The 113,051-nt window shown below is 38.3% G+C and overlaps 8 protein-coding genes and 1 long non-coding RNA gene across 13 annotated transcripts; 3 read left to right on the top strand and 6 right to left on the bottom strand.

The window, feature by feature from the left end:
- Positions 1-3,877: 3,877 nt before the first annotated feature.
- LOC103707330 (calmodulin-binding receptor kinase CaMRLK-like) lies at positions 3,878-6,292 on the bottom strand. The gene is made up of 2 exons (XM_008791768.4): positions 5,015-6,292; positions 3,878-4,694 (listed from the first exon to the last, which is right to left on the bottom strand). Exons 1-2 carry the CDS (start codon positions 6,207-6,209, stop codon positions 4,018-4,020), a joined length of 1,872 nt encoding a protein of 623 aa, XP_008789990.4. The 5' UTR covers positions 6,210-6,292; the 3' UTR covers positions 3,878-4,017.
- A 5,835-nt stretch (positions 6,293-12,127) lies between these two features.
- LOC103707329 (protein MALE DISCOVERER 2-like) lies at positions 12,128-21,978 on the bottom strand. 2 transcript variants are annotated; one of them, XM_008791767.4, is made up of 12 exons: positions 21,302-21,978; positions 21,086-21,218; positions 19,811-19,882; positions 18,505-18,648; positions 18,277-18,423; positions 16,573-16,637; positions 16,032-16,472; positions 13,594-13,784; positions 13,350-13,482; positions 13,098-13,255; positions 12,831-13,025; positions 12,128-12,602 (listed from the first exon to the last, which is right to left on the bottom strand). In XM_008791767.4, exons 1-12 carry the CDS (start codon positions 21,474-21,476, stop codon positions 12,342-12,344), a joined length of 2,115 nt encoding a protein of 704 aa, XP_008789989.3. In that variant the 5' UTR covers positions 21,477-21,978; the 3' UTR covers positions 12,128-12,341. The 2 variants fall into 2 exon arrangements, with proteins under 2 accessions (XP_008789989.3, XP_038985119.1); XM_039129191.1 differs by having other exon boundaries at positions 21,102-21,218.
- A 2,751-nt stretch (positions 21,979-24,729) lies between these two features.
- LOC103707327 lies at positions 24,730-29,815 on the bottom strand. Of its 3 annotated transcripts, XR_005512961.1 has the most exons (5): positions 28,803-29,802; positions 28,411-28,557; positions 27,980-28,075; positions 25,496-25,706; positions 24,730-25,169 (listed from the first exon to the last, which is right to left on the bottom strand). XR_005512961.1 is itself a non-coding variant. In XM_039129193.1 (4 exons), the coding sequence occupies exons 1-3, from the start codon at positions 29,646-29,648 to the stop codon at positions 28,013-28,015; spliced, it is 1,053 nt and encodes a 350-aa protein (XP_038985121.1). In that variant the 5' UTR covers positions 29,649-29,815; the 3' UTR covers positions 24,730-25,169; positions 27,980-28,012. The 3 variants fall into 3 exon arrangements, 2 of the variants coding, with proteins under 2 accessions (XP_038985121.1, XP_038985120.1); XM_039129193.1 differs by lacking the exon at positions 25,496-25,706 and having other exon boundaries at positions 28,411-28,554; positions 28,803-29,815; XM_039129192.1 differs by lacking the exon at positions 25,496-25,706 and having other exon boundaries at positions 28,803-29,795.
- A 20,853-nt stretch (positions 29,816-50,668) lies between these two features.
- On the top strand, positions 50,669-53,762 carry LOC103707382. The gene is made up of 6 exons (XM_017842863.3): positions 50,669-51,363; positions 51,602-51,678; positions 51,917-51,974; positions 52,312-52,516; positions 52,612-53,065; positions 53,165-53,762. Exons 1-6 carry the CDS (start codon positions 50,943-50,945, stop codon positions 53,522-53,524), a joined length of 1,575 nt encoding a protein of 524 aa, XP_017698352.1. The 5' UTR covers positions 50,669-50,942; the 3' UTR covers positions 53,525-53,762.
- Positions 53,763-60,659: 6,897 nt separating this feature from the next.
- On the bottom strand, positions 60,660-63,653 carry LOC113462739. The gene is made up of 2 exons (XR_003385780.2): positions 63,366-63,653; positions 60,660-60,971 (listed from the first exon to the last, which is right to left on the bottom strand). It is a non-coding gene; the product is annotated as an uncharacterized LOC113462739 (long non-coding RNA).
- Positions 63,654-64,335: 682 nt separating this feature from the next.
- Positions 64,336-66,763, top strand: LOC103707325 (peptide-N4-(N-acetyl-beta-glucosaminyl)asparagine amidase A-like). Its single transcript, XM_008791763.4, has one exon. The coding sequence runs from the start codon at positions 64,590-64,592 to the stop codon at positions 66,420-66,422; it is 1,833 nt and encodes a 610-aa protein (XP_008789985.1). The 5' UTR covers positions 64,336-64,589; the 3' UTR covers positions 66,423-66,763.
- A 1,568-nt stretch (positions 66,764-68,331) lies between these two features.
- Positions 68,332-73,334, bottom strand: LOC103707326 (low-temperature-induced cysteine proteinase-like). Its single transcript, XM_008791764.4, has 5 exons — positions 72,734-73,334; positions 70,510-70,742; positions 70,234-70,371; positions 69,458-69,952; positions 68,332-68,723 (listed from the first exon to the last, which is right to left on the bottom strand). Exons 1-5 carry the CDS (start codon positions 73,215-73,217, stop codon positions 68,583-68,585), a joined length of 1,491 nt encoding a protein of 496 aa, XP_008789986.2. The 5' UTR covers positions 73,218-73,334; the 3' UTR covers positions 68,332-68,582.
- A 4,126-nt stretch (positions 73,335-77,460) lies between these two features.
- LOC103723063 (serine/threonine-protein kinase EDR1-like) lies at positions 77,461-102,024 on the top strand. Of its 2 annotated transcripts, XM_039129190.1 has the most exons (19): positions 77,461-77,706; positions 79,146-79,275; positions 79,545-79,619; positions 79,691-79,939; positions 83,535-83,735; positions 85,037-85,228; positions 85,367-85,626; positions 86,293-86,418; positions 86,618-86,692; positions 89,797-89,892; positions 92,317-92,403; positions 96,509-96,626; positions 98,992-99,286; positions 100,098-100,221; positions 100,312-100,331; positions 100,496-100,652; positions 101,191-101,479; positions 101,572-101,644; positions 101,733-102,024. In XM_039129190.1, exons 4-19 carry the CDS (start codon positions 79,691-79,693, stop codon positions 101,813-101,815), a joined length of 2,445 nt encoding a protein of 814 aa, XP_038985118.1. In that variant the 5' UTR covers positions 77,461-77,706; positions 79,146-79,275; positions 79,545-79,619; the 3' UTR covers positions 101,816-102,024. The 2 variants fall into 2 exon arrangements, with proteins under 2 accessions (XP_038985118.1, XP_038985117.1); XM_039129189.1 differs by having other exon boundaries at positions 79,545-79,939.
- LOC103723052 (F-box protein MAX2-like) lies at positions 101,730-104,742 on the bottom strand. The gene has a single exon (XM_008813845.4). It carries the CDS (start codon positions 104,393-104,395, stop codon positions 102,188-102,190), a length of 2,208 nt encoding a protein of 735 aa, XP_008812067.1. The 5' UTR covers positions 104,396-104,742; the 3' UTR covers positions 101,730-102,187.
- Positions 104,743-113,051: the final 8,309 nt, after the last annotated feature.

Genomic DNA, 113,051 nt, shown 5'->3' with positions numbered 1-113,051 from the left:
TGGAGGGTTAGAGGGGTGAATTTTGCTAGGAGTATTAGCTGCTCTCTTGAATCCTGTTTTCCCTACTGGGTTTGGCGTTTCATTACTTCTCTAATGTTATGTTTCATCAGTATGCTTATTAATGATGGTAAAACTCAGCCAAAGGATAATGCTTTTCTTTTTATTTCGTGGATGGCGAGGGCAAAAAACTTTAGACAGTCAAAAATATACAGGTATACTGGTACGACGATCTATGTATGGATGATTCCCTTCATGCAGTTATAATTTATAATCGAATCGGCTACAGCGCGGCTACCGTGTTGTACGGGCGGTTTTCATTTATTCCGTTGTCCAAAGTTGGCCACCTAAACTAATCAATCCGGTAGGAGCGTTGCTTCTTGTACTCTTACGGTTTTAACGGAGATTCTCAAAATTTATACCTTGTTTCGATCTGGTTAACAAGTTGTCAATCGATCACATCAACTAAACCCATACAGGACAAGAAAAAAGATATTCCCACATTCTACCTGTCATTTTTATAAGGAGTTGGGCGCACTTGAATTTTAATTATCCTTCCAAATGAAAGATATCAGTTCATCCCTAGCTCAAGGTATAGCTCTGCCTGCGGTGGCTTTTTTTTTTTTTTTTTTTTTTGGATGTTATCTTCGTTGCCATTGGGTTGTCCTCCGCACCATCTCTATTTGTCCAACTATAGTGTTGCTAGACCTCATATAATAACTTCTCCTTCTTCTTGTCTAAGCTTTATCTTTAAACTCTATCTCTAGTATGAGTATCACTTATGGTTATTTGATGGAGGTACCCCGAATTATATGACTGATAATGGCCAGCTCTATGTTACATGGCACTGCTTTTCTTTCGAGTAACCTCTCCATCTTCATTGCTGGTGGACTGAGTCTGACTCTTTTTTTTTTTTCAAACTACAAAAGCATGGATATTATTACGAATTAATTCCCCAACAAGCGATAAAATTTTCCATGCAAGTGTTCAAAGCTATTCTGGTGTTGCATCCTAAGATTTTGTTCATAGATTGATGCCTTTGTAATTGTCCACCATTATGTATATTCCTATCGGGCGTGTGTTGCGGGTGATGATCTCCGACATAAAAGAGAAAATCACACGAAGTCGTAGCGTACAAAATCTCTGTGCATTTCCTATCATCACGTGCTGGAAAGGGTTGGGCTGCAAGATAGACGGTCATGCACCCAAATTGGAGTTGATGCAGCCCATGCCAATGCCAGTTGTGCCTTGATCTAATTAAAGTGAAAAGCGTTACATATTATGGACCAATCCCATAGCCAATACAATCCTAGGGTCCTCATTTCCTAGGTAAGAGGGGATGATTCCACAAGCCTAATCGGATCAAGCAGCGAGCGGCCAGCCCCATTGAAATTGGACCGAGCTCAAAGCAGCCGCAGGGGACGAAGATTCCTAAAACAAGAACATGGCGACACGGATAAGTCCATGCCACCCGCTCTTCCGTGCTTGACCGGTCCTCGATGCGGCCTGGCCTCACAAAACAACAAACGAAACCCCCGACTTTGACGGTTGACGCGCAGGAGAGAGGAACTCCTTCACGACGCGAGCACTTCCCTCTCAACTCCACTTAGATCAGCGGAGTGCGCGCATATGTGAACGCGCGGTTGGCTTTCCTCAACCAAATCCCAGTCGGAAAATGCTCGAGTAACTCAAAAATGGGAGACGGGCGAAGCAGCCACGGCTTGCTTGCTACTCAAGACACCTCTTCCATGGACCAGAGGAGTTTTAACAAAGTGGGGGGCGGCTCCTGTCGACAGAATTGCGGCTGTCGTTCCTTCTCGAGGTCCACTTCACTTATCTAAACTATAATATTTGTCAAAGTCTCTAAACTGTGGATTGGGACACAGAAGGTTGCCGAGGGTTCAGGGCATGTCCATAATACTTGATGCAATACTTGATGTAGACTCGTTTTAGACTGATCGCTTGCTGCCGGCGATTGTTTGAGCCTTTGGTACAGCTTATCAGTCCTAGTTGCAATAGTTGGAAAATGAGTCTCCTTGTGCTTGGGAGGACTAATCTCCAAACAGGAACACCAATGCGAGCATTCATGAAAGATAATGGAATAGGAGAAGTTGGGATTCCGAAAAACCACTGTGAGGGGTGTCCGGGTCGTTGTATTGCATCACCGAGAGTTAGAGGCGATGACTAAGATCATGCTTAGGGTGGTCCATCGAGGTGAGGTAAGATTAGACGACTTGGAGGCATGCAGCCAAAGGCTCTTGCAGTAGCTATCGCATGCATAACTAGGGTCACCCATCTCTCTCTCTCTCTTCTTCTTCTTCTTTTTTTCTTTTTAAATTAATTTTCTTCAGGTCACGTGCATTGCACATGCAATCATTCACCAATCTCTGTATTTCTTAATAAATTAAATTAATAATACATATTTGAATTCGTTGATTGCACATTACGCAATACGGTATAGAGTTCTAGTCACCGGTTGCTATTGCACTTGTCGTGATGGACTTTTTAGCATAAGTCCTAATCAATCTACAAAATTTTACTTTCTTGAAACATCATTATCGCTACATCCCCAGGTTTCTTCATAATTAATTTGCTGCTTGGATCATATGTCCTAAACATCAATGCATGACTACGTTGCCGTTAATATGCAAGGTGATGTGAAAAGTTGGATGCAGCTCGTACATGACAAATGTTCTCTGCAAACATTTAGAACCATCTAGAGGAACTTTTATTCATCCCTATGTGGTATACTACTGCAAAGTACGTTAGAGGCATGCATCCATGAATACTTGCTCAGTTGCACAAGAGATTTCTAATTGCAGTTTAGTTTTGGTGTGGCTGTTATGATTCAACCCATTCCATGATTACCCCAACCCCCTCCCCTTCCTTGAAAACCAAAACAGAAAAAAGAAAACAAGAAAAAAAAAAGTGTACTTGAGTGGAACTAGACAGATGCAATGACCCTCAGAAACCCAAGTGATAAAAAATTCCTTTAACAAAAATATATGATAGGTTTTGAAAGGCTAGGAACTGGTAGAAGAATACAGTCTACCCTAGATGGTAGATAAAAACTTGGTATGGCTTCAGTCATGAGAGTCGTTTTGCCCTAATCACAAGTCTTAAGAATCTAAAAGCAATTAACTGAATAAAATCCCGAGTAAATTATAAAAATCTTCATAAGGTACGTATTTATTACATTTATACTCAATAATTTGCAAAACTCAATACTTACATCCAATTCAATTAATGGTGCTAGTGAAACTATTTGCTCTAATATGAAAAGTCGAAATTATCTTTGGATAATAAGAAAGATATGTATGCTTTGTTATATCCTTGATTGATGTTATGTCATTTAAAACTATTTTAGTTATTTTTAAATTTTTTTTGATATAGTATTGAGGTCCTATTTAAAGTTACCAGTTCTACTAACATACTATTAAAATATTAGATAAAAAATTATAAAGATAATTTTTAAATTATTGGAAGATAGTATAATTCATCGCTATTTTTAAGAGATTTTTAAAAATTTACTCTGCGTAGAAATAAACAAGAACGGACAAATAGATACCCCTCCCTCGAACGGGCCGATCGCAAAACAAGCAGCACCCACGACCCAACTCTCTAAACCTTCGTCGCCTCCGCCCTGTAGCCATCTCTGAATTTGACTTTTTTACCCAAACCTTTCCCCCACTTGACTCTCCTCTACAGACTTAATAAAAGACATCGAGCGAACCAGTGGGATTCGCTGACCGACAACGAAACCCCTACCGTCTCAGTCATAAAAGTTGCCTTATCGCACCCCATTCCTTCTCCCCACCCCACTCTTCTCTGTCTCAGCATCTTTCAACGAGACAACAAGAAAGATAGACTAATTAATAACACTAAAATCGCCTTCTCTCCCTGTCCTTTAACAAAACAACAAGAAGGTAGACCGACTAATGATATTAAAAAGGAATCATAGTAGTAGAAAAAAAGAAAAGAAAAGAAAAGGAGTAAAAGGAGTTGCATTTGGCGCTTCCTTTAATGGGAAGAAGATGAGAAGGATGAAGTGGCAGTGGCGGCGGCGGTGGAGCAAGGGCGCACGTCTTTGATGAGACCCACTACCTGCTGCATGGTGGGCCGCTTCTCCGGCGACTCGGCGGTGCAGAGATACCCCACCCGGAGGCATTCCACCGCCTCCTTCTCCCACTCCGGCCATTCCCTCAGCCTGGGGTCCACCGCCTCCGCCACCCGCCCCTCCCTAACCAGCATCCGAGTCCACCCGACCTCGGCGTCCGACCACCCCGCCCTCCCCGTCACCAGCTCCATCAGCACCACTCCGTAGCTGTACACGTCCCCGTCCGCTGTGCCCTCGCCGGTCGCCACCCCGAAATCGGCGATCCGGGGCTCCAGGTCCTCGCCGAGAAGAATGTTGGTCGGGACGAGGTGGCCGTGGACCGCGGCCTGCCGCGAGCCAACCCACCCCTGGTGGAGGAAAGCCAGCCCCCGCGCGATCCCTAGCGCGATCCGATGCCGCGTCGGCCAGTCCCCCACCGACGCCGATGCCCCCGGCGGCGGTCTTCTCTCCTCCCCGTGGTGGATCTCCCACGTTTCGATGCTCCGGTCCTCGACGTCGGGGCAGGCCGCCGGGAGTTCGTGGAGCCACCGGTGGAGGTCCCCCTTCTCCATGTACTCGTATAGCAGTAGCTTCTCTCTTCCTATATTATTTTTTTAAAAAAATTCTATTATAAATAATACGAGAAAAATGATAAAATAATACAATCTCATAAAGTCGGCAACGGCGTACTGCTATTTTAGTAAATGTGCTTTCTCTAGTTCAGGTAATGCTCTATAATAGGTGAGAAATAAGAGCAGAGGCTGCAGAGCAGAAGCATTCGCTAAAGATGGGAGTGCGCTTATCAAGTAATATGAATAATATAAAAAATCATTAGTCTGATGGAATCACAGCCATCCATCCTAAATCACACGTGCCAGAAATTAGTTAGAGAAAAAGGGCAAAAAGAGAAAATTCAAATACCTGCGATGCAGTAGCCGGTGAGAGGAAGAAGGTTGGGATGGCGGAGGCGGGCGAGGTCGCGGAAGGCGGCGGCCGCCTCCTTCTCGTCCACCTCGCGGGCGGCCTCCAGCACCCGGACCACCAAGTGCATGTCCCCAGGGAGCACCGCCCGGTATGCCGGCCCGCTCCGGCCGCCCTCCGCCAGTTGGGACTCCCTCCCGAACCCCGACGTGGCCGCTGCCAGGTCCGCAAACGTCAGCGCCATTAGCGGCTTATCGAACACCACCACCGGCGCCGTCCACCTGGCCTCCGCGACCCATCCCGCTTCCTTCCCCACCGCCGCCGCTGCAGCAGAGGCCGCTGGTTCCTCCCCATTCCACTCATCCTTCCGTCCCTTTCTCTTCCTCATCACCGCATATAACACATAAGCCAATAGAGAGAATACTACAAGAGAGGCGGCCGCTACTGTAACTCCCATCCTTAGCGCCCCTTCACGACCCTTTGTTATGCTTTTCTTCCCACGAGAAACTAAAGAAGAGGGAGCAGGACTGGGGGCGTCTCTAGCAGAAGAAGAGAAATTAAGAGAGCCGGCTTTTATAAAAGCTGAGCTCCCGAACTTCTCGAGCACCTCGGGTTCCACCACTCCGGTGAAGTTATTAAACGAGACGTTTAAGAAGCCAAGGCCCGCGAGCGGTGGGAAGTCTTTGGGAAAATCCCCGGCCATGGAGTTATTAGAAACATCGAGATGTTTCAAGCCTTTGAGGTCCTCCAAGCCCACCGCGCTGGTGAACCGGTTGCCGGAGAGGTCGAGGACCTTAATAGGGGGTGGATACGTGCCGGCGGGGCCCTGTTCTATCCGGAGGGCGCCACCGAAGCGGTTGGCGGCGAGGTTGACCTCGAGGAGAGCCGAGTCGGACCAGAAGCGGGCAGGGATGGAGCCCTCGAGAGCATTTCCGGAGAGGTCGAGGATCTGGAGGCTCGAGATGTTCCGCAGGAGCGTCCAAGATACGGTGCCGCTGAGGTTCCTATTGGGGAGTTTGATCTCCCGAATCTTGGCGCATCTTGAGTCGGGCCGGGGGGGCTGGAAACCTGAGACGGAGCTGAAGGCGCGGGAGAGAAGTTCGCGCTCTGATGGGTCGCAGGAGGAGTGGGAGTAGGAGAAGAAAGAGAGGAGGAGGAGGAGGAGAAGAGGAAGGAGATCAGGAGAGGGTGGCATGGCGTCGGGAGTGTTCTACGCTGAGAAAGGGAGGGGCGTCGTTAAAAACGTGGAAGTTGGAGGCCAAAGACTTAACGGCGTTAGTAGCGGAGAAGGTGAACAAACGGGCAGCTGTATGATATAATTTAATGAAAGTGATGGTGGTTGCCGCGTCGAGATAAAGTCGCGACACCGGCCCCACCTCAGTTTCAACGGTAGTTTTACCAGGCACGGCTGAGTTCGCTCCTGGGCTAAGGCCTTTTATCTATTAAATGCTTAGGCCCGGCCCGTGGCCTGCGGAACTGTGGGCCGCAGTAGTACCACTCCACCGGCCCTATGTTCAACTTTTTTTTTTTTACTTTTTTTTTTTTAATTTTAAGAATTTACCCTCTGATTAATTAACCTGCACTCAGCGCTGCGACTATTCTCTGGATTTTAACAAAAGGGAAACTTCAAGACACGTTTTTTGTTTCTGCCTTTTTTCTCTGTTAATTCTTATACATTAGTAACTTTGCATGCAATTACACCTGTTTCTTTCATAATTATGTTTGTTTTACCCACAATTATGGAGACAGAAATAAAATGGAAATTGAACTAATGCACAGAATAGGATGCCTACGCAGAGGAACCTCCACTTCTTCTTCACAAAATCTATCATAACAATTGTTAAAGCACAGAGCTACAAAGGTTGTTGGGTCCTTGATCCACACATTTATTCTTCTTATTTATTTTTTAATTTGAGATGTACATTTGTTTGAGACTTATTGATTAGAAATGGCAAGTTTCACAAAATGATTTCAAATCTATGCTTTCGAAAAAAATGATTAAGCAAAGCCAAGTTCCCCATGCTTGGCTTATTACCTCGTCACGTTTTCAATGGACATGAGAAGGATGAGCCTTGGCAATCTACACAAAGATGACTAGTATTTCTCTTAAAATACCATTCGACGAGGGGCAAACTGTGGACACTCTACTGTTGATATTCCAAAGAAATACCAAAATGTTACAAATAATGACTCTCCATGATTCGATACCTCTATAATAGGATCTAACCATATCGCATAGCCTGCCGCATGCATTATATCACTTAGCTTTGCAGTGGAAAGGACCCTACAAATTCAAGACTTTACTAGCAATAAACTACATACCATGAGAAAGTACTATAGGGCACCTTATTGTTCATAATTAATTGATAGTGTACTACTGTTCATTGGTTGTGAAATATTGTTGGGAGACTACTTACCATCAATATAATTCCAAGTGGCACCACTTTTACCATTAGGATGGATCCGAAGTCCACTCAAACTCGGACTTCCCTTGACTTTTAGTCGACTTTGATAAATGTTAGTGTGATTTTTGCTACTTTTATTTAGTCCTACATAGAACATGCTTATCCTTATCCTCTTGTGAGAGCTCCATATAAACACCCAAGCCTCAAGGGCTAGAATAATAGGTATATGGTTGCACATGCATGCTGATTCTCTACTAAAACAATTTTAATGTGTGTAGGTTAGCAAATTAATTGATTGTTCTATGTGTTTCATAGGTTAAGCTGGCTAACATGATCATTTTATTAGGCAACAGGTGATAGTCAAGCTCAAAGAAATAAATGAAACATCAAGAAATGGCTAAATGTTCAATCTTCAACACCACTGGCTTTCTGTTTCAAGCTACAAATTGAGCATAAACACCAGACTAAGACAAATCTAAACAATGGAAGCTTATTTCATCCTTTATAAATATAATTAGGGTAATTAATTTAGTGCATGCTACTACACGAAATATCAATGGTAAATGTCTATTATTTTTAATACAAGGTTTTTTTTTTTTGTGGCTGCACTTCCTCTTACAGCTTGATCTATTTTCATGGCCATTTATCAAACAAAAAAACCTTTTTTTTTAAACTAGTATTTGCACTGAAAATTCTTTGATATTTTTTTACGACTCCAATTATTAGATCGCTTTTTGCATATTTCTCAAATCACTCAACTTTTTTTTCCTTCTATCTTTGTAGATCTAAAAGTAGTTATTGCACCATCTAACTGTTTGATGTTAGCAAAGAAGGTCATAAAAAGAAGGTGATTTTTGGGGTCACCCCCTCTATGACAAAAAAAGAGAGGGTGGCCTCAAAAACCTCCGCATCAATTGCCTCTTTCTTTCTTCTTTGCTCCCCTGCAACTTGAGATGTCGAATATGTAACAATCCAAAATTTTATCGAAAATGATTAACCGGAAGATGTTATTTAAGTTCTTTAATTCTATATGAGATAAATACCCAAGATCTATCGGCGTGGGACTAAACACACATTCGCACAGATTCTCCCAGAATGCATTCAAACTATAGTAGGTCTTGCATTGCTCTCATCATCTTCATAACCGGTAGTGAAAGCTTCACGCACATCTGGAAGACAGGCTGGTCGAGCAATCTAGTGTAGGATATGTTACTGCTGGTTTGAATCCCTTTTTAAACCAGGGATTCTCCATCAGCTTCTCAATGGTGAGCCTTGTGCTGGGGCTGGGGGCTAGAGTCTGGTTAGAAGGCTACGAACATCAGCAGAAAATCGTTAAGGACACTTGAATTATGCTCGGGTCATCTTTTTGTACATCTCCATCAGATTGGGGTTATGGAATGGCAGGTAGCCTGCCAGTAGAACAAAGAGGATGTCCCCACAAGGCCATATATCGGCCTTGACTCCATCATCCCCCTTCTTGTTGATGTATCTCTGGAGCGACGTAGGCTGGTGTGCTACACGTCCTATGGAGCAGCCCGTCTGGCCTCTGACTCTCTGAGGGCGCTCGGCCGAAAGTCTGACACTTTAAGATTGCCATTATCGTCGAGGGGGTTCTCCGGCTTAAGGTCTCAGTGGCAGACACCACGGCTATGGCAGAAAGTCCACAGCCCCTATCAGCTGCTGGAAATACTTTACTGGCAGCATTCTCCTTGAGCAGCCTTCCTTTTGGCCACATTGTTGACGAGCTGGTCACCTTTGACGTACTCCATGATGAAGTAGATGCTGGCCTTGCTCGCCATGACCTCATAGAGCTGGACAATGTTGGGGTGGCGGACGAGGCGCATGACGAAGATCTACTGGAGGAAAAGTACCCTTTTCCAACTTTTGGCTACCGAAACTAGGTAGGTAAAAGCGTCGGCAATTTTGGCTCCGGCGCCAAAATTTGCCGATGTTTCAAAGAAGCGTCGGCAGGTGTGGAGAGTAGACGATGCTGAAGAGCATCGTTGGAGTCAACCTGGCTCTCCGTCGATGGTCTTAATGGCCACTCTTTGGCTAGAGGTGATGATCTTTGCATGGCAGACCTTTCCAAAGGTCCTGTCCAGCCATCCTTCCAAGCTTGTAGCAGTGCATCAGGATTGACCCTTCTTCTCCATCTCTTGGCCGCCTGGATAACACACACACACACACACAAACACGCACGTTTTTATCTATCTCCGAGTACGAGGACATTAACTCTTGGCCTCCGCCTCACTCGATATGGAGAAATCGATTGGCTAAAGACAGGTTATGCCTGCGAGACAGGTGAGGTTTCTAGGGTCTTATTCTTGAGACACAAGGTGGGAAGGATCGCATTTTGCACCATAGAGAATAGTACATACAAAAACAGTAACCACATCACTCATCTCAAAATAAAGAGCTTGCACAATCTCTACTACATAATTTAGCATCCCAATATGGGGTGCGATTTTTGCTCCGCTGTACTACTATAAATAGCTACCATATCATCCATCTGGGAGATGGACAACTCTCATTTATCCCATCGGAGTATTGAAGAAGAACCATCCATCTCTGAGATAGGTGAGAACCATTTGTTTCCAATATGAGCAACAAGGCGGCTGTCAGAGTACGTACCATTCTTTGTGGTGCAAAACATGTACTAAACTTTGGGTTGTGGATGTTTTGCAGCTACCATCTTTGTCAAGGGACTAGAACTATGTAAGGAGAAGTTTTATTTTTAGATTGGCACGTCGAGATTTAAACAGTTTGCACATCAAGAAGTGCTTCCATTTACATGGTTATTGACTATAATGGTTTATTAACCTCAAAGTCTACCAGGAGTATGTTCTAAATAATCATGTGATGTTTTAGGGACATTACTGTTTCTTTTCCTATGTAATTATATTTTGGAAAGCTATATATCTTTGGTGTTATCACCACATATGACCTACATGCTCTATTTTGATGTTATCCGTCCAAAGCGCGTGTTTCCCAAGAACACTAATCGAAAATGAATCTGAGATATTGAAATCAAAGATGTCATGGAAACTATTCGCTCAAAAAATGAAAAGAAAAAGTCATGGAAACTGTAACAACCATTTGTAGCAAAATAAGCCCTGTCCCAGGCCACACGTGAGAAAACTTGATGGCGGACTGATATCGTCATGGGTCTTGTTAGACCCATGTTACTAACTTTTGGACACCTAGAGGAGCAAGACAACATGACACTATCAAGAAGCTGTGCACGCAAATATTGTCCCTTGCATGAGATTTTGGGGGGCCCCTTGCCTTCTCTCAATAATTTAGACCGCCATCGATTTCTCTCGATGGGTGAGTAATAAATCTCCTCTATAGTTTGCTATTAATCATCCTCTCCATTGACAATCCAATATGTTATGTGACCTTGAACAAGATAAAATTTTGCTATGACTAGGACCAGTGTCAGCCATGAATTGTGGACCAAGGTTATGGACTTTGGCTCTGCTGTGCAGTGAACATGTAGTCCCGAGATCCTCTGCAGTGCACAGATCCTTGGATGGCCGAGATGGACGACTATCAAATAATATGTTTTGTATGACATGGTACGTGCTCGTGGACTGTCTTGTTCGGTGGCCATCTATCTCTTGATGGCAGCCATCCACACTGCACGTCACTCAGGTGCCACACATACGCTGGAGAGGATCCGTGCTCCTGATTGATTTCGGTTAGCATCGCTCATATAGCCTAGAATATTTGAAAAATCAGCCCGGATCCAGATCTAATTTGTTAGCAAGGATTTAAGTAGCAACTCGTGGCCCATTTTGCCACTAAAAATCGACGTCGTATCACTAGATACCATGAATCTGAATGGAGGCAAGTTCGGTAAAAAGAAATCAAATTAATAATCAAGGCTACTGCCTATTTGCATGCATCATTCATTATAGGATTTAAGGAAATGAGGTTCTAGTTTCATATATTTGGAGGGGCTTTTTGAAGGACTAGACATAACAATAATCCTAGATATATAACCAGTAGTTGAAACATAGCCGTTTCAACTTTGCTTAAACATGGTGGCAAAAGCCTTCGCTACGATCATACCTAAATTTTCAGAATACCTCACATTTTTTTTCCTCCTTCCCGATTTCAGTCGGCTGCGAAAAGATGCAAAGAATCTTTTTGGGAAGTTGCAAACTTTTGCTAAATTATGAGCAGACTGGCACCAAGCTAACTACTAGTCTACTACTGTGTTCCTCAGAAGGAAAAAAAAGCCAGTAATTGCTTCCACTGATCAATAGCTACCATGCGTTCCATTTCAGTGCAAGTAACATTGCTGCCTGCCCGTCAAAGAGCTATCGCATGGTCACGTACCCATCCGCTTGCTGTCAACGACTTGACTAAGAGAAAAAACAACAACCCCATGATAAAAAAAGAGAGGTGCAGCAACCATCGCTGTTTTTTGAAAGGCCATCCTATATAATGCTCTTTAAGCACTTGTTTATGACAATATCACACTTAGTTATAGATAGAACAACCAAACCTTGAAATTAAAATAGAAAAAGAAAATGATCAAAAAGGAGTTTAGAACTTTGAACCTGTCATTATCAATCCATTGTGAACGACTGTTGGATTAGAATTTTACAAAATTTGCAATAAATATGTTGTAGAAAGGCCTCCAATCCAAGCACTCAGATATTTGCACATCCCAGTCTCTCTCACAGTGTAAGTGGGGAGATTAAATAAACCATGTATGACCCCATGGATCACACTTTATTTAAAATGTCAGTGGAGAAGAAAAAGAATAGGAGAGAATTCCGTTGGGCCGGATATGGAGAGTGGGTGGTACAGTGAAATCAACATGGGACAAGGAGAAGCAACACTGACACAAATATTTTGCATTAACTCTACAAAGTGGAATACAATGGAGCTAACCAGTTACAATTTTTCTATTAACTTGCTTCCATTGAGAGGATCTCAAGCTCTGCCCACCAAAGAGGAGAAAGTCTTGGTGTTGCTGCATCAGGTGAGATCGCCAGCACTTCCCTTAATTTAGCAGTTATCTCCTTCATATTTGGCCTGTGCTTTGGATCTGGATGAATGCATTCTTGAATTACCTCGCATACAATATCTAACTCACTGTCTTTATAATTCTTCAATGTGGGATCAACCAGATGCCTAATGTTACGCTTATCATTCAAATATTCCATAGCCTGTAAATTTAGCAAATGAGATAAATTGGTAGCGAAAATATGTTTGGCAATGTTCAAGAAAATAAGCCGTTACTTTTGCAAGTTTTGAGAAAAAGGATTACGGGATATGACTACTAATTTCTAGCATTAATGGAACTTTCACACATGCAAACAAATAACAAGAAAAAGCCACACAAATTGGTATACTCCATAAGTTGTTGTGCCCAAGGATGAAAAACAAGGTCTTACCCAATTCAGGAGGGAACCTTGCTCTTCAGAATATGGAAGCTTTCCAGAAATGATTTCTAAAGTAATCAATCCAAAACTGTAAATGTTGGTCCCAGGATCACTGAAAGGTGATCCAGAGAGATCCAAATCATCCCCAGATGTATTTCGTTTAGCAGCAGCTGCAGTAAATTCTTTCCACATACTAAGATCGGCAATCTGTAGAAGATGATCAGTTTATAGCCAAAGAGTATGGAAAAAAGTTGTACACAGGCACATATATTAATGTACCTTGGCAGCATAATCGTCCGTCAGAAAGATAGAATTTGATTGCAGATTAGAGAATGACACAGGTGGGTTGAGCTCATGGTGCATGTACTGAAGGCAATAAGCTATGCCCATAATAATCCTCATTCTAGCACCCCAGTCAAGAGGTTCAAATAGTTTGACTGCAAAGCCAGAAATTCCATCATTATATTCTTTCCATTTATAGTCCTCTTAATATCCAACAAATTCATCAGATCAAGAACTCCGTATTCCTACCATGAAGATGGTCAAATAGAGTCCCATTGGGAGCATACTCAAACACCATCATCCTCATAAAGGGTTCATCTTCCTTGCAGTAACCAATAAGATTGACAAAGTTTTTATGATTTACTTGTGATAAAGTGTCTATCTGCACAATACGGATAAAAGAAAAATATATATATGTATATATATTAATAACTGATATGTGCCAACGTGAATTATTGTTCAAAGTGCATAAAATAACAAGAGAATGGCAAACCTTTCTTCTAAAACGCATTTCTGAACGCCTTGACCAATCTATGGTAGATGCAATCTTGGTAGAGATAACAGCTATCTCAACCCCACTTGACAATGTCCCCTTAAACATAGTACAATCTGGATAAGAATTTAAAATGTTGCTGAAGTCCTCACAAGCAGCTTCCAGTTCTGATCGTTGTAATTTTGGCACCCCTGAAGAAAATGCAAATCTAGTGAAATATTTAGACTATAAAAATCCTATATGATGAAAAACAATATTTACATTAGAAACTTTATTATTTGATGCACTGCTCTAAAAGGCATATTTTATAGGATTGCCAATTGGTGACAAAAACTCTTGGAATGTAAGCTCTAAACCCAACTTATAATAAAAAGGCTTACTACAGAGTCATGTGTATCATGCACACTGCCACATCTACTATTAGTATAGCAACAGTATTTGAATATAAGAGGAATAAATGAAAATTAACAAAAGGAAACTGAAGTGCGGACTAACTCTTTCTTCAGTATTATCTCTAGCAAATACTCCCACAATAATGTACTGCTAAGGGGCCAAACAAGCCATGAAAGTCAATGGCAAGAAAGTCTTCAAATTACTTTTGAATTTGGTAATTACCATTAAGATTATACTTTTACGGCGCCACTTTGTGTGCAATGCCCGCTTTCAACAAGTACCTTTTTTTTACCCTTTAGCCAATGTACAAAGCTTTATATACTTAGAAAGATTGGCAAGTCAAAGAAGCCAATTGGCAATGTCATATGATGCACCAAGTTTTAAGTGCTCGTATTGTAATCCATGTAAGTATTCAAATTGAGCTTATATGACCAGGCCATTTTTCATCAACTCCAGCTTAATTGAACATCATATTTACAAAGAAATTGCTCTCAACATCATGATGGTTCTTCTGCAAATGCCTTCTAAAGCAACATTTTTTCAGGTTAAGTGGCTATTTTGGTCATCTATACTTTCTGTTTCTTTCATTATTTCTTCTTTTTCTCTTCTTTGATTTAAATATGGAAACCCATCACCAACACATTAAGAAAATGAAAATTTTGTACATCAAAAGGACATAGAAGGTCAAGGTTATCAATGCATAAATTTTGTTGGATCCCTTGAGTTGGTGCCTTCCACATGTCTGCTTGTTATGAATCACGACACAGCTTATAAATTTCACTTACGTAAATGACTCAAATGACTTCTGATAAATGAATATAGCTATATCCTAACATGAAGAGCCTCTTCCAGAACCAACACCATAGATCATATCATTGAGAGCCATGTTAAAGGGAAAAAAATTTCCCCCACTTGATATAGCTCGTATTGTTTGCGGCACTAAACAATTATCTGATACCAACATCATAGTATCAGGTGCCACATTCATTCCACATATTATATTGTACCTACATAACATCATCACTTGCTCCTCTCACTTCTTGCTTTTATCTTTATGTCAGAACTTGCTAGAGCTCCACACCGTTTACGACGGATTGGGCAGGCAAACATTTGTTTCAGTGCTAGAAGAGAGATGTATATTACTTTAGGAGCACTGTTTTGTGAGCATGCACTACCCACAAATGAGAGGGACCCAGTTAAACCTTTCTGGGAGAACTTTGAGGGGAAGCATTATTTTCTTTAGTAGTTGAAAAAGTGAAAAATCATGATATCATCTCTCATTCCAAAACTAAGGCTGAGCATCATGCAATGACAAGGATACTTTGCAAGGTTATTTGGCTATAGATGGCTACATCATATGGGTGTCAATGTCACTAATCTCTACCACTTTAGTGTGATAAATGGTAATGTTGTACAGGTTCCCAATTTCATTATACAACAAGTGGCTAAATAATACTTAGATTGATCTCGACTCTCCCTACAGCATCTACAATTGGTAGAGCAAATCATTGAATTTTTGAAAGAGTTTTCAAATAATTAACAATCCACTGTTTCCACACCAGTCCTCTCCCTGAAGTCGCAAACCTGACTGAGCTTGAGTAACCAATTATAGCATCATCAAGTTCAAGCCATGCGTACATCTCTTTGCATATGACTTGTTAACCGATCTATTTGTACCTCATTGATCTCTGCAGGGACGTATAGCCATCCCCATTGTGTGTGGGATGTCATGAATCAGTAACTGCAACCTCAAGCTCCGTTAATAAAAACAGATCACCATTTGTATTTATTTCTCTTCATTGTTGGATGTGCTCTCATTGAGCTGCTACTAAAACATGGATAATATAAATAAAAAATATTATATTAATACCTGGAAATATGAATTTCTTAAAAAAAAACCTGGAATATATGAAGAAGTACAAGATCTTCATTTTTTTAAAAATTCTTTCCATTTAATGCAGTGTCATGCATAAACAGTATTTGGCCATCTTGCACATTCAATGAGAATGTTGTCTTAAAAAATGGAAGTGATAATAAAATATCACCTGTAATAAGTGCTTTCTGCAACTGACCAGTTAGGCCAGTCTTCCAAGGACCCATTTTTTCCCCTCCCTGGCTGCGGCACATGAAAATGCTTCCAGTAATGGTAAGAAGTAAAACAAGCCCCGGAAGTACGAGAATATACCCCCACTTTCCCATTATTCCACTTAGTGCAGAGTTGTTATCCTTTGTATTGCTTTCCTTTGGAGGTGCGACTTGGGTATGAGGTGAACTAGAAGCAGGCGCTGCAAGTAGGTCCTTACCACTCCCGTTTTCTGGAACTGCCTGAAATGAGCCAGTTCCAATAGATGGCACATCAGCAGATTCTTGAGGAGTGGCACCTTTTACTGGAGCAGCGGGAAGATTGTGAGCTTCCTGAAGTAGCTTACGACGAACAGAATTTACAATGTGCGGTGCATTTTCCACAAGATATGGGTCAGTGAAACCTGCAGCAGACAGAAGAATATAAATGTCAGAAGGCCTATATAACATGTTTGGTTATGGTTATGAAGATTATCTTTACCAGTAAAAGAGTATCTTACTCACTTGGTAAGTCAGTGTCATGTTTCCCTCTGTGACTCTGTGCAGGAAAGCCCCTTTTGAACTTGATCCTATAACACAGGAGATTTCCTTATTGGAAGCATTAAAAAAAATAAAAAATATAAATAAGAAAGACCCAGATAGTTTCATAAAAGGGCAAGATGTTAACAACTGAAAAAATAAAGGACAAATGACAAGAAAACTAAGAAGTCTTATTTTGAATGAGAACACAATGGAGTTAGCCTCTTTCAGTTGCTGCAGACCACTTTGCCAGAAGTTGAGGTTTTAATATATATACATGCTCAGTATAGTATATGCCAAAAATATTAGTTTGATCTACAAAAAGAATAATGGCGAAAAGGAGCCATATGCAGATAGAAGAAATTCATGTCTCAATGTTTGTGTTTGTGTGAATGTATGTATGTGAAGATATATGCATGAATGCAGATGGAAACATATCTTTCGTGCTTTATGATGGAATAAACATATAGAGAATCTTGATCAAGATATCTGCAATTAGGCACATAAAGCACAAAAAATCAGCCTTTCATACTCTTCATGGATATAATATACAATTAAAGATTTAAAAGATTTTTTTGAGGATCGCCAATCCTTTGTGGAATTGTTTCTTGATTGCCAAAAGATCTGGATTTGCACACCTGCTGCTATCAATTGTCAATAGCAAAAAGGAATTAACATTAAGTAAGTCTATTTAATCTATCCTTAACCCTAGCACACTTCAGACCACAATTTTTCTAGGTCCAATATAGCAGAAGTATCAATGTCAACCAAGTGAAACTAAAAATAGCATATATATCAAGAATACCATGTCAATCAACCGTACAGATGAGTCTGGGGAGTCAAGGTCAGTTAGAGATTATGTACTAGAGAGGTAGTTAAGCAACTAGACATTATTTATCTAATATTTAAAGTTTTAAACCATATCCTATTAGAAAGTTTTTCTTTAATAAAGTTTTACACAAAATATCCATGAATTTGATTGAAAAAAAATTTGATATATCTTTGGCCGCGACCCTCTCATTTTAATATACTATAGATTATATAGGGTTAAGCTAGATGCTTTTGAGAGCATTTGACCTGAAATGCTTCTTGACAAAAATCAATGATAGCCCTCTCAAGATGAAAATCTACACCATCGATTATGATTTACAATGCACAAAATATCTAAAAATTAGAAATCATTTATTTTGAAGGTCACTTGCCTATATATCAAGCGGACACAAAAAGAATGACTGTAATATAGTTAACAAGCAAAATTATACATATACAAATAGGATTAGGAAGTGAGAAGATAGAAAAACATTGACTGTTTATTACTGTGGAAGGATTAGGAAGTGGGACCCATGGAAGGGAAACATGGCAACCACAATCTTTGGTGGGAGCAAGTGCGGTTGGGGGGTCGGGGGGGATAAGGGGGAATACTTTGGAGAGAAGAGGGAGCTTTGGCTCTGCCACTGAAAGCATTCTAGCCTCATTAGAATATGTATACTCTTAATTTCAAACATGCACAAAGTCAAGAGCAGAAAGATTAAAGACATGGTAGATTATGTAGTAAATCATTCCAAAACCATATAATCAGAAAATTATTGGATTAAAAAAATATATCATTTACAAGGTTTATTAAAGCTTTTATGTTGCTATTAACATGTACAGCTGCCATTACCATATAGAGAAATGACGGTCACTTACCACTGTCCAACTCCAACCTTTCTGTTTATACGGCCAATTTCAGTAGCCACATCACCAGAACGACCTCGGCTACATTCTATCTCTGAAAGCATATTAAGCTTCTCAATCGAAAGTTTGCCATCTTGAAGTTTGTTATGAGAAAGCAGACTGATCCAATATAAAAAAACATGCCACATAAGTTCAAATTTAGAGCATAAAAGCAAAAAAATAATGTCATTGTTGACTCACAGGCACTTAAGTGATAGCATTTCCCCTATCTCCACCGGAATTCTCCCACTCAAATTATTTCTCCTCAAATCCAAGAGCTCCAACATGGTCAGCCCTCCAATCTCCTTAGGTATAACTCCTGAGAAATTATTCTTAGAAAGCACACTGCATACAAAAGAAGAGTATTTATATATAACCAAGAAGATAATAATGATGCTAGTGATGATAATGATATTAGCTATTTTTTTAATCTAAAAGTAAACAGTACGCAAAAATTCAACCAATTATTTCATCATTAAATATTTCCCATAATTAGTTAGATGAAAACAATTGAATATGATATATTATAGATGATTCAGTTCATCTGTGATATAATAACTAAGAAAAAGATTTAAATGGTATGTTGATTGATATCACAATAAGCATCATATTTGCACAAAGTGCATGCTTTTTTTTTTTTGGTTTTGGGGTGGGATGGGGGGCATAGAAGCACATGCTGTTAAATCTGCAGGTAGGGATGCACATAGGGAATCTGAGCTTTTGCCAGGTGGCTCATGTTTTAAAAACTAGACCCGTCAGCCCCATTCAGGCTCGAATATTATTCGTGTTCCAGCATGCGTTATAGATGTGAGGCCAGTTGCTTCTGTAACCTTGTTCGGTTATAAAACATGGTTGATGGTTCCATTAGATTCGTCCATGACCTTGGAAGGAGATTTAAGGAAAGTGAATTTAGAGAAGATTGATTTGAAGATAATAAGGTTCATTTTGTCAAGAAAGTACACTTTCAGGTTCAACAAGATTGCTTTCCTGAGCAACATCGTGACATTTCACTCTTCCACATAAGTTGCAAGGTGCCATTAATACCAAAGATTTGCATGGTTCATTATTTCTCATGAGGATTTATAAGTTAAAACATCACTAGATTACTTTAAACAGCCTAACATAAAATCTATCATATTTTCAAACGATAAATCATGCAACAAACTTCTATTCAGTATAAGAAGAGAACCTTTATTGGTTGAGAACCTCTAATTTTTCTACAACAAGCCAAGAACTTACCAAAAAATTACTGACAATAAATGTAGTTTTGGAAGATGATAATCATGAAAGTAGCAAAATGGACTCAATAAGAAGTCAATGTGTTGCCATCCATAAAGATTATCATTCATCAAATTGTCTATTAAGAGCCTAGCATAACTAATGCCAAAGCTATCCATCTTTATGGTCATAGAACTTAGAAACTGACAATACAAAAAATATGAAATCCACAGCCAATGAAATTGATTGAGTAGGCTGGAGTGCAGTACAAAGCAAAGATAAATCTTACAGAGATCTCAAGTGGGCAAGTTTTCCAAGCTCAGGTGCCAGCATTCCACCCAAAGACATTCCTTTTAGGTCCCTACAGGTGCAATCAGGTTTGATTTAGAATAGACAACATATATGCAAATCATGGCCAACAAGCTATGTTGTGCTTTTGATCAGGGTTAGGGAAATGACATTGCAGGCATGTTCATGCATTAAATTTTGATTTTTGATGCCCATTTCATTATCATAGGTGTACAGAAGAGCATGTTCATGAAACTGCAAAGATAAAAATCTTCAGCAATGATAAATTTTATATGAGCAATCTACATCACATGCTAGAGGGATAAATGATACAAATTCATACATTCCCCTGCATAAAGAGCCAATTAACTTGCCAAGATATGCCAAACCAGCACTACGTAGAAACAGTGATGATATAGTCCCAGGTAATGCAAAAGGCTTTTTTTTTCCTGCCTCTAATTATCCATATCATAATGTGCTGTAGGATCATCAGTAAAGTATATATTTTATGTTTAACACTAACAGAAACCAACAAGCTTTGTATAATCTTCTTGATGATATGCTTAAGAATCTGTTGACATCATTTTTTTTCCTCCATTTATTGGTTTCAATCTGATCAATATATTCCTTCTCGCGCTTCCCAATACCCATCCATTTATTTCTTCTCCAAGCTTTTACATAAAGCTAGAAGTGGAGGTGAAATGAAAACAAGCTTTTAGAGTGCTGCATTCATCCCATGCTGCCAAGTCTGATGACAAAATCTTGCAAGCTAGTAGTCACGGCAGGAATATCTTATTGATCCATATGTTGGGCAGAGGGGAAGGAGAGTGAGATAAAAGGATGATGAAGATTGAAGAATAGTAAGACTTCCACATCTTAAATAGTAACACTGAGTATCGAAGAGGAAGCTATGGAGCAGCAAGTACAAGAAAATACTAATAGAAATGACAGGCCTCAGAAACCTGGACAGACAATGTGGGAGAGATTTATTTAATGTAAATGATATGAGGCATGGTCAAATTTAACAAAAACTGCTCACAAACTAATCACAGTTCGGGGATTCCAGCCTTTTCTTTTCTTTTCTTTAAGAAAAATGGTGGCAGCTCCACCAGGATTCATTTGACGAAATGTCAAATAAAACAGAAGAAGCCATCGCAGCCAATGAGCTAAGAACAAATACAAGTCTTTCATCCTCATGTGAATGATTCATATCATGACAGGATCGATAAAAGGTTTCTCAAAGGTTATGGACTTAAAAGAACGACAATGGACTTACAAAATCTCTACTTTACCATCCACGCAATGAACACCTGACCAATTGCATGGGTCGTTGGCCAGAGGGTCCCAATTTTCAAGGGCGCCATAAGGATCAGCCTCCACCTTCGAGCAAAACTCCAACAAAGCCAATCCTTCAGTACAAGCATTAGGAAACAAAGCTTAAACTAGCGTCCAGAAATTATAGTTATAAAGAAAAGAAAGAAAAATTATAAACCTTCAAGATTAAGCGACAGGCATTCATCACTCTGCAGGTGAAGCATCAAGACAACCCACAAGACCTTGTACAGCTGTAGCTCGAAAAGACTCCATCTACCTCCCATCTCTCTCAATGCCAAGGGCAGCGGCGATGACGATCCCTCGGAACGTCGAAATTCACCTAATAGCCGCATTCTGCTATCATCTGAAGAGGGAATGACGCCATGCAGCAACAACTAACTGTATTCAAAATCCTTCTATCTACGTAAAGAGCTCTTGGGCAATCCAAGGAGCTCATTTTTTGGCGGTGAATTTCCGATTTCTCTCCCTCATCTTTTATATATATAAAGGCTTAAGATTTAACTTGGTCCTTCAGGGAGGAGGGGGGAGTATTGTTTCAGAGGGAGAGTTCGAAGGAGACGTTGAGTAGTGCAGTGCAAGATATTTGATGAAATGCCGGAGAGAAAGAAGAGGGCGAGGATATATGATGAGGCGACTGCGATGAGAGTTGGGGGGGTTCGGGAACGAGAGGGGGAAAAAAGGGAAAGCAGAGCAGCAAGTAGGGATTGCCGCTTTCTGTTTTCCTTATCGGCCCTTTTTGCCGGAGTTATTGGCCGGATTTCATAAACCTGTGACCTGCCTCCCTCCCTCCCTCCCGGTATCCCGGTCCTTGGTTTTTTTTCTGCAGCCCCGACCCCGTTATCTGTTTCCCTCCTCCTTTCTTTTTCCCTTATTTTTTCGATTTTTCCCCGTCCGCTGATTTTTTTTGTAAAAAAAATTAAGCCGAGATAGGATTTTTTTTTGTTATCCTTATTGCTTTTTATATATATATATATATATATATTTCTTAACTGGGCGAAGGCGAGGAAGCCTAACTTGCCTCGGCGAGTAACTCCGGCGGCGGGAATTGGGCTTCACGCGGGAATATTCGTGGAGGCGCGGGGGTTTGGGGTGGAGGTGGGTGGGCTCCGCGCAACCGTCGGGATCGGACGCGTAAAACCACTACTCCATCCTCTTCTTCTCTTTCCTAAGAGGAGATTTCGGATCCTTGACCGGGTTATCCACCCCCATCGCTGTGCCAGGCGTGCCTGCAGCTTCCTTCCTCTGTCTGTCTCTCTCTCAAATAGACATTGTTTTATGAGTACGTGAGGTGGAAACTGGAAAGGAGAGCTCTAATCTCGGAATCATGCTACTGCATGAGGTCAATCCAGTTACCTCTTATTCTAGTCGGTTTGCAACCTTGGTTGCAGCAACGCAATCAGCAATGGCGGATCTCCGATGGAAAGTAGCACGGGGACAAGTGGGTGGCGGCGGCTCCGTCATGAGCGAAAGCGGAAGTGAAAGTGGCGTGGCCCAAGAAGGTGCAGCAGCCGACCGCGGCGGAGGTAATGCAACGGTCGCTGGGACGGTGCGGGCTGCCCGTGCGGTCGTCGCCAAAGGGACGGTACATTGGATGGGTTCCAGGGCAACCTTGGGATTGGATATACGGTGGAAAGAAGATATCATGGGGATGGGAGAAGAAGAAAATGAGGGGAGACTGGAGACCGTACAGCTATCATCCCTATCTTTTTCTAACCCACATGCGGCTCTCCATGTCAAGGGGGATGATCCACTCCAGCAGACAGAGTTAGAGGAAAAGAGATTGTAGGATAACAAAAAAAAAAAAACGGAAGAAAGAAGACACTCTAAAATGAGATAGGAACTTTAAGTTTGTTATGAAAAGATCAAGCCTTAGTCATCAAATCTTATGAAAAACATGGAGCACTGTAGCATTAATCTACAAAAATTCGTCAAACTCTTAATTTACGGGGCAAGCCTCATCAAATAAATAGTTGATATATCATTTTTTTTGTCAAATTCTTTATTTTGATTAAGGATATCGAAATGAGAAACTAAGTCTACTAAATGCAGATGACAGTGCAATGCATCTAATTCTGCAGATGAATTAGCTTTGTTTTCAATGACTATTTCAGCCAAAATTTGATTCCAAGCTTAATCAAGTTTTATACAAATTAGGCTGAATTGAATTTAAAGTTTCTATGAGAAAATTGAATTTGTTATTTTATTTTTGATCAAGTTTCTTAAAGTCAAATCGGGGCAATAATAACTCAATCACATGCAAACATATATAAATTTTCAGTAAGTTATATCCTAAATATGTTATGCAACATATAACCATTATAAAGATATAAAAAGGGTCATTTTATAAAAAATTAATTATCAACCAATCAGTGAGTTCCAACCATATATGTTGGTAAAGTCTTTTACGTTAATACAAGAAAATGATGCTCAATCTTATCCTCCTAATTTTCTTCCAAGCTGAGTCATCTTAGTTACGTTTGTATTAAAAAAAAAAAAAGCTGCATATTTATCATTACCAACAATATAAATTGATGATGCAAGTAGTCATATCATCTATTTATAGCAGTCATGTCAATAGATATGATGGATTTTCTAAACAAAACCATCCCAGCATCCAAATAAATAATAAGAAATGATCAGTGAGACCACTTTTGCCAAAACCCAAGCATCACTAACCAGGTTTATCATCTCTAGAGGCACAAAATGAGCTAACCTATCCAACTCGATTGTTTTCAAACTCGACTTGGGCTCATGTAGCAAAATACACCGCTCGCAAATCTAATCAAATATATATATTTTTTAATAAAATATTAAATTTTTATTTATAATATATATTATAATTTTAATATTTTAAATTTTAATATTATATTCTATTTTATTTTAATCATATTGTTTTAATTATGACTAAAGCTCGAATTCAATCTCTGAATATGGCTTGGTTGATATTCTTAAATCAATCTCGAGTAATGCTCTTTTTTTATTTTATCAAGTCAAACTCAAGCTTGGATATTAAAGCTCGATTGATCTCGAATCAAATTTCAAGTACCAACATTTTGAATCGAGTCGAGCTTGAATCTCTAGCTACTCAAACTCTACTTAGCTCAATTGCATCCTTAATCATCTAAAGTGCCCCATTTCCCTTGTTGCATAACATTCTCTTAACAATTTGGGGATGCATTTGTCTGAAAAAACAATTTGAAATGCAATAACAGAAAAAATAGTGACGTTCCAGGCAAAGAATAATATGGCTCAATTTTTATTTATATTATTTGTATCACACCCAAATTTGACTAAGAACACAACAGGAACGTCCATGTGCTCCTATGTCGACCACTAAGCTTAGTAGCTACATTTCAATTCAATGAAATATGAAAAGGAAAAGAAAGGAAATTTTTTTATTTCAGACATGGATACTTTCATACTGTGGCCAATATTGCAATTCTAATTGGACACAGCTTTAGTAGCAAATATGAGTTTGCTTAATGTTTCAGAAAAAAGTTTTTTTTATATATAATTTATATTAGAAGCAACCCCCAATGGAACTAAAAGATAAGAAGAATGGTATCAATCATTCAAATATGTGAATAAATAGTCAAAAATCCTTGGTGTCAGCTACCGCATGGCAGAAGAAAAAAGCAAAGTACAACAGGCAACAGAATATATACGAAGTTTTACACTATATCCATATGAAACTTAATTCTGATGTCCACAACTATCCCCATGCTGGGCAGCTGGTGAGAATAAAGAGAAGTCACTACAATATGAAATTTTAACTCGAATATGAAGCAGCAAAAAATACATATAAACACACCTCACTGGTGAAATCAAGCACGTGCTGCATCCAGAAAGAGAGACAGAAATGCCAAAATCCCAAGGTAGCAAGTACGTTTATCATATCATGCAGTCTGCTCTCCCGAACCCAAGGTACAAAATCCATTGCTTTTACAAAGACTACCTCGCCACATATGAGCATCGTGGAAAGACCTTCTTGCCTGACGACCATTACCATCTTCCCTGGTGTTGCCCTGTATTTGAGAGACGTAACTGCCAAGCATTAGTTACTCCATCACCTACACCATATTCCTAAACAAAGATTACAGATACATGAATAGTTACCGAGTCGAGAGAAACAACATTGAGATGATAATATTACAATAGCAACTTGTTGAATTTCATCAAAAAAAAAAAAGAATATGAAAGTCAAAGTTACTGAGTTAAGAGAAACAACACTGAGATGATAATATTACAATAGCAACTTGTTGAATTTCAACAAAAAAACGAATATGAAAGCTTACATTGAACTAAATAGAAATGATGCTCATAATTTTAAAAAGAAACAGAATTATATTACTTTGCACATCATATTGCAGGTATATTTGAGTGTTTCTGGGAAAGCATATACTGAGTATATTGCCATTCTAATGCAGTTCGCTTAAATAACACCAGTGTGGAGAAATCCATCTTGTGTAGCAAAGGTTTTGCTGCCGCTGGTCTGCGTGCTAGCTCTCTGAATAGAAGCATTTCTTCACTTTAATGGACAAAGAAGTGACACTTTGATACTCCTAGATAGTCCACACAATGGAATCAATTATTTAAGTCAATAACAAGTTAGCACACCTAAGGTATCAACTAAAAAAGAGCAAAAAATAATCATGCGATAGCCAGCAAAAGCCCAAGGATTTAGAAATGCAAACATGCGAATACATACACAAAGCACCCACATGCATGGACACACATACACAGCACAAACACAACAAAATATGTATAATAGAGAAAATAATATATCAATAGCAATGTTTTAAGAAACTGTCACTGGCTGCCTAGGTGGGCCCCCTAACAGCTGACTAGCTACCTGTCCTAAAATTTTGTATCAAGTTTGAGTGTGGAGGAGGAGATTGATTCATGAATTAGTATTTTCAATGGTCCCAAGCCGGTACCACCAGTAACATATTATACTTACCTTGGATTATAATTCCTTTTTTACCTTTTGTTTCTTATATTAATTAGCTTTTCTATAAAATAATTTTTGAACTACTTGACCTCTGGGCACCTGTCTAGGCATCAGCCTAACACCTAGCTGCCGGTCAGCTACCTATAGTCTATCAAACATTGTTCAATAGAACAAAATGTGGATAGGTAGACAGAGAAGTGATGTAGATCAAATGTATTTACCTCTGATAGATCATTCATTAGGTTCTGTCATTGATCTCTTCACAATCACCAATTTCCTAAGGCAACTTTTCTTTTTTGTCAATGACATCTTTCTCCCAGACATGCTAAAATATGAGATAAACATGAAGGACCCAAGAAAAAAGAACAAAAGAGTCCCGAAAATAATAAGCCCAAAAACTTGAGAAATTTCAACACATTGCTCACCCTTTCCTAACCCATTATCAAAAAGTAGTAGTACATCCCACTCCCAAAACATTTAGCATGTATCAGTGCATCCCCTACAACATGATTTGTAGGTATATGGTGAATTCTTATTGCTTGTGTTACCGTGACCTGCAGTAACTGATCCTCTACAAACCAAGATTGTAAAGAATTTCTAAAATTTGGACATGCAGCAATTTTTTCTAGGCCAAAAGAGGATCTATATCTGATGCAGAAAAAAAAAATTGCATGACCAACAAGAATCTGCCACTTACTGCATTTGTATGGAGTCCTACAACTATGATCATATAGGAATTCCAGCCTGCATCCAATTCACAAGGATGATGGTTAATAGGAAGAAAATCATACTATTCTTTGTGCTCCATCAAACCTACTATGTTCCCCGAAGAAACTTCCAACAATTTGGGCAGTAGAGAACTCGCAGTCACATTTTTTGTAATAAGAAAGCATCCAGCGCCTTGATTTTTGGTCAATGGGACGAAACAGTCCCTGCCCTCCAACCAAAGATTGACAGTGTTAAATTCTTTCTTTTAAATGGCTATTAAAACCTTCATTAATTCGAGTGTAACTGGACCCTTTTATTCACTTCTATGAGAGTTCTTTCACTTCTCACCGAAACCAATGTGGTTTAACTGCAATTTAGACTAGACAGTACCATGTACCATGTGATGGGGTGCTTGCGTGCAACTCATGTGCCGACATGATTCCTGGGGAGAAATGGATTTGATCCATACCTCCATTCTGCAGTTGTAGCACAGTTGCCAGTTTGTGTTATAATTCATAATGCTATAATGATCAATTGGACTACAGTTGCAGATACTTATATTCAAAATAATGATTGTACATTTCTTTCTGGATTTAAAGCTTGAGCTTTGAAAGTTGAGATTTTTCTAGGGGCTCTTAAGAATGTCAAAAAATGGAAAAATATAAAATGATAAGGAGAAAAAGAAACATAAAATAAGAAAATTCCCAAAGATAGAACTTTCGTTGTCAAAACTCAGGAATTTTATAGACCTGCATTGCACAACCAAATATTCAGCGACATAAAGCCACTCCTTATAACCTTTAAAAAAGGAAAAGTCATGAAAGTCACAATCTCATAATACATACAGATGCACCTTTAATATGAGGAGTGGAATTGATATTCAGCTCAATATCATGACTGTTGTCTTCCCTTACCAAAAACTGGGAGACAGATGTCTTCTGTAAGACAAGGGGAATATTTTGGGATTGCACGGGGAAAGGAGCACTGATACATCAAAGCCCCAAAATTAAATAGTTCCACATACAACAATTTTATCAATTCAAAATACAAGTAGAAATATTTGTTTCAACCTGTCTTAGTGGCATGCGCTTTGACTTATGAAAGCCCATGTCAGGGGTTCAAGACCACCAAAACACAAGTGGAAATCTAAAATAATGTCAGCAAGTTTATACATACATTTGGTAATCCTGTGATTCTTTTTGTTTCTAGTCAATCCATCGGGTCTTCATCATTTTCTCTCTCATCAATTTCAACTTCTTTCTGCAAATTTTCCTGCATCAGGGGTAATAAACACAATAATTTAAACAAAGGAAGCTGTGGAGAGAAAAATGGTTACATGAATATTGTAAAGGTAAGCAAGAGGTAAAATGTGATTCTTCGTTAAGCTTCGGCATAATAGCAATATCTAACAGGCAATATAACAATATGAAAACAGTAAAGTCGAACTCAGATTGGATATAAATAAAATATTATGAACAGATGCGATTAACATCCTTAGACATTTTTCCAAATTCTGGTGGACCTTGGCCACTGTGATAATAAAAGGGGAAAAATATATTTATCCATTATCAACAGAAAACAGAGAGGTGAAAGAGAGAAATCATTACACTAGGTAAAGCTTTGATCTCTTTTTCAATACAGTCCATCAAGTCCACTTTATCTGTCTCCACATTCTCATAAACTTCCTTAGAAGGCTCTTCTACTCCAACAGATAAACCTTCTTGAGCAGAGGGATCTTCTTTCTGCATATCCTGCTGCATTGCCCAACTAAATTATCCAATCTGAGTAGACAATAGAATCAAAAAATACAAATAACAGAGAAGGTACATTCTTACAACCCTAATGTCTGGGACAAAAAATATCAATTTTCAGAAAACCTATCGCCAAAATCGGAACTTGCCCTCGAGATAGCTTGCTAGAGATCGAAGCAACCGCATCGCAACATGCAAAATTCAGATGAACAAAACCAAATCAACATAAACGGCAAAGAAAAAAAAACCTGTGGATTGGCAGTTTTCGCCAAGGACTGGCCGAGAGAGTTGCCCAAATCAAAAGCTATGCTTGGCAGTCTGTTGATGTCCCAAACAAGCACTTCGCACACCGCCCTCGCAAAAGCCCGGTGCGCTTCCCTCCTCTTCGTCTTCGAGATGGAGTTTGAGTGCTGGATGAGGCCGACACAGTTGCCGAACCTCTTCCACTTCTTGACCCCCGTCGCCCCACAAACCAAGCAGCTGAAGTCTCCCTTCTCCCAATTTTTCTCATAGTACTCCCTCAACTCTCGATCGCCATTGAAAAGTCTCAAGAAGAACTTGAAATCTCCCTCCTCGGTCTCCTCCTCGTTCTCATCCATGGAGTCCTCCTCGTCCTCGTCCTCTTCCCCGTCGTCGGAGCCGTCCTTCCGGGAGAAGAAGTCCTCGCAGGTCTTCAAGCCGCTCTGCTGCGCCAGATCCGCGGTGACCCTCGCCCGCTCCTCGGCGGAGGCCGGAGGCCGGGGCTGGGAGGCGGCCGGCGGCGGGGCGATATCGGTCCAAGTGGCCATCGCAGCATACTTTTCCGGCGTGGGATTGCGCGGCCATTCGACCACTTTGACCGGAGGCTGGTCGGAGGCAGCGGCAGAGGTCTGCTGTTGTTGCTTCTTCCTTTCCCACTTCTTCTCCCACTTGGATTTCGACTTCTTTTTCTTCTTGGCTTCTTTCTTGAATGCGGCAGAGGTGGCCGGCCGGAGGGTAGGGTTGGGGTGAGGATTAGGGTTCCGTTGAGGGCCACGGTGCCAGAGGGAGTGGAGGTGGAGAACTTCGTCGATGTAGAGGCGCTCGAGGGCGGGGGTCAGGTGGCCAAGATCCATGGCGTAAAGGGACGAGCGAAGGGTATGGGAAAGGGACGGGCGGTATGCCGGCTACGCTTCCCCGAGAAAGAAAAAATGCGAAGCGAAGTCCCCAGCAGAGGACACGTGCCTTTCTCTCTTCCCCTGCTCCTAAACGCGTTTGCAAATAAAGTTTATGGGATGTTTGGTATAGGATGATCATCGAGAATGATACAGGGTGTGATCACGAGATTACCTATTTAATTATCTTGACATCGGAAATCCAAAATTACTCTAGAGCAGTACGTTGAGGTTAAAAATATTTCTCAATTCAGCAAAATATATTAATATATTAATATATTATATCAATATTATATAATATTATATATTTTATATGTATAATATATTATATTCTAATATAATTAATATTATTATTTAATAAAATTTTTAAATTATAATAAAAATATATTATTGTACATTATATTTATATAATAAAAATATTTAATATATTACTTCTATTATCTTATTTTTTAATCAAAATAATTATTAGTATTAAAAATAATATAATATATAAGTTAAAATATTAATTGTATAATAATAATTAAATATATCTTGATGGGATTAAAAATTTATAGGATTAATAAATTTGTTTTTATGAAATATATTATAGATAATTTCGATATTAGATGGTGAATGATCTTAAATTCTTATATAATACCAAATATATTACTCGTGGATATGTGAGAATCTTTAATCACTGAAATATAGCATATAAAATACGGTGATTTTAAATCACGAGAGATCGGATTACCCCAAGATAAGTATCATCAGTAATTTATGATCACCAATGATTTAAGATCCTCTCGTTGATTCTACTTAGGTCACCAAACACCACCTTAATATTAAAAATAGGTTGGGCCCAAAGCTCACTTTTTTTGACAAAAAGATTGTCTCTAAAACTATTTGAAGCTGACGTGGAAAAGCCAGGTTAGAAAAGTATAAGATTTATACAATTTTAGCTAGTTAAATATGTAAATCCATAAAAACTGAAATATAATAACAAAAAAAGTATACTCAAGGATGAAAGTATTTGTACCTTTCATTGAATATTGTGGTTACACAAGATAAACCAAAAGTAGATCACCACATACTTTTAAGCAAAATAACAACTAGATAATCTACTGCAATTGGTAAATAAATCAACAAATATAAAGCATATTCATATATTGTATAAAGAAATATCATACTATGATAAGTACTCTAGAAGTATCCTCCGAAGCAACAAATGTAAAGTATATTCATATGTTGTATAATATGAGGGATGCCACCATGATCAGCACCAAATGCAACATGAATAGAAAATAGAATATTTAATCATAACCTAAACCATGTCACCTAGTAAATCAATGCCTTTCTAAGAGGAGAGACAAATGGATAATTTTACTCAAAAAAAAGAGGAATCTTAAGAGGAGAGACAAATGGATACTTTCTTAGAATAAACGAAGTAATGGTTTATGGAGATAATGATGCGCAAATATCATACTTATCTCAAAAAGGTATAGCGAATGATAAAGGTAATAAGATAAGATATGACTTCTGCAGTGAATATTTAAGGAACAACTTCAAGAAATTTAAATTAAAAAAGGTCAAAATTAAAGTAGCAGAGATCAATAGCAATATGAGTTTTTCTTTTTAAGAAGAAAAGAAAATAAATAAAACAAAAGAAAATTGAATAAAAATTATTCAATTCACAGAGATAACATTATGAGAGTCAAGCGAACGAAAGAATTAATATTGCTGCCAAATACAAATATGATTCGAACTAGCCATGGATTTAAATAAAAGAATATGTGAAAACAAAAATAATAAGTGAAGAAGATCAAGCATTGACCATGTGATTTTTGGTGACAATGAGCGAACATAAGTAAACTTCAAGAAATATTATCCACTGTATAGTAACAAATGCGGCAGTCATATTAAAGCTTTTTCAATTGACGGTCATAATAAAACTTTCAACAGTATCAAAATACATTATTTTCATATTTATTAAGATAAAATACTGAAACAGGGTAAATTTTTTTTCACCTGAACTCTTGCAAATAGCACTTGAAGAATTTATATCAACGAAATAAAGATATCAACTTAAGAAGAATAATGCTAAACTAATAAATAATTGAAAATCTTTTTCCGATAGTATATTTCCTCATCACCATTTCCATCAGAGTCCTCCCCATCCATTTAAGCCACCATCATCGACAGGGTCTATACCACCTTCACCCTCTACCGTCTTTCTGGCTAAAAATTTCACTCATATTTGGTTAAAGGAAGCAACATAGCACCATATTTTCACAAGTAATACCAAGAAAACTAGAGAGACATTGGTCCAAAGTACTGTGATGTCAACAGCAGTGCAACAAGATCCTCTTTTTCTTCATCACGTAATCTGTTAAAGATATAACAAGAATATAACAAGAATACCAATCAAGAAATGGAAGAAACAAACGAAGAATCAAAACTTCAGAAGCTAGAACCATGCAAGAACGATGAAAACCCTCATCGGAACAAGAAACCATTAATTTCCAAACTCAAAGAACTGAACCAAGAGTAAGGACCCCCATGATAGAAAGAAACCCTTGGCATTCGTTCAAAACCCTAGCAGGACCAAGAATCAGGAAGAAGGAAAAGAGAGAAGGGAAGAGAGAGGCGAGATGGAGTACCAACAGCATCGAGAGATTCCGGTCGGCGAACCAATCGCAAAGAATGAGGATCATGGACTTCCAATGGCTATACCTCTCGTCCACCGCTCGGCGAGAGACCCCTTTTTTTCTTTCCTTCATCTCTCTCCCTCTCCCGCTCGCTCCCCCACACCATCCCTCCACCTCCTCTTTGCGCTGTGTTGTCTGAAACAAGAGGGGCTCTATTTGTAAGAGCGCAGATGTCGGTGGGTCATATCGAAAAATATACATGGTGCCAGCCGCCAGATGATGCGTGTGCCCTTCGTTTTGCCGATTCAAGTGATCCGGTCCGTCCGTTTTTGGGTCGGATCGGAACGAGATGTCATATATTAGCGGACAGGATTTGAGATCTCTGGACCGCATAGGATTTCCCGTATCTATGCGTGGCAAGCAAGCAAAGCCCAAAGCAGAATGTACCGAAAAAAAGCCCAAAGCAGCGAACTTAAATAACGGTTTGCGCGGGAAATGGTTCTCAGCGGCGCTTGGATGGTGGGAATGTGGGATGGACTTTACAAAATAGGATGCGATTATGGTAACGGTGAGGCCTACGGCCCAAAATGATCTGGATTGGCCCGGCCCGGTGAACAATTTGGAAAGTCTTGGCTAGGGGAGGGCCATGCGTGCTGCTACGTCTAATAAGCTCAAGTAAGATAAGAGAAGCATTAGAAATCTCGACAAATATGGCTTTGGGGTCAGTTAGATTGCAACCCTTTGATGTCTCGGCTCTCGATTTACAGTACAAACTTTCTGTTCTTCTCTCTCAAATTTACCTTTGCCTATGCATCAATGTACATATGAGTTAATGTGTCGTGTTGCTGATTTTTCTTCTTTTTTTTTTCTTTTATTCTTTTTCGAGGAGATCCACCTTGTATATTCTATATGATTTTTCAACATTTATAAAAAAAAAAACTTTTTTTTTTTTTTTGAAGGGTAACATTTATATTTGTTTATGTTATGATATTGTGCTCTTGTATATGATAAGTAACAGTAAAATTAAGAATATTTATCTTTCCTTACTCAATTAAATGGAATCTAACTAAATGAGATCTAACTACCTATTGCTAAACTTTATATATTACCCACGATAGAACCTATTGCTCCGATACCACAAAATATCATGTTCGAAATCTACGACATAGCACAGTTATACTATCGAGGGGTACCGCCCATGAAAGCACAAAGCCAACAATCATAATCTGTATACAAATCCACCTCAAATAAAAATATAACAAAATTATCCAAATCCATCATCCATGAAATAATAAAGCAAACACCTGTTCAAAGCGTCTAAATTCAAATAAGAGTACCAAAACCATAATCCTCACAATTCAAAAAGTTATTAATTACAAATGTATAGTCAATTAAAATACTAAATTTTTTCTACAAAATCGTCAAGCTTGCTAGCACGAGCTCCAAGCCAGAATCATCCTTCATTCCCAGTGATCCTATTTGTCTGAAAAAAAGAAAAATAAAAAAAGATATGAGCTATACAGCTCAGTAAGTAAACCTCTCACTATCTTACTAGATCAAGCATAAGTTTTTGCATGCATCAATAAATTATTTAGAGAAAATAACTATCATTAAAAAAAAGAATATTTCATAATAACAGTATAATCATAATCTATCATGCTCTTGTATATATATAAATCATGCAAATTACATAAATATAGTTCCCAGTGCATAAACAAAATTATAAATCATGCTAATTTTATAAAGTTATAAATTATTTGTCATTTTGCCACATCATAATTTATAATAATTCTCTCAGACTAAATGCTAACATCATGTTATACTTGTGATAGGATCGTAATCAATATTATGCCAACTACTATAACCTGCTCGTGAGGTCGTATGCCAAGCTACTATAACTCGTTAGCAAGGGCTATATGCTAAGCTACCGTAATTTGTTAGCGAGAGTCATACATAGCTTTCTAAGATTCTATAGTCATATTTTTATAAAAACAAATTTTCTTAAGTCATATTCCTTAAATCATATATGAGTAAAACACTAAATGGATTTATAGACTCCATAATCTATAAATAAGCCTTTAATAGTAGATTAATCATTTTTTCTTTTTATAATAAAAATATATTTTTTGTAAAAATACAAAAAATTCCATCTTCATATCTTATGGACATGAGTGGACCCCTACAAAGAGGCCCTAAACCGCCTTGGTGCCGGAGCATCAAGGCAATTTAGGGCCTCTTTGCAGGGGTCCACCCATGTCCATAAGATAGGAAGATGGGACTTTTTGTTGGGGTATATGGATCTGCAAGAGAGAAAGAGAGAAGAGAGAAATAGAAGAGAGAAACTAGAGAGAGAAAAGAGAAGTGGGAATCATCCAGGGTCATGCTAAAGGACTTGGCTAGTGGTCAAAGGTGGGGGACAACCGACAGCGATGGCTAGCCGGTGAGAAAATCAAAGGAAAGGACTCAGAAAACAGGAGAACCGAAGCCCTTCCCTCGATTTTGGTCATTGGCCGCTCTTGCCAAAAGAGGACCAGAAAGAAAATGAAGAAGAAACATGGCCAAAACAGGGGATGGTGAACAGGAGAGTTTTCCGATTGATTTTCGGTCAATTTCTCAACCGGTGGTGGTGGCTGAAGGCCGTGGAGAGAAGAAAAAGAAAAAAGAAAGAAGCTTGGCATTTTACCTCAACTCTAGTGGTGTCCAATGGCTCAGATTTGCGACGAGCACAAGATCGGGCAACTCTGACCTCAACGGAAGAAAAAAAAGAGAAGCAAGCTCGATAATCGCCGGTGGAGATCCATAAGGGGGGATCATTAATATCTCGAGTAGCTCTAAGTCTTCGACTCCTAGTCGGAGTCGACAGGGAGAAGGGAGGAAGTAAGGCTCCCGATGGGAGTCTTCCGCTCGTCACATGCGAAGCACGTGTGGGGCTAGCATAGGCCAAGCCCAATCGGGCAAGTCAAGTGGACCGGGCCTGAGCAGGCCTTCACATAGGATTGATTATGGAAAGCTATTTCTCCATCTGCTCAGGTAGTTCTAGATTTTGCTCTAATGTTTGTGAAATAAATCACTTCTGTAGCTCATCATTCTTGAACCACATCTTGGTATATACCAAGTAAAACCAGATGCAACAGAGAAAATGGACATACGTGATTGTATAACTAATGCTATGCCCCCACTATGGATATAATTTGCTATTCATGCCCTTTTATCGGCATTTAACAAAGTTTTTCATTTTGTTCTGTTTATGCACTTATTTCACAATTTGTTCTGTTCATAATCTGAATAATTTGCTTGCAGAAATACTCTAGTCTCTTTCAATATAAAAACCATCACTCCCGGATGCATGAACAATATCCATTTATGATTCGGGAATGTGATATGTAGATGGGCTACAAGCCTTCTTGAGCTCTTTTGTTTCCCATTGTTTCGAAAAGAAAGATGGGAAGGCCCATCATAAGTACTGAAATGAAAACACAAAACGCTCATTCACAAGCCTTCCCGAGCAGATCCACCATATCATGACACCAGCTGAACACCAGGGGCTTTCTAACTTGGAGCAACTAGTAGTCAAACCTGATATCTGTGTTTAGTATCCAGACCCATGTTCATAGAATACATTATATATATATATATATAATACCAGATGCTTAGAGACTTCAATAAACTTGTTTCATAAGGGCCCAATGATAAGGTGATGGGCCATTCCGGGCCATATGCATTAAAGAAATGCAAGCATGAAAGTTATCCTGCTGTCTTACACACCACGCAAGTACCCTCTTATGGACATATAAATTTTTGAACTAAAGAATTTTTGGAGAAACGTGATGATGATCTCTATGAGGAAAGCTACAAAACAGTGAAATAATAAAATGCCCCAAGGCGGACGTATGACGTCCTTTTGTTCTATGCACTCCGGATTAGGTATATAGGGATGGGAGCTGTACTATAAGCAGCATTTGAGTAGTTACAGTGCAGAGAAAGAGGCCAAAGAACAGGGCATGTGAGACAGTGGTTCGGTCGAATAAAATGCCTACTTTTGCGGCGGGTCTTTAGCCAGAGCACGGGAGCTGCAGTTCTCGACGGTTCGCAGGCATCGGTACATGCAGCAGTGGCGAGACCAAGGACAGATGCTGTCATATGGAAACTACCACGCCCGAGTCTAGAGCTGACAGACGGCCCAGGGGAGGGGGTGGTGGTGGGGAATGGAGTGCAAGTAAGACAAGGCTTTCTCGGTTTCATCTGCCTACGTTCTTGTAGGTTTTTTTTTTTTTTTTTGTTGTTGTTGTTGTTGTTTTGTAAGAACTCAGAGGAGGGAGGGTTAAACCCGGCCCCCTTCACACCAAGGGAATTTCTTTTTTTTTTTAAAAAAAAAACAGCTTTCTTGGCAGTTCAATCCAACCAGAAAGATCTGGTTGAGGTTGAGAAGGATTTCTTGCTAGGCTCGTGGGTAATTTGGTAAGTAGGCTAAGATACAGTTCTATCTTACTGTTCGACGCATCTCTCTCTGGATCTGTTTTAAAAAGCAGGATAAATAAAAAGTAATGAAGTGCTTTTTTACTTCTCAAAGGTTCCTATTTTTCACTGACAGATGGACTGATGGACATTTTCTTGTTGCAAATAGTAATCATTATTCTCTCAGTGATGATCGACATGGAATTGGAAAGTGAGAGTAAATTATGAACGCATCAACCTAAGGGATAAACAATACTTCATTATCATGCTTCATAGTATGTATATTTTTTTCTTCCTTTTGCTTTTGTGTTCCCCTCCGGTCCCTATTTCCACAACTATGTTCACTGGAAAGCCTTCATGCATGTAACTCCTTGGTGCAATTTTGGTGGACAAAGTTGAATCCTATCAGCACTTGCTACTTTATTCCTAACCCTTATCTAAGTTCTGTGGCACACAGGTAAAGCAATGTTGCCTTGTCCTTCATAATATATATTAATTCCAACCTGGTTGGCTATGGATCTACTGTAGTCAGAGATGGAATGGAACCAGTCTGATAGGAGTTGGACTCGAGAAAAGTTGATTGAAAACTCTAACGTGTAACTATCGTATTTCATTAAGTTGAAGTCCAAAACGTTGATTCAAAGTTGATTTGAATGGGATTTGAGTCAAGGTCTACGAAGCCCAAACTTGACCAATGTTATCCCACCATAATCTCTTCAAATCTATCAACCAAAGTTCATTAAAAATTCGAGTCCCTCTGCCCTCGAGATTGCCTGGTGTGATTTTTCTGTATTGAATATTTCAGCTCTTTTGAAGCACCTTTAGTCTACATTGATGGAATCCTATGCATTACTGATTTAATATGACAATATTTATAATCCTATGAATTATAAACACATGAATATATCGTCATATCCGCTCATCGATACACAAAGACAAGTACATACGTAGATAGATACATGCATGTGTCCTTTCATGCATACAAAATACTATGCAAAGCCAAGAAAATATGTTTATATATTAAATTTTGTTAAAGATAATTTTATGCGTTTAAATACTTTTCAACTAGCCGTCTTCACTGACTATGACCTGGTCAGGCATAGCCCTAAATACTGGACCAGCCTATAACCACTCAACTTCTTCTGGGTCTTAATATAAAGCCAGACCCTGGTCCACCCAAGAGAGGGAGAGGGCTACAACTTACTAGCCTCGAGATCCCATTATACTTTAGAAAAACATTCCCAAGAATTTGGTTATCTCTGTCACCATTAGTTTAATTACTTCATGGAATGCCTACATTTGATCCGACCCAAGAAATTTTTTCTACTTTCTATGGACTGCTGTTGGGCGGTAGCCTTCACGAGATTACAAATGGGATGACGTCCCATTCCATGAAGCCGATATAAAAGCTCCAAAAATTCTCCCCGAGATTCGCCAACCGCACTTAAAGAACTCCAATGTCAACTCTCGCGCAGACGTCCGGACAAATTCACGACGAGGCCCTTCGCTTGCAGGAAATTTTATGGTTTCCCCTCGTGCCTCCTGCTCTCGAGTCTCTCTCCTGTGGCGTTTATTTTATTTTGCTCACAGCTGCTATATTTGCATTGGAGTACTAATAGGAGTTAGTTTATTATTTCGACCCTTGGAATATTTGTCCTCTCTGATATTTGGAATCTCATTATGTGGGGTATACTTGCCGGTGGCGCACACGCATCCACATGCATACATGCTTCCAAGCATGTTGATTATTGCATGTTGCCTTTCAAATCATTATATGATAATGCCCTTGTCTCTATAGTCTATGTTAGCAATATTCTCTCCAAAATATGTAAGCTCTGCTTTTTCCAGACTCAAGACTTGCACTTCTTTTCATCAAATATGAGATTTGTTCATGCTTTGACTCTGTAGTCTTACCCAAATGTTGGCAACAAGTATTGAGATTTACTTTGTAACAATCTAAGACTTCACTCAAAATAGCTAGCCGAAGAGTGTTATACATAGTCGATGTAAAATTAAACATTCGCCTACATGAGTCCTCACATACTTTTCTTATTTAAACCCGGGTATTCTCATTAGGCTAAACCCAAATCCATTCAATTCAAATTGCAATACTACAAATCTAATTGGACTCGTGTTGCAGTGCCTTTTAGTCCATATGGACCATGAGTTGGTTCTGCTTTGTAACAATCCAATATTTCATTCTAAAAGGCCATCCAGATAGTATTATTTGGATGTCTTAGTCTGATATAAATATTCAAAATTTATCCGATACATAACCGATGTGGAATTAAAATATATGTCTATATAAATTCTCTCACACTCTATGTAAAGTCATTAAGCATGATAGAGTTGTCTACAAATGTACCCGATGAAATGACCCTTATAAATAGTATTGTTTACCTAATTGTACGTTATCATTTGATTCAATGACCATGAGAAAGAATCTAATACATCACAACTGAATAGTGGTATGATATGACTTAAATTGATTTATTAACGTATGATATTAGACTATAAGCCGGTGATTGCACCTATGCTTTCATTAGAATAAGTTTTGTGCACTTCGAGAATATTTTATATAAGTAATCCCTATCTTATTCTTTAAAAAGGTTGGCCACATATCCACTATTATGAAAAACTAAATCAATGAAATATACGAGAGAATAAGTAAGCTGCTCCATGCAATCAAACATATCTTGTAGTGGGTCTATAAATATATATTGCAACTAGGTAAGCTTGTCATCATTAAAATCTGTTTTGTCATCTAATCTAATTTGCTATTTTTATTTTTGATCGAATATCTTACCAAGTTAGTTGTAATAAGCTTTATCTAATGATTGTAAACTTCTCAAGCAACAAATTATTTATATAGCATTATGTTATACGTAAAAAATGCGGCAAAAGTCTGGCTCTCAATCATGCCCTCGCCAAGGTTGGTGTTTAGAGATTTTACAGAAGAGTTACCATTGTGTTATATCCACCACGTACTGATTTCTACCTACCATAGGAATCATAATAATAAGTTTTTAGATATCATCTTGCATTAGATGAATGAATAGCCTAATAAATAAAATGAACTTTTAAAATGCAGCTCTTCTTGCAAGTTGCAAAATAAATTATTCTACAAACTCAACATGTAATTCCACCTTTTAGCTCAAAGTTCTTGCTTAAAAAGGAGCAACAAAAAATTTGATATCTATAGAGCAAAATGTCACTTAAGTATGAAAAATAGTGAAACATGCCTAGTCAATAAAATTGCTAGGCTTGGAGGATTTTTTTTTTTTTTTAGCAAAACAGTGGTAATGCCACTATATATTCCATTAGAAAGAATATATATATATATATATATATATATATATATATATATATATATATATATATATATATATATATATATAATAGATAAAATTGCAGATAAAATTCTTAAAATAAAGAATTTTAGTAGGAGTCCTGCTAAAAAGCATCGCTCATGTATCAGGTCGGATGTCCGACAAATTAAAACGTAAAGTTTCGCAGTGTCTTGTAGCCTGTCACCTAATCCGCTCAAACGATTCCTCCCTATCGTTGACTTCGCTTCCCCCGAGACCTGTTCTTAGCCAAATGGCTGACAACATAACCTTTAAAAATTAGCATGACAAATAGAGCCTGTCCATTTCTCAGAGCCGACGCCATACGGTGTAAAATCCCCAGCAACAGCTTTCTTTTTACAAGCAAAAATTATCGCAGAAAGTAATAGTCAAAAGGAGAAAGAATTTTTTTTCTTCTAAATGCTGATATCTAAATACATAATATCTAAAAAAATAATTTTTAATAGGTTATATTTTATTGAGTATCTGTAAAATATCTGCTATATTTCTATTAATGAGAGTTTTTAAAAAAATATATATTATCATTAAATTTTTTTGTTATTGTTTAAAAAAGTTAATTAAACATGAAATTTCTTTTTTTTTAGGCAAAAGAAGGGGGAGGAGAATTAACCTCACCCGCGTAACAGCCCCCACTAGACTTTCTTTTCATCAGAAAATGTTCGATACAGGTAGAAAGTTTCACATATTCTCTCTACCAGCACGGACGAAGCCGCATGTGAGTACGTCACTTCAGCACCATCTCAGTACCAGAGGATCAGTAGCGCTTCCAATGGGCAAATTAAGTGGAGGGCATCTGGTCTTCGCATTTAATCGACATCTTTGCATTTCGAATTTAGGTCACTTCGCTAGAAATAAAGATCCGTTCCAATTGTACTACCACGGTGGCGTGGGAATTTTTTTTCCCCACGAATAAAAGAGTCCTATATGGTTGGACGATCGGAAAGAAGATGGAAAAAGGTATGTACGGGATCGTAATACAGACAAATCGCCACCCAGTTTTGTATTCCCAGCCATTCCCGCCCTCCTCTGCTTCTCCTCCTCGCTGGCTCCTTCCACGAAGTATTCTCTCTTCTTTGTTCATACTCGCAGAGAGTATAAAAAATTAACTTTAGATGAGATCATCTAATCGTCATAGTGTGACCCCAAGGGACCGCAGGGATGTGAGCTTACAACGATCTATAGGCCAGTGGCTTAGCTGTCTCATGTCAGATGTGATACAATTATTATTGGACTAAGATGGAATCGATGGACCGTTCGATGCACGAGTAACCTTGACTCATGGTCCACGTGATTTCTTTTAAATTATAAGGACGAATTTGATAATTAATCTTCTATAGTGAAAGTAGATGTGTTGCTATTATAAATTACTAGTGATGAGATCCAAATTAGATCCATCAACCATGAGCTGATTGGTGGAAAAAAGAATCTATTTCAGATAGATTCGAATTTTGAATTAATCTAAATTAAAAAAACAAGCTGATTTTTCGAAAGTAGAATGAGGGAGGCGTGATTGAAATCTTGATGAACCAAGACTAGTCCAGGGACATTGATCATATCCATCACCCAATTCTTTGTCGTCTCAGCAAGCTACTACTTTCAAAAAAAATGTACAAAATTAAACATGAAAAGTGAAGCAAGCGTCGGCTTGATATCCATTTACGGATGCATGTAGTTGAGGTGGCTCATGGTCATATATGCTCCAATATGTTTGAATTAACTATATATGGGTTCAGATATAGCATCCAGTCCTCCTCCAGTTGGAATCAAGATGAGCCATATGATGTTTTCTCGGTTCAGGTTGGATTAGTTCTTGGATCTAGTTATATCTATTTCACTCCTTTCATTAATCATGTTCGCTATTTTTTGTGTTTATCCTAACTTGATGAAGTTGGAATCAGTTAAAAAAACAATATCATGCACTTTTTTCCTTATGTTTGAGTTTACATATCCCTACTTGCATCTACTTGTCACTACCTCAATGGTATATATGGTGATAGCTAATATTGCATATATCCTCTAGAAGTGTAAATGATTACTTGTTCCTTTATTGGATGATATGTATTCCATGAATTTTATGGAACCAACTTTTAATCTATTTTCTGAATGATTAAAGACATGATCTTGGTTGACGGATGAACAACATGATGCTACTACTACCAATGGAATGTAACACCTCCTTCCCAACTTTGTACCCCATTTTTCCATCACTTAAGGGCAGGAAGACACATAAAAAGCTCCGTATGAGATCATATTTTGTTACTGCAGGGCATATATATTATTTCAGACCTAGATGCGGTAGGCCTCCGTCACCAAGTCCACGGACAAGAGGTGTGGAAGAGCTAAAATAATCACCCATTTGTGGACTTGGAATTCAGCACGAGCCCATGGTTTATCAACCTGCTGATGCCTGCCCAACCAACCCCTTCCCTCGTCCTCTTAATTTTTCCCTTAGAAAAAGATGACTTCTGTCTCTCTACGCTTACTACGTTGTTCTTATATTCATTAGTTGTCTTAAAACCATTGTTTCATGGCGTGTCCAAGGCTCGTGTCCTAGATGACCATGACATACTATAATACAGACATACATACACATATATGAACATTAGTTGTTTAAGAGTGATAACTTGGAACCGTGGGATCTAGCATTATATATAAATGCATGCATGTATTCATATGGATATGGGCTGGTCATCTGTCGTTGGTCAACCAAAGAAAGCAATCATGGAGCACGACAAAGAAGCAAAGTTATATATTGACGTGTGAGCTCATGCTTCTTTCAGCGCAAGTCGACCGCTCTGATGGATTTTTAAAGTGCCGTCGTGCCAATAAGCTGGGCTTCTTTTATATGGTTTTAAAAACACAAGGAAAGGAATGCGAGCAATTTGTGTCAAAAAGTGGGTGTCCAAGTAAATCATGTGGCGGTCATTCTAACTTTTTCTTGAAAAGAAAAGAAAAGAAAGGTTTGATGGTCATTGTTTGAAACCTAAGAGATGTGCCTTTACGTGTTAGAAAAGGGATGCCCGTTGCCAACATTGACTCGGTTGACTTATGATACTGCACGACAATTGGCATGCCTAGAAAAATTGATTGCATATTTGGCCATTTAGCTGCTTTACTTCTTCTCAAGGTAACTCATATAGCACATGTGTTTAATACCTTTTGTGTTTTAGGGTTTCTAGTTATCGCAAATACATTGTTATTGACAACATGCATTTGTGATGTGAAGGTTTGTGGAGTTGTTTGAGTTAGTTAGGTCTATAATCTATTGCTTGCCGACCATAGGTCATACTTATCGGCCGGTCTAAAATGCCAAATTATGAAGAAAAAAATCTTTCTTGTACCTCGTCATCAATCCTCGAAAGTTTTTTTATTTCACTTATTTATCATCCACTATATATATATTTTTTATTAGGCTATTGATTTGGGAATGAGAATGTGAAGGGTTCTTGGCTGGAATTCCAAGCTCTAAAGTTAAAGCGAACATGAAGTGGCAAAAGAGTCGTAGTTGGTATGGCATGATCCGATCTCTGTGCTGACTTCCAGTCCCGTTCCTACCTAATGTTACCAATAAGGCCAAGGGACAAAGCCAGCGCACGCCACTCGGTGTGTCATGATGCCCGTACGCCTTGATGAACTTTTAACGGGCCCTACACTTGTGTTTAATTATCTACCATTTTCAGTTGATTATTTAGCCTTATATTCAATACATTGAGATCGTTCATAAGATATTAACGAATCTATGGAATTTCTAGAATTGTTCTATTTTCATGCTTGTTAAATCTCCTAGCAAGAAACCATTCCTCTTTTATTCCTTCAGCCCATATTTATATTTTGAATGAACAAAAAGAATCCCAGTCTCCCTTAATGTGTATCTAGTCCAATAGGCTTATACTTGGAACATTTTGCAAAGAATTATTACTCCTTTTTTTTGTAGCCACATCCATCAAGAGTTAAGCTGAACCACTACTTACATGGAAAATGATGTGTTTATGTTTATTGTTTGACTAATTAGAAAGCAACAATTTGCGTTGAAAGGCTAGGAACAATAAGATTAAAAGAATATTTTTTTTGGTAGAAATTAATAAAAATAATGTTAAAATTGATAGGAAGATTCAATTCGCTGCAACAGATGTTCGATAAAATGGGAAGGATTCAGACCTACCAAAGGACATAGGTCCCGAGGCTTTGAACCATCCTAAGGCCGAGTTTGAACCGGTCTTGTATAGAGATTCAAATAGGTCAAATTGACCAACTAGATTAGCGTGCTAATATGACAACATGCAAGCAAGAATTTATACTCTACACCACATGCACCACATCATCTGTGCCCCATGGAAATAGTCTGAGACGAGCCACAAATAAGCCCACAAGAGCAGAAAAAATCTGATTGGTGTGGTGCATGCAGTGCAGGGTATAATTTTCCATTACGTTATACCAGCCATCATTGTGCAAATTAAGGCAGATGGAGTTAACCATAGTTAGCCTATCTTCATACAGATTCAATTACCTTGTGTACATGCATACACAAGTTATATCTGAGAAAATAAAAACATTATATATATGCCCCATAGTCCTGGAAGATCTATTCATATAAGGCAATAATATTTTATTTTTGTCACAAATTACAAGTAATGCTATGGTTAGATTCGGACGGCTCTCAGTTCAACGTAATCTAATTAGGCCTTCAATGGATCAGTCCAAAAGAGAGAGGCCAAGCCAGATCCGGTCTATTAGCAATTTAATATCATCACCCAGATCCATGGAATGTAAAAATGGATCCTGTAAGAGTATGCCCATGGATGCAGACGTGAAGATGGGAAAGGTTTTTTTAATTAGCATGCACGTCGTTTATCTACACAGAGGTAATTATTTATGAGGACAGATACAAACCGAGGTCAACTAATAAAGCTAATCACGGATGGGCAGCTTAGATCAACGACAAGCTGTCCAAAAGGAAAGGAAACAAAGGAAGCCAAGGTTCACATGAGCTTCTCGAGTCGAACAAATCGGTTCCATTATTCAAAGTGGGTACTGGAATTTCCGAGCCAGCAGTGAACTCTTTATATCTTGTTCCTAAATCCTACCTTCACCCGTGAGCTCTTATCTACTTCGGAACCTCCTGGTGGTTGAGAAAGCTAGCCCCTCTTTCCCATGGTGATGACGAGAACTATTAAATATGGGCTTAGTTGGATGATCAGGACTTTCATATGAGAGGGAGAGAGAGAAAGCAGTCGTTAATATATATATATATAGATATATATGAAATTCAGAAGCACGATTACTTGAGGGCAGAAAAAAGGGAAAAAAAAAAGAGGGCAGGCATGAAATCTAGAAATAATATTTGCAACTAAAACCTTCATTGTAATTTTGTCTAGAATTTGGTAGCAAAATATAGGTGGTAAGGTATAAGAGTATAAAAATTATAATAGATGGTAGAGATCCCATCAAAATTTCGGCAGTATTTGGTAGAAAAAGGTGCATGAGCCATGATTTTTTTTTTTAATTCTTTATTTTTAACAACAGAAATCTAGGGAATTTAAAGTCATATCAAGTTAATGACGATCAGGAATTATGATTTTGTCACAAGATTGCTATATTAGAAATGATGTTTTTGATTCACAGTTGCTGTACAATCATAAAAATCATGTTCTAGCTAGTTTTCCAGGCTGGGAATTCAAAATTCCATTTCCTCCGGCTGATACGGTATCTTATCAAAATAAGCATTTTAATCATAGTGCCAATGTCAAACTGTAAGGCTTATAACAGCAGTTCACAATGTTGCCGCAAGATTCTAAGCTAAGGTAGGTATCCGTCTATTATGTGTTGAAGTCGATTAGAACTGAAGTGCGCTGTTGGATGAGACCAAAGCAAATCCGGATCAGTTGAAACCGAGGTCAGCATGCAAAAAAGTCCGCTTGCTGAAAGATTTCTGGTGGAGAATCCTCCGATGCTTAAGTCAGAAATTTAGAGCAACAATGGAAAAGAGAAAATATGCTAAGAGGAGTCTAAGATTGCTTACTTGAGGGTTTCCGAGTCATCCCTATAAATAAGATAAGATAGGTGTCCGTTACGTGATTTGGCGAAACAGGCTATAACTGCATGATAACGGTTGATAACTGCTCCGTGCGATTAGCATGCGGCGACAATCGTGTTGACCATGTATTAACTACAACTTTGGCGTAATTTTAATCTAACTGCATCGAACAGAATAGCACTTCGGTTCATATCGAAGCCATTTACTACGATCATAGCTGAAGTCAAGAAAATTGGTTCAACCCTAGATCAAGATGTCCAAAACTATACTCATCATATGTTGTTGCGGTGAAGCAGCAAAAATAATGAGTACTTGGTGGTGGAAGGTGGAAACTTCCTTTATCCAATGGGAGTCGTACCATCCGGAAGCATCTCTCGTTGTACGCGGACACAGCGTGCCACGTCTGACCAAACGATTCTCCCACCCTCACCCGCTCCGTTGATCTTCACATTCTTTCTGCTCGCCCTACTAGACGTGACAAGCAAACCACGCTCGACTTTGAAAAAAAATATAGATTATTTTTGTTCTCTGGCAGGCTACAGGCTAAAATTTAAATCGTCAACGTTTCAACCAATAATGCGATGCTAAGTGTTTGGTCCATGGGGCTTGATCACCAAATGGCCATCAAATCAGCTGGGAACAGAAGATAAGTTGCCCAATTTTTAAAACATGCAGCAACAACTCTATTTTTGGCATTACGTGAGTGTTTTTATTCTCATGCATAGCGTAGTCTACGTGGAGGAGGTTGGAGATGATTCATGTTGCATGTTAAAAAGAAGAGGGTCTTTATTTTTATTTTTTTTGGTCAGAGATTTAAATACCTCGTTCTATGGGTGTGGACCAGAAGGAATGCATGTAAGAGTAGGAACAAGAAAAAGAATAAATTAATAATTTAAAAGAAAGTAGAACTTTGATTTAGTGCACCAAGAACTGAACATGTTATTTATAATGAATGCATGTAAGAGTAGGTGACATAGACGTTACAAATTAATAATTTATTAACTAAGAAATGTTACTCATGATATGCTTCATTTAATCTGGGGTGTTACTTTTTTGTGTTATGGCTCAAGTTAACTAAGAGATGCTTTTAAATATCATTAATTTAGGTTTTAAGAGTGATGTTAATGAAAGTGCAATGCCAGTTCAATGAGTTGGAGCCTTTGATTGGTTTGTTATTTCTGCCCTTTCAAGGAATTTTAAATGATTTGATTTGAAAATGTATTCTATTATCAGCATTGGCAACATTTGCATGCACTCCCAATAGATAACCGCTCTCAGGCCTAGCCTACCCCGTTTCCTATTGGATAGCTTTCTCGCACAAATAAATAATAGATTTAGTACAATAAATCAGGCTTCAGTCCAATTGAGTCAGATTACATCACATCCAAGCCCCATGCACTTCTCTGAGTAAGTTACTTTTTTTCTGAAAACATGTATTGTGTGATCATAAACTAGTTCGCATTAGCATGCAAAGCCAATTTGGAGAGGACAGGAGTCTTGTGATCAAACCCATGAATGTGGATCAGACCAACAAAAGAAGAAAACTATAGATGTTTTTAGACAAGAAGCCATTAATAAGAATAAACAAGCAAAACACCATAGACACTTTTTGAGAAACAATATTACAGACACTTGCATGGCCTTAGGTTGTACTAGTAGACCTTGTCTCATGTTGAATAATAATTGCCTGGAATGGAACTTCTATTACACATAAAGATATTTGAACTAATCCTCAAAAGAAGTGAGAAATAGGTTTTTATTTTATTGGACTCAAACTTCCTTTTAAATGCTAATACAAATATTAAAATATATATTAAAAGACATTAAACTTAACTACATGCATAAATCCAATCATCGGTTGCCTAACTAGAATGAATTGATATTTCTCCTCATCAATGTTGCATATATTGAAAACTAATATATTAACGCTAAACATATGAAGCACCTGCCCATCATATGTCATTCTTATTAGTGACGCATGTCTTCTAAATTATAGGCTGATAATTAATTATTTTTAAAAATTTTAAAAGACATATATATAAATAAATCAAAACAATGAGATGTCTATATAATAGCAGTATTCATCAAACTATGCTATCTGGATAGCATATAACTCACTTATGTGAGGTAGATAAAAAAATATTATTAGCACTTATTTATCTTGACCTAGCATTCATATGGTATTCTAGGAACAAAAGTCCAAATTTTTGTAGAGTCGACCAATGGAAGTATGCCAATGTCGTAGATTAATTCGCGAAAAAGGCGCAATTTTGCATGAAACGGAAACTTGGGTGCCTTTTCCTGCGACGAAACGTGACGCACCCAGAAATTAATGGGTGGTGGTTGAGAGAGAGAAAGAGAGGGAGAAAAAGTTGACCAGGGCTAACGTGTGAATGCGTCATCGGTTTTTAAACTACGGAGGCAGATTCTCTGAGCGCTCAGTTTTAAACTTCTTGAAACGGCTTGGGTTGGCCGTCAATCGTCAGACCGGCATTGAAGCCGGTTGGGAGAGTAGGTTGCATGCATGCTCTCGCTCTCTTACCTCACCTTTAACGAATAATAGTTTGGATATTAATTTAATTATTAAGTTAGAAGTACAAACAATGTATAAACTGTTGTCCACAAACAGTGGGTGATATAATCTTTATCCAAAAAAAAAAACAGTGAGTGATTAATATTTATTTATGTAAATTATATAATATGAAAAGGTAATTTTAATCTATATTATACTATTGGTTTGATCTCAACAGCAAATTTTAAATTTTCTAATTAATGCTTCCAAAAATGAAATCTTGTTAACTCACATCTCCATAAAAAAGTTATTTCTTTAGATTCTACCTTACTGGCATTCTTATAGTTTTTTTATTTTTATCTTCGTTCACAAATATTGCATCTTTTATCGGGAAGAATTGAAGAAAAAATTATTATTGCTGCAAAGCAAAATAGAAGTTTAATTTTAAATAGATGTAATATCTGGGATATCTTTTCATGCAAGATTTTTCTTGATGCTCTTGTTATTAGAAATTTTTAAATATCTATGAGGGATATATCACATGGAAGTTTGAATATTCCATAGTATATATATTGCATTACAAAGGACTGTGAATGTTTAGATGGACAGCATGTCACCATCTCAAAAATGGATTACTATCATCTGTCGCATTTGCATCCTAAACACAATTGGCATGGCAGACATAGCAGGTCGAGAGATCGTTGATGGTTGTCCATTTCTAAGATAGCTAACCCTATCAAATGGATGCTTACCATACTCGGTTTCATAATCTATGTATTTGGTTTTATAATGTACAAATCAGTTATATTCCTTGTCTTCATTCAATTACACAATTGCTCATGTTAACTAGGGCTTAAAAAAAGCAAGCAATGGAAAAAGTTAATTACAAAGGAAAATATAAAAGAATACATTAGACTAATAAGTTGGAAAGACGAATTTATCTAGCTCAACCATTTCTTTTAAGATTGTATGCACATAACCAGCAGTTTATAAAACTCAAATCCATTAAAGATTTGGTGAGCTAATATTCTTTTGTACCACTAATAAAAAACAAAAAGTTAATTACAAAAACAATGATAAAAAATTGTATGCCCAATTATATGCGTTGGTTGCAATATCTAAGAGCTAAGAAGCACAATCAGCAAGCCAAGCACTCTGCTAGTTGATTTACATAAGTTACATATATGTTGAGATATAATAAGGATATAGTGGAGGTCTGGAGGAGGATCCAGTTCAGCCAAGCTCAACAAGGACTTGTTTAGTTTGTAGAAAGAATTTTTCTTTATTAGAATATTTTTTCTAATATTTGAGAAAATGATTTTGCATGTTTAGTTGACTATAAGAAAGTGGAACATTCCAAAGTGACTTATATTTGGTTGAGCATTTATTTTTCTGAGAAAGTTATGTAAAATATCTGTTATGCCCTTAATAGAGGGAGAAACCCTATTCCATTCTATCTAAAAGGTTAAGGGCACTTTTGAAAAAAAAAGTTATACCACTTGTTAGCAAGTGGAAAAATGACTTTTCAACATCCCATATAGATTTTTCTTTCCATAAAATATGAATATTTTATTTTGATGGGAAAGCTACATTTTCATTTTGAAAAATTCCAATCAAATATAAGATATTTTTTGATTTTTTGGTTAACCATATTTTTCCTCCTCTTCTCTTGAATCTTTCGCACTAAAGAATGTTTCCTAATTTTTTGCACGAAATTGTGTAATGATTACTTCAAGATCGATGCAAGTAGATTAAAAAAAGTTTAGAGTACTTTAAGATTCACGTGGAGAGTGATCCAATGGTAGATATCGTGAAGGATGACCGATCATTCTCTCGTGTGAAAGATACAAGCCGAACCCAGCGGGAATACCGCGGACATGATGAACTTGGAAAACGTTGCGGTCGCTTGGGGGAATGCGTCGACAATTATCTCTTCTCCCACCCATTAGTAATTATAACCTCCGTTTCTTTTCACTCTCTAGATGCTATTTACCCTCCTCTTTCCCTTCATCCCAACACACTGTTCTTTTGACATATACAACACGGAAAAAAATGGAAGAATCCTAATTGAAAACCAGTCAATATAGGGAATAGTTGTTCATGTCTTCCTCCCATATTATATCATTATTTTTTATTATTTCCATCACCCTCTTCTTCTACCCTTAGCATGACTCGTTGTTCCCACAGTCTTCCCTCTTCTTCCTCCCCCCTGCTACATCCATGAATCTAGCCAGATGGTAGTTTAGAGAGAGAGAGAGGAATATGGGAGTAGAGAAGGAGAAGGAGGTGGTGGAGATCTGCGAAGACGAAGAGAAGAGTGAGAAGAGCGAGAGGAGCGTGGGAAGCAGCCGATCTCCAAGCCGGAGGAGGCCAGCACCAGCCCTGGACCTAAACGAGGTTGTGGCCGCCGAGGGAAGCGAGGAGGGAGAGGCGGAGAGAGGAGAGGATGAGGATGATGGGGAGAGCACCACGGAGGTTGCGGGAGGAGGGAGCTCGAGCAACAACAGCAGTACTAACAACTGCAGCAACAAGGACAACAATAACAGCGGTGTAGCTGAAGGGAACGGGGAGCAAGTGCCCCGGGTGAGGCAGTATATCCGCTCCAAAATGCCGAGGCTTCGGTGGACACCGGATCTCCACCTATCCTTCGTCCATGCCGTCGAGCGGCTCGGAGGGCAAGAGAGTAAAGCCCCTCCTCCTCTTGTGACCTGAAACCCTCCACCAATTCTTCCCTTCCCTCAATTTTATGATAATCAGTAGTTTTCTGAAAGAAAGTTTCGAGATCTGGCCATGAATTTGATGAAGTGATGGTTTCTTTTTATCTCTATCTTCTCAACAAAAATCAGCATTTTCAGATTATCGCCTTTTATTTTCAGTTTTCTGGACTTGTAATTACTTTCTGAGTTAATTGGATGGTGCAGGAGCAACTCCAAAGTTGGTTCTTCAGATGATGAATGTGAGGGGACTCAGTATTGCTCATGTAAAAAGCCACTTGCAGGTACGAAAAAGGAAAGGAAAACTAAAAACGAAGTCCCTAGCTAGAACATACTTTGTGGTGCATGCAAAAGAGAATTGGGTCTTGCTGCCATCCACTCTCTCTCTCTCCTGGTTATGCACTTATTGTTACTTCAAACTGCTGCTTTCTTCGAAATTTTCCTTAAAAAAAGAAATTGCTGCTTCTCTAAATATCCCCCGTACCCTTGCTGATAATTCCTTCTGCTGCTTTCTTGGATCAGATGTACCGAAGCAAGAAGCTAGATGACTCTGGGCAAGAAAAGGCATCCATGTCTTCAGGTTTGATCACGCCTCGAATCCTTCTGTTTCCTCTAAATAAGATGATAATTTGTGAGGGCTGCATAACTATGAAGTTATTGCTGGGTTGCACAGTTCTGTGCAACATGAACTATGGATCCACTTCCCTGGTTCAGATTTTTGTCTTCTTTCTATCAACCATGATCAAACAGAAATTCTACAACGATGGTGGAAAATAATATGTTTATAGAAAAACGATCAATTCATATGCGGCACGTTTTTAATTGGACATGATAAATGATCAGCTGTGTTAATTTATTCTTGCTTTCCATTAAAAGAGAATATCTAACAGTCTTGAGGCTGATACTCTTCATCACAGTTATGTCACCAATGGATATGCATATGAGAAGAGGAGATCGCCTTCATGAGATGTTCTACCAAAGACCAGGTGCACACCAGTCCTTCAGAATGGAGAGTGGAAGCTTCTTCCCCTCCAGGGGCACCCCCGACCATGCCCGGCTTTACAGCCTGCTGCATCGACTGCAACTCCAACACCCCGTTGATCTCAGGAGCTGCAACTTTGGGTAAAAGAAAGAGCTAAGAATTCCAAGAAAGTGTCCTCGGCACCCAAACCCTAATTTTCTAAACTTTTATCTTCTCTTTGTTTCTCTCCTCTCAGGAGGCATCAGGAGTGGGCTTTCAACCAGCAAGCTGCAGCAAGAGCTGGCACCACGAAGGATCCCGGTTCAGCAAAGTGTTTGATACATGATGCGATCTTCAGAAAGGATGAGAAGCCGTCGACATCTCACACGTTTGACGTGGGGAAGACGACCACCGGAAACGGGAACATGAGACCCTCACACCAATTCCTTGAGGAAAGAAGGTGGCTTCCTGGCGAAATGGTTGGTGACCAAAGACCGGAAGGCAATAGGCTTGGCAGCTTTGATTTGATGGGTGGCAGCTCGAGTCCCCTTGCCACGGCTGTACCTATGAACCCAATCTCTACAGATTCTACTTCGGGATGGAAAGGGAGCAGCAATTACTGCTATAACGACGAGAGGATCCATTCTAACTCTCGAGATCTGATTAATGACAGCCTCGAGCCGCAATTCGAAAACCCATTTCGACTGGAGGTAGTATGCAGATATTTGAAAACCATTTGAGCAACAATCTCGCTTTTAACAATGAAATGGCGAGCTCTAACGTCTTTGATTCATGATTTTGTGACGCAGCTGCAGAATCATCCAATGAGCAAGCCCATGACTAGATCTCAAGAGAATCTTGCCAAGAAAGAGAACCGTATCGCAGAGGTGAAGAGGATGAGAATGACGATGCAGAGGGATTGGATTCCCAACCTGCAGTTAAGCTTGAGCCCAAATTTGGAACATGATGAGAGTAACAGCAACAAGGGTGTCGAAGCTGAAGAGGAAGTCGATAGCGTGCTCTCACTTTCACTCTCTACCCCTATTTCCATGCGACAAAAAGAAACCGGGAAGCCCGAAATCCAGTTCCTGCAAAAAGGTAGCAGCCACAAGGTCGCTATGGGGCTGAGTACTTCAGATCTGACCATGTCAATTAAGGCATTGGAGTGAGATCTTTCAAGTACTTAAGGCCTTTCCATATGCATAGTTATGCTGCGCGTGAATAAGGTTTAGCCAATGATCCCTTTTGAGTCCTTGCATTTTAGTGTTAGTAGCTCTGGATTTTACATGTTTAATTTGGAGTGCTATGATCATCTGAAATTGATATGTTGTCATTTGGATCATTGGGAAATATTTGGGGAAATATTTAAGATGCCTATGAAGTATGAAAACAGTGAGTTAGTCGCAGTTCTTGTATCCATGGGTTGATTTCCTCTCTCTCTCTCTCTCTCTCTCTCACAATTATACCATACATTGCAAGCACCAACATGGCCGTCACATGTCAATCACTTTGTCTCCTTCTTATGTGCTCCATTCATCATGCGCTTATCTTAGTGATTGGCCCGCAACATGGAGATGAAGTGATTGGCATAGTGCACAGCCACATGGTGTATGCAATGGATGGCATAATTTCGTCTCTCTCTCAATGTATGTGTATGTTGTGCACACATACCACCTCCCCCCCCCCCTAAAGAAAGAAAAAAAAAGAATGAATTTTTATTTTTGATTTTTGTTAAAGAGTTTGATTTTTTATTTGCTTAAAAGGGAAAAGAAAAAGAAAGAAAAGGAGAACACACTACAAGGCAATATTTAACCAAGTAGTTTCAATAGCTTGATTTATGCGATATACATGACGAACACAATGTTAACTTATGCTTGCTTGCCTGTACATTGCATTGTGGTGGAAGGATCCTTGATTCTAAATATAAGAATCTTTTTGTAGAGTATGTGATAACTCTGGGCTAATAACATCCCCTACATCATTAGTTGATGCAGCATATATATGTGTGCGTGCTTTATCAATCAATTTTTTAGGATTCCAATGGAAGTATTAATGATGTGACATTGCAAAACTTGCAACTAATTGTTTTATTTACAGTGATCAGCCCTACATCTCTTTTTGTTCAAACATCATATCACGAAACCTGGATACTTTGCTAGCGCATGGTTTCTAGATTATCAACTCATTTATGCCACCAAGATGGTGTATATTTTACAATGCAATCTGATGACACTTCCCCCTTTTTTTGTCTCATATATATCTATATCTATATATATTTATATATGTATAAATAAAGTTCATAGTTGTTTCTGAGGAATGAAGAGGGTCCTCAAAAATGGTTTAATAAAACTGTACAAGAGTTAACAGTACGTACTGACCAATCTGAGTATCAGTTTTTTTTCTTTTTTCTAAAGGAAAACCTGAGTATCAAGTTATGAGCATTGACCTACACATCTCTCCCAAAAAAAAAAAAAAAAAAAAAAAAATCTTTCCCAGGGCTTGGCCCCTATAAAAATCAAATCTCGAGCGACACTTGTGGTCTGAGATTTCAGGCTGAACCTAATTACTGATTAGAGGCCATTTTTTATCTCTCTCAGCACTATACAGTAGCGTCAAAACACAGAGTACGTACCGATGGTTAGAAAAATCTGATTGCATGCTGTACCATATTCTCTATTACTGATTGCTCCTAGAGATATTATAGGCCACAAGCTTTCCAATGTCGCTTGTCTTGGTAGACTTGAGGAATTCTATGGCCAATCGAGAAAAGGCACCAAGCATTTTTCAGTTACCCATTTTCTTTTGTTGTCATTAACGTACTGCTGCTGATGTTGATGATTCCGTGTATTTTTTTTTGTCAATTAAAAGAAAAGTAGGCCCACCCTCACTATAATTATTCATACCCTGATACTCAATAAAGTTATAATTGTAACTAGAACAACTTTTACAAATCATGACTGCAGAAAGATAAAAATGCATTAAAATCTCCATAGTAGATCATGCAATCTGATAAATGGATTTTTTTATTTTTGACTTTGTCAAATGGTGATAGGTCCAAAACTATGAGTTGCTCTATCAGATGGCAATATCAATTTGTAAAGGTGGAAGACCTTGACAATGTCATGATGCAGTGCGTTAGTGCTCAGTCCGAGCAAAGAATTGCTGGTTTATAAGTATATCTCTAGCAGATTGTCTAGCTGATATGTTTCTACTCGTACCATCTTGATCGATTTTAATTTAGCACTATATTCGATAACATTTTGCTTTGTGGACAGCTTTCTTTTAGACCTACAAATTTTCGCATTCATAATTTTGCACCCCTTCCAATACCACTGGTATTGCCAGTTTCAATGTCTATGAAATATTGTGGGACTTTTCAGTTCTTAGTTTATTTTTTGTTACGTAGATTTAAATTCTCCTAACCCTTCCTAATCAAGACCTGTTACTCAACTCCTTTTTTTTTGTGTAGCTTTCAAGAATCCACTTCCTCACTGCTGTGTAATGACTAATTCTCATGATTAAGCTGATGATATTTCCCTAAGATTTTTGTGAAATTACACTCTTTTCTGATAAGTGAAGAATAGCATTTCTCATATTACAACCCTACAGACATGCCAATTGCTCAACCATTCTTCATTTGGTTTTAAGTTTGTGATATCCCAACATCTTATCCAATAAGACTAGCTGAAATGTATTATTTAGATTCTTTTGTCTTATATAAGTACTCAAGATTTTTCCATCATACTATTAATATGAGAGACATGCTTGCATGGATTCTCACATACTCTTCTTTTTAAGTCTCGGCATTATCACCAAACTAAGGATCCAAATCTAATCACAAACACCACGATTAGTTAGTAGTTAGCTCCAAAATGATCGGAACTACAACATCTCTCAGTCTATATGGGTCATTAGCTGAGTCCATTTTAATACCATTCATAACGATTGAGGACGTCACTCAAAAAAGCTAGCGGAAAGATTTTTTTTAAGTTCCTTAGTCCTATGTGAGTACTCAAGATCTTTCCAATCCACTACCAATTTTGGACTAAATGCACACCAGTTGGAGCTCACATATTCCCCCATTAAAGATCTTGTGTCCATTCTAGGCTAAAAGCCCAAATCCAGTCAAATCTAATTAAAAAAAATCATAATCAACTTGTGGTTAATTTTAAACAGATCTGTATTGCAATATCCCCTAGTTTATATAGACCATGAACTAGATTTTCTCTAATATCATTTGTAACAATTCAGAGCCTTGCCTAAAAGGACTAGTTAGAAGGTGTTTTGTAGATTCTCTAACCCAATATCAAAATCTCCCCAACCCGCATGGCTCTCATAGTTGCTATTTAAAGCATCTCATTATGCCTTAAGAAAGAGTGAAAGAAGTAGCCAAATGCTTTGACCTTAGAGTTACATGTCAGCTTATGATCCTAGCACACTCACGGTGGAAATAATTGGACTCCACTCTTAGGCTTTGTTTGAGATTATTATTGGCAGTAGAGCTTTTAGAACTTTTAGAAGTAGAGCTATCGAAAAATAGAGCTTTTGTAAGTAGAGTTTTTATAAAAGCTAATTGTTGTTTGGTAACTATAATTTTAAAGTGCTGTGAAGCTTTAACATATGTTTGGTAAACAAAATAAGAAAGTATTTTTGGTATGATAAAATAAAAATAAACGATATTGCATAGTGAACTATAATACAATATAATATTATGTATTATTATATAATAAAGTATTAATATTTTATATAATATTATTATAATATAGTATAATATAATATTGAATGCTATAGCATAATAATATAACATAATATAATATGATATGATTTGATTCGATATGATAATGTATTATTAATAGTATAATATTACCACAAGGTGATATAATGTAATATAATATTCTTATAATTATGACTTACCATAACATATAATATTATATAACCGATTAGAATCTAATCTAATAATATAATATAATATGATATGATATATTATATTCTAGTATAATAATATTATATTATTACTAAATATTATTATATTAGATTGTATCATTGTAATAAAATTATATTATATTATATATTTAAATTATAATAATATAATATTATTATAATATAATCATATGATAATATAATATAATGAAATATAATCTAATATATTATCATATTATATTATTAATATTATATTATAATATTATTACAATAGTATTATATTATATTATATTATATTTATAGCGTAATAATATATTATGATAAAGATGTAATCATGAGATTTGTTGGTGGGCATTTTGGTTGTTAGAAAAAATTTATTAAAATTAAAACGACTTTTTGCCATTAGCAAGAAAGTTCTTTTAGGGAGAAGCTTCAAAATAGAGATTTTTCCAAATAGATATTTTAAGTTTTCTAACAAAGCCAAAACAACTTTTCGATTTTTTACTAAACCCCTCTATATCATCCAAAAATACTTTTAGAGGATCAGAAAGTGTTTTTTAGCCTACCAAAAATTTTGCCGAAGCCGGCCTCGTATATTATAACTCGGACTCACTGCCGGCTTGAGCCTTAGGCGACCGAGGCGGTCGCCTAAGGCCCCCGGCCCAGGGAAGGCCCCCACCAAGGCACGACAGCCACGTTTTTTTATTATTATTGTTTAATTAGAGAGTGGGTGACGACGGATGTGAAAGGCACTGGGGGCTGGGGCTGGGCAGTGGCGGTGGCGTCTGGCAGACGGCTGAGACGGGGAGGGGACTGGGCGACAGCTACGAGCTCCACCCGTACGCCGCTACAGTGCGTCCCTTCGGCGTCTCTCCGGCGTCACAAGCTAGGAACGTAGCTACGGTAGGCCCTGGGCAACGGCTACCGGCTACGATAACGTTGACAAGCAACAGGCAACGAGCCAACGGGCATTTCCTCCCCGTCTTCCCCCTTCTCTGCCGCCTGCTGCTGCGGCCTGCCTTTTTAATGCCTGAACCTTCTCTGGTTCTCGGCACTCGACAGAATCGGCATTTGGCAGCTCGGCTTGCAGACCGCAAAAGAAACGATTTTAAGCTCCGCTCTCAGTCCTCTCCAACTCTCCTCGCCGGCTCGCCGACGTCGCCGTCCTCGGCTCCTCGGCCTCCTCCCATCCTCCGGCCTCCTCGGGCCTTGGCTCTGCTCGACCGCTCGGACGGTCCACCTCCTGGTCCTCCTCCGGACCTCCTCCTCCGCTTTTGTCCGTGCTGCTTGCTTGCGTCCTCCTCGACTCCGAGGTCCGAGCTCCGGCCTCCGGCCTCCCGTCCTCTCCTCTCTAGCTCTCCTCGCCGAGTCGCCGTCCTCGGCTTCTCCGACCTTCGGCCTCCGGGCTCCGCAGCGACCGAGGCCTCCCGGCTCCCGACTCCCGACTTCTGACCTCCAACCTCCAGGCTCCAGGCTCCGCGGCGACCGAGGCCTCCCGGCTCTCCTTGCCGTCGTCGGCAGTCGGCTCCTCCGACAGTCCGACTCCGAGTCGCCCCCACCCACGGTCCCGGCCTCACGGGTCGGTTGACTCGGTTCCCACAGCCATAGACCACAGTCCCACACTCCCACTTTACGGGTCGGCTTCCCAGTTCCCACTGATCCCATTCCCAGGCACAGGCAGGACCGGCAGGTGAGTTAGTTACTTAGTTTATTAATTAATTTTTGGTCCAATTAATTTTTATTTAGCCAAGTAATTAATTTAGAATTGATTATTTTTAAAATATTTTTATACTTATTAAAAAAATTTATTATTTAAATAATAATAATAAAAAAAGCTTCTTCTAATGAGTTCGCCTAAGGCCCCCAAATGTATTGGGCCGCCCCTGTTCCGACTCCTTGATGAGGGTCGAGATTAAGGGGAGAGTCCAGCCCTTCACCATCGACATCCAGAAGAAGTCCACTTTTTTCAGCTCCTCCTCCCTTGCATCAACCACCTATAAGAGAAAGCTCACGCCGACGATCTTCTCATCCAACTCTCGTCCTTTTAATGTTGCTTTAGAAGTAAACAATTGGGACATGAAGACAAAGGGATAAAGAGAATGCCTTTTGCAGCAATGTCACGTGTTTGGTTGCTGGCAGCATCAGCGTCATCCGCCTCCAACCAAACGAAGTTATTCACTTATTCGTCGCCACAAACCGGGCTGCACGTGAGATGCAGGTGGAAATCCCACCTAAATTTCCAACGTCCTCTCTACGTTTGGGAAATCTTGCAGCTCCACGAATGAAAGATTCTGCTTCTGGAAGTCCACACGGACAAAGTTGGCCGAAGTCTGTGACTATCGCCTTACGATAGACCCCAATAATTACAGTCAGAATTGTAAAATTTTTTGTGAAGAATGTGGTGGTTTTTTGAGAAGCATTGCAATTTATGCCGGCTTGACGGAGGCTGGACCTACATATATATATATATATATATATATATATATATATATTATATATATATATATATATATATATATATATATATATAGTTTCACATTAATTATTTATTAAATAGATTTTAGGTGCTTTTATAGGATCAAGAAATTCAAATAATACCTTTCGGCTAGTCTTTTCGATAACGTTTTGGGTTGCGACAAATTGTATCAGAGCAATCTGACCCATGGCCTATATGGACTAGAGGACAATATAGTATGGTCTCATTGAGGCCGACCACGGATCGATTGTAGTGTTTGTGATTAGATTTAAATGGATGTAGACCTGTAGCTTAATGAGTATGTTGGAGCTTAAACAAGGAGAATATGTGAGGACCCGTGGGGGCGCGTGTTTAGTCACATGTTGATTATTTATTGGGTAGATCTTAAATACTTATCCAGGATCAAAGAATCTAAATAATACGTTTTAGATAGTCTTTTTCAATAAGGTCCTCATTGTGATAGAGGGTTTATGAACACGAGAGTTCATCCAATGCCCATGGCCATAAGAGGGGCATGTTGACCTATTTTCATCCGTCTCTTTGATATCTCCATTCTTTCGCATGTTAAAATTATCTCCCAATGCATGGAAGATGAATGACATATTTTACTTCTCACAAGCCCACGCCCTTCTAGTGAAGCCACCATCAATTTTGTCTTTTGAGATTGATGCAAACCATGATTTTAGATCGACTAGGCAAAAAAACAAAAAAAAGAAGAAGAAGACTGCTCCCCTCTTCAAGACTGAAAATTTGTGTTTCTTAAATTCAAAGTGTCCTTGGATCACTTTCATGGTAAAAAGAGATGCATTGCCTAAAGTCATGCCTTTGAAAAAGAGTTCCCTTCTAGAACTATTTCAAAAGTATCTTCTGGATGGTTCGATTACTCGAAGCAATGTGCTACTTTGAGCTGATTGAATTGACTCAGCTTAACAACAAAAACAGCAATTAACAAATTGGAAGATAAATGTTCTTCTGACTAGGAAAACCAAGTGACCATAGATAACTTAAGCATCCTTCAAATACTCTCTCAAAAGAAAAATCTTGAACAATCGATGCACAGAAAACCATGTTGTCAGAAAAAGACTTAGACTCTGAGAACAAGGCCATGCCTACAATATTGTACTACTAATACTACTACTTCCTTACCTTTTCCATCAAGAAAATATTGCAGGAGAGTCACCTTTCATGATCAAATCCAGAACCACTCTCCAGCACCTGCACTGAGGAGAGAACCATCCATCAGGCCCAAGTCTCCTTTGCAATCCCACATTTGATATCAAAGCTAACATAAGTACAATAGACAGAAGGCATCCAGGAATAGGATTAGGATGATTTTGGCCACAGATTTGTCACCACATAATAATAATGATAAGCTAGTTCCAAGCCCAGCAACCAAGAAGCAATGCATATCAAAAGTCACCACAGGTTGGATGGAAGCAACAAGGAGATTTTTGAGCAAGGAGATATCAGAAGCCTTATGCAAGCTTCTAGCTAAAGAGATTGTGAAATTTGCTGCTCATTGTGCTTGGGAAAAAAGCTAGTTCATAAACAGCATTATGAAGAACGAACTGGTCTGGAGGTTGTAACAGGAAGTTGCAGGAAACAGGGAGTTTTACAAGATCAGATGGTCAAATTAAAACAAGCCCTGTTGTGGAAAGAGATGATAAGTTATTAAAGACTCTGAGGCTCTTTCTTTTTAAACCTAGGAACACAAAAAAAATTATAACTCTTAATTTTTTCTGACCATCCAACCAATCATTTAATTGGCGATTCCACACGAAGAAGATGACGGTGATGATGATGACGACGACGATGAAAAAGTAACAAACAAGAGATCAATTCTCTCCAACAAAACATCAAATGAAGGTGTAGGAGCGAGTCATCATTTTGTTCACAAAATTGTAACGGACATCATCACAATTAAGAACAAAATAAAAAATATCTGTCTGTACGAAAGATTAAATCAATTATGGAGTTTAACAAATTCATGCCTTCTTGTGCCAGACACTATGTTTCACCACCATTGTTCGACCCACAAAAGACCTGACAAAGGATTACTGGAAGACCTTCTAGCCTTACATCACCTAAAATCCTACTCTGTTTCCAACTTTACCGCCATCAAAATCCGATATCCAGGGACCTGGATCTTTAATGGTCCATAGTAGTCATGTTCCATCGGAAAAATCCAATGTTACAAACATGTATAAAACTCAACCTCACCTATCAAGAACCCTTGAAAACAGTAAAAATCTAATACCAATCTACAGCTCCTTTCATCTATAAATTTCTAGCAATGTCTTTTAAACAAGCCCAGCTTGTTTTTCGAATGATGTTTACTTGTCAGCCCACCTTTTCATACCACTTTTTCCTCTCACTGATCTTTAAACCATTTTACAAGTGTCCAATAGAGATGATGCATTGGCCCTGATAAGTTATGTTCTTTCTTTTCTAGGCCATCATTCCGAAAGCTGCCATACTTTTTCTCATCTTAATGTTTGAGATTGCATACCTTCTAAGAAGTTCTTTAAAGCAAAGAAGAAACTAATTTGTTTGTACATCTAAAACTATATTATGACATCTATAACTATAGTATGTTCCAACAAACAACCCTCTCTTAATCTCTCTTAAAAAGGAATATTCAAATCAACTTTTTCTTCTTTTTTTTTCTTTCTTTCCAATAGAAGCAGTTGCAGGCAATTAGCTACACAACATGGGTAGCCCTCCACCAAATACCCTTAATCTCCCTAACTCTACTGAAAGCAGAAATCGATTCCAAGTCACTTGGTCCAACTGCCAAGGACTTTACCAGCTTGATAAGTTAGCACCTTCATGTTTAAATCAACTATCGAGATATGGAGACTGCCATCGTAAGAACCATCCAATCCTAATTTTTAGACTTTAAACTAGTTATAAATACTAAGTATATAAGAATTGAATATAAAATAGTGGCCAACTAAAGGACGGGGTATCAAGTTTGTGCATCGCTATCACAGTATCACATGATTTCTGCAGGCCTCAAATTCATGCGGCTCAACTAGGCGAGTGAAGCTTGTATGTATTTAGTTGGTATGCTGTGGGGAAATAAGCATAATTCCTCAGCAGCTTCAAAGGACATTGACTAGTTTCAAAGGTCAATCTAAAGATTGATGACGCTAAAAACATCATGAAACTCCATTCGTAGAATGACCTCACCAAATAATTTGTTGAATTACATACATACATACATACATACATATATATATATATATATATATGAAAGACGTGTCCCATCACTGAAATGTTGCACAATTCTAAAGCTGATATTCCAAAAAGCTAAGCTAAACATGCTTTTAAAGCGCAGAAGTAAATAGCCATCCATCATTTAAAAGGGAGAAAAAATATGTACAATTCACTAGCATTAATGCCACATTTTAAAAAAAAAGAGCATACGATAAAAATTGAAGATATCATGCATTATGCTGATGAATTTAGACAAAAGCAATAAACTGATTTAGGGCTTGCAAAGCCAAAAGAAGTGCAGATTTGTGGGCACGTTGAAGCATTTGTTCCGGGTCCGAGGCATGCCCAGGACGGTGATTGGACTATGGCTACCGGAGACCGTGGAGCCCCTTTACCTAGAGTGTCCTTTTATCGAGCACTTGTGGGGCACGTTGAAGCCTCCGTTCCGGATCCGAGATATGCCAGGGACGGTGAAGGCGTGGTGATCGGAGCGGCGAGCTAAAAGGGTCCCCGAGAGCTCATGGCTGGACCGGTACTGTATGGCTGCCAGAAACCGTAGAGCACCTTTACCTTGGGTGTCATTCTGTCGAGCATTTGTTGGCATCTCGAAGCCTCTGTTCCGGTCCGAGTTTAGCAGCAACAACCAGTTTGATTGGTTCATATTTTCAGCAACGTCCTATTTAAGCAATACAAAAATAAAATAGAATACGGATTAAATATTGATATAGTCAAATTTATATTTATTTTATTTAAATATTAGTTAAATATATAAATTTATATTTATAATTATTGTAAACGAATATGGATATAAATCGAATAATTAAATTTTATTAACATATAATCAAAAATATTACTAAATAGATGATAAATTAAATTAATTATATATTAATATAATTATTTTTTTAAAAAATTATGAGCATTATATAAGCTTAGATAAAATTATAAATAAAATTAAATATTTAAATACGAATTGAATAGTTATTTATTCGTATCCATATTTATTTTTTAAAATATAAATATAAATATAGATATTATATAGATAAATCTGGATATGAAAATAGGTTAGGATAGATTTTGCCTCCCTATTTTTATTTGGAAGTTTGAGCTTCCGCTACCATTCATTCCGTAAAGCAACCATGGCAGAATTCCATCAATGTTCAAGCAATCTACGGCTCCAATAGCTGCCACGTTTCAAGAAGCCAACCGTATGTTGCACTATTTTCGTGAATTAAATCACCTTTCACATCTACGACCTGGTTGTGAAATGCTTTTCTTTTTGCTTCTTATAATATTATTTTCTTTGCTCAATAGATAACCATTTTCCCCCAATGGGAGCGGCTTTTCATCTCAAATCTAGACTTTAGACTTATAAAAAAAGAAAAAAAAATTAGACTTTGGATGCCTCGTGGTACCACTCGGAGCAAACGGATTCTTGGTGACTTTGCTTTCTTTTCGACGCCCAATCAGAATCATTCTGCCTGCGGCAATGCCTCTCTCAAACGTATCAATAACAAAAAGCCCCTTTCTCAACCACTAGCTGAGAAAACAAGGCTGGAAGAAGATCAGTAAATTAAAACCAAGAAAGAGCTCGCCGTCTCCTTTACCCTCTCACATCGTCAATGGGTTCCTCTCTTCTTCCTCTCCTCTTCCTCCTGCTAACCCTCCCTCCATCCAATGCCGCGCTCCACAGAGCCAAACTCCTGACCTCAGAGTTATCTGCAGAAGCCCAACCCTCCTCCCCTACCACCTACTTCGAGGTCACCCGACCCATCCCTCTCCCCAAGACCAAGCCCTGCTCCACCCTCGTCCTTCAGCACGACTTCGCCTATACCTACACCAAGCCCCCTGTGACCGCCCTCTACGAGCCCCCCTCCCACTGCCCCTTCCACCGGCCTCCCTCCGCCGTCGTACTGGAGTGGTCGGCCGCCTGCCGCGGCCGCCAGTTCGACCGCATCTTCGGCGTCTGGCTCGACGGCGTCGAGATCCTCCGCAGCTGCACCGCCGAGCCCCGCGCCGCCGGCATCCTCTGGACCGTCAACAAGGACGTTACCCGCTACTCCTCCCTCTTCGCCCAGCCACGCACTCTTGCCGTCTACCTCGGCAACCTCGTCGACCGGACCTACACCGGCGTATACCACGTCAACGTCTCCTTCCACTTCTTCTTCGACTCCTCCGCCCACCGCCCCCACTCCGCGGCCGCGGGTCCAGTCCCCGGCTTCGCCTCTCCTGCTGATCTGATCTTGCCGGTCTCCCGAAGCCTCCCGTTGAACGACGGCTTGTGGTTTCCTGTCCAGAATTCCACCGACATTCAGTCGAAAGAGCTCGCCGTCCCGAGCAACTCATACCGCGCCGTTCTTGAAGTGTACGTCTCCTTCCACCAGGATGATGAGTTCTGGTATAGCAATCCTCCCAATGACTATATATTAGCGAACAATCTCACCGATTCTCCCGGAAATGGGCCCTTTAGAGAGGTGACTGCGAGACTAGACGGCAAGGTCGTTGGTGCTGTTTGGCCCTTTACTGTTATCTACACAGGGGGTATCAATCCCCTGCTATGGAGACCCATTACGGGCATTGGCTCCTTTGATCTCCCGTCCTATGATATAGAGATTACGCCATTTTTGGGGAAGATTTTGGACGGGAAGCCCCATGAATTCGGGTTTGGAGTAACCGATGCTTTGGATATTTGGTACATTGATGCAAATTTGCATCTTTGGTTGGATAGCAAGAGCTCACATACTGTTGGGGATCTGATCAAATATGAAGCGCCGGAGTTCATGCCATCTCTGATTTCAAAATTTAAGGGGCTCGATGGGCAATTCAAGACCACCGCAAGTCGGCATATATCTTCAACTGGGTGGGTGGAGTCCTCCTATGGGAAGATCACCACCCATTTCTTTCAGAGGTTTGATTATGAGAATCAGATGCAGTTTGCAGGGAATGGAAGTATTCAGGTGGTGAACCAGACCATAGATTTCAATTATGGTACTTACACCAAGCACCCATCTATGATGTTGTACTCAGAGCAAGTGCATCAGAACTTTCCTCTTTATATGTACACGGGGACTACCGACCAAGTTGATGACACCTATTCTTTTGTTTGCAACGTTGCTTTAGGATTCAATGAGAAAAGGTTCTCAGGAGAGCGGTTTGGTTTCTCCTTAAGCTCTCTAAGGAACTTACAGAATGGTCAGGGAAATATGCGGGTGAAGGGGAATCTAGTGACTAGTGGCTTAGGGAGTACTCAGCAGGTGTACAGATATGAGAGCACTGGTGAATGCTACTTTAGGAATGTGAGCAGCAGTAACTACACTATTCTGTATGATGAAACAGAGAAATCCTGTGCCAAGGACTCCCCATTTGGTGGCGGGCTTTTTGCCACAAGGTGGCCACCTTTTCCAGCCAGGAGAAATTCTCTGGCAGAAGTGCATAAACTGAAGAGTGGAGATTAAATTGTTTCATTTTGCTGGTTCTTCCAATGTTCAATGGAAGGAGTTCTCCCTGAGGTTCGTGTGACAGAAGGCTTTGGAGTTCCTAATGGCTTCTGGTATCAAGCATGTGTGTAAGATGGAAACACGATTTCATTATGCGATTTGATTTTTCCTCCGTTGATTTCTGCTTTGAATGTTTATCATTTGATCGCAGTCTTACTGTGATCAAACTTCGTAGATTACAGAACATATTCTAATTGTGCTTCAAAACTCTGATCAATTACTTTAGCTCTCAGTGTGTTCTGGGTCAAAATATTTAAATAAAAAACTCACAGACTATCCAGGTTCATTATATTCTGTCACTGCAGGCCTACTAAAAAATAAGAGTTTGGTCCTTGTTCATATCTAACTTTTACAACTCAAGTTTTGCTTTTGTGAAGTTGCAGGTCTGCTAGAAGTTCTATTTTGGTCTTACAGTTCGCTTTAGTTTTGTTTGGTTTAGTCTGTAGGAGAGCCATACTGGCTGTGAGAAACTGTGCAACTACCAATAGATGGAACAATGTTCAGTTGCTGCAGGAAGATTGCCTCTTCAGTTTTTTGTGGTCTTCAAAGGCCCAAATATGATAAGAATTACCAGCTAGTATATTTTGTGAGATCCTGCCCAAAAATATCTTCAGGAAAATATGAAGCGATGATATTCATATGATGCATGGATGCCATCCACCTTGCTTCCGTTTGATGTTTTCAGATTCGACCTCATACTGGTATCTTACTGGTTTGGGTTCTGTTGGTAAGGTACACCCTCCATACCAGCACATGGAACGTCATGGGAATGGCATGCCCATACAACAGATATGGATTGGTGTTTAAAACCTTGCTTTCATTAAGGCATTCTTGTTAGATAGTTTTTAGCCTGATGTTTTTTCCTGTGAGTTGCTTAAATGAATTTGAGAGATGTGATATCTAATTGGTTCTGGGAAGTTCTAAGCTGAAATTTAGGGATTGCCATGATGGGTTTTATATAGATACCACTGCTTTCTTTGGAGAGTTTAGTGATTAGCAGAAAGTGCTTCTTGCTGCTGCTAAGCTATGACTATTTAGTTCTCATTCCTGCCACATAGATCTTTTGATATCTAATATTTTCTCATTACTTGGATATGCTCCTTCCGCATTACTAGTATCGCTGCAGGATATTATGCAGCTAGAGCACCATAGCAAACAAACGCAGCTTGATAATGTGCTCTTAGTGCATTACAATGCTGATCTATATAATACTTCGTGCTTCTTGGTGTGAGACCCTGTTGTAGTACTACCTAGCAATATGGGCATGATCATGTTCCTAAAATCCTAGTAGGAAGATACAAAAGATTAGATCTGGTAACTGTACTATCAGATTTGGGTCATGTCAATTGTCTACATGCTCTGGATGCCACCAAAGTTGGGTCTAATTCGAACAACGTGAATGGTGTTTTTTAAAAGAGATGATCTATGAACAAGCTATTTGTACCATGTGCCACTACAGACATCATATAAACTTAAATGATTTTTGCTAACCAAATATTTCTGATCCTTTCACATCTTTTAGTACAATTGGAACATTTCTCTTGAAGTATATAGCTTGCATGTAAAGGCTAGAAACACTAGCATAGATACAACTTATCCAAAGTCTTTGATATTCTGATAATTGCCTAGACTAATCAACTAATATAAACTGAGTTCCATGGGTTTAGCCAGAAAAGGTAGTGGCCCTAAATAGCAATACATGGTGAATGAGGACCTATAAAGCCGACACCAAAAAGTTGGAAAAAGGCTTGATGATTATGATTATGATGGGTTTATCCAGATAAGGTCTAACAATTGGCAAGCTACAGTTTGTGACCAGACCTATATGAACTAGTGATGCTTCCTCTGTATGGAGTGTCCAAAGCAGTAATGGAATCTCTCTATCATAATACAATCCTGTAGTTCACAAACTAAAACAATTTAACAACTTGCAATACAGCATTAAATATATGGCCTCCATGATGTTTCCTTGGATTTATTGATTTCAGGCTTACTCGTGACTTTAACATGACATATTGATCTAAAGAGTTTCAAATTGTCATGGAAATTGGATATAATAATTTATAATGGAAGGCCATCTGCTGTCTTCAATGCGTATGAAAAATCCATCCGCTGTCTTTAACGCAAGGCTTCAACTCCATCTCTCTTCCACACTAGAGGCTGATAATTGTTGGTTGCTCCTTCAAACTTCGTCCATGGTAACTTGTGCCTGGCAAGCTTTAGTTTCTTTGCTGCTATACCCATTGAGTCCCTTTTGTTCTACAAGAAAGGGAAAATAAAACTTATGCTACTATGGACACAAGAACAGGTAGAAAATTCTATATGGGATTCTATGAAGTGTATGCCTAAAATGTATATTGTTGATTAATTTTATATGGGATACTACTTGTACTGTGCAATCTTCTCTAATCAGTTCTTCTGTGAGGCATAACTTGTTGGGTAATGGATTGATTTGCTCATGTTAAGAGGGCTGCTTATAGTGATATTTATAAAGTGGTATGCTAAAGCATAATCTAGTCAATTTTAAATTGTCTCACGAGGTGATATGTTAAGAGAGAATTTTATTGTTTTTTTCTTTGTTGTAAGATAGATATTTTTCCATGGAGAAGCAATAAAAGGATTCTGCTGAAATGGGAGATGTTAGAAGAAAAATTACAATAAATAAAAGACCTTCTTACCTCATTTAATTAACTCTAGAAGTTGCAATTTTTTTCAAGAAGTTCAAATTGCAAAAATTGATTTGTTCTTTCAAACTATCAGCTGTGCCTTAAAAGTAGAATTGGCCTTGTAACACTTTGAGCAATTAATTGTTTCTTTTCCTTCCAAATAATGATCACTGCCTATATGAAGCTGAGTAAGCTATTGGTAGTCTATGTAAATAGTGCAACACTATCCTGTTAATCTGAATCTTATTTTACTTTTGCCAGTAGCCAATTACTGCTTGTGCAATATCTGGCTTGATTACTGAATGGTGAAGCTAAGGATAGCCAAACCTGAAGACAGAGCCCATCTGGTATGTCACATATGGGATAGTCATGAGGACAGCAGTAGATAGTCCCCCTGCAGCACACTGCATTCTCATAAGCGCAGCAACCATAGAGTAGGCAGATGTCTGCAAACTCAAATAGGCAACAGCAAGTCTCTCCAGACGGGCAGTATGACATATCTCCACATGTAGTTGGCAACGGGCTAGGAGGAGGTGGTGGAGGCGGCAGCAGCGGCGGCGGCGGCGGCATGACAGGTGATGGAAAAGGAGATGGAGAATTGGATTCTTTGGTGGGGTAAGAAGCCATGGCATTTATAGCACAGACACCATATGGTAATCCAGCGTTCCTCCTTATGTATATGTACCCTTGCATTCCCCAGCTAGTACCCCATGAGTTCTTCACAATCCAGTAGTCGGCATTGCCTTGGGATCCATACCCCACAATCAGCACTGCATGATCTATGTCATCTGGATTGCTTGAGCAATCTCCTTCATAGATTCCCTGTAAATCACATGATATAAATTTATTAGTATGATTCTCTGTTATCTTAATCATAAACAAGCTAGATAGCATGAATGTCTGTCTTAAATCTATGTGAAGCTTCAGTTCGTCATCAGGCTTAGTTAGCTGTAAGATGGATGACCATCACATTTTATAGTTGCTGTTTCAACACTTGGTTTGCTTAGAAGTTCTTGATTTCCTGAATACAAGTTCTTCAAATATCAATTTTCTTGAAACAGGGTTTGCTATTAGACATAAGAGAGATACTATAGTTTGCTTACCCCTGTATAGAGTTGAAAATCCCATGAAGATCCATCAATACCCACACTTACTGGCTGTTTGACGACAGCACAGAGAAGTGCACTTTCTTTTGGAGCTACATCTTGATATCCATCGATTGTCACTACGCGGATTTTCTCCTGATCATAAAGTTCGCATAGTTCATTCAAGAATAAGAAAAATGCTCTTTGCAAACTTTGGATGCTTAGCCCATATTTTATGGTGCTCTCAGTAATTTATGACAAGCTAACATAGAAATTTGTGATGATTTTCATTACCTTCTCAACATTACAAGTACCATCCTGCCCCGTGTAAGGATAATTTGATTCTGTATCAATTCCCCCATTGTTTATGACCCATTCAAATGCGTAATCCATGTAACCTCCATCACACCCTTCGTTGGTTTTGTCACAGTCCACAAGTTCTTGTTCAGAGAGGCTGATAAGGTTCCCTGTGGTCATGGCATTTATTCCTTCCATAGCTCCTGTTGAAGAGAATGCCCAGCAGCTTCCTGTGGCAGCAATTTATCAGCGATAGTTGATGAAGGATCATAATCTATTTGTTGTTTGTGGGCTATCCTCGGATGCATGGAAGGGGAAAAAGCCTTGTTTTGGTAAGATGTATTGAGTGGAAACATCATTTTGATGTTTGTGCGTGTATGAAGTAAAAATATGTTCTGAAAACAAAGTTTGTAAGATGGCAGTTTCTCAACAAGTTCTTAGCAAAGCATATTTCTCCTAGGAGTTATGGATTACAATCTAATAATCAGAGTAGTTCATTCAGTCTTCCCAAAATCTCATTTGTTTTTCATCTTTTATGCTAGTAAGTTTTTTCCAAGATGTTCGATCAGGTCTATGAGTGAATCAGGAACATGTTAATTTTTTTCTTCTCTGCAGGCATGCTCATTTAGTCATTTGCTACTGATGTGAAACTGCATTGAGTTCATTTTTGTAGTTGAACATTTTTTCTTGTTTAGTTGATTATAAATCTTGTCTTGCATTGATTTTATCTCGGACATTCTTGTCTAGGGTTCTAGTCATTGTTTAGTATATCTTAAGCTACCAAACTTCATAAATTCATTTGGATATCATAAAGTGTTGATATCCCTGCATATCTCAATGCAGCTGCCATCTAGGATTATGTGCTTAACTGAATAATCCTAGGGAGCCTTGAGTGCCACTCAAGTGGAGGGTTCTATGCTCAAGGTTTGCTTTCATGTAGTAGTTTGCTATCAATAACATCTGCAAATTCTAAAGCCACAATAAACAACTTTTAACCAGGACATATATGGATTAGATCTTCATCGTACTTTCCATCAAAAAAAAAAAAGATCATCATACAGCACACACCAGCCATTTGGTTTCAGGCTGAAATTTTAGGGTCAATTATGTTTGTTTTGAGAGTTCAAAAAAAAAAAGAAGAACTTTATAGAAGAAATATTTGGATTTTTTTTTGCAGACCTATGTTTAAGTCATCTCGATTGTTGATATAGGCAAATTCATTGCTTACAGCTTAGGGCCTAAGATACCTAATTTCTCATGAATTCGATAAATTAATTATATAATTTTGTAAAAGTTGTCAAGGATTGTTTGTTTAAAAAATTAGTTTTGATCGTACATGAAAAACGTAGCCTTGCAGGTAGCTGAATTGAGTATTTCTAGGATTGAAAAACTATGCTACCACTGTTTTGTTGCTTTCGTATAACAATCAACAATGTATGTGGAAATTTAAGTGCAAATTTCTCTGGGTAAGCATTATTTGCTTTCTTGTTTTCCATGCAGTGCATTTTGCTTGAAAATCACATAAAGCGCTTACTTATCTGTAAATTTCAATCTGAAATTTTATCTAGTCATAATTTTAGTTGTTATGGAAATAGATTAATTACTAAAAATTCTGCTTGTGAACTTCAATGCTAATATTAATCATGAGCTTGGAAATTTGGGAAAATTAGTTAGCCCCAAGTGAACACAGTGGACTTTATTGGCACCTACAGTGATTGTACACTAACTTCGACTGAAAAATTAAAGTTGATTCCATGATTCTGCATGGCAATGAGTAGGGCTGTCCAATAGCCTCTTTAAGGTGAGAGCAATAAATGGCTACATTCAAATTTTAACATCAGAAAAGCTGAAAATTTTAATCAAATATTGAAAGAAATTATTTTAAAAATCAAATAAAAAAATCAGTGACTTTCATATTTTATCTGCTTTGCATGAACAACAATTAAAGAAAAGCAGTGGCAAGATTATTGATATTTAAGTATAAAATGTCGGTAATAATCTTTCTAAAAGAAAGTCATTAGCATTTAATTATACTCATGAACTTCTGAAGGGAAATTTACATCAAAGTTCATAAAGAAAAAGAAATGGACATCATGAATCTATAAATTTGTGAACTGCTCAGTTATCCTGTTATAATTTCACCAAATCATTAGTCCAATGAAACATTCTAGACATGCCATTTTACAAAATAGCATCAAGGGAAGGAAAAAAGAACACTGACCACAATCTCCTTGATCTTTGACTGGTGTAACCACTCCTTTCTTTCTCCAATCGAGAGAATAAGGAGCTTCACAGCTCTCTTCCCTCCCTTCCACCATGTCCTTCCTGCCCACCCTTATTTCTTTCCTCCAAGGCATCCTACTTAGATACATAGCTCTGAATTCCTCGTTGCTCAAATCTGCAAACTTATTGAGTCCCACAATATGTCCTGGTGGTGATGCCGTTCCCCTTCTCGCGTTCCTCTCTCTTATGTACTCAAGGTTCCTTAGGAAGTTCTCAAATCTACGAGCTTTCTCAGCTGGATGCCGGTAAACCTTGCCATGCTTCGTTCTCCATTGCTCGAAGAGCTCGAGCCCGTGCTCCGTGTCATTGGCACCTGGTTCGTACCCGGCAATGGAGAATTCACTCGGGACCGCGATCCCATGTAAGGCCATTGAAATCCATAGAAGAGAAAGAAGGGTGGTTTTGGCTCTTTGGGGTAGCATTTTTGGATCAGTGCAAGGACGAGGGGCTTCTCGGCTTTGTTGTTCATATATGGCGAAGGCCAAGATAGCCAGTCGGAATGGTGGTTGGATTTTTTTACGTTGAGTTCTGGTTTCGGACCGTTCTTTAATCTGGTCTGAAGGCTGTCATCTCGTGGGAAGGAGACTCTTCTTTTTTAGGTAGAGGAAAGGAGACTCTTCTACCGTTCAAAGCAATAACAAACGGTCTGGACGGGCCATTAGGTAGTTCTGAAGAGTTTTTTTGGTAGCTGTAAGATTTAAAATATAGATTGTGGATGCTGTGCCGCCGAGATGTACATGTATAAATTAAAACTTTGTATATTTAAAAAGAAGAAATTTTTTGCATGAATATTCTTCTAAAAATTCAAATTTGCTTAAATATTTTCTTAAAATATATATTTATTTCTGTACCCTTATAAAACACTGTTTTTGCACAAATACTCCTGATATAAACACCGTTAATAAAAACCATATTTATTTTAAATAAAAATAAAATAAAATTTTGAAATTATTTTTTTGTTTTTTATCATGATTATCTTATAAAAGTTTTCTTTTGCACATCTATCTAATAAGAGTATTTTAGCCATTTTAATTTGAAACCAGTAATTTTTTTAATGGCGTTAAATGACGTGGGTATATATGTAAAAACAAGAATAAAAATAAAAGGTAGAATAGTAAAGCAAGTATGTTATGAGGATATACATGCAAATATCAATTTTGGAAGAGTATTTATATAAAATTTGATATTTAGGAGGGTATTTATGAAAAAAATCCTAAAAAGAAATTAGATGGTGCCGGTTTGTAGATTAAAGATAAGAAATTAAGAATTTTTATATTAAAAAAAAATGTTTTCTTGTACCTTTGTATATTAATCTACTTTAAACCAAGACTCATTTCTTATTTGGTTAAAGGAAAAAACTTCTCAATCCATATGTTTGAATAACAAGAACGAAGCGTATAGATTTCTCATTGCTAAAGTGTAAAATGTAACTATTTCTTTTTTATTCTTTGGTCAATGAGGTGCGACTAACGCTGCCTCGTTCGACAGTCGACACCGCTATTTCTGCTTCTTCATAGGGAACTTTTATTTGCTTGTTGGGATTATAACTCTCCATTCATCGTGACCATCAATAAGACTGGTTGTTTAAAATGGAAAGAAATGATATAAAAAATAAAGAAAGAGTTATACAAGGAAGGAAGAAGAGAGATTATAAAACCTATTAAAATGATATAGAAAGTATAATTTGTGGAATGAAGGTTTGAATGGATGAAATTTCAATTTTGTCACCGTTTTGATTTTTTTTTGTGCAAAAATAACCAATCGATTTTATTTTGAAATTACTATTTCCATATAAAGAGGAAATTTGATTCCAACCTCAAATATGAAAAATCTTCATTCATGTGGAAATGGAGATAAATGGTTTTCGTATATAAAAATCTTCATATTATAAGTAGCATAGAATGTTAATGGATGATACCTTTGGTATTAGTTAATTAATTAATAGCATTTATAATATAAAATAAGAATCAATATTTTGATCAAGGTTTAAATTTTGAGAATATTTTTTCAACTTGAGGTTCTAAAGTATAACTAGAATGGCTAAATCAAATATGAGGTTGGATTTGTCATATTTCATTCCAAACAATGGAATGGAATGCCAATCTTGAATCCTTGTTTTTATTTTTTGTTCTATTTTGATATCGATTTCGCTTCTAATTCCAGCTAATCAAACATGACTTTTATTAATTAAAAAACGTACTTAAGAGGATATAAACAAGCATATTTGATGTTGCTTTTCTTTTTGCCTATTTTTTTTTTTAAAATTTTTTTTGTAGAAGTATTTATCAAATAATATCATCATATATTCATTTTATTTAGAAAGTACTTTAAGTTGCATGAGTACCTTTTGTTTTTTAAAAAAAAATCAATCCAAACAAGGTTAAAAAGTCCTCTCCTATTACCTGTTTTCTTCAAGTTCCCAGAGCCACTCATTTTCTATTTAGGACTCATTCTTTGGTTTTATAATATATATACACACACACTACAATACATGATATGTTGTACCAGTTCAAACTGGACAATACGGAATGTACCGTACTGATTTGGTACTGATATTTCGTACCATACCGGTTCGGTGCTAATATTCTGTATCGTACTAACAATGTGCTAGCGTGACACTGGTACGAATTTCGGTATCAAGATACGAACCTTGCTAAGGTACAATACATGTCAAGACACTAAGATACAATGATCATAACAGATAATCCATGTCAAGACAAGAGACAGGCACTCGACCTCATTTGATTTGTTAGGTACTTTGCTTAGAAAGTTCCTTAGCAGCCTATCTCCTTTGGAGTAGCATTGAGACTTACAGTCTTGGCCAATTGATTAGATACAAACGATTTTTCACTTTGGGCAATAATAAAAAAATGCTTGGCTGTACTACAACTTACAATCCTCCCTCATAAAGGATTTTCCAAAATGGTAAAACTAAATAGCAGGTACGACGGTGATACACGGATCATGCACCTTTTTTCAATCAGATTGGAGACTGGTTGGATGAGATGTTCCAATCCACGTGTGTGCCACATCATTGTTTTGCTCACTTGGCAAATCATGTAGGCTCCATGATACTTATTAATTAAGGTCAATCTCATGAAGCTGTTACATGACAGCAAGAATGGTACCAAGTAACCAACTTAAAATCTCTCAACGATCAAACCAGTGGCATCCATCCATCCCCTTACGCAAATGGCCAACATGGCTTGCCACATTTGAATGGGAACGAATCGATTCGATTTGATATACTGCAAAACCACCTCTCTTTCTGCGACCTGGCCGAGGAGACCTGTCTTCGCACTCTGGCCACACACACTTCTCCATAAAGAGGGCCTAAAAATTAAATCCTTTCTACCACTTTCTTGCTGCGCAATTGTAGGTCAAAGATGAACTTTGCTATTTAGTTTCTGCGTGACAAATACGCTCGATTGTGTTACACGAAAATAATGTTGTACATGATTTGAAAATGTAACTATTGTTGCTTACTTTAATCATAGATAAGCATGAAAATGCCCATAGGCTAGCATGAGCGATGAGAGGTTATTGAACCAAGTTGCCCCCTATCGGAATCTATAGGGAGAATGCTTGCAAGACGAATATCTTGCTTGGTGTTGAAGCCCACATATTCCCCAACGTATGGTGTGGACAGTCTAGGTCGACCCTTCAGAGATAGAGCCACCAAAACGAGAACTCGAAGGAAGCAGAACTAGGATTCGCTATTTGAATGCACAAAATGAAACTTTGTGCCACCCCTAATTTTGATTATTGCAAAACCAACTTAAACTGCTTTGTCTGGCCCAGTAAATTTAAGATTTATTTGGTTTATAGAAGAATGAAGAAGGAAAGTATGGTCAACAAGAAAAAATGAAGAAATAGTTTATATTTAGATAGAATTTTCAAAAAAAATATATATAAAAAAGTAGTTTTTTAATGAAAATAAAATTTCTATATTTTATTAAATAAGAAAATTCATATAATACATTAAAAAGTTATGTTTTCATAGAATGAAAATTGATTTTTTTTAAAAAAATTATCTTTAAGCTTTTAAATAGAATATGTATGATTTTATCCTTTATTAAAAAAATATAATATTACATATATATATATATATATATATATATATATATATATTGCTAGGATGGGTGATTCATACTATACGTGTATGGATGCACCCAATAAAGCCGAAAAACAAAATATCATAGAGCTTTCGAGGCAGCTTCCCATCCTTTGCCCACACGGTGTTATCAGCATGGTTAACCACGTAGGTGCCTGCCTGGTCTGCCGCTCCGTTGGCTTCTCTAAACACATATTTCGCCTGATAATTCCTCCATCCCTCATCATCGTCCAGATATCACGAAGCAAGGGATGGCCATCGGTAGTAACCCTCAGACTCTCCTGGTATTTGGTTTATACCAATTTTTTTTATGGCGAGTTAAACACCTAGAAACTACCTTTTCGGGTCACATATATGATATATTTAGGCACGACCTTCTCAAAAAAAAAAAAAAAAAAAAATCAGAAAGGGCCCCGCAAACGAAACCAGTTATCGTACCGTTAAAACCTGCTTCACGGCCATCATGACCCTCCCTTCAAACCGGGAACGCGGTATCATCCTTTCATGACCCCTCTATATATATATCCACGCCCCAGATCAGATTCCACGGATATACCAAGCCTCCCTGCTCGTAGACTCAATCAGAAAGCATCTCCTCCTTATAAATCTATTCCACGGGCCTCTCGTCGTCCATCTCTCCGTCGCTTTCGCTCTCCCCTCGAGATGCCCTACGTCTCCCGTTTTGAAATCGATCTCTCTTTCGTTCCCCTCGTGATGCCCTAGGTCTCCCGTTTTGAAATCGATCTCGCTACGCCTGGTCAACGGATAAGGGCATCACAAGATGTTCGAGACGGCAGGTACGTTCCTCCTACGAGATCTAAATTCTGTTCTTGGATTCTTTTTCCTTTCTTGGGTATCGTTCTCCATGCTCCGCGGTTTCGTTTGGGGGCTTTTGGTTTGGTTTCGATTGGAAGAATCTGCATTGCTCTGTCTTTTCTTGATCCTGCTTTGGTTCTAAGGACTCGGATTAATCTATTCCTTTTGATTTGTTTGAATTAGATCCGTTCTTGAATTTAGGTTTTTCTTCCTTCATTGACATGGATGGATTCCTTATTGGTGTTTTAGGACCGAGAAAATTATTAACAGATCATATAAAGCTTCCATTCTTTGCTGTCATCAGCCATCAGTTCTCATATCAGAAATTCTTGATGAGTACAATTAAAACTTCTTTATTATCGTTTTTCTCCTTTTCTCTTTTTAAGTACATGCTGTCTCGTTGAATTCGACACTTTTTATCATTTATGCTGCCATTTCCGTAAGAAGGAGGTGGTTTCAAGATTTTTGAAGGCTGATATGTGGGCAATCTTGCGGGTAACCAAGATCAAGTTGTTGGTTATCTTGGGCAATATGGAAACCTGAAGAAAGTTAAAAGAACCCAGACATCCTATGTTTGCAGCCAATATGAACAACCAAGAAACTGGAGTATCAGGCTATATGGTGAATACAAGATTGACTCTGGTAGTAACCTTTGGGTTTGTTGTTTAGTAATTAAAGCAACTGGTTTAAGTGGTCAAGAAAAGATTAAAAAAAAATCTTGACTGATATATCAATACTATATCTGTTGATGTCTGAGGTTGTTGTGGTTAATAATCAGTCAATCTAACATGGACAGAAATTTTATATATATTGTCCTGGTGAATACCCAATGCCAATACAAACTGATGTCTTGGCCAATAGCTTGGCTGATATCCTGATCGTCTGAAAACCATGGTAAGTTTTTTAAGGAAAACCATCTGCAGAAGCTTATGAGTAGAATTAATTAGCCCTATGGTGGATGGTTTCCCTTCATTTGTTGCTAGCGCCTGAGGACTACCCAACCTTAGTGACACTCTAGACTCCCATATATTTGATTTCTTTTATCTTAATCTCAGAAAAGCACTAGAACCCATTTATTCAATTACATTTTGGTGGACTTACTGTCTTAGATTAGTTTTGAAATATTATCTTGGAATTTGCTGCATCATGGCTGATTTTTTGAACACTTAAAGCTGCATTCTGGCAGCCATTTTGTTATGCTAGTGCATGTCATATATGCTTGAATTCACTTGTATACCTCTGCAATCTAGTAGTGCTTGTACTACCAAAATCATATGTTTACGGGAAGTCAAAATCCTAGTTAAAGCATTTTTCATACAACTATAAATATTATAGCTTGCTGTTAGTGTTTGATGGATCATCTTTTGTTTGTGTCTCCTGCTGGCTTATTTGTAGTAAGATGCCTCAATTCTGTTGGCAGGTTTTGAACTTATAGAGGTGGCGCGCACAAGCACAAGGCCAGATCTTTTTGTTTGTTTTGAGGCTTGAGGATGACTTTGTAATCCTGTCTTATTATAAATATGTGATTGGCTAGAGAAGTAGCAATGGAGGTTTGTTTTATCAAATTCAGTACTTGATCTAAGCTGCCAGTTATCATTATGTAGTTGTTGGTTCTGACAAAATAAAAAACTGTTTAATCATCACTTTGATTAAATATCTGCATATTTGTAATCCAGTAAGGATTCTACTTATATATGGAGAAAGGACTTAGTGAAATTGTATTTAATAAGAAGTTTAGGCACTCAGGAAAGAGTTTATGAAGTATTTGGTTTATTGGTAAACCTTTCTTTAGAACTAATCATTTATCTTTATTTTTCAGGTCAAAAATCTTATGAGCGAAGAAATAATGGAAAAGAAAATTCTGAACCTAGTTGCTGCAATCTAAACCTTCTTTGTATGCAATATGTGCTCTTAATGGAGTGAAACGTGGGACGAAATGGTTTTATATTTTGGATGCTTTTGTAGATGGAGGATGCGCCAGGTGATGCGGGGCATTCTGAACCAGGGCCTTCTAATACCACTTGGTGGCCCTCAGATTTTATGGAGGAGTTCCAATCTGTTTCCTTGGTTCCACAAGAACATAATTTGAGTAGTAGTGACTCTTCAGGCAATGTTGGACAAGCTGAACCTTCATCTCAGTCTGCCTCTCAGGCTCTGTGGTCCACTGGAACTTTGTCTGGTCCAATCCCAAATGGTTTTTATTCTGTACTACCAGTAAGTAGACAATATGTCTTGGTCATGTCATGTCCTACTTTGAGAATTAATTATATTTTTCTCTTTATCATGTCAAATTCTTCATTTTAAAAGCTGGAACATATAGGAAGCAAGATTTGTTGCTGCTTGTGGTTTACCATAATTGATATTTTCGTGATCTTTTGCTCTATGATTTTGCAATTTGTGTAATGTGGCTAAAGTAAAAACTGGCAACTTTTTTTCTTTTGAAAGGAACAAAAAGCCTATTGACATACTCATATGTTGGTTTTTCTGTAATTCGATACAAAAAATTTGTTGCACTCATGTGTAAGTGTCTACAGTATTGTTTTTGTGTTTCTTGTTTACCATATTATAATTTCCAAAGAAACTTGTAGTTTGATGTAGTTATTCCACCTTGAAATTTTAAATTGCTTCAGCTGAAAAAGTGGAATGCTGAAGGTGGTGCATTGTGTAGGTTTTAATGCTTCCTATAGATCTTAACTTGCAATGTTGGAATACATATTATTACAATGAATTGTGATGTAATAAAATGCGTGGGGCCATTTCACTTAAACAAATAAAAATATATGACGACTTTTTAAGAGGCATGATGATTGGATGTTTCCTTCCTCTTTGATATGCACATTACATTTTTGTTCCAAAAACAGCAATTTCTATGTCTATCTCTTGAACTTTTGTCTATCATCCTGGATTCACTTATTCTCATGCTCTCCTGCTCACCTTCCATGGAAGAATGTCAGGAGGTAGGGCTGTCATTGTTGGTACTCATTGCAAGCAGGGAGGGGAGTCATCTAGTGACCCTGCCATGAGGAAGTAGGAAGGGAGATAGTGGCTCAGGTCGAGGAAAGGATCCTCCACAAGTTGATGCACCTGTTTGGAGTGCCATTTTTGCTTTGAAGCCTAAGCTCTTAGCAATATTTCATTGTGCCTTCCATTATTATGTTCCTCAACACAAAATTTTGCATAGATGGATCTAGGTTCTGTGCTCATCTCTAGCCATTTTTGCTTAATTATGGGAAAGTTAAGTTCTTCTTTGCGTCAACCGCATCATACATATGCCATATACCTCCATCCACCTTATGAGGTTCCTAAATCCCCAAACAAATAACTAGGTCAAAAATGCTGCGAGGATATTGATTTCCCTGATAAACATGCTCAAACAATATTCAGTTTTTGAGTTGATCCTCTTAGTCCCATAAAATGAGCCCTTGGTCACCCCCTTTGCCATCATAGTTTTGACCGTATGCTTTGGTGAACCTTTTATAGTATGCATACTAGTGCTAAGCATGGTACACATATCAGTGCTAAGGAGAATGTTGGTGCTGGTTATGGATGTGGAATTTGTATTCAGAGAATTTTGATGAATTTCTTTCCAGTGAAGCAATTTTCTCAATTCAAATGCCACATCATCTCTTGGAATCTGTCTTTAGATACTAGCAATATAAGCATTGAAAAGCATGCAAGTAATAAGAAGCTGATGTGGGAGCAAGAGTGATAGTGATTTTTTTTTTTTTTTTTTTGAGTTTGCATGGCACCAAAGCTTCTTGCAATAAAGATCTAGGCTTTTCCACTCTTGATGCGTTATTATTTTTGATTCTTCCATTGGTTGTCGGGAGTATAGTAGTCTTGGAAAGAAAGAACAGATTGATTACATTTGATTAAGATTAATAAAAAGTCATGGTCGGAACACTTATAAGATGAAACAATGCTACAATCCCATCAATGTATCAAGGTTTGCGGCTTAGCTAGAAGGAACTGAAGACACTAGGTAAGAAGTTCAACAATGAAGTGAAAGCCTCTTTGACATCTCTTCTTTGACGTGAAAACATAGAGACAAAGGGCTGATCTTTGAATAGGCAAAAGAATGGATCCGCAGGATCCTAAATGAATTGACTTATAAAAAAAGCCTTGTTCTTGCAAAGAACCCATTTTTGTACTAAGGGTAGGTTGATAACCCACTGTAGAAAACATTCTTCCTAATGAGGCGGATACTTTTGATCTTGCTTGGACGAAACAAACAAAAATTGTTCATGAATGGAAGCACGTCTTATTCATCAACATATGAGCAAGTGAGACCCAACAGAAGGAATTTCGTGGACCAGTAGGTCATCTTGGGTTTGACCGATCGCTAGCTGGGTCCTACCCAATTAGGATGGAGTTCGTGTCTCAATTGGGATCCCTCTTTTCCTGGATGTCAAATAAACATTTTAAAATTTGGGTAAATTACACTTCCACCCTCATGAGTTTGCCCAAGTTCCGCCATACCCCTTTAGTTTAAAATTTTTTAATTGGATCCCTCAAATTACTCGATTGATCTAATGTCATCCTTCTGTCCATCTATGTTAACATGGTCTATAGGAATTACATCTTGTGCCTGTCACGTGGTTTCTTCCGAATTTTTAGGACCAAAATACTCTTGGCACAATTTGTTTGTGGTGAAAGCCTCTGGTACCAAGGAAACTCAAAATCACACGTTCTCATGTGATTTCCATTTCATGTAACTAGGTTTTCTTTGCTACAAGTGAAAAATCAGAAGGTGAGATAGAGAAGCCACTAGAGGGAGATCTTGGGAGAGAGAAGGGGGCAGAGTGAGTGAGAGTCAACCAAATATTGGACAATTAATGGGTAAAACATCCCAATGAAACACAAGGCTTCTCATCCATCTATGGGCCATTGGAAGAGACCCCAATCACTGAGTAGAACCACGTAAATTCCAGCTGGAAAGATTTATGTAATGCGAGCAAAGCATGATTGATGTCAGAGGGCAGCACTACCACCTAATACCATTTGGGAGTGAAAAACGGGTCTGCTGTGGCACTTTGTCAGAACTATAGCTCATCCACTTATGTGGAAACTACATAAGACAACCAATTGTATCAAAGCTGGCTTTAAAGTTTACAATTTTTACCTAACTTAATAATTTTAAGAACCAGTAGCCCTCTTGTCCCCTTCTACCTCTGTTCCTGCTCCCTAAACTATTTTGAAATGGAACCACAAAATAATATGACTTTTTTATGCTTATTTTTCCTTGTTCTCAATGTTGGCATTTAACTGCTCGTATGATCATATGCTATTTGAGACATGATAATTTGCACATTCATGCTTTATACTACCTATAGTTCAGTTGATGAATGATGCTTTGGTTTCTATGATCAAAAGAGGAGCATGATTTTTGGGCTGAAAATCTAGAAAATGGACTTCTGCATGTTGAACTGTTTGATGCCTCTTTTATTATTAGCAAAAACATATGAACGATATAAGTTGAGAAAGATAGTACGTAGGATCTTAATCTTGCTTTCGGTATATTCATCTGAATTATCCTGCAAATTTGATCTCATCTTTTTTGCTAAATCAATCTGACCTCTCTTGTTATCATCATACAGATTTCATGTTTCTAGAATATCAGTGACTATTGTCCTATTCTTTTTGAACTTGTGAAATGTGATACCTTGTGTATGTAGCCAATACATTTAACAATCTGTGAATTTTTTCTCTTCTATTTTTATACTAAACCTTTATCCTTCTGTCCTTTCATTCATCGGACTTAGCCCTGTAGAAGCCTGGTTTTTTACTTGACTAAACTCAATTTATGCAGGATAGAAAGCTTAAGCAGCTCTTTGATGCTATTCCATCGCCGGATGAACTTCATTCTCTTGGTTTGGCGCTTAAGGCAGAGATCATTCTTGTTGATTCCGAAAAGGATAAGAAGCTTTCCATGTTGAAGCAATTGAGTACAGCGCTGGTGAAGGGACTGAACTCAAATCCTGCTTCAGTGATTAAAAAGATAGCTGGTCTGGTTAGTTCATTTTGCCATTAGCTCGTTGGGAAACAGTTTTCTAATGCTTGTTCTCCGGACTTTTCTGCAAAGCATGATCTATACACTTGTTTTGTTTACTCTTAGGGTAACGAAATTTTAGTAAACCACAATTATAGAATCGCAATTGCTTGATTTTTGTCAATTCTGCTTTTTTTCCTTCCTGTATCTCTATCCGTATTTTCGAGATTCTTTCATACTTTCTTTTGATGCCCTATAGGTGCTTAGAGTAACCTATAATGACTATTTGAGGGAAGCAAGCTTTCCCAATTCCCACTATTCAATTGTCCATGCTCTCTTGTTTTTGGAGACATCAAACTTCGAAGCTGGCATTACAACATTCATCACTTGATTCAACTATCACTGGCACCTTTTTCAACTTAAATAACATGTGCGTATTTTTATTTATGACTTAGTACTTACCAGCCCCAGCTAATTTGGACAAGTCTCGATGGTAGTATAATTCATAGTATTATGCTTAATGTGCAAGGACAAGAAGATATATTATATTAGGTCTAAAATTGTGGAAGTCATGTAAAATACAGATCTAGGATGCTTTATTTTGTTTTCTGAAAAGTTTTACCATTAGCATTGAAACCAAGACGCCGTTGTCAGAGGGGAAGAAGGAGAAGAAAAAAGAGGAAGAGAGAGAGAGAGAGAGCAGAAAAGGGCGGGAGAGGGAGAGGAAGGAAGAGAGGCGGAGCCGGCAGAGGCCGGGGCGACGCGGAGGCGGGGCTCCGCCTCCGGTCCCCTATGTCGTTCGAAGTAGGGGCCCAAAGGGGGCCCCTTTTATTTTTGCATTTTTTAAGTTGAAGTTGGAGGGGGTTCCGCCTCCGCATCTCCCCAGCCTCCGCCGGCCGGCCCTGACCGGCCTCTCTCTTCCTCTCCCTCCCTCCCTCCCTTGCTCTCTCTCTTTTTTTCTCTCTCATTCTCCCTCTCCCTCGTCTCTTCTATTGCGTAGGTACGGTACGGGCCCGGCACGGCGCGGCGCGGGCCCGGCACGGCGCGGCGCGGGCCCGGCACGGCACGGCGCGGGCCCGTACCGACTCGTCTCGCCCGGTAACTAGTACGGTGCCTGGTACCAGTTCCGCCGACGTTGTTCTGGGCAGCGTTGTCACGAGTAACAAGGTTATATGGGCTTAGTGACTGCTTCAAGCAAGTGGTTGTGGGTGCATGTGCCCATTCAGCTTTTTTTTACATGTATGCATGTTTATGGGCAGTTGTTACTGACTACATGTAAGATGGAAGGTTTTTTACATGCTTAATTTCAATTTTGCGTACAGGTTTCTGACTTCTATAAACGCCCAAATCCAGAACTAAGTCCTGCTAAAGCTACAGCTGAAGAGATAGGTCATTTGATGGAAAATCGAGGCATCCAACTCTTGGGGCAGATAAGGCATGGGTCATGCCGGCCTAGAGCAATTCTGTTTAAAGTCCTTGCAGATGCTATAGGTCTTGAGTGCAAACTTATGGCGGTAATGTTTCATGTTGCTTTAAAACATCTAAATCCACATATTTATAGTTTTTGTTTCCCTTCAGGCATTTTTTTTTGTTGATCTCCAGATCCAAACTTGAAATGCTCTGTAACTGAATATCTGTTTTTACTTTCCCAGGGCCTTACTAGTGATGGATCAGTAGAATATACAGACTCATACAAGCATATGACCGCGATAGTTGTGCTGAAATCAGTGGAATCATTAGTTGATCTCATGCGCTTTCCTGGAAAATTAATTCCATTCTCAGCCAAGGCTATCTTCATGTCTCATTTCTCTGCTGCAGGGGAGAGTGATTTAGCTGATTATGATTCTTGCGATTCTCCTCTTGAATCCAATAGTCCTTTATGTGGCTTTTATGACAGAACAGATGGTGCATGGTACATGAATTGCATTATAGGTTTTTTATGAGGATTTTATGACCTTTAATCATATATTTTGCAACTGCCTTTGTGTTAAGATGATCTGATGAAAAGAGAAACCTAATAAATGTTGGTTGGTAAATTTTGGTTTTATTCATTTCTTGTGGTCGGTCTCCTGTGCTGAGTTTACTACAAGCTGGTAACTGTTGCTAGAACTTTAATTTGATCAGCAATCAGCAGGTCATGCCCCCCAATATGTACTATTAGAATATACACACACACACACACACATATGCGGTAAATTTTTTCTGACAGAGCTGAAACCAAAAAATAAGTTTGACTTGGTAAGATTTTTTTTTTTCATTTATAGAATGTGCATGTGCAGTTCAATATTTTTGGAGCGCATGTTTTATTAAATTGTTTGCCAAGTTAATGCAGTGATCTGATACTTTCATGACTCATAATCAGACCAGTAATCAAATGTGGAAGGGATTTATGTGTGTGCATGTTGCCATTTGTTCTGATTTGTTGCTTTTAGTGCTGAAGGCATCCTTCTACTATTGATATTTTCTCATCTGAGTAGATTTTTCAGTAATGATATCCTATACCATGCAAAATTAAACTGCATTAGTTTGCAATACATTTTTTTTCTATGGACAGTTAATTTTTTTCCTAATATTGCAGTCAAGAGCAAGATGGAAACTTCCGATCTTTGTACCAGCAGAGAATGGACTTGTCACTAAACGCAGCGGGTTCTTCATTGCGGAATATCATGCTGAAATCAAGAACTTTTGTGGAGGGAAAGTTAAGGTACCGTTGCTAGTATAGTTTGACAAAGTGTAGAACATACCTAAGTTTAGTACAATGGTTTCTTTTCATCTTTTTGGGTGGTTTCTTTATAGATTAAAGAACTCATACAACTGGGATTTATATTTAGCTTTTTCTGTTTTTATTTGTATATGTTATAAGAAGACCACTGATATAGTTTTTGACTGGATGATTTTATCAGTTCATCACACAGTGTGCCCAACATTGAAAATGGTTTCTGGAAGCGTGGCAGGAAGAAAGCAACTGCTAGTTCAAGGTTTTTCTCTTTTGAACTTTGCAATGAAGTTTTTTCTTATTCTTTCTTGTTTTCAAAAATCAGATGATGGCTCTATGTCATATGACAATATTGCATTTCAATCTCTACCTAAGAAGATAATCTTTTTTCTTTATTAGTTAGTTGTGTTTAAAGCTATTACTAGTTATATTTGATTGGAGTTATTTAAGACTTGAAGTTGAAATCCGCTAAAACCTACAAGGGGTATAAGCTGACAAGGAAATTTATCATTTTGTCGTAGTCTTGGCATTATGAAGTATCAAGGACGGATTGTGTCATGTTGCAAAGTGTTTATTTGATAATAAAATACTCCCAAGATTCTATATGTCTTAGTAGCAACAGGCTACTAAGTAAAGGATGTCAGATCCGTATTAACTTTTTAATATTTTCCTGATATATATGCTCTCAGAGAAAGTGAGAATGATCAATTCATGGAAGACCAAGAACAATTCAAGAGTTTTTGTATTTGATTCATTTGTTCAATATTCAGATGCATTCTGAAGTATGTTAATTAAAAAAAACAAACTTGCTTTGATCAGTTGGATTCACCGTTTGAGTTCATTAAAATAATGGACCAAAAATAAGCTAAATAATAGAGGACTGACAGGTAGACTGAATAAGAAAGAAGAAAAGGTGGAAAGGAGAAGAGAGAATAGAAGTAAATATAAAATTGAGAATGTAGTAAAGGTCAGGAGAGACGAAGAAAAAAGAAAGATGATTCTTTTAACTGATGGTAAGAAAATAATAATTTGAAAATTCAGGAATAGAAGTAAATATAAAATTGAGAATGTAGTAAAGGTCAGGAGAGACAGAGAAAAAAGAAAGATGATTCTTTTAGCTGATGGTGAGAAAATAATAATTTGAAAATTCAGCTTTTGTAATTTGCCGTTGTCTTGCATGCTTACCCAAGGGAGTGATACCTATGAGTATTTTGTGTTTTCATGTTCCATCCAAAATTGAAATATATAATTTGTTTGAGCTTTAAAAATTATATAGACAAACACCTCAACTTACTTTCTATTTACATCATGACACATCATAGAGGGGTTTCTTGAATAAAATACAAAAAACTTGGAGTATTGCCACGTCAATAAGTTAATAATTGGTTGTATCTTGCATTGAGTATGTACAACTCCTTTTGTGAAAACTATATCACTGAAGCAATTCAAAAGAAAAACTAAATGTTGTCTTTATTTCTTCCTTTTTAATTGAAAGTGAGGTCTGGAAATATTCCTTCTTTCAACTAAAAACCCTCTAAATGTGCATAATGTTTTGACTATAAGCACGTTGGAGTTATGTTACCATGACCAAGAATTAAATTTGGAACTGCAAAACTGGTTAATTAAGTGAATATGACCTTTTGGTTAATTGAGTCAAGAGTAAGATTGCTCTTGAATGACAAATCTTAACTTCCATTATCTGACTTTCTGATGACATGATGAATTTCCCATTGGACCTATGCTTGCTGAAGCTTTAGGGCTTTATGCAATTATGCAAATTTAATTGTTTAGAATCCAACATGTATTGGACATTGCTGCAGTAGTTCTAGGTTCTAGTCTTGCATGATGCATTCCCGATCAAGGTTGCAGTACCTGTACCAGTACCATACAGGTATTGTGTTGGTATAGGTTGTTCGTGGCACCAACACTTGGTACATCCCTCATATTGAGTATTAGTTCACTATCGGTATGGTACACCTTATACAAGGTGGTATGGTCTCGTATGATGAACCATGTTCCCAAGCATGTGAATCTTGTTTCACTTGCATGTTAATCATGTATTATTTTAAAATACAAAAAAATCTGCTTCTGAGAGTTATTATGCTATGATTATGCATGCACGTATGTGAATCTTTATGCTTGTGTGCACAACCTTGCATGAGCATATATTGCAGTTATGACATTAGTGGCATCAAACTTCACGACATCGAACTTCATACTTTGTTGTCACATTGTATCGATGTTTTAAAGTGCAGTGCATACTACTGCATATGTGCTCATGTGCGTATGCAGTCTCTTGACTGCACGCTGGCCTATTTCCAAATTCCATATGCAATCATACAGTAAATGGAGTGAAAGGCAGTCCACAATATTGTGCGGCCTCATATAGGGCTTGCTCTGTATTATATGGCTTATATATGAGCCCACTTAGCATTATGGAGCCACATATAGAACCCTCCTCTATGTGGGCCCAAGCAAGGGAAGAAAGTTCAGACTGATGGTTAGTTTTGATATGGTTTCAGGTGGGCCTGTACAGATTAGCAATAAAATATTAATTATTTTATAATTATTGCTCCTAGATATTAGATACCAAGCAATAAGCACTAATTATTAGTTGTTGTTATTATTATTAATTTTGTTTTTATTCATCCCAAAAATATTTGTTGTCATTGTACTTAATACATTATATTATTTTTAATTTGTTAAAAAATAATAACTGCAACATCGCATATGCACCTGCATCTGTGCTCCATATATGGCCTATGTGGTCACTATGTGTTCCTTTGACCATGCTCACACCATAGCCGCCTTTTAAAACATTGCATTGTAGTAGAGAGAGAGAGAGAGAGTAAAAGAAAAGTCTACTCATTTAGATGCCAAATCAGTAAGTCTGGATCCCCTCAACTTGGGAGTGATTCACAATTATGATATCATTATGATCACTATTACGCATGTTCATCTATTAGGATGGGGACCAAAACTTTTAAAACAAAAATTTTAGTTTCATGAGGCCTTTAAATATTATATTACGAATTTGGATGCTTCAGCACTATGACATTATTGCTTTATTCGTCTCCTGTCCTTGATATGATATGTAGATATTTACAGGAATGTGTTGCTAACATGTATAAGTTCTAGCATCAAACGTGGTTACAAAGTTAGTGTTAATCAAATCTTGCTTTATGGCGCTTACACAGTTGAAATGGACTTTTTTTCATAAGTGAAGATGCATGTATTGCAGGTCATCTATCTCCTTGCACAAAGTTTTTTTTAATGTATATTAATGTTATAATGCTAAGTCCATGACTTTAGTAGTAAGTACCTAAGCATTTTACTCCAATGATGCATCTTTATTTGCTTGTGCAGTCCAGAACATCCCTTAACAGGAGCTCGGGGGCGATCCATGCTTAGTGGCTGTAGACATTCATTTAGGGAATATGCTGATGATGGAGCTACATCAAGGTACCTTAATAAAACATGATGTCTTGATATTAAAAGGGAAACTTTCCCCTCATGATTGTTTAGCGTCACTATTTTTTTATTTATATTGAAATTCTATTAAACCATAGATGCTTGGAGTCATTGTGTCAACTCTATGTTAAATTTCAATTACCAAGTTGACACACTTTTACTGGTCAAAGCAATATATTTGATAACCTCAACAACTTGTGTGCATGGGATCGAAAATTGGGATCACAAAGAGTGGTGTACTGGAAGATTAATTCTAAATTGATGCAGGAAATTGAAAGAAGTTTTCAGTTGTAGCAATATTGCTGTAAAAATTGATGAAGGATGCCTCAAGCTCTATGCAAAATATTAGAAATGGGGAGATCTCAAAAGAATTAAGATGAGAAAGAGAAGAAAAAGATAATGGGAGGGGAAGAAGATTGAAGAGGGTAAAATTTCTTCCATTACAATTTCATTATGCTCCTCGTATAGGGATTCAAAGATCAGAAAGGAAGGAAAACCTAATAAATCTTGGTTACTTTCTATTCCTATTTAACTAGAGGGTATCTTAAACAACCCAAAAACACAGACTAAACTGGATTTCTAAAGAGTAGCACATGTGTTTATATGCATGGACTAAGGTGCAACCACTATAAATCTGACGGTTGTTTTTGTCATGTTTAGTCTCCTCTTGGTTACCTAAAGCGAGTGGATGTAGATGTGGGTGCGAAGCAGATCACTTTTTTTAAAATAAAGAAAATACAAAAAAAGAAAAGCAAGTGCTCATGTGCAGGAGGAAGTTTCTTGAGAGACTCAAAATTCGTTTTGACGCTCTAGAAGTTTCTTACTACCAAGGATTTATGGTTGTGAAGCTCTTTCTATTTGGCCTATTACCATCTGGACTCCAAGTTGGACGACTCTTGATGCATCACTCTTTGCTACTCGTCTGTGACTACACCTAGCTCTCAGTTACAAAGATACAGAAGATGATGCTTATTTTTTCCATTAATGAAGTTGAAGAATTAATAAAATGTGAGCCACCTTACTTATTGGATAGAATTTATAGAAACAATTCTAAGAAAATTTTTAATGAAGTCAAGCATGAAGCAATCTGAGACTGAGAATTACCTTAAGTGTTATTTTTTCCAGAAAAGATGTTCCCCTTTCATATCAAGCAATACCAATCCTTGTAAGATAAGCACAATTACATAAGGGGGTTTATATTTAGTTGTCCTAGAAGCCAATTAGAACATAGACTTGGATGTAATGAGTTCTTAGTACCCATACTTATTTAACATTTAAAGATAACATGTCCATGTCTATTATAGGACTTTCTCATAGTATGGACATTTGAACTTCAGTTTTATACTCAACCCTAATTTTAATATAACTTTCTAGAGAATTCTAAACTTATCTCATCATCCCATATGTGAATGTCTTTAATGAGACTAGATCTAGCATAAAAAGGAAGCCACATATTTACCCACCACAACAAATCCTGGTCTTGGATAATTCGAAGGGATTTGCTATTGATTACCCAATAAAGATATTTTCCTGAACTGACATTTATTAATGCTGCAAGAAGTACTTGTTTTTTTAATGATAAAATAAAACAGATAAATTGATTGCCACTTGATTTGGGAGGAGATAACAATGCGGAAAGTATCTTCACATTTTATTAACTTAAAGAGACAAGTGATGTAAGTTCAAAATATTGTACTAGAATCAGCACATATAGCTCTATTTCTTACATGCTTAGCTACAGTGACATTTTTCTCTGACTTAAGGATTATTAATCATTCAGGTTGCGTTCTCAAGAACTGCGATTGAAGAGCCTTATTTGGGCAAGTCCAAAATTGGACTTATTCGGAAATTCTATTCTGCTAAAATGGCAAAATAGAATTATTCGGAATAGGGGAAATTTATCCTCCCAATTACAATTTTGCCCCCATCCACTCTTTAAACATACCCAAAAAAGGGAGGGCAATATTGTCCTTGTGATAAAATCCAAGTAATCATAAAAACCAATGCATTCACTTATTCCTCCATTTATCCTCCATTTTTCCCTTCAACCAAATGGCAAGAACAAAATATCCCATGGAATAGATTATCCCATCAATAGTAGAAGGGACAACCCTCCAAAAGTTATCCCCTCTACCAAATGCAGCCTCACAGTTTTCATTTTGCAGACCTATCTTCACTAGTCATTCTTTTAATTGAATTATGATTTTAGAAAGTGAATAAGGAGCATATTAATAGTTGTCTATCCTAACCACAAGTGACAGATTAGCAATAAAAAGTCTTTATGACAAATGAACTTCTATACATATCTACTGATGCCTTAGAGATTGTACCTCCACACCTGGTGTCTTATTAAGTAGGTGGAGTTTTCCCTTGGAGTATTGGACCCATTTAAATTGATTCCTTGTCTGTACACAGGTCAGATGGTGCTCCAACGTCTAATGTTCGTAGAGCACGAAGAAGAAGCATTAGCTTTACTCCTGAGATTGGGGATGACATTGTGAGGTTGGTGTCTTTGGCTACAGTTCTGCTTATTTATTGTGTCTCTATAACATCAGAATTATGAATGCTTGTAAGTGCTTTATTTATGATAGATCTTCTCCTTTCATTCTTTTGTATCCTCATATCTGTGGTCATCTCATTTAAGAATATATAGTCTTTTTCATGTATGTGTTTTTTTGGTTTTCTGATCCCATTGTCAAAGACAATTAGATGAAGCTTGTTTGTTGATTAATTTCTGATAGTATATTCTTCTATTTATATGATTTTTCATTTTTTTCAGATTGCATAAATTTTTTGCCTATGAGTAACCACAAGATTTTTCAAGCTGGAGGATGGAGAGGCTTTGTTGTTGTGTAATGAGCATAAACTTTATTATCTAGAATGACGGAAATTTCAAATGTGATCACATGACAGGGAGAGCAATGGTGAGGCTACTGGAGAGGCTTTAATTAAATGCTAAGTCTGGAATTGATGTATTAGGCTTTTGCTTTCCAAGTGGAGTAATTGTAGCTAAGAACATGGAACTAGAACATCTAGGGGGAGGTTATCTCAGTTCTAACAACAACAATGAAGGTTACTGTGTTGCTTGCTTCTCTAGGCATTTCTAACAGGCTTCTCTAACATGGGCAAAATTTTTATGATAAGTGCAACCTAAGAGTCGAAGGAGGTATTTTTCCAAGTCACGTATTTGAAGAATAAAGAAAGATGACTACAAACAACCTAACAACAATAATACATGGAAGGGCATGTGCAAGTCTTGTTGGCAGCTCACATTCACTGGGACAATCTTATGACAAGATGATGAATTTGGTTGAAGGACTAGCTTGTTAAGTAGCTTAAATTATGGCTGTGCTCTGGTTGAGCATATATCATGGAAATTCAACAAACCCTACATCTTCAAGTAGTAGCTAGACTTTGAAAAATTTGTAACACCTAGATCAAAAACTTGCTTTATCAAGAATACAGGAAATTGTAGAAAGCCTTGTCCACATGAGCGCCTTTCAACTACCTATGGAATCTTATAAGGTAGGTCCAATCTGACATGCAAATGTGCAATTGATTAGGGACATGTTGAGGGTGGATATAAGGTTCCTTTATGGTCATAATATGGGATTCCATCTGCTTATTATTTCAGTCATTTGTAATTGGATGTAGAGGTGAAGAATGATCTTGATATGTCTTAAGTGATTTTAGAGTTATTAAGGAGGTGTGCTCATGCATCAAACCATCAAGATGACCCTATGCATCACTTCTTTTTATGTTGAACATTGATTTTGATGCCTGACAGGTAACATGAATCCATTGCCCACTGTATCAAGTATTTATTAGGGAGAGAGAGCTCCTAGCTGCATTATATTTGAGAATGGGTTACCTAAAGTTCATCGGAGACACCGAAAATGAAGGCTGAAGCAACACTTTGTATAAAATCTCAGTGAAACCAACTAATAAGAAAGTGTTGATCTTATTCATAGCACAGGAATTTGTAAGACCCAGAGAGAGAGACCCATCAGGCTTACATGTCTCTTAAATATCTCATCTGTGAGGAAATGAGAAAACAGAATGCTTAAAAGGGACTAGCACAACTCTTATGGCAAAGAAATCCCAAATATTATTATGCAAAAAAACCCAAAATTTTATGGAGCAAGTGAAGATGTTATATGAAGGTCAACATGATAAAAGGAAATATACATGATAACTAGAAAATTGTTGGTGGAAATTGATGAGTTTAGGCTGGCCTTGGATAGATGCCAGTTTTGGGGCATGTAGATAGCTATCCAAGAAAGAAAAATCCCCACAAGTCTAAGATTGAAGCCAAAGGACGAAAAATGAACCTAATGATGCAAGCATGTGGTTTAAGAACACCTTTTTTGTCAGGCTAACAGTCCATTAACTGCAGCCTCCAGTTTGTCAGGCCATCCTGACAACTTAACAGTAATTGTGGAAACTACTAGATTCTAATGAGAATTGGATGTTTAAGTTTGACATTGCCATAGCACAGAGTTCAGCAACAGTGAGGACTGGATATAAAGAAATAACTTTTCACGATATGTTCGTAAATAATACCAATAGCTTGATAATGTGATTTTTAGCTCCAATGCCACAAAACTTTAGGACCTATCATTGGAGAGTTGTGATAACATAACGCGTGAGGTTTGGCTGCAAATGAGCAGGGGATCACTGCATGGTAGTGCACTACGGACCTTTCTGGGCAATATCCCTGTAGATAAAGCACTCATTAAATTAATGAGCATTATTGTAGGTATACAGAAAGAATAGCAATAACAAGGTCCATGAAACTACATTAAATTGGGAAATACATGCATTTTGGCACACATAACTTGGTTAAAAACTTAAAATGAAGTTTATTTATTACCATTGAGTGTGTGCATGTATCTGTCTGTATATATGTTTCAAAATTTTTTGTTTTCAAAAAGATCTTTGTCTATAATTATTGCATTTTGTTCTATAATTTTTTCATTCCAGATATGAGGAGTTAAAATACTTTCATATTCATCTTTCCATGCACGGAACTATTAATAACAAGGCTTCTTGTTGTTTGACCGGTTGTGATGTTGATGATGGCCAGCTATTATATTCAGTTTTGTTATTTCACAAGATTAAGTGGTCCTTGCATTAACCAAAACATTTATTTCTAGAAGCGTATAAACCCTCAAACTGGTCTCTTTTAGCTGCATTAAGGTTTTCAGTTTTGGTCCTGAACCCAATATTGGGTCTTACTGTCATGGGTCAGGTTGGTAAGGCACACTCCTATATAAATACATGGTATGCCGTTAGAGGCAAGATTACAGCTGTACCATGTATGGTATTGTACTGTGTTGAGCCCACATACTGTACCAATACCTTAGAAGGTCGGTGGAGAAATCCTTGAGTAGCATTTCCAAGGGAGCAAGGTCCACTTTCCATGGTTCATCTTTAAGCTTGTCCGTTATATGAATCTTCTAGTTCTTCCTTTTATATGGGGTCTACGAGCATCATATGCATGTTGTATCATAAATTTACCATTCAGTTGCTTAGTATTGTTGTGTTGTTAGCTACATTTCTTTTGAGAAGTTGTCATGTATTTCTTTGATAATTGATAAGTTTAATCATTTTTCATTCATATCTTATCATGTCTGGTGATTTGTTTCTATATAGGGTCATGTTCACTTTCATTGAGTTTTTTTTGACCTTTTGCTTTTTGCATATGGTTACCTTGACAGCCCATTATTTTCCTGTTGCATCCAGCAATTCTGTGTCAATCAACTATCTGTGGCTATCAAGAGTGTTGACCTGAATCAGATACCCTTCTTGCTAAGGCCATTGATGACATTCGCAATTGACAAAACCATCTCATTTAATTCTTGTTCATTCTACCCATTTTAGTTACACTACTCCTAGGCTTTGTCCACGTAGCATGTTGATGTTAATTTTTTTTTCTTGTTTTACTACTCATCTAACTTCAGATCCACTTATTTGTTGCATGAACCAAATAACATCATAAAACACTTCTTGGTGTCTTGTATTAATTAAGTATATAATTTTCATACACACGCATGGAACAACACTCTATTGCACATCTTCCCTACATCTACATCAAGCCTATTCTATCGTGATTATTTTCATTTAACTCTTTCCGAAAAAATATTTTTTTGTTTGCCTCATCGTTTAACTCTATTACCAACCTTGGATGTTTATAATGTTGAGAACTTGAGGTCATTCATGTTCATTTGTTTAACATATTACAAGTCTTTGAAAGAAATCTGCTTGTTTGATAAATCGTACACAAAGAATTTGAATAAAAAGATGAATAAAAATAGATGAACAATTAATCAGTAAAAGAAGAATCTTATTACTAGAAAACTCTCTTCATTAGGACATGACAAATTTATGAAAAATGGATGATAATTCCACAACTAATCAAGATTTCTTCAAAAAATTCTAATGTACCTAGGATATTAAATTCATGATCACCGTTCATTAAGCTGATAATAGATTCACTCTACTATTAGGTTTGCATTTGTGAAAGCAAGACATGAAAAAAGGTTGTGTCAGCTCCTAATGTCTATTATAACATATCATACTTAATGCACTTTTTTCCTTTATCCAGGGCTGTCCGAGCAATGAATGACAAATTGAAGCAAAGTCGTCTTTTATGCGACCAGAGAGATGAGAATTCTAGTTTGCATCCAAAAAATGAGAAGAACATAATTGATTCACCAGAAAATGTGCGTATTCTGAGTATGGAAAATTCTCCTTCTCTTTTACCTTAATAATTTTCTCGTGGATGTTATGAATAATATGGTTGTAGAACACAATATAATGGAATTGTCTATAAATTAACAAAATTACTTGATCTCTTTCTTAGCAAAATCATTTCTGAAATTTCATCCTTTTATTTACTTGATATCTTTCTTGAACAAGCGTGCAACCAATATTTGGTGCATTTATATATACTCTACCCAGAACATATGAACTTGATTCTCAAGTCTCATGGAATAGAAGCCTAGAACTGCAGGCTCAACAGGATCATAAAGGCTTTGTAGACAATATGTGGAAATTCTTTTGCCTTGAGATATCTGTGCTATTGCATTCAATGTCTAGTTTGAGCAGTTTGTAGTGATTGGTATTTCCTTCAAAAGCAGTAGACAAGAATAGTAGGTGATATATTGCTCGAAGAGTAATCATGCTCTAGACAATCCTTAAGGTAAATAAAGTTGCCATCTTCCAAGGAGAGCAAAAGGTGTTAGGTCTTCTAAAAAATTGTTGAAAGCATTAATATATGCCTTATCTTTAGCATCATGAGTATTCGTTCCATCCATAATATCCGGCTATTATCCTTTTTGAGGGCACTTTGAACTCCAATTGATATTTGATTGTTTATTTTTGTTTTAAACATTTTTTATATGTTGTTGTGAAGTAGTTTAGGGAAAAAATATACACTAGTGTTACATTGTGCATCCAATTGGGTTTGCCTGGAGTACCCTTAGATTCAATCTAATTGATGCATGGTATGTCGTACCGGCTCGAACCGGACGGTACAGGGCATATCGTACGGTACTAATTCGGTACCGGTAACCGATAGGGGTGGCGTACCGGTACGCCAAAAAAATTCTGTACCGTACCGTACCGTACCGATACTATACGGGGTCCAGTACCGAGACAACAAATTTTGGATTGATGTGTTACTACACTCGGTGAAAAAGTCAAATTAATTTGGTCCCTCTTATTTGAAGTTAGTATTTGAGTAGGGAAAGAATTCTTGTCATATTGGGATTGCCCTTGCATGCCGGTGAAATGACATCAAACTATAGATGGTCCCATATGTTTGTGTGTACAAATTGTAATGGCCTAGTGGCCCAGGGCGAGGTCTGCGGAACTGTCCCGAGCAGCCAATTTCAACTTAAAAAATGCAAAAATAAAAGGCCCCCTCCGACCCCCTGTTTCGAACGAAACAGGGGATCGGAGGTGGAGCCTTGCCTCCGTGCCTCCCCGGCCTCCGCCTCCGTGCAGAGGCTCCTCAGGTTTCGCCGACTGGCCCTGGCCAGCCTCTCTCTTCCCCTCCCTCCGCTGCTCTTTTTCTCTCTCGTTCTCTCTCTCGCCTGCCTCTTCTACGGTGTTGGTATGGGCCCGGCACGGTGCGGGCTCGTACCGACTTATCCCGCTGAGCAATTGGTACGGTGTCCGGTACTGGTTCCACCATCCTTGGCCTAGGGCCTTATTAAAAAAGGATAGCTAGAAAGTATTATTTGGTTCTTTGGCCCTATACAAGTATCCAAGATCATCTTAGCACAACCAATATGGGACTAAACACATACCAGTACGGGCTCTTACATACTCCGTTTAAGCCTTAACATGCTTGCTAGGCTAATGGGTCCAATTCCAATAAAATCCAATCACAAACACCATAATCAACTTGTGCTTAGCCCCAAAGAGATTGTGCTACCATATCTCTTGGTCCACATGGGCCATGGGTTGGGTTCACTGTAATAACCTTTGTATCGACCCAAGACCTCATCCGAAAAGGCTAGTCAAAAGATATTATTTAGATTTTTTTTATCGTATATAAGTACCCCAGATCTTCCCAACATACAACTGATATGGGAGTAAACGCATACCAACATGGGCTCTCACAAAAATATTCTCACTTCTCTATTTTTTCATGTCATAGTTCTATAATCCCCTTTTTTTTTCATATTCAAACTCACTCTTGTCTTCCAACGACCATAAAGCATTGTCTTTTTCATTAAAAGTCTAAGATAATTTCGGTATCTCAATCACAGGATTAAAATTAATATAAATCTGTATACTCTATATTCCTTTTATGGATAAATGTAACTTATTGTGCTTTTTATGATTTTTGTATTTCCTGTACTGATCAGTGACATAAAGGTAGACATGATACTCATATGGTTTATTTATTTCCTAATTATGCCTTTTATTGCTAGCTAAACATTTGTTACAAGTCTGTTTACTTAGGAGAATAGCAAAGCCGCATTGTAGTATTTTACGGCTCTGAACTAATAATTGTCTGTCTTGATTCATTCTGTTGATGTTGGGAGTGCCTATGTAACCAGTTCTAGTGTTATTTAGGTATCGAGTTATTGTTCAGATGGTCATGATGAAGTGTCGCGGGGAGTTCCTGGGGCATACAATAGTTCAAGAAGGCAATCTCAGAAGGCAATATCCTTACCTTCATCTCCCCATGAGTTCAGGGGTCATGCTTCTGATATAAGTGGGGTTTCTGACTTGCTAAGTACAGAAGACTTGATATCAACATGGAACAAAGTCTTAAAGTCTTCGCCTTATTGGAACAAGCCTTTAGTGCCTTTTCAAGAATGGAATATCGAATTTTCGGAGCTTACTGTTGGCACACGTGTTGGAATAGGCAAGTAATGTTTTTAATTTGCAAAAGATTATACGTTTGAAATACTACAATTGCTGAGTTGTTTTATTCAGTTTGGTTTAACTGAAATTAGCAGGCATACTAGTCAGATTAAATCTCCAAGTAAATCAGTTTTTAACAATTTCTTTATATTTTGTATAAAAAATATTTTCAATTATTCTGGCCTTAGAAAGAACCAGTAAAATGTTCCTTCTTTACGAGGGTAAATTAAATTTGTTATTAGGAATATTTGAATTTGTACTATATGAATATGTCGTCTGAGATGTTAGACTGTGGGCGTAATAACGTTGAACTGTGAGTGGTGCAAAGTTCACTAGCTTAGCAGTCAGAGTGCTATGTTGCTTTGACATGCTGATGTGTTATCATCCTTTTTGTGGTAAACATTTATTTGATTAGTTACATGGATTTATAGATCTACTTGTAATTAAGGAGCAAATGATGGAATTGTGCAATAATACATTAAACTAATGGGGGCAGAAGCCCATTATGCAGTGGAGACACAGATATTGAGTCTCATCTACACTGTAACTGGAAGGGAGGAGAAAACCAAATTGTGTTCAACCATCTCGTGTATGTTCACATGCTTACTGTTGCATTATCTTAAACTGTTTGTCAAAATGATTGCAATTAATTTATATTCTTCAAAACCAATTGCATGAACTGCTCTCAGCAGTTAAAATAACTGCATTCCCATCTTTTTACAATATGCTTTTGTTAGAGTTGAACAAATATGGTTTACTTGGTAAAACTTACAGGTAGCAAAAGTTAACCATATGTGTTTTACCATTTTCAGGGTTTTTTGGAGAAGTTTTCCGGGGCATGTGGAATGGTACAGATGTTGCCATCAAAGTTTTTCTAGAGCAAGATTTGACAGCTGAGAATATGGAAGACTTCTGCAATGAAATATCCATACTGAGGTGCTATCCTTTTGGTGTCATTAAAAATGCCACTCAGCTTTTTCTTTGTTCTCGTTTTAGTTCTCTAACTTTGATTATTTTTCTTTTCAGCCGCCTTCGACATCCCAATGGTATTGACCTACCCCCAAATTTACATGTTATTTTATTATACTGTGATGATTAGTTTTTAAGACATTTTTTGAATAAAATGTGATGCAATAATACCCTTCTATCCATATATTTGTGGTAGAAAATTCTTATTCAGGTTTTGGTCTTTCAATAATGATTTTTGCAGTTATACTATTCCTTGGTGCATGCATGAGGCCTCCTCATTTGTCAATGGTTACTGAATACATGGAAATGGGATCCTTGTATTACTTAATACATTCGAGCGGCCAGAAAAAGAAGCTCAGTTGGCGTAGGAGATTGAAAATGCTCCGTGATATTTGTAGGTGCGATCAGATTTTATTCTTTTTATTAGTAATTTTTGTTTTATTTCCCATCTATGCTTTGTATTTTCTTAGCCGCTGCTACTTGTTTATATTGCCATTTGGAATTGCATTATCTAATGATCATAGCATGACCAGTCGATTTTTTTTATTGGCATCCGATTCTGTAGCATTCCTGGACTCATTTCATAGTTTTCATTGCTAATTTCACATGTGCGATGGTATCATCAGGAATCAGTTACTGAGACATGTTTTCTATAGTAGCTTTTGGTTTATTTGATGACATCTGTGTCCACTGCTAGTCAATGCTAACAGAACTCTTTAAGCAACTTGTGAAACAAAGTTTGCTCTATCATTTAGATTTCATGGTCTCTTGCATCTATCAATCAGTAGTTGTCTGCAATCATGTCCTTGAAGAATTAGTTTCAAAGTCATGTTGAAACTCCTAAAGCAGGCTGACATGTTTCTTCCTGGAGTAGAACATATTTGTATGTCAAACTGCACTGTGCTGTTGATCTGACAATTTCTCCTTGGAAAATAGGGGATTGATGTGCATGCACCGAACGAAAATAGTTCACCGTGATCTGAAAAGTGCAAATTGTCTTGTTAATAAACATTGGACAGTCAAGATATGTGATTTTGGACTCTCACGAATAATGACGGAAGTTCCTATGAGTGATAACTCATCAGCAGGGACTCCTGAATGGATGGCCCCCGAGCTCATACGCAGCGAACCATTCACGGAAAAATGTGATATCTTCAGTCTTGGAGTGATAATGTGGGAGCTTTGCACTCTAAGCAGACCATGGCAAGGCGTGCCATCAGTGCAGGTAAGTCCAAAAAGTCTTGTTTATACTCTTTAAACATACTATGGGAAAGAGAAATTTAAATAGAACCCATCCCCACTTTCCCTTCCCCTCAGGTGGTCTATTCAGTAGCCAACAAGGGAACACGGTTGGAAATCCCTGAAGGCCCTCTTGGCAGCCTTATTTCAGGTACTTCGTTGAAGTGTGATACCTTTTAAAACTGCTGCATTCAAATTGGTAATCCTAGCTCAAGACTCCTCTTTGTTTCATGATCCAGATTGCTGGGCAGAGCCTGAAAAGCGACCCAGTTGCCAAGAGATCCTTACCCGCTTGCTTGACTGCGAGTACACGCTTTGCTGATTTGATTTAACCAGTGTTGTACAGCAACGGTAGAGGAGCCAAATTTCTTGCCGGCTTAAGTTGTAAATTGTCTACGTTTTTGTGAAAAATAAAGCAAATTTTGCAATTTGAATCAACGTGCTCTCTTTGCAAATAGCACGCGTTGGGGAGAAACCATATTCTACTCATGTCATGCAATCCTAAGGAACAATATAGCAGTATTTTGCTCATTTTCAAGGGTGAAGCCTCCTGTGTCTGAGACCGTGAGAATTGTTCGAATCCAAAACTCTTATTCATGCGTATGATGAACTCGGCTCAAGTTCCCCTGCAGCATTTGTACGCCGCCTATATAACCGGGAAAATGGGTGGGGTGGACACCCCTCGAACGTTTTGCTAATCAGGAATTAACGTGCTGTTTAAAGCATCTTCGAAGCGACTGCAGGAATCCACTCTCATCTTGGTGCTCGTATCATTCTCTGGCGCCGGATAGTAATCTTCTCTGAGCTGCACATCCCGGAGATTAGGCATCGCGAGAAAGAACCTCATGAAGTGCTCGTGGGTAGTTCCGTGGATGAAAAGCTTCCTCAGAGTAAGACACTCCTGGATCAGGCCGGTCGCCGGAAGGGAGAGGCTTCTCTGGTTCACCTCCTTGTCCTGCGGCGGCCAGTAGTCGAGCTCATAGAGGTTCAGGTCCCCGATCCCATGAAGGTAGAACCTCTCCCACAAGCTCAAATCCATGTGCCCTGTCGGCGCAGTCAGCGCATATCCGATCGCCTCCCCGCAGTCCAGCTTCATCTTTGCCAGCCGAGGATAGCGGGAGAGGGAGCTCAGTCCGAATACTCGCTGGGCCGGCTTGGGGCAGGTCCTGCAGTCACCTTCCACCTTGATGCAAATCTCTTCAAGTTCGGGACAGCAGTCCAGTCCAGCGTCCACTAGGGGGCTTAGTACTTCGCCGGCCGGCACCCATACTGATAGAAAGCGGAGCCGATCCCATATCCAACACCAGAAACCACTGCTGCTGTCGCTGCTCTTGCTAGGATCACCATCATCAACACACTCCTCTTCCCAATGCCTACTACATTTCTTGTCCCTCAATTCGTCTGAAATCTCCTGCTCCTCAAATTCAAGAAGATCGTCCAGGTTTGCAGCAGCTTTAGCCATGTTCTCAGGTGATCGTTTGAGCTCGGGCCTGACCCAGACGCAGTCGACGTGGAGGCGCTCGATGCGGTCCCGTACGGGCTCCAGGGCGCGCAGGGATTGGGCGGCGTCGAGCTGCCGGCAGCCGGAGATCCTCACGTCCACGAGGGTGGACCGGAGCATGCTGGCCAGCTTCTTGACCCCGGTCTCGGTGACCTTGCCGCATCCGTGGATCTCGAGCCTGGACAGTCTGCGGCAGCCCCGGGCAATGGTGGCGAGGCCGGCGTCGGTCAGATCGGGGCAATTCTTGACGGAGAGGGTCTCCAGCCCGCCGCAGAGGGAGACGCCGTCGAGATGCAGCCATACGGCCTTGCAGACGCCGTGGAGGTGTCCCAACTTGAGGGACTTGATCCGGGGGCATTTGCGCCCGAGGGCCTCCAATGCTGGGCCGGCGTCCCGGACGTTGTGGCCGAGGTCGAAGGCGAGGTCCTCGAGCTCGGGGAGCGCGGCGAAGAGGCTCTCCAGCCCGGTGGCGGTGATTGCGGCGTCGTCCTGGGTGAGATCGTTGTCTGCCGGGTCGTGGGTGGGCCGGGCGGAGGAGAGTGTGGAGGGGTCGACGAGGTGGAGGAGGGAGAGGCGGGGGCAGGCGGCGGCGAGGGCTTGGAGGGAGGCGTCGCCGACGAACCCGAAGTAGCGGGGGTTGAAGACGCAGGAGGCGAGGAGGTGGCGGAGGTTGGGGCAGGCGGCCGCTATGGCGGCGAGCTCGGAGGCGCGGAATCCCTCGGCGGAGGAGGCGGAGAGGAGGTCTAGGCAGGCAAGGGAGGCGGCGGCGGCGGGGTAGGCCTGGAGGGCCGGGGGGAGGTCCTCGGTCCAGCAGTAGAAGTGGGAGAGGTCGAGGGAGAGGAGGGAGGAACAGGCGGCGAGAAGCGGGGCGACGTCAGCGCCCAGCGGATTTTGGGGCCGCTGGTGCCACCGGACGAGCTTGGCGTGGCGGAGTCCCGGCCAGTGCGGGGCGAGGGCCTGGAGGGCGGAAGGATCGCGGGCGTAGACGGTGAGAGACATGACATTGGGGAAGGCCTGGCCGAGGCGCTGGGCGACGAGGTGCTGCTGGTCGGCGGCGAGTAAGTGGTGGTGGTCGTTATAATTATCGGGATGGAGATAGCCGTCGAGTCGGGTGGGAGCGGGTAAGTAGTGAAAGGGATGGTAGCCCCAGGGGGAGAGGAGGGAGAGGTCGAGGTGGGAGACGGAGGGAAAACAGGTGGGGAGGAGGAAGGGGTTTCGGATGTGGCCGCGGAGGGAGAGGGAGGTGCGGGTGAGGCGTTCGAGGAAGCGCCACTTGCGGCACACCAGGGCCACCGCGTTGCGGGACCGCACGTCCCTCACCAGCTCCAAAACTTGGCTCAGGACCGCCTCCGGCAGGTCGTGGACATGCGTTTTTCCTCTCTCTCCTCCTACTACGGCCATCTTCTTCCCTCCGCCTCTCCTCTCTCACCTCTACCTACACCTGCTGCAGAGAGAAATCAAGAAGGAATAAGAAGAGGAGGACGTGTGGGCGGTAACGTGCAGGGCAGATGCAGGGGAAGGGGAAGAAGATGAGGAGGAGGAGGAGGAGGGCGGGGGAGTTTGTCGACATGTAGGTGCCAAACGTTCTTCTCCTCCCTCTCTCTCTCTCTCTCTCTCTCTGGGTTAGATTTTTTTCTTTTCTTGGATTATTTATTGGAACAAGATATCCAAATGTCTAAGGCCCTGTTTGGGGGAGCTGTTGGCAGTAGAGCTGTTAGAAGTAGAGCTGTTGGAAGTAGAGCTGTCTGAAGTAGAGCTGTTATAAAAAGCCGTTTGCTGTTTGGTAACTATATTCGTAAAGTACTGTGCTACTTTGTTTTGTGTTTGGTAAACAAACTGAGAAAGAACTTTTGTATGACAAAATTACCATAAAGGACATTGCATAGTATTATACAACAGAACATAATAAAACATAACATAAATTAATACATAAATATATGATATAGTATAATATTATTGTAATATAAAATAATATTATGTTGATATATCATAATAGTAATATAAATATTAGAGTAAATTAATATTTGGTAATATAACATAATATTAAATTATTTAACATAATATATTAATGTATTATGATATAATGTAATATATATTATATTTATAGTACAATACAATAATAAAAGTATAAAATATTATAATTATTAGTATAAATTAATTTCTCATAATATAACATAATATTAAATTATTTAAAATAACATATTAATGTATTATAATGTAATGTAATATAATACAATATTTATAGTATAATACAATAATAAAGGTATAAAATATTATAATTATTATTATAAATTAATTTTTCATAATATAAAATAATATTAAATTATTTAAAATAACATATTAATGTATTATGATATAATATACTATGATATTATATTTATAGTATAATACAAAAATAAAGGTATAAAATATTATAATTATTAGTATAAATTAATTTCTCATAATATAACATAATATTAAATTATTTAAAATAACATATTAATGTATTATAATGTAATGTAATATAATACAATATTTATAGTATAATACAATAATAAAGGTATAAAATATTATAATTATTATTATAAAATAATTTTTCATAATATAAAATAATATTAAATTATTTAAAATAACATATTAATGTATTATGATATAATATAATATGATATTATATTTATAGTATAATACAAAAATAAAGGTATAAAATATTATAATTATTAGTATAAATTAATTTTTCATAATATAACATAATATTAAATTATTTAACATAACATATTAATGTATTATGATATAATATAATATGATATTATATTTATAGTATAACACAAAAATAAAGGTATAAAATATTATAATTATTAGTATAAAATAATTTTCCATAATATAACATAATATTAAATTATTTAACATAACATATTAATGTATTATGATATAATATAATATGATATTATATTTATAGTATAACACAAAAATAAAGTTATAAAATATTATAATTATTAGTATAAAATAATTTTTCATAATAATTTCTCATAATTTTCCATAAAATAATTTTTCGTGGTCCAGGGGCTCTTCTTCGTGGTCCACGCTCGAGGAGGACCTTAGCGTGGGCCGCGAGGTTGATGATAAAAAAAAAAATAATAGATTGATTTTGGAAGGTATGGAAAAGGATTAAAATTTTTTTCTTCTAAAATGTGGTTCAAGAGATGCATACAAAAATTGAAAAGAAAAATACCTTTTCTTATGGAAGGGAGTCTGACGGCTAGGGTTCTTGGCTCCAGCAGATTTTTAGGTTTATAAAGGGACAAACTGTGTAATTATGTTATTTTAATATGGGCATTTTTGTCAAAAATACAGCTTTCCGAAAAAGCTGAAACAGCTTCCTCCCAAAAGCTCCAAATTGGAGCTTCCTCCCAAAAGCTGTTTTCAGCTTCCCACAAAAGCTGAAATAGCTTTTTGAAAAATTTACCAAACACAATTTTTCATCTAAAAGTACTTTTGGAGGGCCAAAAAGCACTTTCTGGCCCTCCAAAAGTACTTTTAGGAAAAAAAGTGTGTTTGGTAAAATTTCCAAAAAGCTGTTTCAGCTTTTGCGGGAAGCTGAAAACAGCTTTTTGGCAGAAGCTCAATTTTGGAGCTTTCCGAAAACGCTGTTTTCAGCTTTGTCGGGAAGCTGTATTTTTGACCAAAATACCCCCATTTAAAAATTTCTTTTTCCTCCAAAAAATCTCAATCCAACCACCACTTTCTCTCTCACCATCCCCCCCCTCTCTCTCTCTCCCTCTCTATCTCCTTCTCCTCAATGCCGCCGGCCCTCCTCTTTTCTTTTTTTTTTTAGGAGGCAGCCACCACGCCGGCCACCCGTGGCCGCGTCCCCCAGCCCCCACCCGAGCCCCCCGCCGCTGCGACCCACCACACAGCCAAAAAAAAAAGGAAGGGGAGGAAGGGGCCGCCATGGCCGCTGCCTCCCCGGCCGGCCCGCCGTCGCGGCCCCCTCCCAAGGCCCCCCTCCCCCGCGGTCGCCGCGGCACGCCGTCCCGGCCCCCTCCGAGCCTCTCCTCCCCCGCGGTCGCCGCGGCACGCCGTCCCGGCCCCCCTCCCCCCGCGGTCGTCGGGGCCCGCCGTCCCGGCCCCCTCCCGAGCCCCCCCTCCCCCCGCGGTCGTCGGGGCCCGATGTCCCGGCCCCCTCCCGAGCCCCCCTCCTCCCGCGGCCGCCGCGGCCCGCCATCCCGGCCCCCCTCCCGCGGCCGCCGCGGCCCGGCCCCCCTTCCGGCGCCGCCGGCTTCGCGGGAGAAGAAGAAAGGAGAAGAAGGAAAGAGAGGAAGGAAGGAGAAGAAGAGAAGAAAAAAGAAAAGAAAAAAAAAAGAAGAGAAGGAAAGAAAAAAAAGAAAAGAAAAAAAAAGAAAAGGAAAGAAAAAAAAGAAAAAAAAATAAATATGTATATAAATGAACGAATAAATAAATAAATAAAATAATTAATAAATATATTTCAATGAAATAAAATAATAAATAAAAATATTAGTAATTATTTAACCAATTTTTTCACCTAGTTAGAAAATTTGTTAGAGAAATAAATGGTCATCAAAAGAGTAAAAAATTAGTTTATACTAATAATTATAATATTTTATACATTTATTATTGTATTATACTATAAATATAATATAATATAATATTATGTTATGTTAACTAATTTAATATTATTTTAAATTATTATTCTATAGTATACAATGTTATAGTACTATATTATAATAATATTATGTTACATTACATTAATATTATACTATATTATATATTTATATATTAATATATATTATATTTTATTATGCACTATTGTATAATACTAGTAATGTCCTTTATGGTCATTTTGTGATACAAAAGTACTTTCTCAGTTTGTTTACCAAACAAATGTTGAAGTGCCACAGCACCTTAGAAATGTAGTTACCAAACAGCAAACAGCTTTTTATAAAAGCTCTACTTCCAACAGCTCTACTTCTAACAGCTCTACTTCCAACAGCTCTACTGCCAACAGCTCCCCCAAACAGGGCCTAAGAAAGTTCTAGTCGAGCACCAGGCACGCTTACCATTCCAAACATTCATCCGTGTAGTCTCTTCTTACCGTCACTAACAATGAAGAACAAAAAAAAAAAAAAATCTCCTCTTATTTAGATGCATATGAGAAATGGGTGTTAGTTAATTATAGGTACCTATATTCTCCTAAAATCTTGAAGGCAAGATTTTCCTTGTAGGAAAAAGAAAACAATAAAATCAAATTATTAAAACTAGTAACCATAAATTATATATTCCTAGAAATTGAGCTCGCAATTTTTTTTTTGTCAGAATACAATGGCTATTCACCATTGCTTAAGATTGAGCTTGAGACATCTATTTAAAGATGAATTACGAAGTTAAATTTTTCACTCTATAAAGCGTTGCCATTAACAGGAATGAAGAGCATAGCAGGCTATAATAGCACGATATTTATAAGGATTTCATGCTTGCATAGAACTTTGCTGTTTTAATTCTAGATAAGAAAAAGATAGCGTACGCAGCTAGTTTGGTTTAGTATTCCCTTCTCTAATTTTGCATTTTCTTCTTCCTTATCTTGTTAATTGGCTAGATTTCAGTACACTTCTGTGTCTTTTTCCCCATTGACTCATACGTTGTAAGTAGTTGTATGCCAAAGTTATATATTAAAAGAAATGATTAGACGAGTTAATAATTATTAAGGAATGATCTTATCTTATGGTTGGTTTGTTTTTAACATCTTGAAGCACAAACAGGAAAAGAAAGAAAAACTTACATCTTAAAAGAATCAAAATCTAAGAACCTGACATCACAGGTTAGCGAAACATTGAAGTCTGAACATAACCTTTTGAGTATTATTGTGTTAAAACAATCGCACTATTAACGTTAAAAAGAAATACGTGTGACAACTCATCTCTGAAATGTGCAAGCAGTACATAAAAGGATTTTTAGTTGTGAACTCAAACCGCACGAAACATTGAGATAACATGGAAAAAGAAAAGTATCATCGGTACGTAAAATTATGAAGAATATTGGAGCTTTTATTATTTTTTCCTTCTTACAAAGAGAGAGACAGAGAAGAAACTTTCTTAGAAGAGAGGAGTTTTGACTGTTACTGCATGTTAGGACATCACCTAATTCACATGTTTTAATAGGGGTTGGGACCTCTTGCAACAATTAGAATTTATCCATATATCTGGCCCCCTTTTGCAGAAATTAACATTAATAATAAATTAAAGTGCAAACTAGCAAATTTTGGCCCTATGGATGATAGAAATCATTCACACTGGGACATTCAAACAACAAGCAAGTAGCTATTACTAGAGTTCTGCTTTGACCAGGCTCGGTCACACCTTTTTTTTTTTTAACTGCAGCGGATGAATCATACACGTTTAATGTGAATACATCTAAAAAAGTCAAAATACAACAAATCTAAGAGCGCACTAGGCAACTTCCTCTCTTCAACCTATAGATCTCTCAGAATGATCGGCCACAAATAAGGCCACCATCCAATCTGCAATCTCATTGATCTCTCTCTATACATCTGGAAGGCTCGGTCACTCTTTAGCATCATGTTTGCGATGAGAACTGAGGTCGATTGATCCTAAAGAGAACAGGGAATGGTTGTTGTCGAGGCCAACTTGCAAAAAGTTTACTTGTCGGAAGGTTTTCGGTGAATATCCTCCGATGGTCTAGTCAAAATATTATAGCAATAGTATGGAGAAAAAAAATCTGGGGAAAGAAGTCTCTGTATTAGCTTACATGAGGATCTTCAAATTATTCCTTTATATAGGATAAATACGCATTTGTTATCTGATTTGATGTTACGTGCCTTAACTATATGGTAAGTAACAGTCAGCTATATATTAACAACGTGGTAACCATCCCGTATGAGTAACACGCGACAATAATCACGCCTGTCTATCATACATTAATCACTGCTTTAGTTTTAACTTTTAATCTTCATCACTTCGAATATAGTGGTATCTCAGTCTATGCCAAAGCCATTTATCTTGGTTATGACCAAAGTCAAAAAAAAAAGTCTATTTCGCTCGGGGTCAAGATGGGCATTATCATTCTCCCAATCAAAAAAATTTCATGAATTCTTTTATGCATTTAAAAATTATGGCGATATTAATTGATTCCCAAAAGTAACTTCCAGAGCCCATAAGCTTATATTGTTGCAGTTTACGTTGTTTACCGACCCCATCATTTTGGCATGCAGCAATCTGAAGACTTGGAGTATTTCTTTTGGGTTATTCTGCACAGCGGACAAAGTACAGAAATTATGTCTAGTTATCATTCGAGAGAGGCTGCATGGAGACAGATTTTTGTCTGATGTTGCTTTGAGATCTGACAGGTTGAACCGGACGGCCCAATTTTGCTCTTGTTTTCGTACCTTTTTTTTATATATTAGATTCTAATACTGCCAAAGTTATGGTCTACGTGGATCAACAACGAGAAGAAAGAAGGTGGCGACGTGTCCTGCGCCTACAGTCCACCGGCCCCACCACTGTGGAAGTCGGATTCCATGGCTCTTGGAGAGAGTCGGGGACTCGTTCGGTTTGCAGGGAAAAAAAAAATAATGGTCATTAAAAAAAAATAATTTTTTTTATTTAATTAAAATTTAAAAATAGATAAAAATAATATTTTTATATAAACAAAAATTTTACGTTTTATAAAAAAAATTGGAAGATATAGAAAAGTTATTTTTCTACTAGTTGGAAATTGAAGCGTCTTTTTTTTTCTAAAAGTATTTTTAGATCATCAAAATTCATAGATAAAATATTTTTTTTATTAAGAATATAATAGATATTTCATACAATGCTCAATTAAACATAACCTACTGTGAAATATGTCATTTTTCTATAATTAACCAAACATGTCGAAATTTTTTTTTCGGACATCATATTTTTAGAAATTATCTTTTTTAGAAAAATATTTTAATAAGAAAAATTCTTCTCATGTATCAAACGAGTTCTTGAGAAAAATCAGTGGTAGCTATACATGAAATATCATATTAAGCAACTTAATAAAGAACAAAATTTGAGTGCATAGATAAACTTCGGCATTTTTACACAAAATAGTTGTTTTCGTTCTTGAATTCGTAGCTCTGTGGTAGTCTGTCCAAATGTTAACTCATGCATCAAGCAGTCATCCTTTAAGATGAAGTCATATTATCACTTGATATTTCCTAATGAGGGCTTGTCGTAAATCTTATTATATTTTTAGTAATATAAATTTATGGTATTTGAATGCATTTAATGTTATTGAATCATTTGATCATCTTACTGGATGATGAATGAGTGATATGTGATAGAGGAAAAAATAGATCGTCCAGTCCACAACTAAAAGGTCGTCCAGTTTCAGCCCGGTAAACACCAACGATAGACGATTGAATCTTCACTTCGGCCCGGGGCCAGCTCATCCTCGGAACTCCGCCCAAAGCTCCATCAACTCCAGACATTCGCCGACTCCCCCGACCAAGTTCGGAGTGCCTCTAGATAAACGCCGACCCGTCCCGACCAAGTTCGGGACGCCAACCCCCAGCAATACGCTCCGATCCTCGAGCTTGAGGCGCTCCTCCGAGCATATCTCGGAACCCGGAAAGCCGAGCTACTTCCAGCACCCACCAAGCCGACCTCATCAAATGCATGATGCGACTACTTCACGAGCTCAGCCTCGCCAACGACCATACCCACGTGCGGGTCTATGCCCGCCTACGTGGCCGTACTTCACCACATTACCATGTCACATCTCCATAACCGGCCAACAGCAGTTAGACGGCATCTTGACTACTCCGGCCATACCCTGCTGTGACTGTCAACACCCCACCGTTCTCAAGAACGGGCTGTACCGTACGTCACCAGCCAGCCTGAGCTGCGCGCCATCCGGCTCAGAGCCACGTCCCCTTATGATGAGGACTGACAGTACCTCCGCCATCTGGGCCACTACACCGAGGCTATAAATAGCTCGGTCAGATAATTTCTAAGGGATTTTTTTGACTGGACCAAATTTGCTCACTCTAACTTGATCGTCGAAGCGCCCTCACCAGAAACACCGGTGAAGCTTTGTGCATGTCCGCGGCCGTCGCGCAGGAGGTGGCTCTTGAGAATATCAGATCTAATTTCTCCTTGAGACCTTAGTTCTCAAGTGTAGTCAATTACGTGTTCGGCTGACTGTATCAGATCATTTTGAAGAGTTGGATGCAGTTTTCGAACTTTTAGTTTCAGATACGAGTAGGTTCTCAGATTAAGTTAATTGACCCTGTTGCATAATTTTGTATTCAACTATTTACTTGTCATAACTGAATAGAGGTGAAAATAAATAGATAGAAGGCTTCTGACAACAACATGTAGCGTTCTGGTTTCCCACTTTCTTTTAAAGAGTTCTGTAGAAAAATAATTTAATATAATAATTGCAAGTAAAAAAATTATAATTTTGTGCCAAAAAAAATTGTTTTGAGTCACACAAAATCGTGTACCTCTACCTGTAAATATAATAAAGTTTTATGCACATTTAAGCATCTACTTGCAAATAGTTACATCAGCTGGATATAAAGTTCAATCTACAAAAAAAAAAAAAAAAAAATATTTGTATATTTTTTCCCGTGCTAACTCCGTGTGACGGACAGCACCCCGTGATGCGCATGGCCGCATGAGGGAAAATAAATTGTGCACTACGTACTTATTTGGTTCCTTAAAAAAAAAAAACTAGAATAATTTTTAAAAAAAATAATATCTAAAAAAATAATTTTGATATATTAGATTGATCATTAAAAAGCGATATATTTTAGAGTAGCTTATGTTTGATTGCGCATTTATTTTTCTAGAAAGATTGTATAAAATATTTATTATACTCTTAATAAAAGATTGCAACACTCTCGTCAAACAAAATTTTAAAAAAATAATCAAATACAGTTTTTTTTGTGCATAAAAAATATATTCATTGTAGTTCTATTTTTGCCACAAAAAAGCAGTTTTTGCATATAGATACCATCTACATGTAGATACAATAGCAGGTTTTTTATGAAATAATCATTTTAAACAAATTTATCAGC

This window comes from Phoenix dactylifera, chromosome 8 (assembly GCF_009389715.1).
Source record: "Phoenix dactylifera cultivar Barhee BC4 chromosome 8, palm_55x_up_171113_PBpolish2nd_filt_p, whole genome shotgun sequence".
Classification (NCBI taxonomy): domain Eukaryota; kingdom Viridiplantae; phylum Streptophyta; class Magnoliopsida; order Arecales; family Arecaceae; genus Phoenix; species Phoenix dactylifera.
Note: the sequence above shows the minus strand (reverse complement) of the source record. Positions and strands in the feature narration are given on the sequence as shown.

Coding starts and splice junctions, on each gene's coding strand:
- LOC103723052 (XM_008813845.4), bottom strand. CDS start 104,395: ATGGCCGTAGTAGGAGGAGAGAGAGGAAAAACGCATGTCCACGACCTG.
- LOC103707382 (XM_017842863.3), top strand. CDS start 50,943: ATGGGAGTAGAGAAGGAGAAGGAGGTGGTGGAGATCTGCGAAGACGAA. Junction 51,679..51,916: donor ATGTAAAAAGCCACTTGCAG/GTACGAAAAAGG, acceptor TTCTTGGATCAG/ATGTACCGAAGCAAGAAGCT. Junction 52,517..52,611: donor CTCAGGAGCTGCAACTTTGG/GTAAAAGAAAGA, acceptor CTCTCCTCTCAG/GAGGCATCAGGAGTGGGCTT.
- LOC103723063 (XM_039129190.1), top strand. CDS start 79,691: ATGGAGGATGCGCCAGGTGATGCGGGGCATTCTGAACCAGGGCCTTCT. Junction 92,404..96,508: donor ATTGGGGATGACATTGTGAG/GTTGGTGTCTTT, acceptor TCCTTTATCCAG/GGCTGTCCGAGCAATGAATG. Junction 100,653..101,190: donor ATGCTCCGTGATATTTGTAG/GTGCGATCAGAT, acceptor CTTGGAAAATAG/GGGATTGATGTGCATGCACC.
- LOC103707329 (XM_008791767.4), bottom strand. CDS start 21,476: ATGCGGCTATTAGGTGAATTTCGACGTTCCGAGGGATCGTCATCGCCG. Junction 13,483..13,593: donor AAATGCGTTTTAGAAGAAAG/GTTTGCCATTCT, acceptor CGTATTGTGCAG/ATAGACACTTTATCACAAGT. Junction 12,603..12,830: donor AAGGTTCCCTCCTGAATTGG/GTAAGACCTTGT, acceptor CTAAATTTACAG/GCTATGGAATATTTGAATGA.
- LOC103707326 (XM_008791764.4), bottom strand. CDS start 73,217: ATGCTACCCCAAAGAGCCAAAACCACCCTTCTTTCTCTTCTATGGATT. Junction 69,953..70,233: donor ATTTTCAACTCTATACAGGG/GTAAGCAAACTA, acceptor TGTGATTTACAG/GGAATCTATGAAGGAGATTG. Junction 68,724..69,457: donor CAGATGGGCTCTGTCTTCAG/GTTTGGCTATCC, acceptor CCTTTCTTGTAG/AACAAAAGGGACTCAATGGG.
- LOC103707327 (XM_039129192.1), bottom strand. CDS start 29,648: ATGGATCTTGGCCACCTGACCCCCGCCCTCGAGCGCCTCTACATCGAC. Junction 28,558..28,802: donor CGAAAACTGCCAATCCACAG/GTTTTTTTTTCT, acceptor TGGGCAATGCAG/CAGGATATGCAGAAAGAAGA. Junction 28,076..28,410: donor AGATCAAAGCTTTACCTAGT/GTAATGATTTCT, acceptor CCCCTGATGCAG/GAAAATTTGCAGAAAGAAGT.
- LOC103707325 (XM_008791763.4), top strand. CDS start 64,590: ATGGGTTCCTCTCTTCTTCCTCTCCTCTTCCTCCTGCTAACCCTCCCT.
- LOC103707330 (XM_008791768.4), bottom strand. CDS start 6,209: ATGCCACCCTCTCCTGATCTCCTTCCTCTTCTCCTCCTCCTCCTCCTC. Junction 4,695..5,014: donor CACCGGCTACTGCATCGCAG/GTATTTGAATTT, acceptor AAAATAATATAG/GAAGAGAGAAGCTACTGCTA.